The sequence below is a fragment of the Mastacembelus armatus genome, chromosome 15 (assembly GCF_900324485.2).
Source record: "Mastacembelus armatus chromosome 15, fMasArm1.2, whole genome shotgun sequence".
NCBI lineage: Eukaryota > Metazoa > Chordata > Actinopteri > Synbranchiformes > Mastacembelidae > Mastacembelus > Mastacembelus armatus.
The window spans coordinates 2932278-3072688 of NC_046647.1; the positions used below are offsets into that span (position 1 = coordinate 2932278).

Sequence of the window (140411 nt, forward strand, 5' to 3'; positions counted from 1 at the left end):
CCTACTTCCTTTTGGGCTTAACAGCACAATATTCAAAAGAGGGAATCATACAGGAAAATGCCAAAATTGTGGATGGAACCTGTCAGAAGTATGAAACTCAAAAAAGAGACCTAAATTCATAGTCTTAGAAGGATAAAAATGTTTTATAATATAACATATTTTTAGTTAAAACTCAGGAAATGTGTTACCATTTTTTCAGTACCTTGGAACATCTAAATTTTTAATAGAATTTATTAGAATTGTTATTATTTTGCCCTGTGATGGACTGGTGACCTGTCCAGGGTGTACCCCTGTCTTTCACCCAAACAGAGCTGGAATAGGCTCCAGCAGATCCCTGGGACCCTGGTTAAGGAATAAGTGAGTATAGATAATGGATGGATGGATGTTTTTATTTATTTATTTATGATTAGTTCTAGCCTTTACTGGCTAGAACCGGCTACTGGCAAGTGGTGGCAGTAATGAACCAGTCATTGTTTGGCAACTGGCAATAAACTCAAGAAGAAGTGGAGGAGGAGGAGGAAGAGGAAGAGGAGGAAGAGGAAAAGGAAAAGGAAGAGCAGGAGATGACTTTTTTTTTTGTTTAGCCCAGGTCAGGTTTTTGTTAACAATGCGACGGTTAATTAATAGGATTGTGAATAAGAGATACTGATTCTATTTACAGCAGAATTACAGCAGTTCCACAATGGACAAGAAAATTCATTAACCACAGTGACAGAGGTAACTTTAACAGCTGGCCCACGTTATCGTTGCTTAGCTACTACATTAACATGTTAGCACAACCATTTTCTGCAGATTTCTTGGCCTTATAAAATGTTATCATATTTTGGTAGCTGGATACAAGACTTTAAAGATATCTTCTTGTAGAATTGTTTATTTGTTACATTTAAACCTTTTGTGATATTGACGTTAATCCTCAATAACTTTTGAATGAGAATCTGCCCTGTAGCAGGTGATGCTTTAAGCCCATAATCTCGCATTAAAGCGTAGCGCTTTGAAAACAAACTTTGTTTGAAGTCATTTTATGGAAAATTAAATTCAGTGGTTAGGGAAGTTGTCCAGTTGTATCACACCTGCATCCTGTACTATATCTTGATGAACTTGGGAATTCATTATTCTCCCGATGATACTGTTTGCTGCTCTGATATACATCACAGAATCTGATGGTCACAGAACATGGTGTAGCACTGGCAGTATGTAGAGTTCGAGCATTTGTTATTTTCAATGTATCAAAAATAACAGAAGTTGTTACCCTGGAATTATCCTATAAGGTTATCAGCTACTAAAACACTCACTAATTCAGTTAAAGTACTAGTCCATTAATAAATGAGTTGATCCACAGAAGGCTAATCCACTGTTATGTTGATAATCAGTAGTAGACACAATGGGTAAGCAACACAAAAGCATGTTATGTTTTATATTATTAGAACAATGGTATTAATACCAAAACTGTATAAGAATTAAAAGTTATAACTTTGTGAGTGTATGGTAGTATTTATAATAAGTATCAAGTGTGTTTTTCTTAAAGAGTATTATTAATTAAATAATTAGCGGTTTTAACCTCATCTTCAGAAGTTAACAAAAACAACTGTGATGTTTATATCTGAACCGAAAGTATAATGTAAAAAAAATATATGTAAAATATAAATGTCCAGCTTTTGTTATCTATGTGTTAGAAGGCTGGATATTGTTCCAGTAGCTTCCTCAATCCACTTCAATTTACTATGTGTAACATAGGGTATATATTTGTATTTCGAGGCCATTTTGCTGTGTCAGGGAGTAAACAACAGGAGCTACACCTGTGAGTCGGGTCACTGCTGTGGACAGACACAGTGCTGCAAGTACTACTATGAACTGTGGTGTAGGTTACCCACTTATTACTTCAGAGTGGCTGAAATGTGTTATGAGTCCCCTTTTGGGACTTCCTGACGGGGACCTTTATGCTGAAAGGACTTCCTGTTTTCCCCCTGCATCGGTCCCCAGCAGCTTTACGTTTGTCAATCATTTGCACCTGAGGTCAATTATGTTTCTGCCTTACTATAAGTACCCCTTGTGTTCTTTGTTTCTTTGCAGAAGTATTAACTTGTGTTGACCTATGTTAATCTATGTTAACCTGTTTAACCTGTGTTAACGCTAAAAAGTATATTTTTGTTATATGCCTTACGTGGCAGGTTCCGCCGTGACGCCGGCAATTGTATTGTAACCACTACAGTTGAAACTTGTGTTTTCCCAAGCCCTGGGACATCCAGGGAAATAATTAAACTAGCTGTCCTGCATTTGGGTCCTGTCTCTCCTTCCTCCTTCCAACACCCCAACATGTAACAAATTGTCCTTTTCATTTCATTTATTAAACTATATGAAGCATAAATATACATACTCCCAGCTGTTCAAAGCAATTCCTGGTACTTCTTTAATTTAATTCAATTCAATTCAATTTTATTTGCATAGCGCCAAATCACAATACAAATCATCTCAAGGGACTTTACAAAAACTAAAAACCCAACAATTCCCTTATGAGCAAGCACTTGGTGACAGTGGAGAGGAAAAAACTCCCTTTAACGGAAGAAAAAACCTCCAGCAGAACCAGGCTCAGTTTGGGCGGCCATCTGCCTCGACCGGTTGGGGTGAGTGGATAGAGGAGAGAGAAAAGAACAGCAACAATAAACAACAAATAGACACTGCAGGTTGGTGGGACCAGTAACTGCACATCAGCAATATACAGCTCCAGGACCAGGGACACCTGCAGAAGGTACAGAGAGAACAGAGAGAGTGGGAGAGAGCACAAACTAGGGGAGAGAGAGAGCACAAGGTTAGTAACATTCAATGGTGGAATATAGATGTGAGGGGGGAGGAGAGAAGAGAGAGGAGGGGAAGGGAAGGGAGTGTTAGGGTAGGGAAGCTCAGTGCACCGATGGTCCTCGGGCAGTCCAGGCCTATAGCAGCATAACTAAGGGATGGTTCAGGGTTGCCTGAAGCCAGCCCTAACTATACACTTTGTCAAAAAGGAAGGTTTTAAGTCTAGCCTTAAAAGTACAAAGAGTGTCTGCCTCCTGAACCCAGACTGGGAGCTAGCGCTGCAATAGTGCAGTGTTTTAAAGTGAGCTAGGACAAAGAGGCAGTTCCTTGTTCCAGTTTTATACTTTACTAAGACAGTATTTTTAGATGTATGTGTATGTATGTATCAGCAATATGATATATATATGTATATAGCATCAGTATACGCAGATAGCAGCATGTATGTTCATGGATTATGTACACTGTTATGTATAATAGCCTGTATGTAAACAATCTACAGAGTGCAGATACTGTGAATGATGAATTGTATTATGTTTACAAGATTTAAATGTCTGATTCAGAGCAGCCACAGCTCTAAGGAAAAAACTTTGTGTGGTTGTGCAGGAATAGATGCCTGATGGCAGCAGATCAAAGAGGTGATGGCCTGGGTGTGTAAAGTCCTCACAGATTGTAGATGCCCTTCTATGACACTGTGTGTTGAGTCCAACTCCAAAAGATTCTTTATGAGCTGGAAATAAACCATTGAAGCACCCTCCTATCTTCTGCAGTGCAACTAAGATACCATGTTGAGATGCAGTATGTCAGGATGCTTTCTATTCAGCAATGGTAAAAATCAGCAATTCTTGTGGTAGAATGGCTTTTTTCAGTGTCCTCAGGAAAAACAACCACTGCTGTCCCTTTTTCACCAGTGTGCAGTGATTTTTGTGGTCCAGGTGAGGTCCTCTGTGATTTGAGTCCCAAGGAAACGGATTCTACGCACCGTCTCTCCAAGACCAGGGCATGATACTCAGCCTGGTATCTCCTTAGATCGATGATGAGCTCCTTGGACATGTTCAGGAACAGGTTGTTCACACCAGTTTGGCTACATTTTGGGTTTGAAGCTAAGGAAGGGTGTAATTATGTGGACAAAACAAATCCTGTTTGCAAGCACTGCCATGCTGCAATACGGCAACACGACCAACTTGCGTGTTAACCTACAAAGACACCACGCTGGAAAATTAGCAGTGCCACCTTCACAGAAACCTGTGGAGCTGAGGCAAACTACTCTGGAGAACACCATCTACAAGTTCCATCTACCTCAGCTTGTGTACAAAAGATACTGATTCACTGGTGCATTTTATCTCCCACGATCTACACCCTTATAGCATCGTTGAAAACCCAGGCTTCAAGCTAATGGCGAACATGACAGAACCGTGTTATCTTATTCCATCTCGCAGATACATAACGGATGTAGCAGTGCCCAGGATGTATGGAGAAGTGAAAGAAAATGTTAGAACATCTCTTAGCTCAGCACAAAGAGTTGTCCTGACCTGCGAAGGATAGACATCAAGAGTCACCGAATCATAGGACACAATTACTTCTCACCACATTTTTGAGGACTACAAGCTGATGTCGCATGTTTTGCACATAAGAGCCATCCACGTGAGCCATACTGGGAGTAACACAGTGGAATTATTGAAAATGACACTGGAGCAGTGGGAAACAGCAGCCAAGGACCCGGCCATTGTCACAGACAATGCCTCCAACATGAGCATTGCAGCAGAGCTTGCAGAAGTGCTTTGCGCACACCCTCAATTTGGCTTCACAGCACGCACTAAAAAACTCCTTTTAGTCGTACATTTGTTAGGAAGACTGAGACGCATAACCATGTGAGGATCTTAGCTAGAGGTACATGGAGAAGCAGAAGGAGAATCTATATGTATGCTCAGCTCTCGATCCATGGTTCAAGACTTTGCCTTTCCTGTCCAGTGATGAACACCAGGACATCTATATTAGTCATCACAGAGGCAGCAAGGAACCATGGGCCATTTCAGGTAAGCTATTAGACTGCTCGGTTAATACTTAAATATAAAATTAAAAATAAATATCCATCTCATGTAAAAATGTAAAGTTAAAGATACAAGGTTTGAGCAAACATTTAAAATGCAGACTATAATCTGTTTAAAGCATAAATAAATATAAACAATGGACAAAATATAAATACAAATACAAAAACCTACCAGTATAATGCAGTCCAATACAACACCACTGCAAACAATTACCTTATAAACATATTGAGTTTACGTATTCTTGACAATGTTGAGAAAAAAGTTATTTTAATCTAAAAATTAATGGCAGAGCTGTTACATTTGATTCTGATAACATAATTTACAATAGTAAAACATACAAGTACATAATATGGACCTGTTTTGTCACTTATTGCATTTATATTTGGGCCTATAATACTAAGTGATTCACTAATTCCTAGAAAATCTATGTATGCTTTTATCAGATTCACTGGTGCACATATCAGTCTGCCATGTTGCTTATATGTATATCATCATAGTCATGATTCTCAGTAACCAGTGAAGTCTGATGCCTATCAAGCAACACGTGATGAATTTATGACACATCTCCTCTTTATTTGGTGAGATATCTAAATTCATCATAGCGCCATTTTGTCTTATTACAACATATCAAAAAAAATCCTTGCAATTTGACCTCTGTAACATGTTGACATCACGTATACCAAAATTGACACATCTCTGATGTATGTTAAATTCCATCATATTCCATACTGGTTTACACAGCAGCAGCTACTCCACGTTCTAGGTCTGGTGCATCAACCTAACTGACGTGCTCCAACTCTTTTTCCAGCCACATGACTGTGGCACTCTTTTCATAATCATTGGCTGCTGGCGTTTTCTATCAAGACATGGACAGAATGAGTGCTATTGTTGTAGCAACTATATCTTACATGGTATTCAGAAAGATGTCAGACCTTCCTCATTTTTTTCAATTTTGTTATGTTGGAACCTGATACAATTGGCTCCAATTACAATTGTTTAAAAAAATATATCGTTTTTTATTATTATTATTCTACACTTAGTACCACATAATGACTAAGTGAAAATAGAATTTTAGGAATGTTTGGAAATATATGAAAAAGGAAAAACATTTGCTGAGGTCCCTCCTATTTCTCCTGATCGTTGCTAAGATGTTTCTACACCTTAAAAATCTAAAGCTACAGTGTATGGGTTTTTTTTTTCTTATTCTTTAAAGGGCAAGGCTAACATTATTCTACTTAATTCAATGAAAAGATAAAAATCAGAAATTTGATAGTCTGTCTCTTACTACTAGGTACCGATGTTTCACAGGCGATTCTGGGAGTGAGATGTGCGATGGCCAGGAACTGTGGGATCAGCATGGCTGTTTAGAAAGAGAAGAGGAAGAGAGGACAAGGCAAATGGATGACCCATGTGATCACTGTGGGTCTTGAGAAATGTGAACACAGCCATATTCGTGATGCAGTCATTTATGAAAACACAAGTGGACAAACAACTGTGGTCACAGAACTGCAGTCTCTTAGGTAGCCCAGAATAATGTCTTCAATAACTGCAGTGATGCAAGTTTGGTGTGTTAGTACATGTGTAAATTGGCCACAAAGTGGGCAAAAGTCTTAGAATGAAACTGGAAGAAGACACTGAAACCTGGACTTTTGCGTGGGGCCATTCAATGTACAATTTTGAACCATTGCTGTTTAACATGAACATCCGACATCACACCAGTGGGAAAATGATATAAAATGACAAATCACTTTTGTAGGTGTTTTTAGGGACTATCTCGTTATATACTTTAGTTTTCAAATGAAACGCATTGGAAGAGGTAATTGATATCCAGCAGATGGCAGTAATGTACAGCATAACAAAAGGAAGGATATTAAGGAGAAGCTGCAATTCATTTGTTGTTCTAGGAGGCAGATTCCTAGTAGTTGTTCTGAATGAAAGACTAATGTGGAAAGCTAATGTTAAATGGTAAGACAAATGCAAAAAAATAGCCAATGTAGTTTACCTAGATGTGTTAGATGAGATGTGTGTAGATGTGTTTCGGCAGACAGTAATAAATAAAATGTCATTGCTAAGAATATATAAGCTGATGAGGTCTAAGACTGATTATGGGTGGATTCCATGTATGTTGGCAGCAAAATTTGTTCTAATGCTAGGTTTTGAGCAAGCTCAGGTTCTAAGGGCTTGTGGAGTGTTTTGGACATCCCCAGTCTTAGCAATGCAGGTTGAGCTTGGAAAAGCTCCTCTGAGGCTATAGAGATTAGAAATTATGCAAAATTACTGGACCAATTTATGTCAGGAGAATACACATCTGGTGACATCTGTCCACTGCTGGGATAATAAAACTACTTTAAATGCTTTGCCAGAGGTGGACAGTAACAAAGTAAATCTACCGAGTACTGTACTTAAGTACAGTTTTTGAGAATTTACACTTTACTTGAGTAGTATTTTTTTTGGGAAACATTACTTTTACTCCTCTACATTTGAAAGATAAATATACCTTTTACTCCACTACATTTCTATACAGACTCTCGTTACTTTTGCAGAGAAATTGGCTTAAAACCGAAAGATAGTTGACCGTGTTCATTAAGTTTCTTTGCGTGTGGTTTGTCCCATTTACAACCCCTAAATATACAGACTCCGGTACAGTAGGTGGTGGGGCAGCTGTGAAACTGGGACATATTTAAGATTCCAAGAACAATTGGATGAGGGCAAGAGTGAAGTAGTAGTAGAAGAGAAGTTGTTATAACCCAAATAAAGTCTGAGAAGACTGTCAGTAATCTATTACTTAGAAGCTGAAGTTATCTTAGACTGAAGAAGCCACTTTGATGAGTGGTGAAAACTCTTCATTGGTTTAGAGCAAGGCTCATAATAGCATATCAATTGTATACATACATGTTGGAACACCGATTGTGCAAATTACGTATTATGTTGCAGCTGCCAAGAATCAGCTTCTAGATTGGAAGAACAGTGGAGACAGTGTTGCACGTTTTATTTCATTGCAGAGCATAAAGTAACTGTCTTCCTCGGGTGGTAGAAGAATCAAAAGAAATGAAGCTAAATAACATGTCCTTAATCAATTTTCCTTTAGACTCCAGCTCAGTTGGTGGCAGTAATCCACCTTTAGTCAGACTGCAAGCTACGAGTTAAAAAAAAAAACAAAACATTTGCGCAAGCTCCGGACATGACAGCTTAAACCAACTAGTGCTGAACGCTGAAGGCGGTGAGTTTGCGTATTTGTTGATTGTGTCTTTGTTTTAACGCACACGGCTGCTCCGAGAGAAGACCGTAGGGCTGAGCAGCCGCAGTTACCTGCTAATGATGTGGTTCTCAAACGTTGAATAAAGTTATGGGAACTTATTGAGGGTCTGGATATGTTCGCTTCCTCAGTACAACATCGGTTCGTTGAACAGTGTCTCATTATAGCGAGCTGACGTTTGAGGTCACACATCCTTAATAGGACACCGAGCTAACTTTAGCTCCATGTTTCTGAAATGTTAAAGTTAAGCCAAACTCTTCAGAAATCTGGCATAGGTGTGATATTCCGCTGTGACATGTTACGCCCAGATACCAAAGCTTTTGTTAAACCGTTACAAATTTAGAGTTAGGCTCCTAATAGCAATAGCATCAAGCTATGTTAGCGTTGTTGATATAACGTCACACATAAGTTTTACCCAGTGATTGATTGATCGATTGCACCCGTGCAAACTGTATTCCAATAAATAGACACATCTGAGTGTCCTGTCTGATGGCATTGAAAGACAGCTGTGATAATTAGATAGCCCGTTTTAAAATGTAGGTTTTTGTTCAAATAAATGTTTTTTGTATATCGATGTATGTCATAATTTTTGAACATTAACAATTTTTTTCATTTTTGTAATTTGGTACACCCCTATCGTCAGCTTGAGCTCAGAGATGACTTGCTGACTGCATCACTGTCCCTGTTAATCACGTTTTCACTTTTAGCAAATTGCTGTTAAACTTTGTTAGTAAACATATTTGCAGATTCTATAGTCAGTGTAGGAGTGTCACCTCTGTAGTTTTACATAAATAAGAATAGAGTCGTACAATCTGTGTGTCTGGTAACAGACCGGTTAACGATGACGACTTCATGGAGTGACCGTCTGCAGAACTATGCTGATTTACCAGCCAACATGGACGGTGTGGCCATGAAGAAGTATCGACGTGAAGCTCACCATAGGTATGTAGTCTTCCAACTGTAGTAGAAAATACTGTACTGCTGAAGTCCTAAACATGTATCAGCCCTTCTGTTCCTGAGACAAAGCGTATGGTTACATTACAGTTATAGTTGCTTTATCAATTTCCGTGTTTGAGTTTCTTGCAATTCTGGATACTTGGACAGCACTGGAAATGGCACACATTAAGGACTTACATTCACACTTAACCAGTTTTTAGGTCAGCACAGAAGCTTAAATACACTTAATGAGTATATGAAGAATCTGTGTTCACACATTAAAGGCTTTGCTCCTCCAAGTAATTCTTGTTGGTTGTTGATGATCTGATGTAAACACGGATTTTCTGTAATTGTGAAAATAAGTCACAGTAAAAGTATACCTACGTTAGGTGGGTAAGTTAGTCATGAACCCATTTCAAATACGGCTAATGACTGACTTTAGGAAGAAACAGAGCAGTGTGTTTTGCTATAGTTTTCACAAAATCAAGTGCAAATCAGCACCTACTTGTTTTGTGAAAAATACAAGTGGTGTTGGGCGGTGCAGTACACAACTAAATTGAGTGCAACGAAAAAACATTTTTTATGCTCTAGTTTCACTTAAACCTCTTTAAATCACACATACCTCTCTTGATACACAGAAAGAAAATTCTTCTGCTTCAAATTATTCTGCCAATAGTCTTAATACCCATATTTAAACCTATAAAATATTTATACCAGAAATAGAATGAAATGGTGTGAAAAACACATCGCAAACAAGCATTGTGCTGGTGTGGATTTCAAGGATATCCTTTTGCACCTGTAGGCACATTCAACAGTGATGTCACAACATAGTGACACATCCTGTGACCACCAATGCAGTAGGCTTAGAAGGCACACTAGCAGTCACTTAGAACAAGACTTTTTGCTTCTGTTAAAATGCTTTTTAAAGCCTGTCTTTGACATTGAGTCCACACACTATTTTATTTCAACTTACAGTTTCACTTCTGTTTACTGTATGTTTAATAATGTTGTATGTTTGCAGTTTTGTATAAATACAAAAGTACCAGCCTAAATTAAGTTTCACTACAAACTAGTGCAAGACAGGTCAATTCAACTAAAGGTTTTTCATTTCATTTGTTCTTTAAAGATAGGGTAGATAATAAATGCATGGAGATTCTTATCTTCTAAAACTTAAGTCCCAAAATCTAGAAATGAATTATAGTACTTTAATAACATCACTTTATCCTCACTGGCATGTTGGTGAAAACAGAGAGATCTCGGCCTCTACAGAGATCACTGCTGCTCAGCTGTGTTCGTTGCAGCCGGAGTGATTTACTCTATTACATCAGGAAACAGAAGTGCAAGTCTGTGATAGGCCGAAACCTTTAAAGCAGAACAGCCACAACTGTTGTTTTCACAGTTTGTCACTTCAACAGCAGTGTGTTCACACCATGTTTTGAAAAGTGAATGGTCAACTGCAAGGTGACATCACCTCTGGTCAAATTTCTCATCTTACTGACTTATTCTTTAATAAAATAGTTTCTGATTGTAATGAAAATGTATTTCCACAGTATTTAATTTTTGTTTTTGTTCAGACTTACTTTTGCGGATCATGTTTAGTATTATTTGGCCATTTAGAATTTGAGTTTGACACTTCACTAAAAACTGTATATAAACTCATCAGTGCCTTGATGAAGCAAACAACAGTAGTATTTTCCCCATGCTAACTTTGCTTTAAAATAAAAGCATACATTTATAAAAGTTATTTTTTCCTGAATTGACTAATGGTCAGTATCCATTAAGAGACAGTGCAGCTCCATCATTTGATTAAATTCATTATTATTTAATTATTATTGCAGGCCCCAAGACATCTATAGAATAAAATGGAAATGTCAGATGTTTCCAAGTTTACTTTTGTTTGGTTTTAATTTAGTATAGATAACTGGTAATTGAGTGATGTGTTGTGACTTTTTGGGTATAACAAGTAGCAATAGAATTTAGATTATTCCATAAAAAAGACAGCAGACCAGAGCTGTGTAGCATGATATATGATAAGACCAGCAGCAATAAGTTCAGTGGTAATACTACATGTATTCTCTATTACAAAGCTCTCCAAGGGATCTGGCTCAAAACCATCCTGCAATGAGGTATGCCATCCTTTTATTGTTGAAACAAACTGCAACTAATGACTAAATTACACCTTTGTTTTGATGTCCATGATGTGAACCAATTCTTCATCTAAGTTTCGTGGAACTCCATCCATACTGACACTGATTGTGAGCTGGGTTTCTCCCTGTGGAGATAGCAGCTGGTGGTTATTGTGATTTGTTGGTGTGAGCTCCTTCCCTTGCATTTGCACCTTTTCTTTAATCCCCATCCTTTACTGTCAAGCTGATATCATCTCTCACACATCTGAATTGACACTCAATATTAGAGATGCACTGATTGCAATTTTCTTGGCCGATTCCGATTTTTTATTTTTTTTTAGCAAGTGTGACCTGCCAATTCCATTTTTTTAAACTGTAATGAAAGCATATACAGAAATATTCAATGAATTTTTTTATTTTATAATAAAAGAAATTATTAAATATTACAGGATCTTCTCACAACAAAATAAAGTGCCTTGAAAAAGGTATAAAATGGGTTCCTGTAACTACCATAGTAGACTTATACTAACAAAAATCTTCTTTTCCTCAATGAAATTTTTTATTTTATAATAAAAGAAAATAAAGTATAAGAAATAAAATATAACAAACAAAAATGGTTGTTCCCTCACGTTGTATTTTGGCCTTACAAATGTTACAAACAATTTTTGTGTCATATTTACTCACAGAAAAGAACTTCCATACCAACATGTTTACACACTGCTGTGAGTGTGTGCGTGGCTGCGACGTCATTGCCTGCACCGCTGGTAGTAAAAGGATTGGCTTGGAAACTGCAAGACGTGAGACTGACCAGCCGGTCACCAATCCGGGCCGGTCATGCGAAAAATCTGCCGATTCTGATCACTGGCCGGTCAATCGGTGCATCTCTACTCAATATTATTGTGCAGTTTTGGCAGAGTCATAGATTATATGTTTACACTGTATAATCTGTATTTCTGCATATAAGCACTGTAGGTGAAGCAAGATAGTGCTATTCTGCAAACATCTGTCTACCAGTGTGCTTACATAATGAGAATTAAAATAGATTAAGACAGTGAATGTAAAATATACAGCAGTGGGAATCCTTCTCAGTAGTCTTAGCAAAGATACATGTATGACAGGATATGAAACCTCTGTCATACTGTCAAGTGTAGAGTCTTAAATGGCTTGTTGATAATTAGTTAGTCAAGAGAAAATTATCAGCCACTTTGAAAACTGGTTGTTAACGTCATTTAACATTGGTGCAAACTGTCGTGTGTTTTGGCAAAAAAACATAATGTAGAACTGAGAGTGGGCATATACTGTACATACATTTTAAGTAGTGATGAACATTAATTTCACCCTGTTAATCTTTTTTTGTGGGAGCAAACACTCTACTGATGGCTCATCTTGAGCTAGAACTACAAGTGAAATTTGTATTATGAAAATGTCAGAAATTATTTGGGTGCACCAGTATAAGTGAAACATGAATTCTGTCTGTACTGCAGGGTACTGCTCCCTGCAGTGGGCCCTGATGCCCAAAAAGCCTGGAATGAAAAGAGTTCTTTATGTTACATTTTTAAATTTCTAATTAATGGCATAAAGAAATTTACCTTGGCTGAATGAAGTGGTTGAGAGGCATCATTTTTTATCAATAATAATAATGGATGTTCTCTGAGGCCCGTACACCCCTTTTAAAAAGGTGCAAAATGGTGTGGTCCACACCTGGTCAGTCGATTCAATAGAGTTACGTGTAGCGTGATCTGACAGCCAGAGGAGCAGACGTTTGCAGGAAAAGACATGTCTTTCCCCAAGAAAGGGAAATTGGGACATCGAAAAAGAGACATGCTGACATCGAGAGAGAGAAAATTAAGTGAGGGGAAGCAGGTGCTTACTCATTTCTTTGAGAAGAGAGGTGAGCACAACAGATTAATTACTATCATAAATTCATCAGCAATCATTTGACAGAGATGTCGCGGGCCTCGCGGTAAAAACAGTTCAGCTTTGTATTGATATTTTAGCCCTTTCCCATTGATTGATTATGACATATTTCATATCAAAGTCATCATTAATATGAATCATATCCGTATCCATCAATCATATCCTTGTAATCTAAGGATTGCGAAAATGTCATTGCGCTATCTGCATAACTGAATGTAACAGAACTTAAAAACTGTAATGTTAATTCCAAATGATCTACCATCATTTTACAGGGGGTTAAAATTGGTCAAGTGAAACAGAGGAGGCAATATTTAAGGACTTAATGAATGATGAATAAGACAGTCTAATTATTATATACCCTATTGTAGGTGCATTCGAGTCAGATTTAATACCTTCTGAAAACTATTTGATCTTGAGAAAGGGCTGTCTTATAATTATTACTTAATTACTTAATTCAATGCTTTAATTAGAAAAAAGATTTTCAGAAAAAATCTTGGACTGTACCCCTTTGAGCTCAAGGCCGATTTTAGATCTCTGCTCGAAAAGCCCTTCAGAAACGCCCGGAGTGATTTGAATGTCGCATAACACAGGTCTAACACTGTTAGTGTGGATTTAGCAGTAAAATACAGGTTAAATAGCAAAACTGCATAGAAAAGAAAAATGTTATAGCTATCATTAGCAAAGTGATTTTTGCTGTTTTGTTTTGGCTTTTATCTCTCTGATGCTTTGTTGTACTGTGTTTTTACACACATCTTCAGAGTCTGCACAGTCTCAGCCTTCATTTGGTGTGGGCATTGTGTGATTTGCATATAGTGTTGTAGCATTATAGCGGTGCTGTGTGAAAGTTGATATTTAAGTCATTCAATTAAATTGTGTTTTGGGCATGTAAAAAAGGTTTATATATTCTTGTAGCCCAGATTTTGCTGTTTAATTTGATGTATAACATAGCTATATTCTTTTGGGATTAGTGCATTGTTTCATGCTGTGCTTGGTAGTGGTATCCCCAAATTTGGGGACACTCGGGTTCATTTAAACACCTCATCAATGATTTTGCAAACATAAAGACCCACCAGTGGGCATTTACTGGAGAATAAATTCAAACATAATTTTTTCCATTTTTTTCACAGCACATTTGTTCAAACACATGTCCAACAATAGCTAATGATCTTTTTCTGCAAATAAAAATAAAGATGAGTGAAGTGTGGCCATTAGACTTTTATTATGCTGGCAAATTGTAGTTAACCCTCTGGGGTCTGAGGGGTTTTGGGGGCCTGGACAAATTTTGACATGTCCTGACATTTGTGCTTTTTTCAGTGTCTTTTAAACATATTAATGTCTAAAGTCTAATAACACTGTAATCAGCACAAAATTGGCTACAATAATATGTGAGCAGCAAGTTTATACATGATTGTGTTTTGAGGAAAAGTGTTTATGCATGGTTAGTGAAAAACTAAAATTTTTTACTCACTGAAATAAGACCATAAAACACAAACAGAACATTGGTTCACAAGACTTTGGAGACCTGCCTGTTGTAGGCTAAAGTGTTTACTTCAGAGTGCTGTGAATGTCATCTTGTTCACACATTCACAGTAAACAATACACTGATTTAAATCTTCTAAGACACTTTTTGTCCAGAAAGGCCATATGCAAGAGGGTGTGTCTGAGGATGAATAGACATGTGATTTACCTGAGAAGACAAAAGACGCACTGAACAGCCAGACAAAGACGTGCATAATGAGCCTTTCAGTCAATGTAGATGGGACGGATTAGTGCAGCACAATACAAAACAATGAGGAGCCAAACGATCCTCATTTGAGTTAAAATCAGTGTTTTTACTCTGAGGACAAGCTAAACTATTTGTCTCTGTGTGGAATACAAGAAGTGCTTCTTCACGTCCGTGACGCACCATCATCCAAATGAGTAAATTCTATGATGAAGTTTGACGTTTTATGTCATTTCTCGGGGGTGTGCACATATTTACCTGGTTCACCTGAGATTATTTACATGTGAACAGTGGACAGTGTACAAGGCGGGACCGCATTACCTGTAATGGGTTTATACACAGGGCCCAGAATTTCATGCTACGCCCCTGGTTGTTAGTACAATATCAAACTAAAAACAGGCCAAAATGAAACTTGATACTCTCCAAAATCCAGCAAGGGAAACAGGCTTTGACAAAATACCATTGTCTGCACTCAGCCAAAGATTCTTTATGAGGTAGAAGAAACTGTAACACATCTGAACCCGGGCCCGAACCTGAAAAAGAAAGCGAGAAAGAACCAATGCAGCTTGGTCAAGCGTGTTTAACTTCCAAGGAACGAGCGTGCAGAATGAGGGCCCGAGAGTGTTTGTACCATGTAACAAGGGACATCTTAGAGTCTTTTGCCCAGTTTGCCCAAAAGAGGCAGCTCCCCATTAAGAATGGGGGTACTGAGGAGCCAAGTCCCATCTAATATCCCATGGCGTCTAACCTTTGATGCTAATCTAATAGTCAACCATCAAACCATATCTCTCTCTGCTCTTATTGATTCTGGAACGGAGGGTAATTCTCTAGACATGTTTAATTCAATTCAATTTATTTGTATAGCACCAAATCACAGTACAAATCATTTCAAGGCACTTTACAAAAACAAAAAAACCCAACAAATCCCTTATGAGCAGCACTTGGTGGCAGTGAAGAGGAAAAACTCCCTTTAATGGAAGAAAAAACCTTCAGCAGAACCAGGCTCAGTTTGGGCGGCCATCTGCCTCGACTGGTTGGGGTGAGTGGATAGAGGAGAGAGAAAAGAACAGCAACAAGAAACAACAAATAGACACTGCAGGTTGGTGGGACCAGTAACTGCACATCTGCAATATACAGCTCCAGGACCAGGGACACCTGCAGAAGGTACAGAGAGAAAGGGAGATAGCACAATGTTAGTGACATTCAAACCGTCCAGCGCCTGCTCAACATACGTAGACAGGGTTGGGGCTTTTAATACTCGGTAGACCGGGAAGGCTCTGGCCTGGACGAGTGTTCTTGGATCCTTAAGTCCTTCATCTTGGACCTGACCTCATCAAGGAATTTCACCAACGTCATCCTGACTAGTATTCTTTCTCTCCACCCCTTTGTCCACCCTCTCCTGTTGTGTGTGTGTGTGTGTGTGTGTGTGTGCACGCAAGTGCCAACTGCGAAAGCAGAGAATGAGACTCACCTGCTACTAATTTACTATCAAAGGATGCTCCTTATAAGACGGCACCTGACAATATCTCAGAGACATGACTTCCACCTTGGACCATAGCACATTACTAGCCACTACCTTAGCCAAGTGTCTTATCTTTTCAAGTGAAAGTTTATATTTCGAGTAATTTAGCATCTGCAATTTACTGGCCGGTTCCTTTTCCTGAGTCTCCTGCATTCCTCTTCACGGCCAGAAAATAATAATCTATAATGTTATAATTTATACAAAGTCGTAACCCAGCATCAAGACCATTTTCAAATCCATGTAGTCTTCAGGTACATTGGAGAGATCCGGGAATTCTTCTTGGGGTTCTCCAAGCTTATCTGTGAGTGTAGGGCGAATAAAATGCAGACAGGTCATCAAACAATTTAGACCCCAACCCAGAACCCTCCCAGTATTCCAGTCAAACATGGTGGTTGTGAGCACATTTACCATGTGGATCCCAAAACTAATGGGAGTTGTAGTGAATGTATCAGTTTGAATGATATGCTTTCCAAGTGATTGCCAGAATACAAACATAAGTTCTTCTGGAAAGGTCTGTTGCGCTCTTCAGGAGTCAGGTGCGTTTGGCCGATCTGCATTGGTTCTGGAGCTGGAGCTGGGTCGGAGACTGGGCTGGCGCACCATGGTTCTTCTGGTATTGGCATGGTTCTGCTGGATTCTTTTCACATTTCTGTCAGAAACATGAGAAAACAAAAGGGTGGTGGTGTCTGTGCCTTTTTTAGGGATAATATGCCTTCTCAGGCTGTCATTTGGGGAGTTTCATCATTTGAGTATGTATCTCTTAAAATGGAGCTAAAATTATCTCCCTCTGTACTCTACATAATCATTTACAAATGCCCCTAATGTTGTCAAAATTTTATTGATGATTTCACTGAGATGCTTTCAGTTGTCTTTACACAGTTTGACTGTTTGGTTATTACAGGTGATTTTAATTAGGGATGCACCGAAATGAAAATTCTTGGCCGAAACCGAAAACCGAAAAAGAGGAAACCAAAGCCGAAAACCAAAACACTGAAAGAAATTATGCCAATTATTAGTACCATTACATTTATGGCTATGGCTGTGTACTAACTCTGAGAAATGTCGTCTGCTCGGCATGACATAATGGGGCTCAATGTACTCGATCAGCCTACGAAATCCCACATCTTCTATGACAGAGAATGGCTGATCATCTAAGGCAATGAATTCCATAATCTTTTGTGTAATGCCCTTTGCCTTGACACCATAACTGGGAAACTTCCTTGCCTTTTCAAAAACGTCCGCCACAGACGGAGTGGGCGTGCTCGGAGGCGTTTTCCTTTTCTGTGCTGCGTTCCTCTCATATTCAGCATAGCGATCGGAATGTTTGGATTTCAGGTGATAAATTAAACCCGATGTGGAGAAAGTCTTTGCAGATGCACCCCCTCTTGAAATTTCGGCATTGCAAATCGCTGTCCGTGGGTCTTTCTCAGATACCCTGAACTACGTCCACACCGCAGACATGTTGCTTCAGACAAGCACGTGCAGGTCGCAGTTTCTGTTTGCGTCATCACAACATTTCGGCCGTAATGTTTCGGTGATAAAAGTGATAAAAATTTTCGGTGGCCGAATATTCGGTGCATCCCTAATTTTAATGTTCACATGGATAATGCCTGTGACAGAAATGCCAAAGAACTTTCTGCTGTCCTTGAAACCTACAGCCTTAGTCAACATGTAAATGAGACGACCTATACCAGACCCATACTCTGGACCTAGTTATCATAGTATCTATTATCATATTTCACTAAGGGTATTAGCATTGCAAATGTCACTGTGATTGATGTTGCATTATCTGATCATTTTTGTGTCTTTTTTGCTCTGCCCATAATTCCCAAAGACGCAGCTGGACCTACAGTTCAGAAAAGACACATTAATAACACCAGGACACTTGTTATAGAGATGATTAGGTTTGAAAATACCAAATTTTCTCACGTTGAAGAGTTGTTGAATTCAAATATGTCAAGTGTTCTAAATGTTATGAAAGTGATTGCTCCAGTCAAGGATAGAGTGATCAGGAACAGGCAAAAGGCACAGTGGAGAAATGAAGCCAGAAAAGGGAGTGCCAGAAGGCCAAAAAATCAAAAAAAATCACCTAACCGAGGAGATAAGGCTCGCAAAATTAGTAATCTCTACTATCAGTAGTCTCTACTTAAACCCATTTTTGTAGACAGGCCTTTACGTGATGTCATCTTTTTGAGGTTATTGTATTTTATTTTTTCTGATTTGTTATGGATTGTTTATGTTTTTCTCCGTTGTTTTTGTTCTTGCAAAACTGTGCTTGTTTTTCAGTTGGCTCCATGTTTTTAACTGGCTGTACAGCACTTTGGAAACTTGGTTTTTATAAGTGCTACTGTTTAGTCTAAGCTCATGGTAGTTCTCTCAAGCACAGCCAGTACCTTGCATCAAAAGCCAACCTAGAGGAAGTGTTGCCCAGCGCGATTGATAAAATTCTGCTACGTTTTTTTCTCTTGTAGCTCTAGCTTCAGTCCATTTTACCCTTGAAAACTATGAACACTTTCAGAGGACTTTTTTACCAGACTGATATCAATAACTATGAATAAGTGTGGAATGTCTAAATAGTGAATAATTTGACCATACACTGTTCTCCCCTTTCAGAGTGTTTGTCAACCGAAGTTTGGCCATGGAGAAGATAAAGTGTTTTGGTTTTGATATGGATTACACACTAGCAGGTAAGTGAAGTTTATGCCTTTTGGTACCAGACCTGATAGTACATAACAGTCGAACTGCCATGGCCATAGCTTACATGATCTTAAATGTTGACTGCACATTCATGTTCTTCTTTTTCAAGTGGAACAAATAAATAAAAGTGGCTAATGAAAATTAAAATAAGAACAATACAGATGAAAAATATATAGTACATGAAACATATGCTGTGAAAAGTATAATCTTTAGATTAACCTCATAGTATGTTCCGTTTATAGAGGAGTCCTTTTATTCAAAATTAGCTTTTTGGTCATTTTGGCCATGTAGTTTTGGATTTTGTTTTCTCTTAATAATGAAGAGCTTCATTTTAAAACTGCATGATGTGTTTACTTGTGTTATCTCTGACTAATATTTAAATTTGTTTGATGATCTGAAACATTAAAGTGTGACAAACATGCAAAAAAATAAGAAATCAGGATGGTGGCCAACACTTTTTCACACAACTGTATACGGCTGTCCAGTGTATGTAGACACACACCAAGTATGGTACTGCCCTTACCAGTGTGCGCCCTTAGGCCAGGTCCTTAACAAAACTGGCCAATCTCATTACAAATGAGAGATAGAAACACAGGAGTCATACCATATTGGACATCACCTGGGTCAACAAGGTCCACATCAGGTGCTGGGGAACCAGGGCAACCTGATGAGAAGTGGGCTACTGGAACACAACACTTATGGACGAGGGCTGAGAATAGAGAACTGCTGGAATGTTACTACATGATTAACAACAGGGAGAGGGGTTTTATACAGAGGATGTGGGACCTATGGAAACTTCAAAACCCACCATCTAGACTAGAGCAGACACAACTAGTAGCATGGCATGTACCACCGAGAGATGGCTGATATTGAAAAGTCTTGCCAGTGGCTGGAAAAGGCTGGACTGAAAGACAACATGGAGGCACTAATCATAGCACCACAGGAACAGGCCCTGTGCACAAGATGGATAGTGGCTGGGGTCTACCACACCAGGCAGGACCCCACGTGCAGGCTGTGCTGTAGGGGTGAAAAGGAAATTTCTATAGACACACACACTAGGGAACCTGGGCAACCTGATGAGAAATGAGCTACTGGAACATGACATTCATGGATGAGTGATGAGAATAGAGAACTGTTGGAATGCTACTACATGAGTAACCCCAGCGATAGGGGTTACATGAAGAGGATGTAGGACCTATGGAAAATTCGAAACCCACCATCTAGACTAGTGCGGAAACAACTGGTAGCTCAGTGTTCCAACATCCGCAAACAGCAAACTAGAAATTGAAGAGATACAACACAAATGCTACAGCAAGGGTGCAAGGTCAGGGGGGAAACAAATACCATCCCCACCTGAGATTCGGTATCAAGCCCCAATAACAAGCCCCCACACGCTCAACACAAGAGCAACTGACCAGAGATTGAAGATCATGAGTAAGATGGACACCTCAGAGTGCAGGTCTACTTGTGGCTCCCAGAGTTTTCCAAAAGTAGAATGGGAGGCAGAGCCTTTAGCTATCAAACTCCTCTACTGTGGGCCCAGCTCCTAGTCTGGGTTTAGGAGACAGACACTCTCTGTACTTTTAAAGCTAGACTTAAAACCTTCCTTTTTGACAAAGCGTATAGTTAGGGCTGGGTTCAGGTAACCCTGAACCATCCCTTAGTTATGCTGCTATAAGCCTAGACTGCCCAAGGACCATCGGTGCACAGAGCTCCCCTACCCTAACTCTCCCCTTCCTTTCCTTCCCCTCTCCTCTACTCCCTCCTCACATGTATATTCCACCATTGAATGTCACTTTGTCACAACTTTGTCCTCTCTCTCCCCTAGTTTGTGCTCTCTCTCTGTTCTCTCTCTCTCTGTGCCTTCTGCAGGTGTCCCTGGTACTGGTTACTGACCCCACCAACCTGCAGTGTCTATTTGTTGTTTATTGTTGCTGTTCTTTTCTCTCTCCTCTATCCACTCACTCCAACTGTTTGAGGCAGATGGCCGCCCAAACTGAGCCTGGTTCTGCTGGAGGTTTTTTTTTTTCTGTTAAAGGGAGTTTTTGCTCTCCACTGTCGCCAAGTGCTTGCTCATAAGGGATTTGTTGGGTTTTTAGTTTTAGTTTTTGTAAAGTGCCTTGAGATGATTGAATTGTGATTTGGAGCTCAGTGCACTGATGGTCCTCGGGCAGTCTAGGCCTATAGTAGCATAACTAAGGGATGGTTCAGGGTTGCCTGAGGCCAGCCCTAACTATATGCTTTGTCAAAGAGGAAGGTTTTAAGTCTAGCCTTAAAAGTACAGGGAGTGTCTGCCTCCTGAACCCAGGCTGGGGGTTCCACAGGAGAGGAGCTTGATAACTAAAGGCTCTGCCTCCCAGTCTGCTTTTGGAAACTTTGGGAACCACAAGTAGACCTGCACTCTGAGAGCGAAGTGGTCTATTGGGATAATATGGTACTATGAGGTCTTTAAGGTATGAAGGAGCTTGATTATGAAAGGATTTGTATGTGAGAAGAAGGATTTTAAATTCTATTCTATATTTTACAGGGAGCCAATGAAGAGAAGCCAATATAGGAGAAATATGATCTCTCTTGCTAGTTCCTGTCAGGACTCTGGCTGCGGCATTCTGGATTAATTGGAGGCTTTTTATGGAGATATTGGGACATCCAGATAGTAACGAGTTACAGTAATCTAACCTTGAGGTAACAAATGCATGGACTAGTTTTTCTGCATCATTTTGAGCCAGGATGTTCCTAATTTTGGAAATGTTGCGCAGGTGAAAGAATGCAGTTCTAGAGATTTGTTTTATGTGTGAATTAAAGGACATGTCCTAGTCAAAAATAATGTTTTTTACAGTAGTGCTGGAGGCCAGGGCTATGCCATCTAAAGTAGCTATATTGTTAGAAAAGCTATTTCTGAGGTTTTTAGGCCCAAATACAATAACTTCTGTTTTCTCTGAGTTTAAATGTAGAAAGTTACTGGTCAACCAGGCCTTTATGTCAGTTAGACAGGCTTGAAGTCTGGTTAACTGGTTTGTGTTAACAGGTTTAATAGATAGATATAACTGAGTGTCATCTGCATAGCAGTGGTAATTAATAGAGTGCTTCCTAATGACATATCCTAAAGGAAGCATGTACAGGGTGAACAGAATCGGTCCTAGCACAGAGTCTTGTGGAACTCCATAACTAACTTTTGTTCGTGTGGAAGGTTCATCATGGACATGAACAAACTGGAATCTGTCTGATAAATAGGACTGGAACCATTTTAACGCTGTTCCTCTGATACCAGTCACATGCTGCAGTCTCTGTAATAAGATGTTGTGGTGAATGGTGTTGAATGCAGCACTAAGGTCTAGGAGGACAAGTATAGAAACAAGTCCATTATCTGAGGCTAAGAGAAGATCGTTGGTAACTTTTAACAGTGCTGTTTCTGTACTATGATGTGCTCTAAATCCTGATTGAAAATCTTCAAATAGTTCATTCCTGTGTAAGTGGTCTGATAGCTGCTTAGCAACAGCTTTTTCTAGGATTTTGGAAATAAATGGCAGGTTGGATATTGGTCTATAATTAGCCAAGACTCCTGGATCAAGACTAGGCTTTTTGAGTAAAGGTTTGATTACTGCAGTCTTAAAGGCCTGTGGTACGTAGCCTGATACTAGAGATAAATTTAGTCTAATAAAGATGAGTTCATTAATGGCAGGGTGTCTTTAAGCAGTCTAGTCGGGATGGGGTCTAAGAGACACGTTGATGATTTCGATGAAGCAACTACTGATCTAAATTCAGAGAGATCTATGGGAGAGAAGCAGTCTAAACATAACTGAGGTCCTACAGATGATTCAAGAGCTACTGTAGTAGAAGATTCATTTATTGCAGGTATAGGAAGCATCTGCTGAATTTTATCTCTAATAGTTGTGATTTTATTTGTAAAGAAACTAATAAATTCATCACTGCTGAGAGCTAAGGGAACACTGGGCTCAACAGAGCTGTGACTTTTTGTTAGCCTGGCTACAGTGCTGAAAAGAAACCTGGGATTGTTCTTATTTTCCTCTATTAGTGATGAATAGTATGCAGTTCTGGCTTTACGGAGAGCTTTTTTATATGTTAGTAGACTGTTTTTCCAGGCTAGAAAAATTTCCTTTAAATTTGTGGAACGCCACTTCCTTTCCAGCCTTCGTGATGCCTGCTTTAAGGTACGAATATGTAAATTATGCCATGGGGCTAGTCTTCTCTGATTCACTAACTTCTTTTTCAGAGGGGCTACAGAATCAAGCGTTTCACGCAGTGAGGTTACAGCGCTGTCAACAACATGATCAATTTGGTAGGGAGTGGGATTGAAGCAGCTGCCCTCCACTATGTTTATTTTTGAGATAGATGTAAATAAAGATGGAATCATTTTCTTAAATTTATTAACAGCGTTGTCGGATAAACATCTGCTGTAGTGGAATTTTCTTCCAAATGCTGCATGATCCATCATTTTAAATTCAAAAGTTATTAAGGAATGATCTGACAAAACAGGATTATGGGGAAAAACTATTAGATGTTCAATTCAATGCCCATAGGTCAGAACAAGATCAAGGGTGTGATTGAAACAGTGGGTGGGTTTATTAACATTTTGAATAAAACCAATTGAATCTAATATAGAATTAAATGCAATGCTGAGGCTGTTATTTTCAACATCTACATGAATGTTAAAATCTCCCACTATAATGACTTTATCTGATCTAAGCACTAAATCAGACAGGAAGTCAAGGAATTCAGTTAAAAACTCTGAGTAAGGGACAGGTGGACGGTACACAATGACAAGTAGAACTGGTTTTTGTGTTTTCCAGTTTGGATGCGAGAGACTAAGAGTGAGGCTCTCAAATGAGTTATAACTGTTCTGAGGATGAAAGTTTAATAATAAGTTTGAGTGGAAGATTGCAGCTGCTCCTCCACCTCGACCTGTGCTTCGAGGAACATGATAATTTTTATGACTGAGGGGGGTTGATTCATTCAGACTGACATATTCATCCTGCTGTAACCAGGTTTCAGTAAGATAAAGTAGGTCAATTTGGTGATCAGTTATCAAATCATTTACTAACAGAGATTTAGATAAAAGAGACCTAATATTTATTAATCCACATTTGACAGTTCTGTTTTTCTGTTCAATAAGAGGAGTGGTCTTAATTTTTATTAGGTTTTGATGAATAACTCCTCTTCTGTTAACTTCTGATTTATTTGATTTATATGTTCGAGGGGCAGACACAGTCTCTATGTGGTTTGAGGGGGGCGGCGGCTCTAAGGAAACTGCAGAGAGGCGTTTTAGACTGAGTCTCTGCATCCCGGTCCCCACCCTGGATTGTCAGGCTTTAGGTCGGCTAATAAACTCGGCCAAATTTCTAGAGATGAGAGCTGCACCATTCAAAGTGGGATGGATGCCATCTCTCGCTACCAGACCGGGTTTTCCCCAAAAAGTGGCCCAATTGTCTATGAAGCCCACATCGTTTGCTGGACACCACCTAGACAGCCAGCGACGGAACGACGACATGCGGCTAAACATGTCATCGCTGGTCAGATTGGGGAGGGGTCCAGAGAAAACTACGGAGTCCGACATTAATTTAGCAAAGTTACACACCGACTCAAGATTAATTTTAGTGACCTCCGATTGGCGTAATCGGGTGTCATTGCTGCCGACGTGAATAACAATTTTTCTATATTTACGATTAGCCTTAGCCAGCAGCTTCAGATTTGACTCGATGTCGCCCCCTCTGGCCCCAGGAATACATTTGGCAACATGGAGAGAAGTTAGCCAACTATCAGTGGGATGAAGTTGGGTAAGATGTACAGCAAGCTGTCCATACCCAAGGCCCTGGAGACTGCCAAGCAACAACTCACAGCCCTGGCCACATGCCTGAAGAGGTACACCAGAGAAATAGAAGCAAGGAGAATAAACAAGGTGTTCTCCACCGAACCATCCAAAGTGTACTATCAGTGGCAGGGTAGTAACATGAGAGCAGACCCACCAAGGCTGGCGACTGAACAATACTGGAAAAAACATATGGGAGAAGGGGGCATCACATAACACCAATGTCCAGTGGCTGGCAGACCTGAGAGCAGACCACAGCCACCTCCCAGAACAGGAACCGGTAACCATCACAATGGCAGATATCCAAGAAAGGGTCTCAAGAACTGGACAGCACCGGGGCTTGGCATGATCCACACTTACTAGCTAAAAAAGCTAACTGCCCTCCATGAGCGCCTGGCAGCTCAAATGAGCCAGCTGCTAATGGATGGGACTCACCCAGAGTCGTTGGAGAGTCCTGATCATGAAAGACCCCCAAAAGGGAGCAGTCCCATCCAACTACCGCCCGATAACCTGCCTCTGCACAACATGGAAGCTCCGTCATAGTGGCTAAGATGAGTAAGCACATGGCTCAATACATGAGCGGGGCCCAGAAAGGGATGGGTAAGAACACCAGAGGAGCAAAACATCAACTACTGGTAGATAAAGCAGTCACTCGAGACTACCCGGAGTAAACCCACGCAAGCATGGGGAGAACATGCAAACTCCACACAGAAAGGCTGGGTTGCGAGCTCACGACCTTCTTGCTGTGAAGGCAACAGTGGTAACCACTCAGCCACCATGCTGCCCTCATTAGTTCATTTTCAGTAAATTTTTATTTTTTATTACTTTTTTCAGTTTCAAGTTATTTCAGTGACTGTTGTGGGTTTTCTTTCTTTAATGGAAGGGTACCAATAATTTTGTCCATGGGTGTAAGTATAATCGAAACTAGTACTGTTTTTTGCTTTTTTTTTTTTTTACTTCTTTCATCAGGCTGACATGTCTGTTTTGAACCTGAACCTGTCTTCTTGTCTGTCTGTACAGTGTATAAATCTCCTGAGTATGAGTCACTGGGCTTTGACTTGACAGTTGAACGTCTGGTGTCCATTGGATATCCACAAGAGCTGCTCAACTTTGTCTATGATCCTTCCTTCCCCACCAGGCTGGTTCACAGAGCCTTGTTATTTTTAATCAGTTTGAATACCTACTTGACATATGAATAACACTGTAACAAATTCTCTCATGTGTGGTGTTTGCTTTTAGTCTCTGATTTACTATCCTAATTCACCTCTCAATTTTCCTCAGAGGTCTGGTGTTTGACACAATGTATGGAACCCTGCTCAAAGTGGATGCCTATGGGAACATCCTGGTGTGTGTGCATGGGTTCAACTTCTTGAGAGGGTGAGGTCCACTACTTCTAATGAGCTGTCAACATAGTCACATCTCTAAAGAACCAAGATAAACCAAGAACCAGCCACATTGTTAGACTTTTCATTTTTTACACATGCAACATTAAACATAAATATATCATAGGACCAATTTGGAATTTACAGTAAAACAGAGAATTCAATTCAATTCAATTTTATTTGTATAGCACCAAATCACAATGCAAATCATCCCAAATTTACTGGACCTATTAAACCACTTAAAATAGTTAAAAGTACCTGAATGAATCAAAATTCTCCAGACCTACAACTTGTAATACAATATGTAATACTAAAAAATAAAAAATGAACTCTTTGTACACCTAAGTTTTCATCACTTGTTTCTCTTCTGTGCATAGACCTGACATTAGGGAGATGTACCCAAACAAATTTATTCAACGTGGAGACACAGACCGCTTTTACATCCTCAACACACTGTTTAACCTGCCTGGTAAGATAACACATCAACACAACTACGCTAAAACTAATCATGGAATAAAAACCAAATGTTAAAACGTGATATAAACATGCAAACATGATAAACATATGAATGGCATGACTGGTCTGAACCTGTGAACAGAGTGCTATTGTAGCACTGTTGCTAAACCTTATGTGATCGGAGTTATAATTAACAAGTTTCTGAATCATAAATAGCATTAATGTACAGTGACATTTTCTCCCAGAAGCTAAGGGAAGCTAGACTTCCCCATTTTTTCAGATTGTAGTGTAAATGTCATTTTAATGAAAACTCTCTATTTATCAGTTTTAGTAATTCTTGTTGTTTCTGGATGTCATGAGTTTCCCATTTCTAAATGAGTGTTTTTACAGTAAGTGAAACAGCCCATATTATGTTGTGAATGTGTCTGTCTGTGAATGTCTATTAAGTGGCTGATTATGGGTGAGACGTTTCGTAAATTGTAAGATGATGTTTTCGACTGTGTATTTGTTTATGTGTGTGCGAGAGAGAGAGATAGTAGATGCAATAGTATGAGACAATTTTGTGTAAAATGGTAACAGTCACTTAATAGATCATCTCAATACATTGGTGTAACACACCACCGCTACTATTCAGGTTCTTCCCCTTGAAATCACACACACTCACACAGCATTGCCGTTTAACTTGCTTTATTTAAGATTTGCGGACGTCTCCTGCTCTGCAGCAGGGTGTCTCATGTCTTCTGTCGTGTTGTCGTTCCCCTCTCACTGTCACTCCTCCTCCTATATATATGCAGAGGTAGGTCATTATATTTGATGACTAGCAGCTGGAGCCAATTTCCCCCTATTTGGCTGCCTTCCCTGGCCGCTGCTCCACTGCTCCTCCTGCAGCCTCGCCGTGATCACACCCCGCCACCATGCACCCTCACCGCCCCCCCACACCCTGCCACCACAATTGGATGTAGAAGCTGCAACATAGTTTTGAGGACTTCTCTCACTTGGCCTCCTCAAAAATCATTTCTCCACAACATGGCACACCATGCCAATGTTAATTGTCAGCTTACATACAGTACATAATTGCCACTGAGAAATTGATTTTTGCTGATATATTGTATTTGACTGATGTTGGTAAAAACACAGACTTTGCCTGAAAACTAAATGGAAAACAAATGTGAATGTCTTAAATTAGTGTTATTTATCCTGTTTGTTGCTCACTATCTGTAAAACAGTGTTTGTCTTACTATCCTTTCCCTCAGAAACCTACCTGTTTGCTTGCCTGGTTGATTTCTTCAGTAATTGCTCCAGATACTCAAGGTGAGTATTGTAGTTGTATTTGCGCGTTCTGCACACATTCACGGATGTAGTGATAGCGAATGTCTATGTGCTTTGTTCTTGCATGATCAACAGGATTCTTTGCTGTTGCAATAGCTGCTTGGTTATTCTCTAGAATCACTGTTGGTGTATCATCCATACCAAGATCACTCAGTAGTCATTTCAACCAAGTGTGTTCTTGAGCCGCGTGACTGAGTGCTACATACTCAGCTTCTGCTGTTGAAAGTGCAACTGATGACTGCTTATTACTCAGCCAACTCACTGCTCCTCCACCCAGAAAAAATATATTACCCGTGGCTGAACGACGGTCATCTTGATCTCCAGCCCAGTCAGCATCTGAGTATCCCACTAAAGCTTCTGCCTCTGACGACTCATACTTGAGAGCAAGGTTTTTGATACCTTTCAAGTATCTGAAGATTCTTTTCACACTGTGAGATGTGCAGTATTTGGATTTGCATTAAACCTTGACACAACACTCACTGCTTGTGCTATGTCTGGTCATGTGGCCATAGCTGCATACAGCAAACATCCTACCATAGACTGATAGGTACTTGGATTCTCAGGTTTACTGACGTTGTCATTTTTTCTCAACTTGACATTTGAGTCAGCTGGTGTTGCAACTGGATTGGCATTGTCCATTCAATAGTTCTGCAAAATAGCTTCAGTGTAGTGCTTCTGATGAAGCAAGACACAGTTCTGTGTCTTGTCTTGCACAACAGAAATGCTCAAGATGTAAGAAAGCTCACCCATATCTTTCATCTTGTAGCGCTTCTTGAGAGCCATTTTCAACTCATTCACGCTTTCCATTGACTCTGTAATCAAGATCAGATCATCAACATACACAGCTAGTATCTCTAGTTGCTCTCGAGATCTCACAAACATGAACTCTGTGAAGGCTTTGCTCCAATCAAGGAGACTGTTTTAATCCATATATTGACTTGTTCAGTTTGCACACTAAGTGTTCCTGTCCTGGTTTAATGTAACCTTCAGGTTGCTCCATGTAGATTTCCTCTTCCAGATGTCCATTTAGGAATGCAGTTACAACATCCATCTGGTGCACATGTAGTTTATTCTGAACTGCAAAAGCCAACAGTGTACGAATTGAGCTGAATTTCACCACTGGTGAAAATGTTTCATCATAGTCAACACAATATTTGTGACTATCCTTTAGCAACAGGTCGGCACTTTAATCTTTCCACTTGTCCATCACTGTGATGCTTGACTTTATACACCCACTTTGATCCGATAGCCTTTCGATCCTTGGGTAACTCCACTAAGTCCCATGTGTCATTTTCTAGCAGTGATTCATTCTCAGCTGCTTTTGGGCTCATCATTGCTTCTTTCAGTGTACTTAGCTCTGTGGTACAACACACATTGGCATATTGATCAACATTTGCTATGTCTGCAAACTCATCATATCCGTATCTTTTTGGAGGCTTTCTGATCCTTCTACCTTCTGTAGGCAGTTCACTGGCTGTGGTCTCATTGACACAAAGTGACATTTCTCTTTCATTTATGTTTAAGTTTACTTCATTCTCTGATGAGGACACTTTTATTTCCTGTTTCCATTCAAAGTCTGATTCGTTGACGATCACATCTCGACTAATGACTATTCTCCTTTTTTCTTCATCCAGGAGACGGCTGCATATCGCATGAAACGAAGTTTTTTCTGCCTTTTTGTCCAGTTCTCTTCTTTCTGTGTCTGGGACATGTGCATAAGCAGTGCAACCAAAAACGCTTATGTGACTCATGTCTGACTTTTTTCCGTACCATCTTTGATAAGGTTTTGTTTTGATAAGGTGTCTCCCTCTTCAGGACGGATGTTGGTAACCTGTTCTGTATGTAAGCTGCAGTTGCTACAGCTTCAGCCCAGTACATTTTTGGTAGCTTGGCATGTGAGAACGTACTCATTGCTGCTTCAATCAATGTTTTTCCTTTCTGCTACACCATTTTACTGAGGTGCATGAGGTACAGTCATCTTATGGTGAATACCCTGAGATTTCAAACTCTTTGGAGATGTGTATTCCCCACCATTATCAGTTCTCAGTTTCTTCACTTTTTGTCCACATTCATTTGAGAATGTCTTCCCAAATTCTTTGAATTTACTCAGAACTTCACTTTTTTCACGAATGACATGTACCTTACAGCATCTGGAGTAGTCATCAATGAAAGTGACAAAATACTTCACTCCACCTATGGATTCAGTCATGTCCTGCATGGGGCCAGACATCAGAATGAACCAGCTGCAACTTGCTTTTGGAGCGTATTTCTTCCACTGGTTTGTGTGGACAACTTGCCCTCCACACATGCTTCACAGAAGGTAGTTTCAAAAGGTAGACCTTTTCTGTAGTAAAGTTCACTCCTTTTACCAGATTTTTGAGTTCAGTCCGTCTATTTGTGTGACCTAGTTGCCGATGCCACAGACTAGCTGCAACTGTTGCGCTGTGACAAACAGTGTGACTACCCTGTCCAGGAGGATGGACTAGGGTGATGGAACAGTATCTGGCATATTTGTGTTTAATGAAGTGGTAAGTTTAGCAGACATGTCCAAAACATCAGATAAGAGTCTTTGTTTCTCAGCTCTTTGGAAAGACGTGATGTCATCTTTGAGGTCAGTTATCTTTTTGTTAACCTTTACAGACATGCCAGAGTCCAGGCAAGAAGGATTGTGTGAGGGGTTGCTAGCCGTTATCTTGAAACCTTGTTGTTGGTGGGCCTTAGTAAATGCTAATTGATTAGCCTCCTGGTGAGACATGCTAGTTTCCTTCTAGGACATTGCAGACATATCCTCTTTGTCCAGTTCATGTCTAAAAGTCATGAGAGCAATCTATTATACAGTGTGGCAGGACAGCACTGTTCTACGTTAGTTCTTTAATTTTCTTAAAATGGTTGCATTCACTCTTGCATAATCCCACTGCACTCTCAAACCTACACACACTTTCCCTACATGCTGTACTTTACCAGACTTAGTGCTGTCTCTTTAATCTAATACAGTGCATAAAAGAAGTTGGCATTTAACATATACTATAAGTGATGGGTAATAATTTAGTGTACCAGTTGCAAAGAGACATCCATCACAGGCATGGTCAAAGAGGTACTGTAGTGTCCCACACAGCTGTATAGCACAGGCCTTGAGGACAGGTGCTGACTTGATCAGGACCTGCAGCCTTGTACTGACTCTCTCTCCAGTTGCTTCCTTACTTGGGTGATGGAAACATAAAGGGGGTCACAGAGGTAGAGCAAGTCTCCATAACCACTTTCATACATGCATTCTTTTTCATTAACCTGGCAGCTGAACTAATAAGTACTGCATTTTCTGGACTTTAAGTCACATTTTTTCACTCCTCTGGCTTGTAGTTTGACTTATATAGCGAAGTGACTTATATGTGTATATTTACTGTATTTTTGTCAAGTAGTCACTAGCATTAGAATGCACTCCTGGCTCTCTTGACTCACTTGAAGACATTATAGTACAGCAGAAAAAGTGAAGACGCTTATGTTCATGCTAAGCTACAACACCTAGTGTAACACAACTGAAAATGCCGCCTAAAAGAAAGATATATACCCAATACCATAATGAATGAATATTACCATAAAAGTGACCAGTGTCTGAAAGACAGAAACCCATTTCATTAATGGGGATGAGGTGGAAAAAAGAGTCTTCCTCGGGTGGTTGGGGGCTGTGTTGAAGTTCATGATGGCAGTTGGCGAGTGACAGTGAAAAGAGTAGGACCAGGACTGTGTAAGTTGCTGTTTGTGAATGCTGGGGAGGTGTGAGAGGGAAGCAACTGTGGACATAGTAGAGGGAGAAAGGGTGTGGAGTTTGTGTGACTCAAGTAGAGGGAGGAGGAGGCAGGAACTGAAAATGTTCAACCTATTTATTGGCTCAGGCTTCCCTTAGTGTAATATATCTGTCTTAAAACCTATGATCTTTTCCATACCAGGCCGTACATCATTCACATTGTCTTGCTGGCAGCATTTTCTAGCCTAGTAAATCACTTTTTTGTGTAATGTGCAAACAGCTACCTGTTCTTGGATGTGGCCATGACCAAGGTGATAGTTGTGGACAGTTGGATGACTATGACTATCCTTCCATCCATCCATCCATTATCTGTACCCGCTTATTCCTATTTAGGGTCATGTGGATCTATTGGAGCCTATCCCAGCTGTTTTCGGGTGAAAGGCAAGAGTACACCATGGACAGGTCACCGGTCCAACGCAGGACCACATACAGACAAACATCCACACACACTCACACTTAGTACTATGCGTAATTTAGAGTCACCAGTCAACCTGACATACATGTTTTTGCACTGTGGGAGGAAACCGGAGTACCTGGAGAAATCCAACGCAGGCACAGGAAGAAGATGCAAAGTCTGCACAGAAACCCTGCTGGGTTTTGAACCAGAACCTTCCTGCTGTGAGGCAAAAGTGCTAACCACTAAGACACAGAGCTGCCTGACTACAACTAGTCAAGCGCAATGACTGTAAAAGGGGTGGACATAGCAAACCCGCTTCCGGGTTTGAAGCCATATAGGAAGTAGCCACTGGCTCCAACAAGCCCTGGCTCCCATTGACTTCCATTGAAAAGCCAGCACCAATTACTAAGTCACTATTGTTGCAACAGTAAACATTGTGGCTTTGTCGTTTTTGTTTGAACACACTCTTAATATACCTTATTTTTTTATGTCGGTATTTGCTCCGGATATTCAGGTAAATAACTGACCAATCAAGTGCCTCTTTTAATCCATGTCACCTCGTTCCACCCTTACTTGGGGATGATTGACACGTTTGCTTTACCCATACACATTATGGCTTTAGACTCCCTATCCCTCCATGGTAGGAATGGATTTGCCACTCTATCCAACAGGTGTATGCATTCATCAAGCTCACTGCTGATTGACTCAGTGGTCGCTCGGGAACGTTCTCTACACACTGCCTTATTGTCCAAATATGGTACTTCTGGCTCCAGAAAAGCAACATGGAAACGTCCATAACAGCAGAAAATGGTGAATGAATTGGCTCCGTTCTCGCAGTGCATAACACTACGGGTTACGTTACACTGTATAGGTCCACCCCCTATATACAGTCAATGGTCAAGCATCATTTCTAAGAAGGGACAGACCAGACTCTACTCCTTAAGGAAATTTCATGTCTTTTAATGTGTGCAGCAAAAAGTTTTACACGTTATCTGTTGTGGTCAGTTTATTATTATTCACTCCTTTATGCTGCTGCAGCCGCAGCATCAGAGTCAGTGACATCAGCAAACTGAACAAATTTATTAGGAAGACTAGCTCTGTGCTGGGAATTTCTTTGGAGCCTATGAGGTTGGGTATGGAATGGAGGATGCTGCACACACTGTTGAACACCTCACATCCCCTTCATGACCTGCTGGTCAATAAGTGAAGTGCTTTCAGTCAAATGTCTTTAGCCCAAATAGATGAGAATTTACCCCTCTTACTGCCGGTATGTAATAATGTATGTAATATAAATGTGCACCATACAGTTAATGTCATTGATTAACACACACACACACACACATATATATACATATATAGTATATCCTTTTTCACTAAATCCATCTGAACTTTATGCAGTGTTTATTTGCTTATTCTATTATCTGGCTACTTACCATTATATACATTATATAAAAATAATATAATTTTGCCCAACGTTACATTCTTTTTACATTCTTAAGTTCTTTTCCTGCGTCACTGTTATTGAACCTGTTGTAACAAATTTGTTTCAATAAAGTAATCTAACTGCCTATCTAAGAATTCATATCCTGGACAAAAGTCTCTTATGCTACTTATATTTAGACTCTAAAATGATTTTAATCATCTCTGTAGTTGTGAGACTGGCTTCAAAGATGGCGACCTTTTTATGTCCTACAAGAGCATGTTTCAGGATGTCAGAGATGCCGTAGACTGGGTTCATTTCAAGGTAGAATAATTTTCTTTTCCACATAAACCCATCTACATGCAACCGCATGCCATTGATTGCAGTCAGTGCTCAATTCGTCCACACCACTCAGTTCACTGTGTTCTCTGTTTTTACAGGGGTCCTTAAAAGAAAAAACTGTAGAAAACCTGGAAAAGTATGTGGTAAAGGATGTAAGTATATACACCAGCTAAATGCTACCTTGAACTTTAATATTATAGTTAGGCTGATAAATACTTTAGTAGTAGTGAATTCAGTTTCAATTCTTTACTGTTCATTGTGTCTGTGTTGTTGATGTTTGTTGTGTCTTCTTCCTCCAAGCCAAAGCTTCCCCTCCTCCTCAGTCGCATGAATGAAGTAGCCAAAGTATTTCTGGCCACCAACAGTGATTACAAGTACACAGAGGTGAAATGACATTTCACAGTGTGACACATTAATAAATGTTTAAAGCAACCCAGAAACTGAAATCATTTTTAATAATTTAAATAATTTCTGTAGAAAAGATTATTTACTGATTAATTTTGACACTTGTATAAATACTTAAGTTGCGTAATAGAGTAATAATGTCATTTTCTTTTTTGGGGGGGGGACCCTCAAGCACAATGTAAAAAAAAAAAAACAAACTCTCCTGTCTTGTTACAGAAAATTATGACATACCTGTTTGACTTTCCTCATGGACCAAAGGTAACACTGATGTTTAAGTAAAGTGCACTGTCAGGAATTTGAATGGATTTGAATTGAACCATCAAGCTCTGAAATTTCTGGAACAGATTAGTGAATGGTTTGATGATAGTGTGTTCAAGAGAAGAGAAATGACAAACAATAGGTTTTATTTAATGTAAATCACATAAGGTGTCAGTACACATGGCTCTGTATAAACTGGATTTACTTACAAAAACTGAAATTCTACATGTTGTGGGTAGGTGTGTGTGAGTAGGACAGTGGGAGGTGTCATGGCAAAAAATAACTAGGAGGCAAAACTCAGGTTATGGGATGGCAAGTTTAATAGGCAAAGCAGCCGAGAAAGCAGAGCATTCATTCTGCAGCACGGGCCTAATACCAATTGACCCAGGACAAAGGAAATGACAACTTTTGTATCTGTGCAGCAGTTTCCGTTTACACATTAGAGTTAGTCACATGTAAATCATGCTTTAGCAGGTCTGTGTGACTACCTGTCCTTTCGTCTGGTTCTTGTATTTCCCTACTGAAATACACAGCGTCAAAAGTCTTTGTTGAATTCACACAGGTCACACAGGGAGGTAGCACACACATAGGGAGGCAGCAGTAATGTCTGTCAATGTATTCTATTGAAAATTTCCCTCACAGGGGGCAAGGACAAGACTCAAATAAATGAGTTTAAGTCAGTGTAATGAGACAAAAAAAAATTGTGTGTGTGTGTGTGTGTGTATCCAATCCAGGTCTCTACCAATAATGTGATCTTGATACTAATACGATATCGCAAGAAAAAAGGAAAGCATCAAAAATGTAATGGAATTATAGATGACAGAATATGGAACCTAATAAAAAAGTATTTTGACAATGTCGTTGCCTTAGAGAATGTGAAAAGAGGTCATAAAGCAACAGAAATGAAGTCTCATAGGTAACAGATACTGTACAACAGATAAATTAGACAGTTGCCCTTAATTTCCTTGTAAATCTCTAAAGGTCTGTAAAAAGCGTGTCACAAAATAAGTCACACTCCATTGACTTGGCATGTCATGGTGTAGTTATGTTATCTACCACATTTGCCTAATCACTAACCTGTTGCTCTTTAAATTACAGTATTTACACAAGTTGGCATATCTGTTGGGTCCCTTGGCTTGTGTGTGCTTGGAACCTCTTACCAGCTTTTCAGTATCCATTGGCTTGTCCTGAATGCTGGCTACATAAGCAAAATAATGCCAAATTTCACTTTGGATTTAGGATTTGTGTGTCTGCTTTCTCTAAGAGCCATAGATGGTCAAGAGCACCTGTAGTTGCAGTCATGCCTCTCACTTATTACCTAGAAAGTACCCCAGAGTGAAATACCCCAATACAGAGTGAAAAATTAGAATAAAAAACAAACCACCCACTCTGCCTGAAATGAAAGCAGAGTACTGCACACACACATAGCACTCAGGATATATGGCTCTCATTAGAACTGTCATTCATGAGCAGACACCTATAAAACAGGGTATGGTATGTATGTTTTAATGGCAGGGAATTTTGATGCCTTTCTAGTATCGGTGTACTGTGCAACACTACCTACCATGTAAATCATTGAATTTTAGAGAGATGACTTGGTTTATTGTTAGGGTGAGGTAGGTTTACATTAAAGGTTAGGGCTAGAACAGTAGTATTTAGGTTTAGGGCAACTCTCCAATAAATGAATGTAAGTCCATGTAATTGAGATGGAAACAAGTTTTTGTGTGAATAGGCCTTAAAGGGCTAGGGAATTAATTATATCAGTGATTGTTCTCAGAAAGGTAGCTGAACAAATTTTTCTGTGTTTATTGCAGCCAGGCATGCCCCACCGGCCCTGGCAGTCCTACTTTGACCTGATCCTGGTGGATGCCAGGAAGCCTGTATTCTTTGGAGAAGGGACTGTGCTGCGGCAGGTCGACACTGTGAGTGTATACTATGGAAGTCTGTACGAACAAAATACCATACTCTGCTTATATTGTGGTGAAAGTGTTTAAATAATAGTTTTTTGTTTAGACCGTTGTTGCTCTGTAAAGATGCACAAATATTGTATACGTGTATGTGGCTGAGTCTGGGTTTCTTTCAGACCACAGGTCGGCTGAAGATTGGTACATACACTGGACCTCTCCAACATGGAATTGTTTACTCTGGAGGTAACTAAGAATCGTTGTTAACACAGCTTGGTGATTGTTTCTTCAGTTTTAATTAATGAAACAGAAACAGCCCAATTCTGTCTCCCATATGATTTAAAATGGCACTATAAAGCAAACAAAACACAGTGTCTGTTTTGCAGGCTTTAGACACAAAGAAATTCCCTTTGTTTATAACAGTATTTTTAAGATGGAGATTCCAGTATGCTTTACAGTTATGGTTGATGTATCACATATATCATTATAACTACATTTCTTCAGTTTGATCTCCAATCATTTTTTATATTAACATACTGCAGTTAATTATACCATATGTCAATGCTTACCTGTGTTTTCTGGCATGCTTCAAGTTCATTAGTATGACATATATTGAAATATTAGAAGCAATAACATTTTCTGGGGATATTTTTTACCTCCCTTAAGAATTGAAATATTCACCACATAAGCATCCCTGATAACTTCTCATATCAAAATTCCACAGATTCTGATGTATTCCTTGTTTAACTGACATTACAGTACATACATGTAATTTTGAATCCTGCAAGATAAGAGCTAAAGCTAAAGAAAGAAATGTAACACCACATTACATTGCAAAATTAACACGTTAATAACGCATTAAAGCAAACTCATTTTATCAGCACTACTTTTATTAATGCAGTGTGCATTTCCTGTTTGACCTAGCCTGTAGTAGGAAAAATGGAAAATGCAGCCATAGGCAGTAAAGAGAGCAGCGGCAAACAGAAATAGAGGTTCTTCTGAACGGTAAATTAATTTACAAAACGATGTCTGCAGACACTTAGCAACACCTGCCACATCCATACTTTGTGAAAGATTGTTTTCACTGTCAGGGCATGTTGTTGAGACAAAACGAGCTGCCCTGTCATCTGAAAATGTAAACAGGCTTGTCTGTTTGAGCAACTGGCTCAGTGCAAAGAAAGAGAAATAATGGGAACTTGAATTTTTTCTGTTCTTTTTTTCCATGTGTGTAATAGACATGAACAAGTTCTTTCAAAAACATATCTACCATCTTTGAAACATGTCTATATTCTTTATGCTGTATGTTTAGGGTGGTTTCACTAATAATAAACATACATTTGCATAAAGCATCCATGTTTGTTCATGCCCATGTTGATTAGAGTATTAAAAACTTGAAAGTATTAATTTAAGAGTCATTCAGAAGAATATATATATATATATATATATATATATATATATATATATAGAGAGAGAGAGAGAAACTTTATAAAGCAACCATGGATTATTGCTTTTAGGAGGTTTGGATAATGTAAATAAAAGTACTAAAATTGCATATTTGTACTCCTAGGTTCTTCAGACATTGTGTGTGACTTGCTGGGTGCTAAAGGCAAGGATATTGTCTATATTGGAGACCACATTTTTGGTGATATTCTCAAATCCAAGAAGCGTCAAGGTTGGAGGACTTTCCTGGTGATACCAGAGCTGGCCCAGGAGCTGCATGTATGGACAGACAAGAGCTGTAAGACTGGACACATACATACTCCTATTTACACATACATACTCCTATTTACATACATACTCCTATTTACATACTCCTATTTCCTGCAAAAAGGAAAGGATCTCTTTCCTTTTTGCAGACTTTAATTTGATCTTGATTGAGTTTTAAATGAATAAAATTGCCATTTGCCTGTTAATCTAAACTCATAACCTGCAATGACAAATTGAAAACATGTTTGTGCATGTTTTACAAATGTATTAAAACATAAGTATTCACACTCTTGGTTTGTAGCACTCCAACCTGTGGTCGTGTGTACCTTGTTGGCTTTTTCTTGAAATATGTGTAGAACATGATTGTCCACTTGTGGCAAGCTGAAAGTTTAGAAAGGCACACACCTGTGTATGTTAGGACAAAAACAAGACATGGAGTGTAGGGAATTCTCTATGGACATCCACCATAAAATGTAAAGGTGAGCCATAGATCAGAGAAAGAATATAAAACAATTTACAAGGCTTTGCGTATTCCAAGTAGTGCAATTACTGCAATAATTGTAAAAAGGAAGAACTTTGGAACTATACTGGTCTACAAGGAGAAACCCTCTGAAATGAAAGTAGATATATTTTACCAGAATTAGGTCCTGAGAGTTAACTCGTTCCAGTTTCCAAGGTACACCATTATATCAAAATTGCATCAGAATAATTCAAAATTAGGTGTGAGATTTTGCTCCATAACTTTGCTGCAAAATGTGATATAGCAATGACAATAGTGTCACACCACTATATATTTATCTTTTTATTTATACCAATAATGTAAGTTTCCATTAATTTATTGGTTTTTCATGTAACATTTTCACGCTTTTTTTCATGAAAAGCTGACCGAATTGTGGGTTGTTTCCATTGCTGTGTAGCTTCTCAGACTAATAAGATACAACCTCCAAATTATACAGTTGTAACGCTTACAAAATATATTGTGAATAATTGTTATGTGTTGTGGGGGGGAAAGAGGAAAACCCACAAGCAGATCCGGGAAGTACAGTACTTATTAAACGTAAAGCATCTCAAACCTCAGCCCAAACAGACAAATGTCCGATAAAGCGCCCTGAACTGCGGAGGAAACCACCAGGAAGGAGAGACAGGATGCCGGCAGCAGGTAGTCGTGAGCCGGGAAAAGCCGCTTCGCACCGCTGAGGTAAGTGGTAAGGTGAGGTGAGAGGCACAGCATCAACTCCACTGTGACGAACCAAGGAACTGGCACTTCCAAGGGGTAGAGTGGGAAGGAGTTGGCACTTGTCAGCATTATTATTCCCGGAGGCACACCTGCTGGTGAGAAACAGACAAACAACCAAGGAGAGGGAGAAAGGAGAAACAAAGGGGGCTGGGAGAAACAGGTACTGCCGCCTCATGACACCCCCCCCCCCAAGGACCGGCTCCCAGACAGCCAAGACGTGGCCCACCGCAGACCCCGGGTGGGTCTCAGGAGATAGGCCCCCAAAGCTGACCAAAATCTGGGGGTTTTCCCTCCTGGGGTTGCTCTGGAGGTGGGCCCCTCGATTGAACCAAGATCTGGGGCCGCCTGTAATGAGGACGACGCCTAGCAAAAGCTGAGGTCTCGGGCTGCTCTGGAGGGAGGCCCTTAAGATGGGCTGAGGTTTGAGGAGGAGAGCTGGCTGGCGACTAAGGTGAAGGACTAGCCAGAGACACAGGTGAGAGGCTAGCTGGAGGCAAGTCTCTTGCCAGAGACTGACACAAAGGGCTTGCTAAAGACTCAGGTGAAAGGCTGGCCGGAGACTGAGATGAAGGGCTAGCCAGAGGCTCATGTGAGGGGCTAGCCGGAGACTGAGGTGAAGGGCTGGCCAGAAGCTGAGGCGAAGGGATTGCTGGAGAGTCAGGTGAGGGGCTGGCTGGAGACTGAGGAAAAGGGCTGGCTGGAGACTGAGAAAAAGGGCTTGCTGGAGACTCAGGTCAGAGGCTGGCCAACGATTTAGGCAGCTGGAAGGGGACCTCAGTGGCGACACTGTCATTGGTGCACTGAGGCTCTGGACGAAGGACTGAGGCCTCTGCGTGGATGCTGTTGTTGGCACACTCAGGGTCTGGAAACAGGACTGAAGCCTCAGCGGGGATAGTGACGGCGTACTGAGGCTCTGGACAAGGGACTGAGGCCTCAGTGAGGACGCTGTTGTCAGCACGGTGAGGTTCTAGAAGCAGGGCTGGAGCCTCAGTGGGGACGCTGTCGTTGGCACGATGAGGTTCTGGGAGCCTGGGCGGAATCTCAGCGGGGACGCTGTTGTCGGTACACTGAGGTTTATGCGGCTGAATAAAAGGAACCTCAGTGGGAATGGCTTCGTCAGCACACTGAGGTTCATGCAGCTGGAGCCGAGCCTCAACAGGGACCAACATACTGAGACTTGAGGAGCTGGGATGGGACCTCGGTGGGGACGGTATTGTCGGCACACTGAGGTTCTGGAGTCTACCTCTTTGGGCGGCGGAAATGCCGTCGTCAAGGCTGCAGAACAGGACACTTGGGCTACGGCACTGGAGACTCTGGCTGTGGCGCAGGAGACTCGGGCTTCGACGTTGGAGACTCTGGCTGCAAGAAGGCAGCTCTGGGCTCTGGCGAAAATGCAACTCTGGGCTCGGGCTAGAGATGTGGAGAATTTGCTAGCCCTCTCTGGCAGTGGCGTTTCCACCAGTGTCGAAGCTGTGGAACTGGGAGCTCAGGCTGGGGAAGTGAGATCTCAGGCTGAAGGAGTGACTCTGGTGGGCAGGTTGAGGACTCTGGCACACTGGCTGGAGAATGAGTTGACCCCCTCCTACGTCGCGGTCACTGCCACACTGCGGGCGTACAATCAGCGGGAACAGGGGCAAGGTCCCATGGAGCCAGGGCCGCCAAGGACTGAGCCTTGAGCTCCTGCCAAATGGGGCATGCCTCCATCGGCGTCAGTGACTGGTAAGCCAGTGGTGAAGCCTGGAGGACCGGCGAGGAATCCTGGAAGAAACCAGGAGATCTGGAGGTGAAGCCTTGAGAAGCAGCGGTGAAGTGTGTAATGCCTGTGGGAGGAGTAGAGAACCAGCGTAAACACCTTTCTTGCATGCACTCGCACTGGTACTCTCGTGGTCGCTCTGTATTTTGCTATTTCACAAAACACTTAGACACGCACGGCCCACACACACTAGACATGCACGTTTTTTGCAAATTATGCCTTTCTATATATATAGTTAGTCCTGTGCTGTACTTTGATGTTCATGTCTTTTTGCACATTGTACAACGTTGTACAACGTTTGTTTTTATTATAGTTTATAAAAATGAGTGTATTTCAAAAAGTTATGGACACACTCAAAATTTCTGTGGTGTGAAATGACTGAAATGACTGTACAACTTTTTTATATTTACAGTTTTGAGGGATACAACTATGACATTTCTGTATTTAGAAAAATATGTGTAAAAAATTATTTTCATTTTTTTGGGGTTCATTGCACTTTTTAATTTATTTAGTTAGTATGGACTTATTATTGACATATTAAAAATTGTGATATAAGGGTTGCATTGATGTATGGCAAATTAATATGCTCCAAAAAATGTGGCAGACTTGTTCTGTGATAGGTTTTAAAGGGTTAAATCTCAGATCGTCATGAATCCAGCTCGTAAGGTTTGGCATTTACCCTCCAGTTCTGATAAATTTTCCCAGTTCCAGCCCATCTCACACCCTGAGCTGCTGGATATAGTATCTAGCCTAAGATTCTAAGACTTCTTGTTCACTTGATGTTGTAGCAACTACATTATTAAAAGAAGTCTTGGATGTGGCTGCACCATTTATCATTTCTATTAAAAAACAATTCCCTCCAGCCAAGCACAGTTCCATCCTGTTTTAAACATGCAGTGGTTCACCCACTGCTAAAGAAACCAATTCTGGACCCAGCCAATGTTAATAATTACAGACCAATCTCAAAATTGCCATTTTTATCAAAAGTATTGGAGAAAGCTGTTTTAATTCAGCTATCACCATACTTAGTTGAGAACAATATACTTGATCCCTATCAGTCCGGTTTTAGAGCTATACATCGCACTGAATCAGCCTTGCTCAGAGTGCTAAACGATTTGCTCTTATTCGTGTATTCAAGTAATTGTGCACTTTTGGTTTTGTTGGATTTGAGTGCGGCTTTCGATACAGTAGATTATTGCACCCTTTTAAATATACTTATATCTGAAGTTGGTAGTTGTGGCTCAATCTTAAAATGGTTTGAATCCTATTTTACTGAAAGGACTTTCTCTGTGGAATTAGGCCAGTCCTACTCATTACTGGCAACTGTGACCAGTAGAGTGCCTCAGGGCTCCATTCTGGGCCCAATTTTATTTGCTTTGTATATACTACGCCTTCATTCTGTCATAGGGTCCCATATCACATCTATGCCGATGACACCCAGTTGTCCATTAAACCAGGGTCAAAGTCCTTATTTGATTTGACTTCTTGCATAAGCGACATCAAAAGTTGGATGGGTGACAACTTTCTTCAGTTAAATGAGAGCAAGACTGAAGTCATTTTCTTTGGCTCCCCCTAACTGGTTGACGCCTTGGCACTTGATCTGAGACCATTACAAGAAAACATTCGTATTTAAGTGTTGTCTTTGATTCAAAGCTAAAATTAGTTGTCAGAGCCAGTTTTTTCCAGCTTAGGGGCTTAAACAAACTGTAATCCTTTTTGTCTTTTAGCGACTTAGAGACAGTCATTCAGGTCTTTATTTCAACAAGGTTTTGACTTTTGTATTTAAAGTCTTGCACGGTCTGACTCTAGTTTATATCGCTGACCTTATTTGTTTAGTCACCTCGGAGAGCCCTCAGATCCTCATCTGATAATCTGCTGATTGTCCCACCATCTCGCCTGAAATCTAAAGGCCACAGAGCCTTCTCTGTATTAGCCCCCAAGCTGTGGAATTCATTACCTCAAAATGTTAGGTTTTCACCATCTTTACCTGCATTTAAGATGTCATTGAAAACGTATCTTTTTTCTCAGATTTAATTATAACTCTTGGATATGCTGGTTTCTGTGGGCAAAAGTTTTAATTTTATAGTTTTAAATTCTTTTAATTAATAGTATTTTTCTTGATTTTTGATGATTTTATGGTTTTACCCATTGATTTAATTTCTAATTCTGTATTCTTTATTGTATTATGCTATTGTGCAGCACTTTGGTCTGCATTCATTGCTTAAAGGTGCTATATAAATAAATTTCACCTTGACCTTGACATATAGAAGACTTGACATGTCTTCTTTTAAATAAAACAATTCAAGTCGAAGACAAATAATCTCTTTTTATGTAATCCGTATGAAAGTAAAAAGCGGCACGGTCACATTAGAGAAGCTAATGTGATCCCGCCTCACACTGAGCGTACTATTCATATGGAAATGATTTGAGGTGAGCCAGGTAATTATGTCCACGCCCCTGAGAAATGACATAAAACGTCAAGCTTCATCATAGAATTTATGGTTTCTGCGCGTTTGGTTGATGGCATGCTACATGGGTGAATGGTTCGGATGGTTCTGGACAGTGACGAAAAGATTACTTTCTCCTCAGCGGAAGAATGCTATTCAAATGACGAATGTTTGCATTTTGAAGAGCGACTGGACCCAGCAGAGGATATAATTCCTGATGAGTAAGCCTGACTGAAAGGCTCATTATGCAGCTCATTATGTGGGTCTTTGTCTTCTCAGGTGTGAATCTCAGGATTATTCATGATCATTCACACCTTCTTACATATGCACTTTTGAAATTAAAAATTTAAATCGGTGTATTGTTTTCTGTGAATGAACAAGATGACTTTCACATCATTTTGAAGCAAACATTTTTGGCTACAAGATCCAGTTCTCAAAAGTCTTGTGAACCAATGTTCTGTATGTGTTTTATGGCCTTATTTCAGTGACAGTTTTAGTTTTTCACTAACCATGCATAAACGCTGTTTTCTCAAAAACACAATCATGTATAAACTTGCTGCCAGTTTGTGCTGATTACAGTGTTATCAGACTTTAGCCATTAATATGTTTAAAAGCAACTGAAAAAAGCACAAATGTCAGGGCATGTCAAAACATTTCCAGGGTCCCAAAACATTTCACTTGGGTAATAAGGAGTAATTGGCATGACTGTAACTTCTGAAGTAGCCTACTTCTACTTTTGGTACATTCAGAACTACACAGTATTACTAGTACTAACAAGCGCGAGCATGGACAGTCAATAATAAGAAACAATGTGCACAGGATGGAACTCAAGCTGTGGTGTCAGGAGAACAAGTGGAGAACAGGGCAGGTGTCCTGGTGAATTAGGCTATTGCTAATATTGTTCATCCAAAAAACACCAGATAACTCCAAATAGTAAAACACAACCACTCAATAACCACTACCAGCACTTCCTCCTCTGCCTATGTTATATCACGTGGTACAGTTTTTCGAAAGATGGTTCAAACTGCCACTCTATCATTTCTGCCAAATTGTCATGTCAAACTAACATTTCTGCTTTACAGGGGTATTTTCAAGGCAGATTAATTATGAATTTTGTAAAAATGAAAACCTGTCATATGCTAGCACAACCAGGAACACATTCTCATACATTACCTTATATGAGAATTTCACCTTACTGTTGTTTTCCATTACTCTATATTTTACACAGTGTAACTAAATATAATAGTCACCATAAAAAAATCACTAAAGCTCAGGTCAGTGAAAGATACAAGTCATCAGTTAAATGTAGTGTAAGTCTTGTCTTATAGTGGGACTGTAGTCATTAAAGAACATTGGGATTTGATGTACTAATGGCAGTTTTTGTTTTTCAGCCATATTTGAGGAACTTCAGTCACTGGACTGCTTCCTAGCAGAGCTTTACAAGTGAGTTCCTCTTTGTTAAAGTACAGTGCCTTGCAAAAGTATTGCATTACAACCTGGAGTTTAAATGTATTTTTATTTGGCTTTAATGTAGTGGATCTACATAAAATAGTCCAAGTTGATAAAGTAAAATGAAATAAAAAATTGATTTTAAAAAAATTCTAAAAAATTAAAAGTGGTGTGTGCATTTGTATTCACTCCCTTTGCTACGAAGCTCCTAAATAAGTTCTGGTGCTACCAATTAGAAGTTGCATAATTAGTTAAATTAAATTCACCTGACTGCACTCTAAGAAGCCCCAGAGTGCAACACCACTGAACAAAAGGCAGTATCAAGCAAGCAGCATGACAAAGGAGCTCTCTAAACAGGTTAGGGATAAAATTTTAGAGAAGTATAAATCAGGGTTGGGTGACAAAAAAATATCCAAAACTTTGAATATTCCATGAAGCACCATTAAATCCATCATAGCAAAGTGGAAAGAATATGGCACAACAGTAAACTTGATAAGAGTGGGCTGTCCACCAAAAGTCACAGACTAGACAAGGAGAGCAGTAATTGGAGAAACATTGAAAAGACCAACAATAAACCTGAAGGAGGTACTGTGGTCAGATGAGACTAAAATTGAACTTTTTCATCACGCCCAGAACACCATCCCCACAGTGAAGCATGGTGGTGGTAGTATGTTGTGGGAATGTTTTTCCATCTGCCTTTACTGAGGAAACTGATCACAAATAAAGGAGTGATGGATGGTGCAAATTACAGGGCAATTCTTGAAGAAAAACTGTCTGCCTTAGAGTTGAGACTGGGAAGGAGGTTCACCTTCCAGCACGACAATGACCCTAAACATACTGCTAAAGCAACAAAAAGTCCAGACCTCAATTAAATCCAGAACTTGTGGTCTGATTAAAGACAGCTGTACACCAGCGGAACCCATCCAACTTGCAGGAGCTGGAGCAGTTTTGCCTGGAAGAATGGGCGAAAATTACCGGTGGTTAGATGTCTCAAGCTCATAGAGATGTACCCGAAGAAATTTGTAGCAGTAATTGCTGCAAAATGTGGCTCTACAAAGTATTAACTTTAAGGGGGTAAATAGCTATGCACATCCAAATTCTTTGCTTGTCTTATTTTTTGTTTGCTTCACAATATATGCATCTCAGAAGGTGTAAGCATGCTGTGATTTATATGTTAAATCACATATAAATAGCAAAAATAATGTAAATCAATCCTTTTCAGTTTCAGGTCGTAAAATAACAAGAAAAAGGAAAAAGAAGGTGAATACTTTTGCAAGACACTGTAGTTGTTGTGTGAAATGCATTGTTTCTAAGAAAGTTCATAATGCATTTAGACATTGCATTATGCGCTATCCTTAGAATACGGGTCTAAACAGCTGTAGACTTAAATAAGGTGTTTGGAACCTCCAGCTGTAGTCTACTCGATCCTAGACGTAAGAGTCCGGGACTCAGGATCGTCTCCGCAGATAGTCTATGTTGAGGTACTTTTAGTCCATCAGGGATGGGACAAACTGAATGTAGGGGACCCACAAATATGGGTCAGCGTGGTCCGATAGTCGATATCATAAGGGGCAAATATGGTGACAAAGCGGTGGCATGCCTTTTTATTTTTATTCTTGCTTATGTACCTTTTATTTCTGTAAAGCACTTTGAATTACTCTGTGTATGAATTGTGCCATATAAATAAACTTGCCTTGCCATTGCAGTAGGGTAAGACTGGATTAGGGATACAACATATGTAGTTATTTCATTTACAGTCTGATATACAGGTTGCAATTTCAGTATGTGATATTGTATCGCCTTGAAGAATTGCTAAAGTATTCAGCTGATGTGGAAACTTTATTTTGAAAAGAGTTATGCTTACAGTAAACTTTTGTCTTTAGGCATCTAGATAGTAGCAGCAATGAGAGGCCTGACATCAGCTCCCTGCAAAGACGGATTAAGGTACAACTTGCTGTCAAACACAAACATTTTGTGCTCCTGTCTTTCACTTTAAAAGAGCTGCACTATATTCAGAAGACAACCAGTATGAGATTTTGAAGGATAATTGTGAAAAACTGTATACGTATTTTTTAAATTCTCTTCTCTTCCTATAAGGACCAATATCAGTAAATGTTTTCATGCATGAGTGTGTGTCCTCTCCAGAAAGTAACCCATGATATGGACATGTGCTACGGCATGATGGGAAGTCTGTTTCGCAGTGGTTCCCGTCAGACATTGTTTGCATCCCAAGTGATGCGCTATGCTGACTTGTATGCTGCCTCCTTCATCAACCTGCTCTACTACCCCTTCAGCTATCTGTTCAGAGCAGCACATGTACTGGTGAGATTCCCTCATAGCAAAAATTGGATACAGCCACTATCATCTGCATTTAATGTATTTTTGATTTTCAGCATTACATTAAAAATTCTCCCTCCCAGATGCCTCATGAGTCAACAGTAGAGCACACTCACGTCAACATCATCGACACAGAGTCCCCACTGGCCACACGAAACCGTCATGACATTGATTTCAAAGAGATGGAGTGCAAACGTCACCAGCTGACTCGATCCATCAGCGAGATCCAGCCCCCCCACTTCTTCCCTCAGGCTCCACAGGAGATCACCCACTGCCATGATGAAGATGATGATGAGGAGGAGGAGGAGGAGGAGTAGAAGTCTGGAGATGAATTTTGCTCCCAGTTCATTCTAGTTAGTAAGCTAGTTAATTTTCTCTAGTCTGACGTATGTTTTTATTTTTACATTTAAAAGAACATGTACACTGTCTACTAGTCTTGGACATGATCTTGAACATGATAGGGACTACTGTAGAGATATTATTTAGATCATCCATGTTCTGCTAGATTTAAATTTTCTGCTTTAGTTTTGGCTTCATTTAACTTATCAGAGTCCAGTATGCATTTATTCACTTGTACTGTAAACAGTTCACTGCCGTGCTGCTTACTCCTGTTGCATCATTCCTTCAACTTTCAAATGTATATTATGAGTTGAAGACATGAACCTTAAAGGGACAATGCATGTTAAAATCATATTGGGACCATATTGTTTTTCAAGGTTTTATTTTTTCCACTTATCAGCTAATATCCTTTCTTTGACTTTTTTGAAAGGAATTGTATAAGTGAAAAATAACAGCAATATCTGAGGGTGTGTTTTTACATAAAGACCTTGTGCATTAACACACAGCTGCTTAAACTAGACTCGGTCATAAAACAGTTCAACTGTTAAATAGTGAGTTTTAAAGTTTCGCTCTTACTTAAATACTTAATCACTCAGTATTTTCCCTCACTTGTAAAATAAGACCACCTGTCTCATACGCCTGTGTCATCACAGATTTTTTTATTTTAACATGATGAATATGCACACATGCAATAGTGTATTTTGGTATACTTTAGTATTGATAAAGGTTGCTTTTTAAATTATGTTTATTATATAATTATAATAAACATATGATTATATATAATTATGTTATTTTATTGCCCTGGTTTAAAGGACTTGTGATTTAACAGGAGGACCTGTTTGCCAAAAAAGTCTGATCTATTGGGATGGTCACAAAGTATTCAAGGCTAATGGCTAATTCACCCTTCTTTTATAGATTGTATGCTGCTGTTCCTGTCTTGTAGTGTTACACAGAAAATGACTGATTTCATTTGCTGGAGCTTCCTTGTTATGCTTGGACTGAAAAGGTGTTTTTTTTTTTTTTTTGCTTTCACAAAAATCAATTGTTTAACCCTTTTTAGCCCCATTGATCATTGATAATTTTAGACCTGTTGAGCATGGCTGATGAAAGTGAAGTGGCATGGCTACTATCTGCCACTTTGAAAACTTGCTTAGGCTTTAAACAGCAAACATACTTATGTTAACCAAATGAATACTTTTTATTTTAGCAGCAACAGTTAATACATGTATTGAAGAGCATTTTTTTCTTTTGTTGACTACTGAATGTTGAAAGGCAGCAAAGCTGTAGTTGAGACAGTATGAGTCAGACTGATGTTTGTAATAAAATTTCTCAGCTAATATTCTAGCTGAGCTTTGTTACTCATAAAATTCCAAATGACTCTCATACATTTTATCTATGGGTAAATACTATTAACGTATTGATATTGACTGGATTTTCCTTCCTTTCCTGTTACAGCAGGCTTGCTGTCAGCTTAAGTGGTGTCATCCCCCTTAATGCCACTTACACACTGTGTTCTGTTATTGCACTTGGTCACATCACACTGAATCGCATTTAACATCAGGTTTATCCACAATTACACCAAACACTGCTCAGGTTTTCCCAGGACTTCAGTCTCTTCTCCAAACACATGACACATGACAAAGCTACTAAATGTAGCACAGTGTTTTTTTCTGCTGTGCCCAAAGTCAGGAAAAACTTTGAAGGTTGTATTCCCAAAAGACTTATTTTTCATTATAAGATTCTGAAAGGTTTGATAGGGACAGTATTTATCAGACTACAACACATATGTAAGAAATATTTGCTACATATTTGTTTTTGTGTCTTCCAGGCCACAAATGTATAAGTACAACAGTAAATAAAATATATGGTGTGTTATCTGTGGTAACTTGGAACAAATATAGTTTACAAAACTGTCATGGTCTTTTAAGCTTATAATAACTGGTACTTAACTGCTAAAATATTTCACATACTGTTTTTTACTCTTTTAACTTTTTTGAAACTGGTCAGTCACAGTGGTTTTCCACATTATGTTGCCCTTAGAAACACAGGGTGTTTAAAATAAATTCTAGAGCAGTGTACTGCTACACTTCCAGTTACAGTGGGTACGGAAAGTATTCAGACCCCTTTAAATTTTTCACTCTTTGTGTCATTGCAGCCATTTGCCAAAATCAACAAAGTTCATTTTATTTCTCAATGTACACTCAGCACCCCATCTTGACAGAAAAAAACAGAAATGTAGTTTTTTGCAAATTTATTAAAAAAGTAAAACTGAAATATCACATAAGTATTCAGACCCTTTGCAGTGACACTCATATTTAACTCACATGCTGTCCATTTCTTCTGATCCTCCTTGAGATGGTTCTGCTCCTTCATTGGAGTCCAGCTGTGCACACACCTGTCTATATAAGACCTTACAGCTCACAGTGCATGTCAGAGCAAATGAGAATCATGAGGTCGAAGGACCCGCCCAAGGAGCTCAGAGACAGAATTGTGGCAAGGCTCAGATCTGGCCAAGGTTACAAAAGAATTTCTGCAGTACTCAAGGTTCCTAAGAGCACAGTGGCCTCCATAATCCTCAAATGGAAAAAGTTTTTGGGACGACCAGAACTCTTCTTTGACCTGGCCGTCCAGCCAAACTGAGCAATCGTGGGAGAAGAGCCTTGGTGAGAGAGGTAAAGAAGAACCCAAAGATCACTGTGGCTGAGCTCCAGAGATGCAGTAGGGAGATGGGAGAAAGTTCCACAAAGTCAACTATCACTGCAGCCCTCCACCAGTCGGGGTTTTATGGCAGAGTGGCCCGACGGAAGCCTCTCCTCAGTGCAAGACACATGAAAGCCCGCATAGAGTTTGCCAAAAAACACATGAAGGACTCCCAGACTATGAGAAATAAGATTCTCTGGTCTGATGAGACCAAGATTGAACTTTTTGGCATTAATTGTAAGCGGTATGTGTGGAGAAAACCAGGCACTGCTCATCACCTGCCCAATACATTCCCTACAGTGAAACATGGTGGTGGGAGCATCATGTTGTGGGGGTGTTTTGCAGCTGCAGGGACAGGACAACTGGTTGCAATTGAAGGAAAGATGAATGCGGCCAAGTACAGAGATATCCTGGAAGAAAACCTCTTCCAGAGTGCTCAGGACCTCAGACTGGGCCGAAGCTTCACCTTTCAACAGGACAATGACCCTAAGCACACAGCTAAAATAATAAAGGAGTGGCTTCGGAACAACTCTGTGACCGTTCTTGACTGGCCCAGCCAGAGCCCTGACCTAAACCCAATTGAGCATCTCTGGAGAGACCTGAAAATGGCTGTCCACCAACGTTCACCATCCAACCTGACAGAACTGGAGAGGATCTGCAAGGAAGAATGGCAGAGGATCTTCAAATCCAGGTGTGAAAAACTTGTTGCATCATTCCCAAGAAGACTCATGGCTGTACTAGCTCAAAAGGGTGCTCCTACTCAATACTGAGCACAGGGTCTGAATACTTATGACCATGTGATATTTCAGTTTTTCTTTTTTAATAAATTCTCAAAAATGTCTACATTTCTGTTTTTTTCTGTCAAGATGGGGTGCTGAGTGTACATTAATGAGAAATAAAATGAACTTTTTTGATTTTGGCAAATGGCTGCAATGACACAAAGAGTGAAAAATTTAAAGGGGTCTGAATACTTTCCGTATTATTTTGTCCTCTGTATGTGGGTCATTACCACTGTGGGTATATTGCTGTGGAACATGTGCTACATTAGACAACAAGACTTATATTTTCCACTTTCAGCACATCCAAGGGTGTGTTCTTACATAAAGACCTTGTGCATTAAACACACAGCTGCTTAAACTAGACTTGGTCATAAAACATTAGACAACAAGACTCAGGGACACTCTCAGGGTTAAGCAGATGTTTGGCCTTCAGGCTGATAAGTCCGTTCCTTTACTCATTTACCAAGAGTCTGAGCTGATAGTATAGCCCAGAAAGGTTTCTGTTTACAATTTCTTAGCTTTAGGGTGAAATGGACCGTAAAGTTGTTCAGGTCTTTACACCTGTCCATGTCTCCCACATCCAACATGCTGACTACAATAAATGACTGTTCATTTAATAATATGTCCCAGACATTTAATATTTTTTACAAGAGATGATGATATAGATATTCCACAACTGAGGGCCCAAATACTCTGGTGGTCTTATGCAACCAGTGTGCAGGGCACCAAAGTTTTCTGTAACATAATCAGTGAAGTCGTGCTTTTAGGGTTACAGCTCTCACACATCAGTTTTATATTAGCTGCCTATACCATCAAATCTTTTGTTGTAGACAGGAAATAAAATGTTAACTTCTATCACTCATTGGAAAAGTCTAGAACTACCATACAAAAGTGTGTAAAAGAAGTTTTAAGGCTTGTGACTCATTTCATTCTTTTGAGCTACAGGTGTCTGATTCTACACCATTTTAACACTCACATGATGCTTGTTTCAGTCACATGATGGCATTATCAGGTACTAATATGAAACAGGTAATGTAATAAATCAGTTTAATACAACAAATAACATTTTGCATAACTAGGTGGTGAAAAATGGTGTTTGTTACCAAGCTCCATTTCACTTCTAAAATGTTAACTAACAGCACTTGCAAGTGTACCAGCCACAACTGTTATAGAGGATAAATATGACATTAAACATGCTTCAAATCCTGCTGAGACTGAGGATGGGGGTGTGTTATCTTCACTTCAGAAGGTGTCTCAGTTGATCCTGCAGGTTTTTAGAGTGCTCCACACTGGAGGATGGAAACAAATGCACATGATCAGTCTCTGTTATGGCTTACTGATAAAACTGTAAAGCATAAACAGAGTGGAGTGTTTAGACTTACTTCTTCTGGATGGCCTCCTGCCTTAGTAACAGACAATGAGACAGACTCTTTCAGTGTTCACTTAAACCAAATGTTAACAGGTTTCATAATTTTGTACTCACAAATAGGTGACTGATACTCACTGGTACTGTAAATGTGTGGTGATAATGGACATTTTCCTCAGACTCTGGAACACATATGATAATGATGTTAAAAGTTTTGTGGATCATACAAACAAGAGCAAGTAACTTCACATTATATTACTCCTCTGAGTTGTCACAAACACTGCCAATGTATAATGGGTTGAATTACCTGACTGTATATTTTGATACTTACATCCTCAGAGTGCAGGATGGCATCCTCCTGAATGACCATATTTCTTGCTGCCTGACCAAGAAGCTGAATGATATGACATGACATTTAGGGCTGTAAGTACTGATTTTTGATTTACTATTAATCTGACAAGAGTTTCTGTGTTTTTGTTTTGTCAGATAACTAACTCCAAATTCCAAACTAAGATCTTCACATGAAAAAAAAGGAAAGTAGAAAATTCAAATTAATTCTGCTCAAAGGCTGAACCTGGGAATTGCACTTTAGCTTGTAGAGTGACTCAAATGATCCAGCAAATTAACTGCACAGTTTGCAGTCATATGAAGATGTATGTGAACCCTTCGGAATGAATTGGTGTTCTGGATTAATTGCACCATTGGATTTAATTTCTTGTTGAACCCCCAGCAACAACATTAAACATGTGCTTCCTGTAGTTGGATCAGACCTACACAGACATTCAGGAAAAATGCTGAACCATTGTTTAGTCATAATCTTTAATCCATCTTTACTTGATTAAGGTCTGGCTTCTCACAGGGCTACTCCAAAAATTGTTACTCTGGGCTCCTGTTTTAGTTCACTAACATTTTGTGTTTTGTCAGGAGTAATCCCAGCTGGGTATTCACTTCTGAATAGCCACATTTCTAAATTGTCTCTATTTCTAGATAGTTTCTGTGGACTGGTGAATATCTAAGCTCTTTGCCCAGCTCTAACGTCAGGTCTGTTTTAAACGATTAGACTCCAGTTTTGCTCGAGTTATGTTTGCTTTTGTTGATACCATGCCAGAAGTTTCACATGCTTTTTAATTCTGGATAGAGAATGATGCATTCAGTATACAAATGGTAACAAAGCCTAAAGCTCAACTGTCAAAATAAAACTCATTCTACTAGAGTGACTGTTGAGTGTTCTAGCAATGCTATTATTTTGAATAGAAAATCACTGTTCTGGTGGTGACTCCGGACATTGGAAATTTTTTTAAACAAACTTTATTGGGCTTCATTATTGTCAAACGTCAACTTTTCCTCTACAAATAATAAAATAGATACTTATGGCATCATAGAAACAAAGGGCACGAGGAGAAGCTGTTAACCTTATAGGATTAAAATAAAATAGTAAATAGACAAAGAAAACACGGATTTTGTACTCCTTGGTTTCGCGATGAAGATGTCTCAACAGCTGTATAATGTTCTAATCAAAGCACTCGTATCGTTTTACCTCCTGACTCCGGGATCCTCTCAGCACTTGGCGGGTCAGTGCCATGGCATCCCCACTACAGGAGCCCACTTTATCAGATAATAACCCTTTGACAGACTGACCAAACCGCGTCTGGCACTCACTTGACGCCATTTTTGTTTACTTAACGACGGTACACGGGAAGGGCCAAACTACAGAGCAACGCGTACGGGAGACGCGTTTAATTTAACAGCCAGGCAAATTAAACAACTTTCTTTTGGATATTCATTTAGATTTTCTTTGTAATTTGCGTCATTGATGCTTGATTGATGATCGTGTTATCTTCTGTTTCATTATTATTGTTTATTGGGTGTAATACAACTTTTAAAGAATTAATTAGGTCTATGTAAACTATGTATTATATAAGTTAAAATAATATTTTACGTATCGTGTTGTGCTGATAGCCTATATGAGTATATAGGGCAAGTCAAACGTTAAATGTTAAATAAAGGTACTGTAAGAACTTGAGTCTCTGGTGCCAGAGGCATTCACCTCCCTAAGTAAAATAAGAAATACTACATTGTAACTAATACAGAAGAACAGAAGTATTGTCAGTAATACTGTAATTTCTGTTAATTAATGTATACTGTCATTTAACTTGTTTCTCTGTGTGGTTTCAGTAAATCTTAAGGATCAATATTTTGTATGTTAAATGTTCCTTTACAAAGTGAGCACAATGGCTGCAAAGATAAATATCGTTGGCTTGGAAATATGAATATTCTGAAATGTTAATATAAATCAATATCCAAGTAAAGTATGTAGCTTATCATAAAACTGCATTGTGGTACAGTAATGTAGTTCATTACTTTCCACCACTGCTGACTACACATTCGTAGTGTTATGTGAAAGGGTTAAGTGATTCAGGTCATCTTATCAGCCTTAAATATTCAGCGTCAAGGATTTGGCATTGAAGAAGCTCCATAAAAGTGTGGCTCTGCACCAGCTCAGGGCTTTCATGCACAGCTCTCTGTGATGCTTGGCCTCCAGTGAACCGAACCCTTCTGTAAGGGTTCTGTGCTACAGAAATGGCTTGGTTTTTGTGTTTGTATGTGTTTTTGGCTGTGGGACTAGCTTTCTTAGTGGTGGAGCTGAAGCTCAGGATGTCTGCACGTGGCTCCAGTGATCCCCCATGCCTACCAGCACTACCCCTGATTGGCAGTTTGCTGAGTCTGCGAACCTCACACTCTCCTCATATATTTTTTAAAAAATTACAAGAGAAATATGGACAGACATATTCTCTGATGATGGGATCTCACTGTGTCATCATTATCAACCAGCACACACATGCCAAAGAAGTCCTGCTGAAGAAGGGAAAAATATTTGCAGGAAGACCCAGAACTGTGAGTATAGGTCAGTTTTACTGTCTTCTTCTTCTCAGCAGGAGCAAAAATCAACTGTTTTCACCTTTTCCATCCCTATCCTATGTGATGAAGGTGACCACAGATGTTTTGACCAGAGATGGGAAAGACATTGCATTTGGAGACTACAGTGCTACCTGGAGGCTCCACAGAAAAATAGTCCATGGAGCTCTGGGCATGTTTGGAGAAGGCTCTGCCTCCATTGAGAAGATCAGTAAGTACAATTCCTTTAAAAAAAATTTCTGATACATAATTGTTATAGACACAATAACTGCTTTGCTCAACTGCTTTGACAACATTTGAAAAATGCTTTGTCATGCATACAGTATTTATGATGAATATTGATCAATCAATTAAAAAGTCAGTTTACCCAAATAACAAAAATAGTTTAGTATTATTTGTACAGGTTTTGAGATACCTGAATGTTTCTGTCCCCAGACCAACAGAATGCAAGTGAGTGGAACATGAACATATGAAATGGAAGCATCCAACATGAAAATATACCTGAAACAGAAACAACAGCATTGTTCCATAAAGATCAAACTGAACTGCATGAACACATATGGAGAGCATAACTGAGATTACAATACTACGATCAAAGAGATTAATGCTGCACTTGAACAGTCAGGTTAGGGATGTTGACAATGTTGACAAGGATGACAATTACTGTTTCACTCAATCGGAAAATTACAGAAAAAATGTACAATCCATCACAAAGCCCAGGTTTTGGGGCAGCAGATGGTGAACAACAATAGAGTTACTTTGGAGCAAGGCCTCAATCCACCCATTATAAGAATGCCATGTATGAATAAATGAACATTTCATTAGGATTTTTAAAAGTTTTAATTGAGTTCATGAAGGTGGTTTGTCCACTGTGTGTTGCTCAGTTTGTACAGAGGCCCAGGGTCTGTGCACCATCCTGTTTGAAGCAGCAGCTGGTGGACTGGCCCTGGATTTTTCTCCTGAGCTGACTCGGGCTGTCACCAACATTGTCTGTTCACTCTGCTTCAACTCAACCTATCACAGAGGAGACCCAGAGTTTGAAGCCATGCTACAGTACAGCCAAGGCATTGTGGACACTGTGGCTAAGGACAGCCTGGTGGACATCTTCCCCTGGTTACAGGTAGTACAATTTGAATGTAGGAAACAACAGAATGGAAAAAAGGAGGACAAAGGAGTACAAAGGTGCATCATGAGTATTTTTAAATATTAATGTATTTTAGGTATTACAATGATATAAGACCACATTTCCCTTTTGTCCAATGAGATTCCTATGTGAAAGAATTTAATGTATTCTGGAAAAATAGTTCTCTACTGAAATGTGTCTCCCTTAAAACCTCGACTAGTGGCCAGTGTAAAACATAAATGAATGTGTATATGTATATATATATATATATATATATATATATATGTGTGTGTGTGTGTGTCTGTGTCTGTGTGTGTGTGTATAAATCAGTGTCTCTCTGTCACAGATTTTTCCCAATGCAGACCTGAATCTTCTAAAGCATTGTGTTTCAATCAGAGACAAACTTCTCCAGAAGAAATATGATGAACACAAGGTACAATTTTCTTTTGTTAGTAGAGACCAACCACCAACTGCAAAACACCACATCTATAGATTTATATAGGCATCTGACATTTGTGATTCATACTGATTCCTTCCTTCCTACATGTTTGCTTGGAATATTATTGTAATAAATAGAAACTGATTAGTGGCAGTCATTTTAACCCTTAGCAATCTTAGCTTGCTATCCTTTGTTTGCTATCCTTTTTGATCACAGCAGCATGATCAATGACCACCAAGGTGTACTTTGCTTTACCTGCTAAATGCATTCCACATGAAAGAAGAGTATACAAAATATTATGAGTGTGTTTGTACTGTGCACTCACATGACACCCACTCTTAGGCAGATTACACGGACCATGTGCAGAGAGATCTGCTAGATGCTCTGCTGAAAGCCAAACGTAGCGCTGAGAACAACACTGCAGACATCAGTGCAGAGTCTGTGGGCCTCAGTGAAGACCACCTTCTCATGACTGTGGGAGACATCTTTGGTGCTGGCGTGGAAACCACCACCACTGTACTTAAATGGGCCATTACATATCTCATCCATCACCCACAGGTAAGATTGGAGCAACAGCAGGGAGCCTGAGTTTGAAGTTTTGGGCATACAGATTATTATGTTCAAATAACTAATCACAAGGTTTTCCTCCTTCATACATTATTGCTTTACATGATAGAATGCCTTAATTTTGACATAAAGCAATATATTGTATGACTAGATAAAAGCATCTGTCACACCCTGTCACTCTCTCAAGCTATAATTTTCTGTCTATTTCTCCTCAAACTCAAAACTCTATCTGATTTCAATTAAGGTTGGGCATTGTGTGTGGGGTTTTCTGCTTTTTGCTTTTAGCATTTTTTGAGTTTACAAACATGCAGCAGTTGGAGAAGCTGTAGTTCCTCTGGAGTCCACTGGATACTACTCTGACTATAAACACTCAAGTGTGAACTTCATACAAAATAGCCACATTGTTAAAGCACATACCACTTGACCACACTATCAACATGAATCTTTGTTATTTGTCACCCCCCTCTCTCCTCTTATCCTGTGTTCAAGAAAAGTTGAAAATGCCAAAAAAAAAAATTTTTTTTAAACTGTAGAATTCATAAGAGCTAAGAGACTTCTATCAACCATGGCTTTGTGAAATCTAATGGATAAGACAAAACACCAATTTATTATAATAAAGTGTATTTTGGTGGATAATATGGGTTTTTGTGTGTCATGTGTGTTTAGGTGCAGAAGCATATCCAGGAGGAGTTAGACAATAAGTTGGGCTGCCACCGGTCTCCCCAGCTAAGTGACAGAGGCAGTCTGCCCTACCTGGAGGCAACCATCAGGGAGGTGTTACGGATCCGCCCTGTGGCCCCTCTACTCATCCCCCATGTGGCCCTCAGTGACACCAGGTGTGCAAAACAACACCTTGGCATTCATTCACTGACATTCACCTCAGAATGTTTGGAAACAATATAAAAGATCTATACAGCAATAGTTATGTCAAAGATACTTATTTCATCTACAAAGAATGTCAAACCTAAGAACAACCAATGTGTGAAAAAGCACTTTTCATGCTACCTCCTTCACTTTGTTCGCTTTTTGCTCCTCTGCAGCATCAGCGATTTCACAGTCAAGAAAGGAACTCGAGTCATCATCAACCTGTGGTCTCTGCACCATGATGAGAAGGAATGGGAAAACCCTGAGCTCTTTAACCCTAGTAGGAGGAAACCTCTGTTCACAGCGCCATGTTTTGTCCTGGAATGCAACGATGTGTAGTTATCAAGTGTCATTAATTTTTTTATTGGTTACTGAACTAAATAAATTGCTTGATTAATGGTGACACAAATAAAAAAAACATTTCTGGCCACTGATATTGTTAACACGACTGTCACCATTTTCATTAAACCGTGGTGCGTAACAATTCATTAACAGAAAATATGTTGATAAATTGCTAAACTTCAAAGTAAATGTATAGAAATTGATAATCATTCCACTACACTTAATAAAATGGAATTTCATTTGTGCTGCTCACAACACTGAAAATAAACATTTCGCAAGAAGAGCAATGTGTCTTTCCAGACAAAAACCTCACCTAATTGGGAAATTGTTCCTGAAAATACAAATTATCTTTCCAATTCCATCTACCACCTATCTTACATTCTGGAAAAATAAAACAAAAGCTTGAATAACTAGATTTTGCTGAGTAGAAAAGAGTGGATTGTTGAAATTATAGAACTGACCATTTAAGAATGCACTGTTGCATGAAAGCTCTTACAGTCTTTGTGGTGTAAAAACGTTAAATTTATGTGAACCAAATTATGTGCAGCACATGAAACATCAGCACCAAGGTGAACCCTGTATGTGAGGTTAGTACTTTTGCTTCTGTGTGTTAATTAAAATTCCTGTCTTCTTCCTCTGTAGGCCGGTTTTTGAACAGTGAGGGCACGGTTCTGACCACCCCATCACCTAGCTATCTGCCATTCGGTGCAGGGGTCAGGGTTTGTCTGGGTGAGGCCTTGGCCAAGATGGAGCTCTTCCTCTTCCTGTCTTGGATTCTACAGCGCTTCACCCTCTCTGTTCCACTAGGCCACTCTCTGCCAAGTCTGGAAGGCAAGTTTGGTGTAGTCCTCCAGCCAGCCAGGTACAAGGTGAATGCCATACCCAGACCAGGCTGGGAAAAAAGCAAGTGCCAGGCATGTTGAGTTTTCAAACTGCACCAACATCAGGGTGGGGGGAGATGAAGCAGCGTCTCCTCCTCCTCTCTCAGGTTGTCTGAATGCTGACACTCACTCCAAACCTGCACTTTGAAGTCTACAGCATAGCTCTTTCTTTTGGACAGCATTTTCTCTTGTGTTACACCAGGAGGTAGAGTTTAGCGGAAACAAAAATGTTTTTAATTTTTCAGCGGTACAAAATTGATCTTCAATTGAATCAAGAATGCAATCTAGTGAGCACTCAACAAAATGACTGTAAATATTCACATATAAGTCGCTTCAATATATAAGTCACAGGACAAACCAGAGGAGTAAAAAGAAGTGCGACTTATAGACGGAAAATACGATAAATTGATTCTACAGATATGGGTCGTTTTAGAGGTATTCATTAAGTGGGAAACAGGAATTCTAAACAGAAAAATAAGCTGACATTACTAACACCATTATCCACAATAACGCAGGATATCTGTACTTAATTTAAAAAGATATGCATTACATTTGCCTAAGATTATATGATGAATGAGTTCTGCACCATCAAGGTATTTGGAAAACCCTGTTATTTCACCACATAGATCAGAGATTTATGTCATCACTACATTAGATCAACTGATAGATGTGAAAACAGTTGGCATAGGTAAAATACTTTCTTTTTGTGGCTACAAAGTAATTTCCTTCATTATTTACAGTTACAAATCTCATAATGTACTTTGAAGTCAAACCATGTTTATGTATTTCATAAAATAAAAAATGCTTGTAAAGCTTGAAGAATCTTTGAATAAATCCAATAAAATCAATATCAAACATATTTGATATTTACGATCGAGGCTCCGACCTGATCAGAAGCATAATAAAATAATCGTGTTGACCACCATAATCATAGTTGAAACCATGAGCTTCCTTTAATCTACCTTTCCACTCTCTTGTGCAACGTTTATTCATTTTTTGCTTGCCATATTCAATATCATTATTCAGCAAATACAACTCTCTACAGCCTTCAGTGTGTACTAGAAGAACTGCACTCTTATTCCTTTGCAAGAAAACTTCTAACAAAAAAAAGAGCATCTTATAGAGTCGGGTTCTCTCAGAAGTAAAGATGGGCCAAGGTTCATTATTCTGTGAATAAGCTGTGTCTACAAATTGTCAAACAATTTCAGAATAATGTTCGTCAAAATAAAATTGCAAAGATGTTAAATACATCATTGTATATAATATCAGTGGCCTACATAATATCATCAAAAGATTCAGAGAATCTGGGGAGATCTCTGTGTGCAAGGAACAAGGCCGAAATACAATACTGGATGCCTGTGATCTTCAGGCCCTCAAGATGGCACTACATTAAAACAGGCATGATTCTGCAATGACATCACTGCATGGACTCAAGAAAAAATCTGAGCACAGTTTGCAGTGCCATCCAAAAATGCAAGTTTAAAGCCCTATCATGCAAAAAAGAAGCCATATATGAACACGATCCACAAACACTGCTGTCTTCTCTAGGCCAAAGCTCAGGTAAAATGGTCTGAAATGCAGATTGCACATCTGGAAAGCAGGGGTGGGAAGTAACAAAATACATTTGAGTAGGTTTTTTTGTGTACTTGTCATTTTTAAAGTTTTTTTTTAAATCTGTAATTTTAGTTTTACTTAAGTATATATATTTTGAAGTGTTATACTTTGATACATTTCAAATCACATCCATTACTGAGTAAAAAATAAATAATAAAAAATGCCTAACTGGAAACTACTGTAGTAGTACATTTTTGTTCATTTTATTGCCAAGGCCTGGATGACCAGTAACTTTTTACTTTTAAACTCAGAGAAAACAGAAGTTATTATGTAAAATATAGAATAGAATTTAAAATCCTTCTTCTCACATACAAATCCCTTCATAATCAAGCTCCTTCATACCTTAAAGACCTCATAGTACCATATTATCCCAATAGACCACTTCGCTCTCAGAGTGCAGGTCTACTTGTGGTTCCCAGAGTTTCCAAAAGCAGACTGGGAGGCAGAGCCTTTAGTTATCAAGCTCCTCTCCTGTGGAACCAGCTCCCAGCCTGGGTTCAGGAGGCAGACACTCTCTATACTTTTAAGGCTAGACTTAAAACCTTCCTCTTTGACAAAGCATATAGTTAGGGCTGGCTTCAGGCAACCCTGAACCATCCCTTAGTTATGCTGCTATAGGCCTAGACTGCCCGAGGACCATCAGTGCACTGAGCTCCAAATCACAATTCAATCATCTCAAGGCACTTTACAAAAACTAAAACTAAAAACCCAACAAATCCCTTATGAGCAAGCACTTGGCGACAGTGGAGAGCAAAAACTGGTCCCACCAACCTGCAGTGTCTATTTGTTGTTTATTGTTGCTGTTCTTTTCTCTCTCCTCTATCCACTCACCCCAACCGGTCGAGGCAGATGGCCGCCCAAACTGAGCCCGGTTCTGCTGGAGGTTTTTTCTTCCGTTAAAGGGAGTTTTTCCTCTCCACTGTTGCCAAGTGCTTGCTCATAAGGGAATTGTTGGGTTTTTAGTTTTAGTTTTTGTAAAGTGCCTTGAGATGATTTGTATTGTGATTTGGCGCTATCCAAATAAAATTGAATTGAATTGAATTGAATTGAATTGAATAAACCTAACCAAGACATTTAATTTCTTAACCCAATCCAAGATATTTTATTTCCTAACCCTAACCAAAATGTGTTATTGCCCAAACCTAACTGAGATATTTTATTTTCTTAAACCTAACCAACATGTTTTATTTTCTAAACCTAAACAAGACGTTTTAATGCCTAAACCTAACCAAAATGTAGTTGTCTTAAGAATGTAACTTATATAATGTATGTAATGACAACAATGAAGATCTGTAGGATAATAATGACCTTCTGAACCTATCACTAGGTTCCAGTAGGTGAGTAGGGACCTACTGACCAATATAAATAGGACTGCTGTACGCTGATAACATCTATTCAATAGTAAGACAACTGTTAGACCGGGTGTGTCGATCAACACTGACCCTCCTCCTGATGCACCGTTTGAAGAGGAGATTGAGCCTAATGCAGATAAAAAGATTGACAAGCACCCCTGGCTGTATTTAACCTTTTTTGATTATTTAACATGTAGAGCATGCACTTTGAGTTATTTGCACTATTGGAATATTAGTGTAGATGTTTGTTGCACAAAAATACATGACATGCATTCCCAATATATTTAAAATGTTATATCATGTTATTTTTATGGCACTTTAATTTTGAATGTTTAACAGAGCAGTAAAATGAAATGTGGTCGCATTGTCGATGCAGCGGCTCGGAGCTGTGGTTGTAAGGTCTCTGGTGCCTGTTATGGCGGCAATCCCCAAACCCAGTGATGGACACTGGAGGTAAGGGATGCCATCAACTTGAAGAAGGAGTCCTACCGTGTCTGGCTGGATTGTGGGACTCCTGAGGCAGTTGATGGGTACTGGCAGGCCAAGCGTGCTGCGACCCGGGTGGTGGCGGAGGCCAAAACTCGGGTTTGGGAAGAGCTCGGTGACCAGGATTTTCCTCTGTGGATCTTGAGGCTCAACTGTGTCTCTTGTTTTTCTGCCTGATGCAGATGTTGTCTTGTTGAAGGTCCACTTGGGGTAGCCACAGGTTTTGAGGGTTGTCTTCAAGTGAGTGTCCTCCTTTCTCTTGGCCTCCATAGAAGTAGGGATGTTGTTTGCTCTGTGGTGAAAAGTCCTGATGACTCCTAGTTTGTGTTGCAGTGGGTGATGGGAGTCAAAAAGAAGGTATTGGTTCAGTCTGTCTGAAATTATGTATACCTTTTAATTCTCCAGGTATTTGTTTGAGCATGCATAGTAAGAAAACTCAGTATATCACAAGCCTGAGCCATCTTCATTGCTTTACACAGTGGAACTCAAAATATGAAATTAAGTGCATACTCAGAAGTGCCATCATAAGTGCATGATGTCATGTTTGTATAGGTGATGTGACAAGAGAATGGAGAGACAGCTATGAGAGATGGAGTTGCATATAGCTGTGTGGCTCACTGAGTTTGCAACAGGTGCTGCATACTAACATTTCCAACCATACTAAATCAATCAATTACACACCCACCTCTTTTTCCACCATGACCAGGGTGTATGCATGTTCATCTCTGTGCAAATATAGTGAACCCCCTGACTGTTTAATTAATCTGTTAGAAGTGTCAGTTCACACATCCAGTGTGCATGCACTAAAGATGGGTTCCACAAACTTGCCTTGTTTCTTCTTACTTTCCTTTTTAAGTCAGTCCTATAATATGAACACTGTTAGGTCTCATATTGTCATGATCCGTTATGCACTTCCTGTTCTGGACTCTATTTTGACATTATTTCCAATTTTGGATTAGTTTATGTCTCGTGTTTTATATTTCACATTTGCCGAGTGTGTTCACTTGTGATTAAATTGTTTTATTCTTGTCTTTAAACATTTGTTCTTTTGCTGTTGTCAGTTTCTTGTCATCATCATTTGTTTGTCAGCTTTGCTTGTTTACCACCTCTGTTAACCTTTCTTTAGTTTGATTGGATTTTTTTCCTAGGCCCTCCAGATCTACACATCCAGATCAGTGCCTTTTGTCACTCAGTTTAAAGTTTGGAGATTCTTTGTGTTTTCAAGGACACTTTGGACTTTTTGATTTCATTGAAAGCTTCTGCTTTTGTTGGATGCCTTAGTTTATCTTCACTTACAGTAATAAAGCCTTATGCATTCTCAGCTCGCCAGGTCTGTCTGCACACGTCCAACCCCGAAAATCCTGACATCTAATTCACCTAAAACATACACACAGATAATCAGAGTGCGGACCAGCCAACAGAGGCAGAGTGACAATGGAGCTTTCTTCTTGGTATTTGTTAAAAACATAAGGGCAAAGACTAATTAAATCACACTGTCAATATTTAGAAAAACAATTACAGTTTTTACAGTTGATGGATGAGAGCAGGTAGATGAGAAGGCAGTGTCAGCACAATTGTGTAGGGAGCTCAATTATTCAATGATAGTTGTATGATTTGCAGGTATCAATACTTACTGCTTTAAAATCAAGCAAAATTAAATCAATGAGAAGGACCAGTATAAAGTCTGGTTTCAGTCTGTCCTTCACCATTTGTGTCAGCTATTTTCTTCATGTCCAAAACATTTATACACATTGGGTCAGGAACACAGGAAGGTGACAGAAGGAATAAGGAGTCTCTAGGAGAACAGAAGATATGTACAAATACATGAGAACTAGAAAGCTCTGGAAAGTTGAATGTCTGTGTTACTGATACCAGGAAAGAGGAAGTACAATGTGGTAGCCACTGATGATCCGAATTGAGAGCAGGTGTGCAGACTCTAATCAGTATCTGGGAACAAACAGGCTGTGTCCGAATGCCCGCCCTAATCATAGGGCCCTATATAGTAACTACGCCATTTTGTAGTGATGTCCGAACTGCTAAAACTTAAAAGTGGTTCCCTCAAAATTTCACACAATGTATTGGAAACAGTAGTGAGAAGTGATCGTCACTAGACAGGCAGAACCCATTGCATGGATGAAAAAATGGCAGGGTCGCCCGAAAGTCACTTTGACATGACTTATAAATGTAAGTATTAATATTAAGTTACACCTTTTAAGAAAACATTCAGGATGAGATAAATTAATTTTCACCACTAAATTATTAATAAATAAAAATAATATGAGTTTAAACACCAAATGATCACCATTTGAACACCAAATGACATCTACATGCTCCGGTGGCCCTTGCTACTTCATAATCAGCAGCAGAAAAAAAGTAGTGGGTGAGTGTCCAAAACCGTTAGCTAATTGAGTGTACTATATAGTCCACTATATAGTGCTGCACTAATGACTGAGGGGTTAGGGACTAGTGTAGACATTCGGACACAGACAAAATTGGATGAGAAACAAGAGGAAACGGGGAAAGTGAGGCCAGAGTGGCAGGTTCCTGTCAAGACTCCTTTTGTGCATATGCAGCAGTTTTAAATGAGGTCACATTAAGAGTGCATTATTTGATTTTTTTAAGCCACTTGGGGGAAGTGGAACAAGCTGAAGGAGAAGTCATGTACAGCTGACTAGTATTGAACTGTAAGCAGTTATTAATAACAGCTCATTTGTTATGAACTAAATCCATTTAATACATTAATCGTTATAAAATTACAGCTCAGTGTTCACATATACAACTTTCAGCTATGGTATGTTAGAGCATTCATGCACTGACTTTAAGAATTTCTACAAAAATACAAAATTCATTTTTAAATAAAACCCATCACAATGATCTACACCAATAGTGTCTCTGTAAGACAACCAGATAACTGGTATTATTACTATGTTTAGAAATAATACATAAATAAAATACATATTAAACCACACTAAAGGCATACTTTGAATTTACGTCTGCTCCTTATCCATTGGTCCTCAAATTCAAATTCACTTCAGAGTGAGAAGGTGAATCAATTCATTTTGATTCAACCTATTTTGAATTTTAAAAAGTAAAACTTGGTTAAAAAGTAAAACTTGGTTTCAAGCAAGCTTCAGTTCAATTATCGAAGCAGGACATACATCTTCAGCTATTGGGCAACAACAATTTGATAATTAATTAATTTGTAGACTATAGATCTACTGTCCTAGCACAGAGTATCAGTAGCATGTTGATACTAAATGAGCCTGCTGGCTAGTTAGCAATATTTTACAGATAGGTTTGGACTTTTCCCATCTATTATAAAACAATATTCAGATGCCATATGTATTACCATAACAATTCCCCCTATTCATGCTCTCTGGAGTGTAACTATGCTGTCAGAAATGGCAATATTATCCAAAGACCTTGATCTGTGCAAAATCGTTAATATGAGATGTGGGTAGTTTTAGGCCAGTAGGGATTATAAAAGGTATTTTTACTAGTAAATTGCATCTTCATATTTCTTCATCAGTGTTTTCTTGCAGAGCTCTGAGGGGTTATACGTCTTCACAGCTGCCATGATGAAATACAGAAAATCAACAATTAAAGGATGACCACATGATTTTGTTACCTTGGACAAATGGAGCTCTATTAGTTCCAGCTTAACTTACTGTAAAATGCATTTGCCTTTTAGGTTGGTATGTGAGGAGGAATGATTACAGCAATAACATGTGACATTTGAGTATTGTTTTGACCCAAAAATCTGAACAACTCATTTGACCTTTACAAGTCAGTGTTTAATGTACATTTTCAGAAAACCTTGATTCCATGTCCAAAGCCTGCACAGTATTCTACAGTTTAACACACTTTGCCACTGACCTTCACTTTTTAAGTGACTGTGTGAGTGTAAACTGCCCTTAAACAGTCTCAACAAAAAGCAGTAAGAGTTTCACAAGATATTAATCCAAAAGTACAAAGCAAAAACCGATTATGTACACTTCCTGGAGAAATGTATTCAACTCAAGAGCTCACAAAGTAGAAAATAGATATGGAGCACACAAAATGTAACAAAATAATAGTCCAAGTTCATCTACAGGGGTAGGTAAGATAAGGCCAACAAATATTAGGGACCAAACATTTATAAAAGATTGATATTATAGTGTGAATCTAAAAAACAACAAAGAAACAATTGATTTTGTGAGGTAAGAATTTAAATTAGCTTTCATTTTTTTTCTTAAAACTTTTCCATTCTTACATTTTGAGCAAGATATGCAATACAGAGAAGGACTACTGACATTTGAAATGTCGTTTGTATATGCTAAAAATATTAGTTATGGGCTTTTCTTTGAACTGAAGATGAAATGTCACATTCAAAGGAAAAAACCTGAATCAAACAGAATTGTGACAATTTTCATGAAAATGTATTAACATGAGCAAGACATTTAGGCTTATCCAAAAGTTTTATGACTGTAATATGGGCATGTACAGAGACAAAAGAAATGGAGAGTCATGTTTTAGAAAATAACACAAAAAATTAAATCCTGATGAACATCAGGACATCAGACAGAGGCTAAGATTTTGCTACAATTAACATCTGCACAATTAACATGTATACTGCAAGGTAAAAATCACTCAAGTACTCAATGTATTCATATTGGCACAATATCGCCAGTTTCCACGTTTCCTTTTTCTGATATATCTGACAAAACACTTACAATATGTTTGTGCCAGAAAGCAGATAGACCCCATGTCAGCTAGAGGCTGGTATTCAAAGAAATAGAACCTAATTTTAAATAATGGAAATCTATATTGTCAATGCATTTATATTTTTAACCCTCACTACTAATTCAGAAACCATATAGCCATCTTGAATCATCAGCTGAAGAATGTTCACAAGTCATAAATATGGGAATCTTTCACATCTTCACACTTTTCCCTTTTACAGGGCCTTAATCTTCCAGTGAAGTATCATTCTGTCCCTGGCGGCTGTTGCTTAAAGAACATTCTCAGTGAATTCTAATTATTTTGTCCACAAAAACATTATTGGAAGAAAGGAATGGCACATGCTTCCCATTTAAATGAAGTAGTAGTCAGGTAAAACATAACAGTTATACAAGCATTGATTATCTATCAAATAACATCTAACCCCTTGTACCTTTTACAGTTTACAAGATCTTTGTCAATGTAATTTTAAAAAAAACTCATTCTGCAAGAGAATTTCATTGCAAATTTATTAAACAAGAATTTATACAAAAACACTACAACTAGTACAACTATTACTAAAAAAATGTATGCATTAAAGTGCAACTGAATGCATTCTACTGTGGAAACATTACCCAAAGTCACCGTATCTATTTTATCCAAAATCTGCTTCCATGGAAAGCATGATTTCTATGTGTATGTGCAGATTGGCATCTATATGGCTCTGTGTCATGACAAGAACTGCCACCTATTGGTTTAAACTATAGAAAATGTGTGTTAAACAAGTGCTATTGTTTTTAATCATGTAAAGGTTTATTGTTGTCTGTGTGAGATTGTTGTGTGTGTGTGTGTGTGTGTGTGTGAAAAGCAATTCAAGTCTGTAAATCAACATCAATGTTCTTGAAGGGTTGTGGTTTGAAACAGAAACACTGTTCAAAAATATATTTTTTATACTCATCTGTCTTGACAGATGCATCATAAAAATATTCCTTATAGCAAGAAGTGGACACACTAAGATTTTGACATGATGACATAAAGGACATATATCTTTTTTGATTGCTTTCCAATTAATCTCTACTGAGCAGTCTGGTAATAAAAAAATGCTAACAAGAGCAAAAAATCACATGAATAAGAAAAAAAAATATATGCCTTTACAGGCTGAATGGGTGTTGATACTGTAAATGTTAACATACTGCAGAGTTCATGATGGTATTACTGAGTTCTGAGCTGTTATGGACATGATCCTTCCTTCTTCAGTGCAGTGTTCCAATTCTTTAGTCAGTTGCCTTTTCTCTTTCCTGTTGCCCTCAGTGAAGGTGAGATGGACAATAATGAATGACCTGCAGCTCAGCTTTCAGGATTTATATCATATATCAGCTTATGAAGCTTCCTTTTGGTGTTGCTATATGAAAGTTGAGATCAAAATACCAATTCATCATGTAAATGTTTAAACTACTTCAACCTAACAGTAAACAGGACTGAGTGTTAATGTGCCTAACAGGTCTGGATGTCAGTTGGATGTCTGTCTCTGACACCTCCACATATTGCTCTTGAGGTCACACTACCAATTAAACCAGGTGACCTGGAATCCAGTTAAAGGAACCTTTCATATTTTCAGCTACTGTGGCCAACACGGATGATGGTTGCAATTCTGTTTATACTATACTGAGGTTCTGCAGACCCAGATGTGTTACTTTTCATCATGTGACCCTAAATGGTTATGGAGCTTTTATGCTAGTACTTTTTGTTATTTTGTTGGTCTCCAAATCATCACTTTTCATGCAGTAGCAATATACTCTATAGGTTATTTGGAAGATGGAAAGAGTTGAATGAGCAGAAACAATCTGTGTGTGAGCGCAAAGTTTTGAGCGCAAGCAGAGGAAAATTATGCTCTCAAACTACCAGTTGATGCTCGCAAATTTTGAAAGGATAATAATGCCATAATTTAGCTTTGTGTATGTGCAAAGCTGGTAGTATTGTGACTGAAAAGATGGAGCCTATTAAAAATATTAAGCAAGGTGGGTTTCCCCCTTGCCAGCATCTCAGCTATTAATATCACAAACCTCATTACACTAATCAGTTCTCCTGAATCCATCAGTCCAGACAAATATTTACCTCCAGCCCTTAATTGAAATCTGACAACCGGCATCTTACAAATTTGTATTTTGTCTGAGTGGTTTATTTGTCTAATTCATTTTTTTGTGTGTGTGCATACAAAATAACAATAACATACAATAAGATAAAATCAATGAAAATATAACATATCTAGCTCATGGGAATTTAAAGCCCAGTATAACATATTTGTATTTATACTTATATATTAGTAAGGGTTTGGTAATTTACCAGTGAGTTTGCTTTAGATTATCATTACCATTTTACCATTTTACAATTCTGTTATCTTTCAGTCAGCATTATTTTTATAGTTGACATTATCCACATTTATCATGTACCATGTAGTATCATTTGTTACGTTATAGCTACTTTATGACATTTTCTCAATATCTAATTATAGAGACATCCGTCATTCTATGTGTTTTGTCCAGAGTCTCACTAGATAATGTCAGCCAAAGTGCACAATCAATTCTGAAAAGTGGAGGTAGAACATTCAAAATACACCCACATCAGGACTGTTGTATTGGTGGTCCATATTGCCATACTGTGTGTATGTCCACCAACGGACAAGAAAATTCCCATCTCTTGTCCATTTCTACCAGGTTACTGCAGTAAAAGGTTAGTGAATGGAAGGAGTATTATTATTTTATTACATGAAAATCCAGGGAATTTTGGCTTCTCCATGCATGATGGTTTGACTTCTCATCTGAAAGCCTTTCATTTCTATACATTTCATTTCTATCTGAGCAGCAGGATAAATTCTTCTGTTCTGATCAATTAGCCTCCCAATGCTGTCTTGATAACTATTAGTGTTTTTTTCTGGTAAGCACAAAATACATCACACCAGTTCTGGTAGAGATGAATAGAGGAGCTACTGGCTCATTGTGTTTTATACTATAATTTGTTTGTTGTTCACTGCTGCAAAGTGTGTACTAATTAGTCTTTGCTGCCTAGCTACTATCTATGAGTTCTTTTTAAAAAAAAAAAGCAAATCTGCTGAACTTGATCACTCCAGACTATCCTGTAATATACTATGCTGTATGCTGGAGGCTGTTTCCTCACTCAACCAAGTTACTCACAGTCAGAAGCAGTCAGGACTTCATAGCAAACAACTGGTAACCAGAGGCTTGAACTGTTGATGAGGGTTTTAGAGTTGGCAGACTTCAGAATGCTTCAAATTTACATCCAAGCAGGTAGCCCTATTTCCAAGCTGTAGGTTGGTATTTTTAAAGTTATTATAAGATGAGGTTTGTTTGCATCCAAACAACTTAACATCTTGTTATATTCACTGGATCCATTCCAAACCAACAGGATAATTTGAGTTCCAATCATCACATTCCAATAAAGCTGTGAAGATGCATGCAAACTGCTTTTGTTTTGTAACAAAAGCTATACATCTGAACAACTACACCAGGAAAAACATCCATGGCATGCAAAAGAAGTGAGGTTGTCACCAAAGTCCAAAGTTGGCTGGACCTCTCTGTGATATGAATCTCTGTAGAGACTGTGTGAACCTGGCTCAGTCAAGTGTGTTTGTTTACTGGATGATACCTTGTGAGTGAGGGAAGAACAACAGCGGTGCAGATGGACGTGTGTAACAGCAGTTAGGGTGGAGTTGGTACCAACGGGGAAACGATGGTGATGGTGTAACTGTGGTCAGTTTTCAGCCAGTGACAGTGCGAGAGCTGTCTGCAGTGCTGCCTCTTCATCAATGCTGTAGTCCTGACAAAATGCAACAAACAATAGCTGCTAGTCACTGGATGCTAAAGGAGATTGTTCCATCAGAAATTTGTATTTATTTGCACAAAAACAATGTCATTTTGTGTGACTACATATACTGTATGTGCAAAATCCAAACAATTTTTTCACTGCAGTTATTATAGTCACATATTTTCTGATATAGAAACAATCATTTGTGAATCATTTTGCTGTCTAGCTTTTACAAAGACATAGTAAACATTGTATCGTAAAACATAATCCATCCTTCCATCCATTATCCGCTTATTCATATTTCGGGTGACAGAGACCTGATGGAGACTATGTAATTTCTTAGTTAAAATTGATTTTGGGACAAGATCTATATGAAAATAAAATTATAAACATGATATATATTTAGATTCTTTACTCTAAAAACCAGATTGAAACTTTATTTTCATAGTGAAAGCATCTGTTGGGTGCAGGTGCTCAGAGAAATAAGATATTGGGAGAATAGTAATAAGTAACTAAGAAACTATCACTGATTCATGCTAAAAGAATAAGTGGTGCAAAAAATTGCTGTAAGAGTTGTAAGACTGTAAGACTGTAAGAGTTGTGAAATGAAATGTGGGTAAAATTACATAGTTCTGGGATTAAAAAACTGTGAAACAATGTGACTTGCTTGGTTTCATTTTAACAATAAATCCTAAATTCTAAATCTTACTGCAAGAACGTATCTGCAACTCCAATTTAAAAAAAAGTTGGGATGCTGTGTAAAATCTACATAAAAACAGAATGCAATGATTTGCAAATCTCATGAGCCCTTATTTTATTCTCAATAGAACTCAAAAACATATAAAACATTTAAACTGAGAAAATGTACTTTTTAAAGAAAAAAATATGATAATTTTGAAATTGATGGCAGGAACATGTCTCAAAAAAGTTGTGACAGGCCCATAGTGTAGAGTCACTTCTTGTTTCAACAACAGTCTGGGAACTGAGGAAACCATTTGAAAGAGTTTTTGGAAAGGAATGTCCCATTGTTGCCTGATATATCTAAGTGACATATTTTTCATTTCAAAATGCACCAAATATTTTCAATTGGTGAAAGGTCTGGACTGCAGGTAGGCCAGTTCAGCACCTGGACTCTTCTACTACTAAGCCATGCTGTTGTCATAAATGCAGTATGAGGTTTAGCATTGTTCTGCTAAAATATGCTCATTACTATCTGGATGTCCTAATATCTTAATAAAAAGCCTCCAATTAATCCAGAATGCCGCAGCCAGAGTCCTGACAGGAACTAGCAAGAGAGATCATATTTCTCCTATATTGGCTTCTCTTCATTGGCTCCCTGTAAAATATAGAATAGAATTTAAAATCCTTCTTCTCACATACAAATCCCTTCATAATCAAGCTCCTTCATACCTTAAAGACCTCATAGTACCATATTATCCCAATAGACCACTTCGCTCTCAGAGTGCAGGTCTACTTGTGGTTCCCAGAGTTCTCAAAAGCAGAATGGAAGGCAGAGCCTTTAGCTATCAAGCTCCTCTCCTGTGGAACCAGCTCTCAGCCTGGGTTCAGGAGGCAGACACTCTCTGTACTTTTAAGGCTAGACTTAAAACCTTCCTCTTTGACAAAGCATATAGTTAGGGCTGGCTTCAGGCAACCCTGAACCATCCCTTAGTTAGTTATGCTGCTATAGGCCTAGACTGCCTGAGGACCATCGGTGCACTGAGCTCCCCTACCCTAACCCCCCCCCCCCTTCTCTCCCACCTCATGTATATTCCACCATTGAATGTTACTAACCTTGTGCTCTCTCTCTCCCCTAGTTTGTGCTCTCTCCCTCCCTCTCTCTCTCTCTCTCTCTGTACCTTCTGCAGGTGTCCCTGGTCCTGGAGCTGTTTATCGCTGATGTGCAGTTACTGGCCCCACCAACTTGCAGTGTCTATTTGTTGTTTATTGTTGCTGTTCTTTTCTCTCTGCTCTATCCACTCACCCCAACCCGTCGAGGCAGATGGCCGCCCAAACTGAGCCCGGTTCTGCTGGAGGTTTTTTTTTCTTCCGTTAAAGGGAGTTTTTTCCTCTCCACTGTCGCCAAGTGCTTGCTCATAAGGGAATTGTTGGGTTTTTAGTTTTAGTTTTTGTAAAGTGCCTTGAGATGATTTGTATTGTGATTTGGCGCTATACAAATAAAATTGAATTGAATTGAATTGAATTGAATATGCAAGGCCTTCCATTAGAAAGACATTGTCTGAATGGGAGCATATGCTGCTCTAAAACCTGGATATATTTTTCAGTGCCTTTCCAGACGTGCAAGCTGCCCATTCCATAGGCACTAATCCATGTAGTGATGTCCATCACATAATCATGCCTGTTTGTTATGATGTGGTGGTGATGGTGAAGGATCAAGGTGCAGGATCCAAATGCAGGACACCAAAATTTATTTCCTGGAAACCAGGTACAGACGCAGCTGAGAACTCTTTCAAAAGCAGGGGCAGAATAACACCATCTCTGAATACTCTGCCGCTCAGCGTATGATTCACATTGCCACTCAGCGTAAAAGTCCAGAAACTCCACCACTTATTGTGGTGGAAGGTGACCGTGGTGACCTTTTGTGGGTCCACCACCTGCAGAAGGGACCATATGGGGCCAGTGCAATGTGGTTTGGGCAGCGGTCGAAGGAAGATGCCTTGGCAGCTCAACCCTCAGATGGCTAAACTGGCTCTTGGGACATGGAATGTGACCTCACTGGTGGGGAAGGAGCCTGAGCTTTTCTAACCAGGGTCACAGGGACCTGCTGGAGCCTGTCCCAGCTCTCTTTGGGTGAAAAGCAGGGGTACACCCTGGACAGGTCACCAGTGTATCACTCACTCCTATGGGCCATTTAGAATCACAAATCAACCTGACATACATGTTACTGGACTGTGGGAGGAAACCAGAGTAAGTTTGAGAGATACCAACTAGAAATAGTCGGGCTCACCTCCACGCATAGCCTAGGTTCTAGAACCAAATTCCTTGATAAAGCTGGACTTTCTTCCACCTTGGAGTTGGCCAGGGTGAGAGACAGTGGGCTGGCGTGGGCTTGTTAATACACCCCAACTTAGTTGTCACATGTCAGAGTTTACCCCAGTCAATGATAGGGTTATATCCTTGGGCCTTCGAGTTGGGGAATGGGCTGTCATTGTCATTTGGGGTCTCTAAGAGGGGTACTGGAAAATACTACAACTGGGGACTCCATCATTCTACTGGGGGATTTCAACACTCATGTGGGCAATGACAGTGAGACCTGGAGAGGTGAGTGGGAGGAACGGCCTCCCGAGTGGTATTCTGTTATTGGACCTCTGTGGTAGTCATGGTTTGTCCATAATGAACACCATGTTTGAACATAAGGGTGTCCATAAGTGCACATGGCATCAGGACTCCCTAGGTCAGAGGTCAATGATTGACTTTGTAGTCGTTTCATCTGGTGAAGAGAGGGGCTGAGCTGTCAACTGATCACCACCTGGTGGTGAGTTGGATCTGATGGTGGGGGAGGAAGTTGGGCAGACCGGGCAACGCATAGTGATGGTGTGGGTGTGTTGGGAACGTCTGGCAGAGATCCCTGTACAAGAGGTCTTCAATTCCCACCTCAGACAGAGCTTTTCACACATCCCAAAAGAGGCTGGGGACATTGTTTCAAGCCTCCTTTGCCAAAATACCGGCATTGCTGGAATTATATCAGACTTGTCTCTGGTGCATATTGGACTCTGCCAGGGCTCAACAATCCTGCTCATTATCTTTATAGACAAAATTTCTAAGCATAGTCAGGTGTCAGAGGGCATCCATTTCAGTGGCCACAGGATCTCATCTCTGTTGTTTGAGGATGATGTGGTACTATTGGTTTCATCGTGCCAGGACCTGCAGTGTGCACTGGGGCGGTTCACAACCGAGTGTGAAGCAGTCAGAGCATGAGATTGATGGATCAGCACGGTGTCTGCAGTTATGTATTTGTTGTGCCAGTCCATCATGATGAAGAGGGAGCTGAGCCGTAAGGCAAAGGTCTTGGCTGGGCACTCCCTTACAGATAGGGACAGGAGCTCAGTCATTCAAGAGGGGCTCAGCATAGAGCCACTACTCCATCATATCGAGAGGAGCCATTTGAGGTGGTTTGGGCATCAGGGAAGACTGAGAACATGCAGGAGGGAGTATATCTCCCGGCTGGCATGGGAATTCCTCTGAGTCCCCCCAGAAGAGCTAGTGGAGCTGTCTAAGGAGAGGGAGGTCTAAGCATCTTTACTCAGGTTGCTGTCTCAGCGAATTGGCCCCGGCTAAGCGGAAGAGAACGTAAACTCAGCTTTTCACAGATTAATGAACCTCCGCCCATCTTTATTTCTGAGTCCCTAATTCTATAAGATGCTCTTTTTATATAAAATCATGATCTTTTGCCAATGAACATAATTATTTGCAAAATGTTCCTCCAGATCTTCCTTGATAGTACTGCTTACTTTTCCAGGTTTTTGTTGTTGTTGTCCCAACTTTTTTGAATGTGTTACTGTCATCAATTTCAAAATTACTTTTTTTCTTAAAATGCTACATTTTCTCAGTTTAAATATTTTATGTTTTCTGTGTTCTATTGAGAATAAAATATGTATTTGCAAATCATTGTATTCAGTTTTTATGTAGATTTTGCAGTGTCTGAACTTTTTTGTAATTGGGGTTGTATATATTTTGGCAATATGTTGGTACAGTGGCTATGTATTCCTCAAATGAGAAGAAGTGACCAAACTCCTCATGTACATTCCCATATGTTATTCCATATGAAAGGTCATCATACAGTGGGTACGGAAAGTATTCAGACCCCTTTAAATGTTTCACTCTTTGTGTCATTGCAGCCATTTGCCAAAATCAAAAAAGTTCATTTTATTTCTCATTAATGTACACTCAGCACCCCATCTTGACAGAAAAAAAAAACAGAAATGTAGAAATTTTTGAAAATTTGTTTTGTTTTTTGTATATAGATATATAGATATGTTATGTTTGACTCGCAAATTGCACACCCCATATTAGTAGGGAAGGTGGTGATAGCAGATGTTTAGGGGAAGGCACTGTGTAGGGGTGGGAAGTGGCAATATATTTATTTATTTAATTTCTTCTCCTCTATCTTTTTTTTTGTTTTGTTTTGTTTTGATGTTGGTGCTCTGTTTTATATATCACTTTATTACAAGTTATGTTTAATATGTACTGATGGACAGCATGGTAAAATTTGTTAGCTTTAAGGTTCTGTGCTAGGACCGATTCTGTTCACCCTGTACATGCTTCCCTTAGGCACCGTTATTAGGAAGCACTTTATTAATTACCACTGCTATGCAGATGACACTCAGTTTTATCTATCTATAAAACCTGATAACACAAACCAGTTAGCCAGACTTCAAGTGTGTCTAACTGACATAAAAGCCTGGAAGACCAGTAACTTTCTACTTTTAACTCAGAGAAAACAGAAGTTATTGTATTTGGGCCTAAAAACCTCAGAAATAACTTTTCTAAAATTATAGCTACTTTATTAGGCCTAGCCCTGGCCTCCAGCACTACTGTGAAAAACCACTACTGTATTTTTGACCAGGATAAATCTCTAGAACTGCCTTCTTTCACTTGCACAATATTGCCAAAATTAGGAACATACTGCTCAGCGACGCTTCAGTTTCAAAAAATCGATATTGTGTCAAGAAGACGGGCTCGAGCATAACATCACTAATAGACACCACAAACATATCGAGATTCATTAGTTACCTGAGTAACATGAGCCTTCCCTCCAACACAACTTAACACGTTTTTTTCTATTTATAGCACAGGCACTCCAGTCTCCACAGAAACTCAATCATTAATAAAAATATTTTTAAATGTCCAGTGTCTGTGCAGTCATTTAACTTCATGAGGAAGTTTATTCAGCCACATACAAATTCTTCCTAAAGCCAAGACTGAGAGATTCAGGAAGTCTTTTGTGTCCACTGTCATAAGACTCTATAATTCCAGAATATAAATAATATACGTATATATGATATATATGATATGATGTATATATGATATGTATTAACTGTCAAATTTATTCAGAACCATGGACACTTTTAAATTTGACAAGACAACAGCAGCCAAAACCACCTTGGCTTTAATGAAGGATCTAAACCTAAAAGATATTTCCCCTAATAGCTTTATACTTTGGGATACTCTAAAAACTTATTTGAGGGGTCAAATAGGCCTTAAAAAACAATATATAGCAGAAATAGAGGAATTGGGAAAATAAATGTTACAATTTAAAAAATAATTCAGGGTTGGTCAGGGTCCAAGGAAATATGCCATTCATCCATCCGTTATTTATACCTGCTTATTCCTATTTAGGGTCATGGGGATATGCTGGAGCCTATCCCAGCTCTCTTTGGGTGAAAGGCAGGGGTACACCCTGGACTGGTCACCAGTCCATCACACGAAAATATATAAATAAATAAAAAACTGAGATATAATACATTACATACTTACAAAATTGAAAAAACAATTTTGAGATATTATAAACTTCTGTCCCGGCAATTATGGACAGAGGAAAGTTCAAGGACAGTTAACCCTTGTGTACTGTTTGAAAACACTATCCTTTTGTTATGTTTGGGATGAAAACATCCACTAAAATAAACTGCTGTAAAAATATATCACATAAATATTTTTTCAACTTTTTTGCATAAATCTGTTAATCAACTTCAGCTCTGATCAAAAGTATTAAATGTTAAAAAGAATTCCAAGATTTTAATAAATGTCAATTTCATAAGTGATGTCACAGATTTTGGGGAAATAACACAAAATGACTTATTTTCAATATAAAAAGTGATTGTGGACTGGATATATTTTTACCTTTTATCACAGTCTTGGATATGTCAAAGATTAGTAAAAACACTGATTTTGATGCATTGTTAGTTTTTGTGCAGAATCAGATTTTAATTTTTTCTGACTAACTTACTGTTCGTGGATGTTTTTGCCCCATTGACTGCCACTGTAACGACATTTTTTGACTGCACAGCCATGACACTGTATAATCCTGCATTCTTGATGGTTGGTGGTTTCCCCTGTTGGGAAGAGGTAAAATTTGTGATTTTTTCTGTTGACAACCAAGTGGCCCCATTAACCCTTTACACAGCCCTGTGCATAGAAAACTTAGTTTCTGGCTTTTATATTGAGTTTTATATGAGAGCAGTATCAGCATATTATAGTGTTTATGTGTCTGTATGTGTAGGTGTGTGTGTGTGTGTGTGTTAAGTCTTTCGAGCAGGACTTGCGGGATATCACCTCCTGCTCTTTGCACGTGTGTCTACCACAACAGATGAAAGTGCTGGCTGTTCTTTTTTTTTTTTTGTCCTTTCCACAATGTGCATGATCCCCTCTTTATTCCCGAGCTGCTGGTGTCTGTGGTCCTGTGTCTGGAGGCACAGCTGCAGAAGACTGCATCCATCTTACCAGTGCAGCTGCAACTAGTGTGTGAGGGAGGTGCTCTACAATATTGATGCAGAGACCAGAGAATTTCCCAGTTCTTCTAGGAACAGCTAATTATTGACCTATGGAAAATTTTAATATTTCCAAAATGTCAAATTAAGGTTTGTCACCAAAAATCATTCCATTTGGTGAAATACAGTGAAAATTATGGACAGATTAAGAGTGAAAAATGACCCTTGGTGGATGAAAACATCCCGAACAGTACATGAGGGTTAATGCAATCCAAATCAAAACAGATTCAGTGTCATATAATCCAACAAATATCAATGATACATTTAAGCAGTTTTCCCCAAACTCATATAGCTAGATCAGAATTAGTAGAAGATCCAACAAAGACTAACAATTTTCTGTCCACTATTCAACTAAAATTTACCTACAAGACCACAAAAGTCTTGCTCTTCCCTCTACTAAGGAAGAAATAGAGAAGACCTTGGGCTTATTACAGGCTAACAAATCACCAGGGCAAGATGGTTTCCTTACTGAATTACTTTAGCATCTACATCTCAAACTTTTTGTGAGTGATTTTCTACTGTAAAAAAAAAGAAGAAAAAAAATCCAGAGATCCATTAAAATGCAAATCTTATTATTAAATACAGTGTATGAACTGATCTCTAAGGTCTTTAATCAGTATTTGCCATAATGAATAAGTCCAAACCAGAATGGTTTTATTCCAAAATGTTCATCAGTTAATAATTTACGTAGATTTTTCAACTTTCCATTTAGTAAAAACCAAGGATGAACCCAGTATAGCTGTGGATGCCGCCAACCTTTTGATAGGTCGGAATGGCCATATCTTAATAAAATATTAGTTAGGGCCGGAGACCTAACTAACTCAAAGCCCTATTGTTCTGTAAAGATTATCATCATCATCATCATCATCATTATTTTTTTATTTGTCACCTGCTGCCAAAAGGGGACATTTTTAAACTCACGAAATTTACCACACACATCTGTTACCACAGTGAGGAGTCTAAACCATGGGTGTGGCCCAGGGACTCCATGGTACCCCCTTATGTCAGTGAGTCTTGTGGTTGGCATGTAGTTTCAGCTACACACACCAAACTAGACACACTCACCAAATAAACAGGAAATGTGTCATAAATTCACCATGCATTGTTTGAAAAACATCAAACTTCACTGGTTATTGAGAATAATGACTATGATGCTATATGATGATATACACATCTGCAACATAACAGACTGATGTAGCACCACTGTCTGGTAACAGAAAGAATGGCTTTTTAACCTGTCTTGACTTGTCTCGCCAAATAAAGATTGTTAATAATAATAATAATAAAGTTGTGGAATTTGGCACACTCTCATTAGTTCTGTACATTTGATGGACATCCCATCTTGAGAGTGCAATACAAGATGGCAACATGGCAGGGCTTGCAGCACCGGAGGTGCTCAGGCCATCATTGCCGCTCGCGGCTATATTCAAGTTTAGGTTTGGTCACTCATTTATTAATACTATTCTAAAAAATTCTATTCTATTATAGACACTGGGCCAATATTACGACTAATGGACAGATTTCAACAGCATTTCCCTTGAGTAGATCGAGTCGACAAGGTTGTCCCTTATTTCCAGGACTGTTCACTTTGGCTACTGGATCATTGGCCAAAGTAATTAGACAGGATGCAGATATAAAGGGCTTTAAAGTAGGCCAAATAACTCATAAAATTAATCTTATAGTAGCTGATATAATTCTGTATTTAACAGACCCAGGTAGATCTCTCATTAAATTACGGACTTAAATTCCTATGGTACTAACTTGTAAAATTTGCATAAGCTTAATTATTGCACACTGTGTATTAAAACTGTATTTACGTAGGTGGACAGGTTTGCATATCATTTTAATTGGAAGAATTACCTGTGTTAAAGTTAATATATTACCAATATATTATTATGTTCCAGTCACTACCCATTCTAATACTGCCAACTTTTTTTAAAACTATTAATAAAAAGGTTAGACAATTTATATAGAATTGCAAAATACCAAGGGTGCCCATGGAAAAATTTACTTGGGATTATAGATCAGGAGGTCTTCAATTACCTAATTTTAAAAAGTAGTACTTGGCAGCTCTTCTTTTTTTTCCTCAGATTTGTGTCAAAGTGTCAGGATTCATGCCCTGCTTCCTGTTTTGGGGACTCTTATTTTGTAGTATTTCCTGTGTTTTCCAAAGTTAGTTTGTTTTAGCTATATGTTCTCTTTGTCCGTGATTTCTTTCACCTGTGTTCCCTGGTTTCTCCTCCTCTTTGTCTCGCTCCCTCTGCGTTTGTTTATGTGTTCTCTAAGGCAACTAGGTGGATCAGGGATTTTCTTCTGAACATTTTTCGATCTCCTGGTTCCTGAGTCTCACGCCCCCTGGCTCCTCTTTCCCTTTGAGTGGCCACACTCTCCTTGGCCTCTCCCTTTTCCTGTGTTCCACATTACTGAACTCCAGTTTCCTTGGTTCCATGTTTCCTGGTTCCTGTGAGTTAGTACTCTCCTGAGTCTCCTCAAGTTTCCTCCTGGTTCCTGTTCTCCTTCCTCCCCTGTTTCCTGTGTTCCGAGTGCCCTGGTTTCTGTTATCAGCTCCACTGGGGTCTCCAAGTGGTTCCGGCATTCCATGCCTCCCCTGGTTCATGTGTCCAGAGTCTCCTGCTGTTCTCCCCTGTGTATCTGCAGTCTTTGCCTGTTTCTCTGTGTTTCCTAGTCCTGCTACAGTGTTCCTGGATTCCTCTCACTGTGTAAATACCATCCATCCATTATCTATACCCAAGGGTCACGGGATCTGCTGGAGCCTATCCCAGCTCTCTTGGGGTGAAAGACAGGTTACCAGTCCATCGCACGGCCACATATATACACACAACCTCACACACTCACATTCACTCCCATGGGCAGTTTTAGAGTCACCAATTAACCTTAACCTAACATGCATGTCTTTTGGACTGTGGGAGAAAACCGGAGTACCTGGAGTAAACCCAGAAAGGTTCCTGATGGGTTGCGAACCCAGGACCTTCTTGCTGTGAGGCAGCAGTGCTAACTACTCATCCACCGTAGTGCCCCCGTGTAAATACCTTGGTTGAGTTTTTCGTTTCCTGTGTGGTGTTCAGTAAAAGTTCTTTGCTTGCAAACTTCGGTCCAGTCCAAAATTCCATTATTCAATCGTGACACAAAGTAGCTTATCAACCACTATTAATGCACGGTATAGACTAGTTCATTATAACTTTCTTCAACTTTATTTTACTCCATAAAAATTACGTAAATTCAAACCTGAATTGTCAGAAATGTGTTTCAGATGCGGTATAGAGGTTGGCTCTTTGCTACATTCTACCTGGCCTTATACAAAGGTGAAGACCTTTTGATATGACCTTTGTGACACTTTGACCAAAATTACAGCAGTCACCTTTCCATTAGATCCAGAGCTATGTTTATTAGGAAATTTTACAAAGCTTAGCAGATCTCTGATTAATTCCCAAACTAAATTCATAGAAATGGCTTTTATGTGTGGCAAAAAAATGCATAGCAACCACATGGAAATCTGATTCCTCTCTATTTATTACTAAATGGTTTCTGGAAATGACTTGCTGTATTCCACGTGAAAAGATTACATATTATCTGAGAAAAAAATATAACACCTTTTTGAAAATTTGGCAGCCTTATTTAGATTAGACCATCAAAGGGACTTGATCATTTTTGGTTGGCTATAAAACCTTTTTATATGATAGAATACCTTATTAATACAATTTATTTTCATGTTTGTCTTTAAGCACCAACACTTTTTTTAAATTTATTAACTAATTTGTTTATTTTCCTGGCTATTTATTTTGTTCCCCCTTTTTGTGTTGTTGGATATAAGTGCTGGGGATGGGATTTATATGATGTATGTTCAAGATGTTTAAATTATATTTTTAGTTGAAAATAAAATATTAAAAAAAAAAAAAAAGAGCAGGATCGATTTTGCTCACTTGCTAATCCAGCCTTGGCTTTCATTAAAACTACAGTGGAAATATCCACAGTTATGGCCACTCTAATTCTGGAAAATTATTCTGATTTACCTAAATCAGTAAAGCTAAAAAGTTAAACAATCCTCTTAAGATACTAAGATACTCAAAAGAAAGCAAAAACTAAATTGAATAAAAGCATGTTGTCTTTCTGAGTTACTGAAATTATTATTTGATTTCCTTGCAACAGCAACAGCAGTAGTAAACTTACAACAAAGGTGTCATAAGAGAACTTGTGTCTATGGAGGAGATGCTGAAGGAAATTGGAGCTCTTATAGCTGGGGTCTCCCCAGGGCATGGCTGAACATACTGGACACACCTGGAAATATAAACATACGGCTTAGTTAACAATAAATTACTGTCAGATCTCATAAGGCATTCATATTTGTATTATACACTGGACTGAGGGCTTTAACTACTGCCTATCTCTAAATAAAAAAACCATCACAGCTGTCTTAACCCTTGTCTTGCTCCTCATGGATCGATATAAAACTGTTCTGCTGATTTAGTTCAAATGCACTTTACACAGTTACAGAGTAGATGTTTGGTTTACTGGAACTGAAGTACAGCACCTGGAAGAATGAGAGTTCAAGTGTACAATTAAAAGAGTGAAAAGACTAAGGTATTAAAACAGTAAACTACACTGAAATCGCCCTTTTCAAGCAAAGAGTCACAAGAGCGTAAATCCGAGGACAGGTATGTGGACTAAACCTTATTTGTTATAAAGTACTTAACGTCTGCTTTGTTAGAAATCAAATAACAAAAGTGGTTGGGAAAAGAAGGAAGAGAGAAGGAATGACATACAATGGTCCATGGTCAGTCTCAAACCACAGATATTGTGATTATGTGATCAGTGCTTTCAACTCAAAAGCCACCAAGGTCCCCATTCTAAATCATCTGAGAAGTTGGCTACATAACTCTTATTTAAACATTAATAACACTGGATTGCAAGCTATTATTGTCTGGGTGGCTATGTCTGACTCTCACCTGTGTTCAGTAATGATACTTTTTGACAAAGCATATAGCTAGGGCTGGCTTCAGGTCACCCTAAACCATCCCTTAGTTATGTTGCTCGAGGACCATCGGTGCACTGAGCTCCCCTACCCTAACCCTCTCTTCCTCACATGTATATTCCACCATTGAATGTCACTAACTTTGTGCCTTCTCTCTCTCTCCTAGTTTATGCTCTCTCCCTCTCTCTCTGTACCTTCTGCAGGTGTCCCTGGTCCTGGAGCTGTATATCGCTGATGTGCAGTTACTGGTCCCACCAACCTGCAGTGTCTATCTGTTGTTTATTGTTGCTGTTCTTTTCTCTCTGCTCTATCCACTCACCCCAACCGGTCGAGGCAGATGGCCGCCCAAACTGAGCCTGGTTCTGCTGGAGGTTTTTTCTTCCGTTAAAGGGAGTTTTTCCTCTCCACTGTCGCCAAGTGCTTGCTCATAAGGGAATTGTTGGGTTTTTAGTTTTAGTTTTTGTAAAGTGCCTTAAGATGATTTGTATTGTGATTTGGTGCTATACAAATAAAACTGAATTGAATTGAATACTCAACTCCGATGCTCTTGTAAAGTGTCACTTGAAGAGAAAAGACATTTTGCAATGGTTGACCAAAGATCACTTCTCAACACTGGAGCTATGCAGATGATTCCTGGATTTCTTAAAATGATCATGCACTAAAAAAGGCTGTTTCTGGGGCAGATTGAGGACACTTCTGTTGAGCTAACAAAACCAGAATTGGTCTATCTTATTAGGACAGTCTCTTACCACTTTATTAGGGTCATTACGGTGGTTATCTATACAATGCTTCACCAGTTGCTGCTGGTCCAGGTTTCTGGCACCACAGAATGGACACACAAATGTAGACCGGTTTGGAATATTGCTACATATGGGAGGAGACACATACATAAATATAAGACTTGTTACATTCTTGAAACAGGTCATTTAATCCTTCAAACTAGTCTTGGCATTTATCAGGTGCTGATGTCTAATGATTTATATTGTCCACTGTATTCATGTATAATTTGTTCATTTAATTGTAATTTAATTGGTGCCTCTGCATTGCAAATTCAGGCTACATATGGAATTTAGCATTAAAACTCAATTCTAGTTATAGACACCTCAGTTGACAGAGTCAGACCCGTTTCAAATAAGCTTCTGTGTTTCTCTGGCTTTTGGCCCTGTAAGGTGCACTACTACTACTACACTCGAATTTGAGCAATTTATTATTTTTAACTAAAAACAAACTGTTTAAATACAACAACTTACAGGTCCACTGAGGCTTTCATAGCACTCCTATGGCTGGTACCCATGGGAGCTGTAGTTGCTGAATGCTAAAAAAGAGATTTTGGCTGTTCTTGACTGATTAGACATTTCAGTGTAGCTAGAAATCTTTCTGAAAATCATCTGAAACTGGTAATGTGAACTTGTGTGCTTCTGCAGTTAAGCACTTTGCATGGTCAGTTTTTGCATACCTTGGTATCGGTTGGGAAGTGGGTACCACAGGGACAAACTTGGGACAGTTGGCTATCTGCTCCTGTACTTTAGAACAGGAAGCAATGTGGGACCTCATCTTTACCAGAGCCACCTGGGAATGAACAAACACACAGACTGACCATCTGTTTATACATGCTCACTTCCAGCACAGTTCACATTATTACCAAGATTTTACATTTTTGGTTAATCTGTTTTGTATAACTCTGGGCTCACCTACTTTGCAAATGATAATGTTAGTGCATGTTGCCAACCAGGCTGTCCAAGTCAGCATCAATGTTTAGTGCTACTCACTAGTACTAGTTCTAGTAGTACCTACAAGCTTAGTTTTTCTGACTTTTAGTTTGTCCTATTTCTTGGCACATTTCCACTGTGTATTTTGCTACCAGATATATTTTTGGATATGTTTGCATATGGAGGTTATTGTCAAGGGTCAATGATTTGATTATTGGGAGTGTACACTGTGTATGTGTGTGAACTGTAACTGTGGTAACTGTAAATAATACATGCATTTCTTACTACAGATATAAAATTTGAATCTGTTATACTGGAAGAGACAATCAAATAATAATCAGACACCCAAAATGAAGAGCTGCACCTGATTTTCTAACATGACTAATGAATGGTCAGTGTCTACTTTACCTTCTTGCTACAGCCCCTGCAGGGTGCTTTGTATGAAGCGAGCTGCTTCTCCACACTGGAGGACCGCTCTACTTTCTTGGGATCAAAGGGCACACGACAGAGAGGGCAGAGAGGTGAGGTCACCTGAAGGCATGGGTGCAAACACTCCCCACAGAACCTGGAAGAGCAACAGATTGGCAAGTAAAGGTTAAATTCCTGAAGGAAGGTACAGTGATTGTTAGGGCAGAGGGGCAAATGTTCCCTTTCATTCCCCACCCCAATTTACTTTGGTGAACTAGAGATCACCTCTCTAAAATTTAATGGGGCAGTATAGTCCGTCAAAGATGTGCGTTGGATGGTGAGAGAGCTAGCCTCCCTACCCCTACACTGATAAAAGCAGTCTGTGCCTGATGTTGGGCCACCTCTTCCCCCCAGTTCTCCTGATGAAGTGCTTACCAGAGTATGAGCCAACAGAACCTCATGTGGGGAGTAACAGTACAACACACACATGTTGCAAAAATTTGTGTCAGTATTGACTAATATTTTATCCAAAAGACAGCCACTTTTTACCTTTAAATAGAAAAAGAAATGAGGCTAATGAGAAATCACCTCAGAAATGAGGTCTGGTCTGATCTTTGTTGTTCTTTTCACCACAAGATTAGTTTAGAAATGCACCTCTTGGGAGCCCAGAGGGTGAGAGATGATAATGTCATTATGGCATCTCTTGCATACTTTACAAGTCACAGTTTACTACAAATGACGATCAGCTTTATCATGCATTGTCTGTTTCCCAAACAGTAAGCCCTCATTTAGGCATTTCAACAAGTTACAAAAAAAAAATAAACAAGTGAAGAATACAAGTTCCTACTTTCTTTTAAAGATATTTTCTGTATTTTAGGCTGATATCTGTCTGAAAGTCTTACTTTTCTTACATGTGGATTTGCCAACACATGGAGCAAAAATCATTTTTAACCTGTGTAATCATTGACAACTTGTTTTATTTTCTTCTATTATCTTTTTGTAGAGGTTTGTCCTTTTTTTCTGTGCACTGTAGGGGACAAGGGAGTCTACCTGGTACCAGGTACTATCCCATAATGGAAAACCCCAAAAAACTGAGTGGAGTTGAGTCGAGTGGAGCCAAATAGTGCTAATGGAAAAGCCCCAGTAGAAGGCTCTAAGTCAGATGATGGTTTGGTTTTATTAGGATCCTTTTTAGCTGATGTCACCATCACTGAGGAGCTGTCCATTTATGAACATTGCTACCAGGTCTGAGGGAATCTAGTCCCCTAGAAACCTTGATCACCCATGATTGGTTTATGATTTTTAACACTTGGAATGTTTTTTGTCTCACACCCTCTTCTTTATAGTGGAAGTGTTACTGGGGTTGTAAACATTGAATGCTTAAGTAAACATGCCTTCATACATGTAACATTACATGTAAAGTTACAGTGCCTACAGTGCCCCTAGATAATGGTAAATCTTTGTATCATCATCATACCTAAAAATAACAGGGTTGGAAAAGTGATCAGCCCTCTCATCTGTTCCTTGCCACCCCATCAAATAGGCTGGCTTTGTGACCGTTCCCAAACCCTTTGGATTTGCTACTGGGTACTTTGTAGCTTCCCTGATCAGTATCCTCCTGACTTGTTCATCCTGTTTAGGGTGGCAGCCCCATCTAAAGCAGGTATTGGTGACACCATAAGCTTTCTATGACTTAATAAAGCTCTGCACAGGAATCAGAGAGATAGTTAAATCACTACATCCTTTTTCCAACCATTAGAGGACTGCCATGCACTCATAATAATGGAACTCAGAGTTTTACTCTATTCAGAACTACCACAGTGGGTGTAAAGTAGGGGACAATTAGCCAGATGTATTTTCAAGAATAGGACTGGTTATACCATATTTATAGTCATTATTCTAATACACTGATCACCTTTTCCAAACCTGGTAATATAGGTATTATACAAAGACAAAGTAGAAAAATATCAATGAATAATAAAGAGAATCAATGAATAATAAAAAAGCCTAACAAAAAGTAACAAAAACATCCCCCAACAGTACATGATAAGATATATGAAAGCATTTAGATAGATAGATAGATAGATAGATAGATAGATAGATAGATAGATAGATGCAATTTCAATATATATGCAATTAATTTAATTCCCAGGGTGAAAATGTGACGAATGGTTAGGATTATATGGTATGACGACTTTCTCTAGGAACTGTAAATACAGCCTAAACAATAAAGGATTTTTGAGTTCAGTACTGATATTTGAGTTTCAAGATTGTGAACAAATTATCACCAAAAATTACCCAAATCCATTTACTTTACCAAGAATTGCGAGCACAATGCGAACTAGAAGGGGCACATTACAAGAGAATCTGAGCTAATTATAAGCTGAATATTGTATCTGTAATGATGGAGCAAACATCAGTCTGCTGGGTAAGACAGCATTTCCCAGTACAGTTGTTACCAGATGTTTTAAATGCAGACTATTTCGAAAAACAGTATGTGCAAAATAAACTCACCAGATCAGCTTTTGTATCATCGAATACAGTTATATAAAACATAATACATTAAAAACAAACTGTGTGCTTCAATAAAGAAGCTGCTGGGCATTTAAAAGCAATATGGCACCGTATGTCCACACACAATAACAACTATCCAATCAAGAACTACATTTTCTACTTTACGTGTGAGCACAGCTGCCGATGCTGACAGGTTTGTAGTAGACCTCCAAACAGATGGGACAAGAGAACTGGCTCTCGATGCTCTCGGCTGGGGCTGCCAACGAGCCTGCGCCGTTGCTGGGCTGCTGCTGGCGGAGCTGTGTGCTGGCCGAGACAAAGCTCCGAAACATCGCCATGATGGAGCCGAAGAGGATCTGCAATTGACGACAACAGCTGCCCGACAGAGAAGCCCGTCCAACTGTTCAAACCGATGCTAGCTCGTGCATTATCCGTACAACAAATTCGCTATAACGCTATGTCGTGCAAACATTGTAGCTTTTCAGTCTACTTATTATAAAATTAGCTTCAGTAAAGCAAAGCATTATTTTTCCCTGGCTGTAGAAGACACGCCTGAGAAGTAAACATTGGGAGCAGGGCTCATTGACGAGTGTCAGCACGGTACTACGAGGATGACCTGAATAAAACATAAATCTATAAACTCATGGAGTATAACTAGCGCCTCTTCCACTTGTTGTCAAATTAGCGGTTTTAGGAAAACGCCTGTGAAAGCTGGGAAAAACATAAGTGGCTACAACAAAAGCCCTCCACACGCTGTGCTTGATGGAGATTGTAGTCCTAGAGTTCATTTGCTGACAGTGCTCTGCAATTTTTAAGAACTGCAATCCCAGAATTGCGTTTAAAACGACCGGACGAAGAGCCTCGCGTTATCGCCATCTATTTAAAACGTCCACAAATCTGGTAAATCAGGTGGCAATCCACACAAATCCCAAGAATGTTCAATGGCGAGTCTAAATCTCTCCAGTACTAGTATTCCAATAGAATGCTAAAGAATTTGTTTAGTTACACTATTATTAACACAGTGTCAATTTTTATTTATTAGCTTATGCCTGCATTTGCCTTTCAGTTTCTGTTTTTATGTGTAACAGTCATATGGCTATAACGCTAGGATACATCCATCCATCCATTATCTATACCTACTTATTCCTTTACCACGGGGATCTGCTGGAGCCTATCCCAGCTCTCTCTGGGTGAAAGGCAGGGGTCCACCCTGGACAGGTCACCAGTCCATCACAGGGCCACATAGAGACAAACAACCTCACACACTCACACTCACTCCTATGGGCAATTTAGAGTCACCAATCAACCTGACATACATGTTTTTGGACTGTGGGAGGAAACCAGAGTACCTGGAGAAAACCCACACAAGCACAGGGAGAACATGCAAACTCCACACAGAAAGGACCACAAGGACCTGTGGTCCACAACAACAGTGCTAACTTTTATTTTAATATTGTACTTTCATAAATTGGATCCTACATTACTTATAATAGTGTCACAATAGTGTCTTTCAAGCATACATACCATACACTAATAAATTATAGCATATTACTGTAATTGTACAGTGCAGCATATTGTATAGTCTTTAGCCTGTATTCATTATTTTTATATTTTTTGTTGTATTTTTTCACATACTTCATTGTTTTTTGTGTTTGATGTGACTCCTAACTGAAACTTCCTGTTGAGATTAATACATTTTTCTACTTTATCTACAAACCAAACCAAAGATGTCAAGAAGTCATTTACCCATTTATTTACAAAAGCTGTCTCGTGGTTTTGGGATAAAGGAATGTGTAGCTTCTGGAGATCCAAAGTGAACCATTCCTGTAATGATTAATAAAAGTAATGACTTCAAGAAAACTGTGGCAGATTGGCACAGCTATGTTATGACTGGATCAGAGTTGGGAGTTTCAGGCTTAGGGGATAGTTGGGATATGGAGGTTAATTAGAGTAGTGGGAAAGGGAGGGAAATAAGAGATAGTGAGGATGAATGGATGACATCAAAGAAATTAGGGAGTAATGGGGAAATGGAGAGGTGACCTCAGAGGAGCAAGGAGGATAAACTAGTGTTCAAAAATTATTTTAAGATTCAGTGGGGAGAATGGTGTTTTGGCAATGAACCCAGTAAAGCTGACAACAGACAGTTGGGCAACTTTCTGGAGAAAACCTGGTCTGATAGAGAGGCATCCATCCCACTTTGGATACTGCAGCTCTCATCTGTAGACAGTTGGCCAAGTTTATTAGCCAAACTAAAGTCTGACAATCAGAGTGGGGATCAGGATGCAAAGACTCAGTCTTAAATGACTCTGCAGTCCCCTCCCCCAAACCTCAAATAGACTGTGTCTGCTCCTACCATCTAAATTATGTATGTATTACATTTAACTACTGTGCTTAAAAACACATTATATAGCTGTTTTTCATTCACTAAATTTTACAGTTTACTGATGTGTTTTAAAGGACTTATTGGTTTGTATTTTTTACATACATTTAAAAAATATATATACATACTGTATATATATTATTATATTCACTTAGCAGGCTGTATTTTGTTGCATTTTAACATTTTACTGTAATATAACAATGGAAACAATTGCAAGTTACAGAAGTACTTACAAAAATCAGAGACAGCATTTTTTGCTAATTGGCTTTTTGCTGAAAATAGTGGAATGAATAGCAACAGCGTTTATAAAAATAACTCTGCCACTTGACATGGGAACAAAACTCTATCCTTAACAGACATGGTCAAACGTTAATCCTCCAGTGAGGAACAAAGGAGGTTGGGAAGTTTTTATACAGGGGAAACAAAAGGCTATTGAAACGCAAGGGAAATCTGTAAATAACAAGACATAAAGTTACCTATCACTAAGATTCGTAACACAGGAAATCAGAAACCAAAATAAAAGTAGAAAACATAATTCCCCCATCATAACAGCTCCACAGTATCTTTGTAACACCTCCATGGTTATTTCGGGATGTTTCTGTGTATATTCATTTTTTGGGTATAGGTAAGACATTGACATCAACATTAGTGATATACAGAAAACATACAATTTAAAATACCTATATAGTAGTCTATATAGAGAAGTCTAAAGAGCCAGGTTCAGGAAAAACAGGTTATTCAGTTACAATTCCAGAATTAAAAAATAGCTAAAAAATTGATTAATCAGGAAGGACATTATGGAAATTTATTCAGTAAAGTAGATCAAAAGAAATTATATGGAAACACTTTATTAAAGAATGGCAACTCAAGTGGGATAAAGGGAAGATGGGAAGACATCTATATGCAATTCAGAGGGAAGTAGAAAAGATAAGATCAACAAAAGGGAATACTAGAGACTGAGGTGACTTACTGGACTAATGACACTAATGGTCTAAATAAAACTTTGAAGTTCCTAGGTAAACATCCAAATGGACTATGTCAGCATCGTCAGATTGAAGAGTTGGTAGATTACGTTTTATGGCAGTATCAAAAGTATGCAGTAGTTTAGCAAGAGAAACATTAAATGAAAATGTAAAAAAAATGTAGAAAGCAAGGGATAGAGGAAATCCCTTGCATATATTATAGTTGTTTTTTTGTAGGACAGTACTCAAGAATCTCGTAGGTGGCAGTAATGCCACCTTTAACGTTGAATGCAGAAGAAGAAGCAGCTCCTCTACGTCATCAGTAAGAGACACGGGATTGGAGCACGTTAGTTGGTAAGGAATAGTAAAATAGTCAACAGGATTATAGTCGTCAGTAATATTTAGAGAAACAGGAGGTTGTATCTATGTATCAAGATGATCTTGACGTTTCTTTGAATTAGAGAGACCTGGTGTTGGTGGAAAGTACAGTGATATTTTTTTTAAGTTCAAAGTTAGAAATACTGTTCGTTTTGCTGACAGACCTGTTTCCAGGGTTACTAAAAGCAGCGATTGGATTTAGTAGCAGACCACCGTATTGGTTTGTCAGCCAGCTTTCCAATGTGCCAGGTGGATGAAAACTACCACGATGACCTGGATCCCGCAGAAATGCTCAAGTAGGTCTTTAGTGATTCTGTCGTGTAACGTTAAGTTAATGGTTCAGTTTGAAGAAATCATGAAAAATGACAATATGATCATTTGAAAACAAGACACTTACCATTACTGTGGTTGTGTTGTAACCTCAACAGTATATTTAGACATTTTTCTAGTATAAATGTTAACAGATAAATGTGTCATAAAAATATGAATACATGCTTGTGGAATTTTAAGACAACTGTTGTTTCTCCACTTAATAGTGTTTCCAAGAAATGTATCAAATGCAAGGAGGCAAGTGCAGCTGTGGTCATCAGAGTGGGAGATACTTACTGCAGGTAAGATGTGCAGCATTCAGCACTGGTTTAACTACTGCTATATACTGTACGACTGTTGGGCATGGTTACATTACAGTTTGAGAATTGGTGATGACTGAACACAGTGAGTTTTGAAGTCTGACTTTAATAGCTGCAAGTAGCCCAAAGTGCTAGGTATTAAGTGCATTGCTGTTGTGTTTTTAGTACATTTTAAATTATTCTGCTTTTGTTTGCAGAAAATTGATTCTGTTCAACTAAAGTGTATTGTACTCAGTAATGTACATACTAATGTATGATGTATTGTGAAAAATTGAGTACTAGTGAGTACTAGAATTATCCAAAAGGCTATTTTTTCATCTGTAGTCCCCTTGCCTTGATGTTAAAAAACAGGAATACAAACAAGGCATACAGCCACAAACACCAAACATAACAGTTACTACCAACATGGCAAACAAAACACTAACTCCACAACTACATAAGGACAACAGTTAGGAACAATAAAAACATCAGTAAAATATACAGATAACCTCGCATAAAAAGACACATAGTATACAATAACATACACATGCACATATTTAGTGTTGCAACATACATGTGTTGATAATCCATTTTTTTTGTTGTTTGGTAAAAGCCTTGTAATTTGTTAATTGTTTGATATCATCTGGAATTGAGTTCCACTCTCTGGAGCCTCTCCAAGACCAGGTAGACTGACTGAAAGTGGATTTGCACAGAGGTATCACACAGTCTCCTCTCTCAGATCCTCTGGTGACACACTCAAAGGTGCTTCTTCAGCTAATATAGTCTACAAGAGCTAATCTTTGAATGTCTGTCCAACTTAAGAATTTGTACTTTTTTTAAGACTGAGCAGTGATGGTAGCTAGTATATATTGTATAGTACTGTCCACATTAACTAACTGTTGCCTGTACTTGTACGTTTTTATCAATTTGCTGTTGTGCTACTGCTCTATTCTGCATTCATAAGCCAAATATACTTGGGTATAATTTTGTATAGTATATCTCTGACAAGTACATACAAAGTAAACTAAAACTATACTATCCTATGTTATGTTTAAAAGAAGTACACTAATAGCACAGATGAATAAACTTCTTTCTGTGAGGGAGCACCTTAGAGGCATTTCTGACAGCAGTTCAAGTCAGCTGTTGTCCTGAGGCTGATTTTGATCCACTTCCAGGGTGTGTGATATTTTAGTACTTTAAAGTATTGACAGAACATGAAATCTGGCAAAAAGCTGAGAGAGACTACAAGCAGACTAAAAAAGTATAATAAAAAATTATATAATATATAATGAGGTCTTTAAACTTGACTTGAGTTTAAACGTAAATGGGCCTGTACAATCCTCAGAGGTGAACTGCTACAATCAAGGTTCTCCCTGATGCAACATAATTACAGTTCTGGTCAATAAGTTAGTCCAACAATCAATAAAGGGCCAATAAAATAAACACACACACACACAAATAAAAAGAGTAACGTTGCCGTGAACTGTTTACTAACAAAAAATTTTTGCATTCAAAAAACAAGGATGAGTAGCTAAACATAAAAGCCAGGGGTACACCCTGGACAGGTCACCAGTCCATCGCAGGGCCATCATTGCACAATCAACTTATATATACAGTCCATTCATAAAGTATTCAGACCCCCTTCGCTCTTTTTCATATCAGAGCAAAAACCAAGCCATGAGGTCAAAGTAACTGCCAACGGAGCTCAGAGACAGGATTGTTGATAGGCACAGAGTAGGGGAAGGCTACAAAAAAATTCTGCTGCACTGAAGGTTCCAGGAGCATGGTTGCCTCCATAATACTCAAATGGAAGAAGTTTGGCACAACCAGGGCTCTTCCAAGATATGGTCACCTGGCCTAACTGAGCCATCGGGGGAGAAGGGCCTTAGTAAGAGAAGTGACCAAGAATCTGATGGTCACTCTGACTGAGCTCTAGAGATTCTGTGTGGAGATGGGACAAAGTTCCAGAAGGACAGCCATCACTGCAGCCCTCCCCTGATGTGGGCTTTATGGCAGAGAAGCCTCTCCTCAGGGCAAAACACTTCGAAAGCCTGCTAGGAGTTTGCAAAAAAAGCTTCTGAGGGACACTCAGACTATGAAGAACAAGATCCTCTGGTCTGATAAAACCAAGATTGAACTGTTTGAAGCAAAGCACAGAGATACCTGTTCTCACCAGAAACCTGTTCCCCAACACTCAAGACCTCAGATTGGTCCGAATGTTCATCTTCCAAGCACTTTCAATTGTGTAGTGCATGAAAGGTGCTATACAAATAAATTTGTCTTTGCCTTTGCCTTCCAACATGACAGGGACCCTAAGCACACAACAAAGACAACACAGGAGTGACTTAGGGGCAACTCTGTGAATGTCCTAGAGTGGCTCAGCCAAAGCTCTGACTTGAACCATGGGGAACATCTCTTTAGAGACCTGAAAATAGCTGTCCACCAATGGGCTGAACTATAACAAAATTGAACAAAGTGAAGGGTGTCTGAATCCTTTCTGAATGCACTGTGTGTAGTATATAAACATGTGTGGCTTTAAGTTGGGTGTGATTGTACTGGTGGGAGTATAATCAGTTATTTTTTCACACAGATATGCTGGGAAGTGGAGGTGGCATTTATGATAAAGCCAAAAGTTCTTATGTCAGTGTTGATGGAAAGAATTTATTGGATTGTTGGAGGGGTCCTGGCTTCACATCAGCAACAACAGAAAAGGAAAGAGAACCAATTACATCAGTGGTAGGACCCTAGAGGATGTCAGTAGTAGTTGGACTGATAAGAATTCGTAATTGTCTGGGAAAAGTTGCTGCAACCACATGAGGAAATAGGATCATAGATGTTAATGTCACTAACACATCTTTTAAGTGTTCTGACCATTTGTACAGAGTTGGTTTTTGATAGTTCTGACTGTTTGGTACTGTACTGATGTTGACAGAAAACCTCAGTCACCATAGATCCATTAGCAAGGAGTTAGCTCAGTGACATTGTCCGCTTTGTTGCACTCTTTGATGCTTAATAAAAGCTTAATAAAAAGAAAATTCCTTTTAATAACCTGTAACCAAAATTGTGAACTCACATGGGGTTGACTTACCTTAGATGTGGAGTCCAGAGGTTGAATCATGGCAACTCGACTTTTAGTTTTTAGGTCGAAACATGTCACTACTCTAAACATCATATGTACTTCATATGTACGACTGAGAATCTTCAGACTTCGATGTGGAGGGCTGGTGCAATTCATGGGGACCAGAGTCTAGGGGCACTAGTTGTTTGCGTGGGCAGTTGCTCTGAACTGGCCAATTCTTCTAGGTCAGCAGTGGACATTTGTTGCCCCAGCTTCTCCAAAACATTGTACCACCTTCTGTGCTGGATAGACCCAGATGAAAGAGAATCTTCTCACTGCAAACAACTATCCAGGGCTCAGAAGCAGGAGGTGTAGAACACTTCCGTGTTACACGTTTAGCACTGGGCCAGGGATCCTCCAGATCTGATGACTGGTGACCCTGGGTCAAGACAGGGAAGCTTTGTGGTGTGGTTGGGATCACAGGAAACTTCAATGTTTTTTGAGTTTAGGACCAGCTCATGGTCTTCAATCTGATAATGTTTGGAGAGTTTACTGACTTTGTTACTTACATGTCTTTCAGGGGCTGTTTCAAGGAATACTTCATTCACAAGTTCAGAGCCATGCTGGGCAAAAACAGGATAATTTTTCCCGGTGAAAAGGTAAGCAGTTTATTTGTAACTCATGATTCTCTCCTCACGCAGTTTAACAACATTCACTGACTGCAGTTCATATTTTTTATGTATTTTAGAGACTGATTTACATAATGTATGTATGTTGCAGCCTGATTGTTTAAAATTATTTTTTTTTCTCTCAATCTACAATTTCTGTAAATTTCTTAAAAAGGAAAAGCTGAAATATCACATTAACATAAGTATTCAGACCCTTAAATCATTTGAAAATTAGCTCAGGAACCACCCATTTTGCTTGATTGTTGCTGAGATGTTTCTACACCTTGATTGGAGTCCACCTGTGGTAAATTAAATTGATTGGACATGATTTGGACAGGCACACACCTCTCTATAGAATGCGTCACCGCTGGCAATGCATATCAGAGCAAAAGCCAAGCCATGAGGTCAAAGGAACTGCCTATGGAGCTCAGAGACAGGACTGTTTTGGGGTGGGGTGGGGTGGGGTAGGGGTAGGGGTAGGGTACTATGAGGTCTTTAAGGTATGAAGGAGCTTGATCATGAAGGGATTTTATGGAGATACTGGGACATCCAGGTAGTAATGAGAGAAGGAGAACCTACAGTGCCACCCTATACCCATCTGGGTTTTACGGCAGATTGACTAGACGGAAGCCTCTCTCCAGTGCAAAACACATGAAAGTTTGCAAAAAAAAAAGCAGACTGTGAGGAACAATATTTTCTGGCCTGATGAAACAAAGATTGAATTGTGTGGCCTAAATTCTAAAGGTTATGTCTGTTGGAAACCTGGTACCTTTCATCAGCTGCCCAATACCATCCCAACAGTGAAGCATGGTGGTGGCAGCATTGTGCTGTGGGGGTGTTTTTCAGCAGCAGGTACTGGGAGACTGGTCAGGGTTAAGGGAAAGCTGCATGGAGCAAAGTACAGAGACATCCATATTGAATTAAAAATCCTTCTGTTAACACTCTACCCCATTCATAACCTTGTCCCTCCATATCTATCTGACCTCCTTCATGTTGCCACTCCCTGTTGTACTCTCAGATCATGCTCCTTCATCCACTTGACTGTCCCCTCGGTTTATTTCACCACCATGGGGAACAGAGCTTTCAGCCACTGTACTCCCTGGCTCTGGAACTCACTACCACCTGAGCTCAGAAATATCAACTCATCTTGTATAATTTTAATGGTTTTATTGTTTATTTTGCACTTGTTGTATGGTGTCTTTCTTTCAGAAAGGCGCCTATATATAAATGTTTTTATTATTGTTATCCTCAATGAAAACCTGTTCCCCAGCGCTCAGGACCTCAGATTGGCCTGAATGTTCACTTTCCAATAACTAAGCACACCGCCAAGACAACACAGCTTAGGGATAACTTGGTCAATGTCCTATAGTGGCCCAGTCAGATCCCTGACTTGAGCCCTGTTGAACAGCTCTTGACAGACCTGAAAAAGGCTGTCCACCTATGGTCTCCATCAACCTGACCGAGCTAAAGAGGAATTGCAAAGAAGATTGGCACCCAGGTGTGCAAAGCTTGTTGCGTCATACCCAAAAAGACTCGAGGCTGTAATTGCTACCAAAGGAACTTTTACTAGATACTGAGTAAAAGCTCTGAATACTTATGTAAATGTGGTATTTCATTTTTTTCTTTTATACAAACAAAATTGAAAACAGTGAACACTGTCTGAATACTTAATACTGAATGCATGATATATATAGATACACATATAATATTGAGCTTAACTTATATATTTGCAATAACTCCCTAACTGCAAGTCTCTTCTTTGGTTGTAGGTGCTATTGGCTGTATCTGGAGGACCTTCTTCGTGCTCAATGCTCAGTCAAGTCCAGGAGGTTTATCCGTTTGTCTCTTTATCTATCTGACCTTCTGTAGTCACCATGAAAACTTGTTTGATACAGTGTTACTATAAAATAAATAATCCCAGTGTTTTGATAACTTGTGGTGTCACATGAGAAGAAAATAGAAACCAGAGTAATCCATGTATTTCTGGCTTACTTGGCTCTGGTAGTGTATACTTTCACTTCTGTGTAATTGAAAATTGTGTCCATGCTAACACAACTATGCCAAGTTGAAAGCAGTTCACTAAAACCAAATGTAAAGCTGTAATTTTTATCTGTTTGCTTTAAGGACGGTGAGGTCAGTTTGTCAGATATTTGTGGGTTGCGAAATGTAAAAAAAAATTTAATAAATTTAACAAGTAAAATAAGTTAAAATTTAAAAAGGCTGTAAAAATTCTAATTTCCAAATATATCCATGATGCAGGACAATATCATTCAACACTGAAATGTCAACAGGGAGTTAGTGGAGCCAGTGACCTGTTGTATGTAGAAACATTAATAATTTTCATTTAAAGACAAATCTTTCTAAATTCTTTCAAAATTGTTTGCATTGCATGAAATTATCTAATAAATGATAAAATGATCTTGCTCATAGTCAGCGTATGAGTCAGAACTTGTGAAGTCAGTGAGCATGTTATAACTACATGAATTTAATGTCTTTCCTGAACCGTCCAACTCTTTATAATTTTCATATGATACTTTTTACCTGTTACCAAGAAATTGTTGAATGTTGGTAGCTATATAGGTACCTGGACATCAGTATTTATGATGTCATTGAACCCAGAAGCCATTGACTTTCTTTATGTAGAAACATGCATAATTTTTTTACTAACAAACAATCCTGGCCTTTGTATCATAACATGACAAGATTATAATAGATTATAAAAATAGATGATAAAATGCAACTTAAAATTCAAGTGAATATTCACAATCTGAATTGAAATTCTAATAACTCTTTAGGTACAACAAGAATTAGAAAAGAGAATTATTAATGTATTTGAAAAATTTTGGTTTTTCCCAGGGTTTAAGTCAGACTGCTCACAGGAAGTTGAGATTCTTACCTGGCATTGTCCACATTGATGGTATGTTCCGGAGTATTACTGAGTGCAATCATTTTCATGGCTTTTGTCATTTCTTAAATGATTCTGACCAGATGATCTTAAAGTGATTCTGTGTGTGGTTGTTCCCAGAGGGTGGTGCAGTAGGCCACTCTATGGAGGAGCGTCAAAAGGCTTTGGCAGAGCTACAGACTGTGTTTAAAGCTACTGGATTCCCTTTCTACTTTGTGCCTCTGGAAAAGGTCGGTGAGGATGTAGGAGTGGTGTCCTGAACCTCAGCAGTCTGTTACAGTATTTGCTCAAAATTTTGTAATTTCAATGTTTGTGCCTCTTGACTTTCCAGGTTCTGGATCTTCCCAGTTCTGTTGTGGCCACAGCCACAGCACCCTCAGAGCACCCAGCTAGTGCCTACAAATCAGCTGTAAATGACTTCATTCACATTGACAGCAGCAGCTGTTCAACACCACTGGACCAGGAGGAAACATCAATACCTGAGGTTCAGGAGTCACATACTCAATTCCTGCAGCAGCTTATTGTCTCAGTTAAGACACTGACAGCCAGACAAGACCTGCTGAACACATTAAGGTTAGACAGAGAAGAGCATCGTCTCAGTATCACTGCTTCAACAGTACCTGACTCTCATCTGTCTTGATGTTGAATCTCTATTTTATTAGTCATGTTTAAGGAGATGTTGATCAGGAATAATACACCACACTTTCCTTGAGTGTTTACTCATATATGATAAAACATTTGAACATTTGCTCCTATTTTGTATTTAATGGAAGTTCATGCATGTTTAATGGCCTTTACCCCAGTGTTGTGTTTTTTTTTTTCTCATGCAAGAATTATTTGCTCCTTCCTGAAATAAAAAGACATGGTCAATATACAGTACTCACATACAAAAGAAGGTCAAGATATAAGGAGAAAGAAACAGGGATATAGAGAGGGAAAACATAGTATGCTGTATGTTTGGCATTCTGCTTAACAGTGAGGATTAGGATGTGGTAAAGCACAATAAGTATATCTGTTCCCTCTGAAAACACCAGGTATGTTCTCTTTACAGGCAACATCTGCTGGTGGACACAGCTCGTACTAAAGGCTATAGTAAGCTGATGCTGGGAGACAACTGCACCAGGCTGGCTGTGAAACTGCTGACCAGTGTATCACTGGGCAGAGGAGCACAACTGGCTCAGGACACGGTATGTATGTGGGGGTATATGTATAAACATATAACATTTTACTTACTGTAAAACAGACATATTTACACATTCATATTCATTCCTTCGTTCATTGTCCTGCATTTATGGTTTTCACTTTCTTTATCGTTGTTCAAATAATATTTGATGTATGAAGTGTAAAACTTTGTTTTAACAGGGTTTCTCAGATTCCAGGTATGGTGACATAATATCAGTGAGGCCAATGAGGGACTTCTCCACCAAAGAAATAGCTTACTATAACCATATTTTCAGCGTGCCTTCTGTATTCATACCAGGCCTGGACACTAAGGTAAGCTCAAACTACCGCAGTAGATGTGACAGTAGCAGTACACATGTCAAGTTGCAGCTAATTTAGACTTATGTACATAGCGAAGTGGTTTATAGATAAGTATATGTTCTGTATGGTTGTAGACAGTCCTGTGCAGACAGTCTCAAATGTTAACTACATATTGTGCAGAGCTGCACATCCTGCACACCGATTGGGTGATCTTGGTGAAGTTGGAAAGATTCTGAGTCCTTGGATCAATAAGTCATAAGCACAACATTATTAAAACACATATAATGCTTTTTACAACTGTCAGTAGTAGTCAATAGTAACATTTTGACATTTAACATGTTTCAATAAAGCAAACACATACCAAACATATCTTTCATTGGAAGATGCACTTCTTAAACACTTCATGAATCAAGTTTAAATTAGTGTACTCACACTAGGCAATCCATACTGTACCTAGGCACATTTGACCCCCAAAATTCAGCTCTTTTGACTTGTATGAGTGCTGTATGCATGCCCAGCAGCTGGACTTTATATACACAGTCCGATCACTAACCTAGCCTGGAGACAGAACAACAGCAGTGTGTCCTGAGTCAGAGCATTCTTCAGGTTTCCATCATGGTGATATGAGTGTGCTCTGGCCTGGATTGTACAGTGTGAATTCATGACAGCAGAGGAGTGGGGAGGGGGAGCATTCGTTCTTGGGCACGGTACAAAGCTACTGTTCCTAGTGTGACTACACCCTTAGTAACCTTTTTTGAGGCAGCAATAAACATTTACTAAACTCTTTTGTTGCACTTTGAGATTTTTCTTAAAATGTAAAGTGCTTTATAAATAAAATGTTCTATTATTATTAAACATTGATCCAGAGACCTGTATCATGAAGCAAGATTAGTGGCTTATGCAACTATTCTGTCTTTGGGTTCTACCCATGTCTGCCTGTTTTGTCTTCAGGTACTCTTGCCTCCTTTCCAACGTCCAAAGACATGCAGGTTAGGTTATTGCTGACTTTAAATTGCCCGAATTGCTTGAATAGGAGTTAACGTTATTGTGACTAGTGATCTGTCTAGGGTGTACGCCACCTCTTTGAAATGTCAGCTGGGATCAGCTCCAGCTATCCTGGAGCCTGCAATCCTGGATACCAGGAACAAGTGGTAGGGATTGTGTCTTTAGACCTGTTTTCCTTCACTGATCCAGATCACTGGAAAAACTGAGTGATCATTTCTACAGGGTCCTAACAGGGACGAAAGAGTTAATATCCATCCATTCCCTTATCTAGACCCGCTTATTCCTAACCAGGGTCATGGGTTCTGCTTGAGCCTATCCCAGCTCTCTTCGGGTGAAAGGCAGGGGCACATCTTGAACAGGTCACCAGTAATGAGTTACAGTAATCTAGCCTTGAGGTAACAAATGCATGGACTAGATTTTCTGCATCATTTTGAGACAGGATGTTCCTAATTTTGGAAATGTTGCGCAGGTGAAAGAAGCCAGTTCTAGAGATTTGTTTTATGTGTGAGTTAAAGGACATGTCCTGGTCAAAAATAACTCCAAGGTTTCTCACAGTAGTGCTGGAGGCCAGGGCTATGCTATCTAAAGCAGCTATAATTTTAGAAAAGTTATTATAAGTCCAAATACAATAACTTCTGTTTTCTCTGAATTTAAAAGTAGAAAGTTACTGGTCATCCAGGCCTTTATGTCAGTTAGGTACCCTTAAAGTCTGGTTAACTGGTTTGTGTTAACAGGTTCCATAGATACATACAGCTGAGTGTCATCTGCATCGCAGTGGTAGTTAATAGAGTGCTTCCTAATAACATAGCCTAAAGGAAGCATGTACAGGGTGAACAGAATCAGTCCTAGCACAGAGCCTCGTGGAACTCCATAACTAACTTGTGGCGTGTGGAAGGTTCAACATGGACATCTGTTGCATGTGAAACATTAGCAACACAATAAATTTTGAATAGAAAGCTAAACAAAATATTATTTAGCTCCAGCCTACGTAATATTAAGCTTACATAAAATATTATTTAAAGTAGAAGAAAATATTAACCTAGTAGGCTACTTAATATGAAAGACTTGAAGCAGCACTTATAATCCCATACTCACCTTCACAACACTGCGTTCTTATTTTCCTCTATTAGTGATGAATATGATGGCTTTACAGGAGAGCTTTTTTATATGTTAATAGACTGTTTTTCCAGGCTAGATAAAATTCTTTGAAGTTTGTGGAACACCATATTCTTTCCAGCCTTTGTGATAAGTGCTCTAAGGTACAGATATGTGAACTTTACCATACAACATGATCAATTTGGTAGAGAGTAGGATTGAGGCAGCTGCCCTTCACTTTGTCAGGCAGGTCCTATTTAAGTGATTTCTTGATTGCAAACAGGTGTGGCAGTAATCAAGGGTGTGGCTAGAGGAATTGAACTCAGGTGTGATAAACCACAGTTATGTTTTAACACTTTTTCACACAGGGCTATGTAGTTTTAGATGTTGTTTTTCCTTAATAATAAAAACCTTCATTTTAAAAACTGCATGATGTGTTTACTTGTTATCTTTGACTAATATTTAAATTTGTTTGATGATCTGAAACATTAAAGTGCGACAAACATGCAAAAAAAATAAGAAATCAGGAAGGGGGCCAGTACTTTTTCACACCACTGTATGTGTCATCCACATTGCTTGTAGTTTTGCAGATAGAGCATGTTGTGTAAATATCGAGGGCAGACGGACACCAATGATCTTCTGTGCTGTCCTCACTATACACTGTAGGGTCTTGTGATCCGTGATGGTGCAGTTCCCAAACCAGGCAGTGATGCAGCTGCTCAGGATACTCTCTATAGTCCCTATGTTGAAAGTGGTGAGGACAGGTGGAAGGAAGTGGGCTTTGCTCTGCCTTTTCAGAAAGTAGAGATGCTGCTGGAGTTTATTGACTATGGTTTTGGTGTTGCCAGATGAACACCAATCCTTGTTCTTTGTGTAGAAATTGTTTCGTCTTTGACAGTCAGAATGCTGTTATGTCTTATAGTGTCTTGGATCATTAATAGGTCATTAATCTAACATGTAAAATTGACATTGATGCAAAGGATTGTAAGTTCAAAAGGGGCTGTGAATCTATAAGCCATGTCTATCTATGAATCATCTAGACAACTTTATGATCATCTTTGAGACAGGCCCAGTTGTGTTAGAGTTGTGCTAAATTTTCACTTTTCCTCCCAGCCTGATATTTTGAAAGTCATCTCTGAACAACTGAAATTTTAGAGTTTAGTGGCACCACTGGGTTTTCTGATGGTATTGCTGATTTATTAAAACCTGTTTAGCCTGTGTTATGATGTAGACATAAACCTGTCCCTCTTAATGCATGTACAATACTGTGCAAAATATTTAGGGCACCATTAGATTTGTTGTTTTAGCAATACCATGGTGACCATGTATGTTTATTTCTGTCTCTTTATTAGAATTTAATTGGGAAATGTAGGAAATATGTACACAGTTAAAAAAATAAAAAAAAAAAAAAGGCAGAAAAAAAGAAAGTATATTTATCACATATTGAACTTCTTTGGGCAGCCAAGATCAAATTTACTGCACCTGTGTTTTCCCAGGTAAAATTCAAGGCATGTGAACACTTAGTAATTTAGTGCTTATTTGAGCTGTTTTTGGTTATGATTAATTCAGTGTTAGGTCTTAATCATAGTTTTTTGTAGAGCACCATATATACATCAAGTTTAAATCTTTGAATCCTGCCTAATATGTAAGACCAAGACTCCATCATGCCATTCAATTCTCAGCAAAATGCCAATGATTACAGAATTTTACAGGCATAAAATCATAATTTTGCATTACCAAGACCAAACTGACAGGGAAATCAGTTAAAGAGCCTGGAATAAAGCTAGCATGGACCTGGCTTAGGGTCTGGCAGCTTCATCTGGATGCAAAGTTGAGCCTTCCAGAGTATAAAGAAGCTTAGTCAGGAATGGCCTTTGTAGTTAACTACTAACATATATGATGAAATGTGATGAAAAATGTGTGAAGTCAAACCTGTTTTCCCACTTTTTCAAAGAACATACATAAGTATTTTGCTGGCATGTATTATTCCTGTGATAAATGTAAAAAAAAAAAAAAAAAGTTCCTCACCAGATAGTGGATGTTTTCGTTTCAAAACAGATTTAAAATTTTGTTCTTTTGCTCTCAACTTCTGTGTAATCAGTTTTCTGAACCAGAAGTAAAACCACTGTTTTTGGAACTTATTTTTTTGTATTTCCTACATGGTGCTCAACACTGATACCCAAAAATAAAGTATCTTTAATGTACTTTAGACTGATGCCAAAGTATTTTATCACTAGCTTTGAAATTTCAAATAAAATACACCATGAAAATCCAGCATCTGCCATTTTCTTCCTGCACTACAGTCCTCTGAGCGGGAGATTATCTCTGCTGCACAGGACTGACAGCATGTTGGCTGCGTGTGCAAGGCTTTCTTTTTCTTTTGGTTAAAGTACTTCTTGTGTAATAATCCTATATTGTGCTGTATATATATTTTAATATTCATTAAAATCTCTAAAAAAAATTATAAACCAATTTTATATTATTGTTATAACCATAAGCATAAAACACCATACCAAATTAGGTCAATGTAAAATCATTTTAAAATTACAAGCCGGATTACATTACATGGACACATGTTGCATTCTAAGACATCATCTAAGAACTCAACAAAATTTTATTTTAATAAAAATTGTTAAGCCAAAGATGTTTTCAGTTTTTATGGTGATTGCACATGCTGCCAAAAATTTGTTTGCGCTGAATTAGATAATACGTTATTTTCTTGAATTGAATTGCGTGTCTTTTCGTGTACAAATGAATAGAATTATCATTAGATCACTGAGATATTGGAGTTTAATGTGCGCTGAGCTTATAAGTATTCTACTGATATTTAGGGTGATTTGTTCTCTACCCAAACTACATTTCATTGGTGATAAAACAATGTTACAGCACAGTGAAATGCCCACCGAATTTATGTTAAATGTTGACCCTTGATGTACCATCATTAATTTGCTGTGCCCCCATGACACACATACCACACACTTTAAATTGACCTCCACTAGAAAATGCCACCACTCTGACCTTAACACAAAGAATACCACGCTAATTTACATCACCATCACATTATGTCCTCTTAAACAAAAAACACTGCTATTTAGATAATGTCGCTGTAACAGGAGCACTGAGCTGTATAATTCACTAACACATTATTCTGTTTCAAGATCACTACATCTACTAACACCAAGAGGGACAATAAGGAGCTCACTACTGGCTTGAAAAAACCTTCTCAATAGTTTCACCAACACATTACGCTAAAATGAAGTTTATAACGAATATGATAATCTAATAATCATTAAGACGGCCTTCTTCCTACATGTACACAATTAGGAATAAATCCCTTGTGCCACCAGCAACTACTATACCTGAACGTACTTGTTCATCTATGATCTATGATGTGTTTTTCATTCTTTCCTATCATGCCTGCAGCACTGACAGACTCCAGCTACAAAGTTTCCAGCTAGAAATGTCCCCATACATCATGCTGTCTCACGTCCTCCTGTACATTTGATTGATTTTCCATCTTCTCTCAGCTTCACAATTGCATTTTTTTCACCCATAGACAGCTCTGTGGTTTTCATGTTGGTTACACCTCTAGCTATAAATGCAGTCCTCACAGGCAAAACCCATATCTGAAACTGAGCATAGACATTCAGCACTATATATTGTTTGAATAGTCAGTGTAAATAGGACACACCTGGCCAACAAAACACACCTGTCAGTCACATGTTTTTATTTTTGCTCATATGGGTTGGATGGGTTTAAACAAAAGGTGTAGTTTTCTAAGTTGTGTGTCAGATACAGCTGTAAATACCTGAAAATAAAAGCTGAAATGTTGATCTCGTCTAATATTCATATCTTGATATCAAACTCAAATGTTTTCAGTCTACAGCAAAAATAAAGGAATTGGCCTCACTGTTCCAATACTTTTGGAGGTTAGCATATTTGCCTATTATTGTTCTCTATAATGTCTAATAGTGTAGTCCTGTACCACACAAACTGTTTTGGTGTCATGACATGAATCCCTACTTGTTGTTCCTGTTATTTTTCTGAAAGATGCAAAATCTCTTCCTCAGCTAGAGTAACAGTTTCAGAGGGAGTAAAACAATAGACTCTTCTGTGCTTTTTTCCACTGGTTCCAGGTTGCTAAGAAAAACACAACACTGACCAGAGTACATAATGGTAACTTCCTCTTGTGCCTGCTAAGGCTGGGAATTCCATTCACATTTTTCTTTCTAAGGCCAACATGTCAGAATCCAGCAGCTTTGTCTTCTCATTTAAACCCTGCAACTGTTTATCTACCTCTTCAACTGTTGTCTTAAGGCCAACATATTTAAACATCACTGACCTCCCTCTCAGCCTGTCTGTCCTTTGCTTCTTCAAGTTGATTCTGATTTATGATTCTGACTTATAGCTTCAGCACTGCTAAAATTTGAAGTCAGCTGATTGTGCTTTGTGGCAAAAAACATTTTGTTCTGAGCACACTTTTTAACCTCTGTCTGCATCTTTCTTTTGTTTACTGAGCCCTGGTCCAATATGTCCAAACACCTTGAAGATGCACACATTCCTCATGGATATCAAAGTTAAGACACATGTTCTTAGTCATACCCTGTTCACGGTTATGTTATGCACATCCATAAACTTAAAACTGACAAGGGACTTTACACAGGGACTTTACACAGTTATATCCAGGGTAGTTTTTTCAAACTGAGAAATCAACTGATTAAATGCAAAAATGTTTCATTGAGATTGTAATTGATTGTTGTGATTGAAAAATTGTGTTGATAGTTAAAATGTGAAGTTTTAAAATTCAGCCTCATGCCCTGTTGCCCCCATTATGATTACTTTGCAGGTAGAATATGTGACCTCCCTAATAGAAGCTCCATATATAGATTATATAGATCAGGCCATGTTGTCATAAATTTTTAGTTTGTTCTTATATGTTATGTTTCTCATGTCTCTCCTTGAATGATTTGAATACCTGAAGGCATATGTAACCTCATTTGCTTTCTGTCTTCTCGCTATCCTATTAATACTTGCATTGCCGTCAGGAGAACTACTAACAGCAATCTCAACAAAATTAATTTCCATCCCATATGGAGCTTCTGTTTGGATGAAAACAGCTGCTGTTTCCAACTGCTGGGAAAACAATAAAGCCTAACACGTCAAAAAAAAAAACCTGCCTCAGACATCAAACATTTGCTGGAAATACAGAAAATGAAAATTGCTGCTGGCTTGGTTAGCCTGCCCAGCAGTAGACAAAAATAAGCTAAAAGCACTAAACTAAACCCGTAGGTCTCAAACCTGCCTCATGCACCAAATGAAAAAAATTGTCAATTTTTTAGCAAACCCCCTTCACACTCATCAAACAAACTAATGCCATAGGCCTCCAGCTGACCTCATGCACCAAATATTTTCTCTCTGCTCTATCCACTCACCCCAACCGGTCGAGGCAGATGGCCGCCCAAACTGAGCCCGGTTCTGCTGGAGGTTTCTTCTTCCATTAAAGGGAGTTTTTTCCTCTCCACTGTCGCCAAGTGCTTGTTCATAAGAGAATTGTTGGGTTTTTTGTAAAGTGCCTTGAGATGATTGAGTTGTGATTTGGCGCTATACAAATAAAACTGAATTGAATTGAACAGAATTGAAATATTGACTTAGCAAACTATTCTTGATGATCTTATCAGCAGTAGCATAAAAAAGATATTGCATACATTTTTCCTTGCTATTTTTTTGATAAACAGAACAAAATATCAATTGTGACAGATTGGTGCAGCGTCTGCAATCGTCTGGTCACCGTACCGGTCTGTGAAGAGAGAGCTGAGCCAAATGAATGAATGGATGGATGGATGGATGGATGGATTACAACATTGCTATATTACAATATAATAGTGGCCTAAGAGTTTTGCACACTACTATACTTCCCCAGACTGTGTGTTTGTCTTTCCCACAGACCACAAACAAGGCCAGTATCCAACATCTGACAGAGAGCTTTGTCACTAAACTGCAGACTGACTTCCCCTCTACTGTCAGCACTATATATAGGTCAGTGGGAAACTTACATAAAAGGGTTGACAGCATTATAATCACTGGAATCATCAGTGGTAATGACATATGTACTAATTCCTGTTGTTTCTAAATATTAGTAAGAGTCAAAAGGTCTTAACATTTTTAACCCACACAAACTACCTGCAAACCACAGGTCATTAAAATTGCTGTCTTCTGTAGGACCAGTGAGAAGCTGCAGACAGCATGTAGAAGCTCCTCCACTGCTGACTGCTGTGACAGATGTCTGCTCTGTATGTGTAGCCTTGATACAGCTCCGGGTGAGTGTGTTATGGAATCGACTGCTTCAAGGATAAGGAATAAGGAAACGCACATGTACAGATATGCCTTTTTAACAAGGAGTTAACCTTGTTTTACAGTAAACATTAGTAGGAACTGCTTTGGGTAAGCTCATAGTTTGAATTTGTTTATTAGCTGTGCTATAATGAGCCACACTGTTTAAAAAAATGCATTGCTACTACAATCCCTGCACAAAGGGACATCTGTACTGAGCTTTGCTGCTTTGGTCCTGCTTAGTGGCCTAACAGATGATGATCTCCTTTTCTCAGCAGCTGCTAAATTCAGCTAAACTGTTTTTTCTCTATTCTTGTGTGTCTGTCCTGGAAAAACAAAGAGACTCTAGCCCAGGCACACAAACACAGATATACAGAGGGAAACCTCTGTTTCTGTATTTGGCTCATATATTTCTGCCTCTTTAACCTAATCTCTGCCTCTGTTTTGGTTTTACACCTGCCCCTCTCTTAAAGTGTATATTTTTTTTTCTACTGTGAAGCTGGAGGTTATGATCACAACACTACAAATATACATGTATATAATAATTTTTCAAGTGTTATGTCAGTGAGCTGCCTACTGTTTTTATGTATATAGCCTCCAAGGAAGATACAATAAATGGAGGAATTCCTAGTGTTCACAATGATAAATAGTAAACATAACATTAATTTCTTCATCAATGCATAGTATCACACCAAATAAGAAACTTCAGACTGATACAAAGTCCTCACACTATCTCACAACACAATTCTAACCTTGCAAATCCTCTCAAAAGCCCTTCACTTATTCACTCAACAGGATGCAGTATAGACATGAATAAGCCATGTGTTTTCTTACATTAAGAGCCTGCAACTAATGCCAAAGATTGAACGAGATAGGGTGTGTACAGCTACCTGGATCACAAACACTGTAAAGATCTTATATATACACAGAAATAAAACTAATAGGTAGAAACAGATTGAAAATGTTTTTCACCATTAAACCACTACATGTCTTCCTTGAAATAGTGCCGACATAAGCTGTTCATCAAACAGTTTGTGAATGCCTTCTGCAGTGAACACCTTTTGTTTAGCTAGAACAGACAGATGCATTCTTTACCCGACATGAATGAAAACCTTCACTAGTTTGTCCTTCTCCATTCTTCACCTCTGCATTTGTCTGCCTCTTTTAGAGAATGCTTCAGCCTTCCAGGCCACACTGATCTCAGAGCAGCTCTCCCAGAATACATTTCTAGGAGCTTCGAGGAGTACTAAGATCATCCCAAGACAAAACCAAGGTACATTGTACATGTTATCTACACTCATGTCTATATGGAGCAAAATCATTTTAATTTTTGACTTTTTTAAAGCAAAATATGGCGAAAGCTCAGAAATAAGATTCTTGATATTTGTGACTTTTTGTGAAGATCAGATTTGGTTATTTCATGACCAATTTATGCACTAAACCAGAAAATCGTAAACAGTGCCAATTACTTTTTCTTGCAACGATATGGTGATACTGTACATCAGAAATATACAACAGAAGATGCACAATAGCTAATAATGTTATTTTCCTGAATGAAATGTACATTAGAGAATAAAGACATACCATGACGTCCAGTGGAAATCAGTCTCATGGTTATGTCCTCATTTCATCCTTCACTATCTTCTTCTTCTTTCATTTCCCACCCCCCCAGTCTGCCTGTCTTCTTTTGTTTTTTCTTTCCTTCTCTTCTTTTTCCTGTCCAGCTACAGAACAGTTCAACTACTGAGAGTTACAGAAGTCAAGATATGAAAGGCTCTAATTGTACATGACACTGTTTGAGCCTGTGTTTAATATGTGACAACTATAAACACAATAGATATTTAACAGTAACTCCATACTCTGCAATTCTATGATGATAGTAAAAACTACACACTGTTTCAGTGTATTACATACATCAAGCTAAAACTAAATCCAAGTCTTGAACTGAATCTAGGTAGCATCTTCATCTATCTACTGTATATATAACACCTATATCTATAACACTGTATATAGCAGCAAAAACTCATCTTCAAACTGTACTAGAGTTTAGAGTTTCTAGATTTCAGTATAACACACTGATAATACACTACAACAGCAGCACAAACTGCACCCAATAAAATGATCAACAGTCTGAAAACAAACTGAACATTTATTAAATGACTGTTGAATTAGATTGACTCTGTTTGATCAAGGGGTACCTAATAAACTTGCAAATATTTGCTAATGAAACAAAAACAAGCGATCTCCTAGCACTGTCTGAAAGTGCACTTGTAAAGCTACTGCCCTCAAAACCCATTTCTTAAATGCTATGGACTCAAACCTAAATTAAAAACAGTATAGACAGTTTTTAAAAATGCAACTGCAGCTATAGCTCTCTTGATATTTACTTAAATCAAAGCTCAGTAAACGCTAAAATGCGCTCATTACCAAGTACACTGCATTCATTACTAAAGTAACCTAGTTTGAGTAAAATTGCTGTGGTAGTTACTTTACTCATAGAAGCTCTGACCTTTAGACATTGCAGCAGGTCTCACTTGCTCCTCTTCTCTGCACAAGGTCTCAGGCTGACTCATAGGGTGTAATGCTGCTTGGCAAATTTGGTGCAGTGCCATAGTTAAGTTTTTGGGGGACCTGAGATTGTATTTACTCATATCTCCTGTTATTTTCTTGTGTGTTTCAGCAGTTGATAAAATCTGTTTACTGTTTATATTGAAGATCCACTGGAGTCAGAAATAGCTGCTCCCACTGGACAGTGCTGTTCCTCTGGAGGAGAAGAGGGCTGTGGGAGTGCAGAAAATTATGAAGTTTGCTATTCATCTGCTCAGTCAGTATTCTCTTGTTTGTTCTCTTAGTCTGATTGAATCATATCTTGTCATCTAGTTATCATGGACTCATAACATGCAAGTGTGTTTAAGTAACCTAATTCTAAACATGATTCAGGTTCTTGACCACCTTTTGGAATCTTTGGTGGAGAATGGTACAGTTCTCAATTGTAAATGTTGTATAATGAGATGTTCTTCAGTGATTATTAGAACTACTGGAATTTTGTTATCTATTAAGATCCTTACACACAACTAATTTAGATAAAGCATACCAGTATATGTCCATGCTACTACATTTGCTAATTAGTACTAAATGCAGTTGGGACTGACAATAATGTCATTAGTTTTGTAGTTTTATATTCCCATTGTTTATGTAAACTATCTTTACATCATTTTTGTGTTTTTGAAGTGTTAACTCTAAAGAGGGTGTTGTAGCAATAGTCAAAAGGTCAAATTGCCTGATTCACTGATAAACAAAATCCTCTGCTTTATACCAGATCAGTAAATTATGATCTTCAGAATCTACCTTTGACCTATTTTGACTATTTTCTGTGCTATTGTTCTATTGCAGCAGACCACAGACAGCTGATGTAAAGAGCTTTTTGTGTTACAGCTGTCAGTTGACCATCAAAGATATGGTGAGTGACAACATATTTACGTGGGTCATGAATTCCAACTGCAAGCTTATATTTATTTACATTTAACTACTCAATTTAAATCAGGAGTATAAATATGCATGCTTCTAGCTAAGATAGTATACATAGATTAGCCTTTATCAGCTCCAGTCTGCTTGTTTTGCCTAGTCATCACTGGAACATCTCCCTCAGTACGTTCTGTCAGAGGCTTGGAGGAGGCACAGCAGGTAGGGTCTACTTTACATCACAGTTTACAAACCAAATCATCTTATGTTTTAATACCTTTATACCTATATACCTTCTAATACCGTACTTTTTATTTATGTCAGCCCAGTATGAATATCTAGACTCTGTGTACCACAATCGGACCAGATCAACATCAGTTGTTTTCTGATGCCAAAGTTAACTGTCATCTTCTGTCAACTTGTTTGCTTTGTCAAAATATAATTGAGTTAAACATATAGACCCTTCCTTACTGCCATTTAAATAAACATAACCATAAAAACATTAAAGGCTCAAAGCAGTTAGGACAGGTATCACAGTTCTATCTTATTTGGAATCAAGTTGTGTTGTGTTACGCAGGTCTCAGATGAGAGAGGAGATCAGTGAGTTTCTGCTGGATGATGGTGATGAAGGTGATTAGGACGAGGAAGCTGTGAAGCAAAGTGATCACCTCCTGCAATCCACTCTGAAAAAATGTACATCACAGTTATACCAATTTCAGCCAGCAGGCACTGAAAGACTTTAAAATACAAATACATATCGACATGTATAGAATTTTTACAAAACCACTCATCCATCATCTCCTCCCCAGCAACACACACCTACACGTTTGTTTTTTCTACTAACATTCATCTTCTGCAACCTACACAATATTGCTATGATCCTTGACTTAATCTATATGTAACCTCACCCTAACCTTAAATCAAGGTGTTACTCTAAATTCAAAGATTTACATGATGGTCCTCACACATCCCCACAGTTCCCCATGAAGTCACAGGTTCTGTTCCCCATAATGTGAGTAATACCAAGTATGCACATATACACAGGGGATTCAGACCAAGCAAATACTCAAAATATATCCTCATACTTGTGTACATTTTCAGTTGGACATTTAGAAACAGAACATATTAAAGTACCTATTAATATTTTCCATGTGTAACTTTTCTTCACTTCATCTTGGGATTGCTGTGCAACAAGTAATCCCAAGATATGTTCTTCTTTTTTTCTCAGTAATGAAGGCGTGGATTACTGTCTCAAGTTGTGGTTTTGACAGGAAAGGCTTAGACTTAGCCAAAAGTGAAAAAAGCTGCACCACTGCACTGATCAGCCAGTCCAGTTTAAAATCTATTTTCACACTCAAGTTTGTGACAATAGGTTTAGGCAGTTGTGTCAGAGGGTCCAGGTCTACAGGGGACCTGTGGGACCCCACATGTAAGACAGACAGGGATGACTGGAAATGTTCAAGACTGACACAAAAAGTTCTCTCTGTCTGCTACGACCTAAACCACTCCAGAGCAGTGCCACGGATGCCCACCCAATGCTCTAAACAAGATAATAAAATGTTGTGATCCACCATATCAAAGGAGGCAGTTAAGTCTAGTAAAACTAAGGTCACATAGTCCCCGGCATCATTAGCCAGGAGGATATCATTAAAAACCTTCAGCAATGCAGACTCTGTGTTTTGTAAGGAGCAGACTGGAAAACTTCAAATATACCATTCCATATACCAATCAACATACCAACTTCAATATATCAACATATCCTAGAATTCTTTCATATGTTACGCATTGCCCCCTAGTCCATCCAGGCTATAACATAAATGGGGGGCTCATCTGGGATAATTTAATTTTAATAATTTTGGTGATCCCATTGAACAGTGGTTGCTGTAGTGGTTTTCAGGCTTTTGGAAGGCAGACGTAATTATGGTGACAGATTTGGTCCAGAGTTTTGTGGCTTCTCCTTCACTGTAATTATTGGAGAAATGTAGGAAATCTAATTTGATGGCCATTGCAGCTCATTTTGATGTTATGTTACTAAAGCAAATTAAAGAGGTAAAGAAAATCTAAGTGGAGTCTGACAAAACGTGACATTTTGTCCGGGGTCAGCTCCTCTGGTATTACCAGTAATGTTGACCTTACTGACTATAAACAGCCACAACTGACACAAAGTGCCATACACCATAAGCAAAGACAATAAATAAGTGAATAAAAGAAACAAAATAGATAAATAATAAAGAAATAAAAACTATAAAAGACTAGTAGAAAGTAAGTCACACCGGTCCAAAAGCGAGAGAATAAAAGTGGGTTTTAAGATGGGATATAAATATGGAGAGAATAGGGGCCTGTCTAATGTGCAAAGGCAGTTGGTTCCACAATCTTGGGGCAGTGGCAGAGAAGGCTCTATGTCCTCTGAGCTTCCTCCTTGATTTCTGTACGTCAAGCAGCAGCGGATCTGCGGACAGGACCGTAAGGGTGGAGCAGTTCAGCAAAGTAAGTTGGGGCGAGACCATTTAAAGATTTAAAAAGAAATAAAAGAATTTTAAAAACAGTAAATTACACAGGCAGCCAGTGGAGTGAGGCTAGGGTCGCTGTAATATGCTCCTTTTTCCACGCTCCTGTTAGGGGGCGTGCGGCAGCATGTTGAACTAGTTGGAGACGTGAGAGATGACTGGCTAACACCAACATAAAGCACGTTACAGTAGTCTAGCTGAGATTTTAATAAAGGCATGGATTACCATCACAAAGTGTTGCCTGGACACTAGGGGTCTAACTTTTGCCAAGTGCCTTAATTGAAAGAAACTGGACTTCACCACAGCGCAAATTTGGCTATCCAGTTTGAAGTCAGCATCCATTTTAAAGCCAAGATTAGTAATCAGTAGCCTGAGATGCAATGTCAGGGGCCCAGGTTAACAGGGGGAAACTTGCAGGAGTTACTGGGACCAAACAACATCACCTCTGTCTTGCTATCGTTAAAATGTAAGAGGTTCAATGCCATCCAAGGTTTGATGATCAAGACATACAAGGAGGGGTGTAATAGCAAAGCCCGTCAAGCTCAGTAGTGCCACTTTTGTATTATTCAGTTTTAGTACTCAGCTCTACTTGACAAGACTTGGTTTTGGTCATTTTCCTTTACAATTGAGTACGACCCCAACGTGGGCGGGGTCGTCATAACACGGCGTCACCAGAGGAACTCACAAACTTGTCTTTAGCTAAGACTCAAAAATCTGACAAGACTCTTCTCTCTAAAAAGACTCTGACCGACTCTTCTCCCTCATCATGGTTAGGTCGTCTGCGTCACCCAAGTCACATATGACTTTGCTGCAGGTTTTGAATCTGCACATGTGCATGATGGATACCCAGATCTTGATGATTGTTTCTGGCGGTCAGCAAGAATGAAACAGAACTGTTTTGAGCAGTTTTGTCTGTTCTATGATTGTGTTCTTTGTCTCTAATTTATTGCTTTGCTTAGCCTTTCTCCTATCTCTGCATTCTGTAACACATTTCCATAAAGCCAGTGCTTTCCAGTGGCTTTCCATCCATCCATCCATCCATCCATCCATCCATCCGTTATCTATGCCTGCTTATTCCTAACCAGGGTCACAGGGATCTGCTGGAGCCTATCACAGCTCTCTTTGGGTGAAAGGCAGGGGTACACCCTGGACAGGTCACCAGTCCATCACAGGGCCACATAGAGACAAACAACCACACTCACACTAACTCCTATGAGCAATTTAGAATCATCAATCAACCTAACGTACAGTGGGTACGGAAAGTATTCAGACCCCTTTAAATTTTTCACTCTTTGTGTCATTGCAGCCATTTGCCAAAATCAACAAAGTTCATTTTATTTCTCATTAATCTACACTCAGCACCCCATCTTGACAGAAAAAAACAGAAATGTAGACATTTTTGCAAATTTATTAAAAAAGAAAAACTGAAATAATATTCAGACCCTTTGCAGTGACACTCATATTTAACTCACATGCTGTCCATTTCTTCTGATCCTTCTTGAGATGGTTCTGCTCCTTCATTGGAGTCCAGCTGTGTTTAATTAAACTGATTGGACTTGATTAGGAAAGGCACACACCTGTCTATATAAGACCTTACAGCTCACAGTGCATGTCAGAGCAAATGAGAATCATGAGGTCGAAGGAACTGCCCAAGGAGCTCAGAGACAGAATTGTGGCAAGGCACAGATCTGGCCAAGGTTACAAAAGAATTTCTGCAGCACTCAAGGTTCCTAAGAGCACAGTGGCCTCCATAATCCTCAAATGGAAAAAGTTTGGGACGACCAGAACTCTTCCTAGACCTGGCCGTCCAGCCAAACTGAGCAATCGTGGGAAAAGAGCTTTGGTGAGAGAGGTAAAGAAGAACCCAAAGATCACTGTGGCTGAGCTCCAGAGATGCAGTAGGGAGATGGGAGAAAGTTCCACAAAGTCAACTATCACTGCAGCCCTCCACCAGTCGGGGCATTATGGCAGAGTGGCCCGACGGAAGCCTCTCCTCAGTGTAAGACACATGAAAGCCCGCATAGAGTTTGCCAAAAAACACATGAAGTACTCCCAGACTATGAGAAATAAGATTCTCTGGTCTGATGAGACCAAGATTGAACTTTTTGGCGTTAATTCTAAGCGGTGTGTGTGGAGAAAACCAGGCACTGCTCATCACCTGCCCAATACAATCCCTACAGTGAAACATGGTGGTGGGAGCATCATGTTGTGGGGGTGTTTTTCAGCTGCAGGGACAGGACAGCTGGTTGCATTGAAGGAAAGATGAATGCGGCCAAGTACAGAGATATCCTGGAAGAAAACCTCTTCCAGAGTGCTCAGTGCCTCAGACTGGGCCGAAGGTTCACCTTTGAACAGGACAATGACCCTAAGCATACAGTTAAAATAACAAAGCAGTGTCTTCGGAACAAGTCTGTGACCGTTCTTGACTGGCCCAGCTAGAGCCCTGACCTAAACCCAATTGAGCATCTCTGGAGAGACCTGAAAATGGCTGTCCACCAACGTTCACCATCCAACCTGACAGAACTGGAGAGGATCTGCAAGGAAGAATGGCAGAGGATCCCCAAATCCAGGTGTGAAAAACTTGTTGCATCATTCCCAAGAAGACTCATGGCTGTACTAGCTCAAAAGGGTGCTTCTACTCAATGCAGAGCACAGGGTCTGAATACTTATGACCATGTGATATTTCAGTTTTTCTTTTTTAACAAATTTGCAAAAATTTCTACATTTCTGTTTTTTTTCTGTCAAGATGGGGTGCTGAGTGTACATTAATAAGAAATAAAATGAACTTTTTTGATTTTGGCAAATGGCTGCAATGACACAAAGAGTGAAACATTTAAAGGGGTCTGAATACTTTCCGTACCCACTGTATGTTTTTGGACAATGGAAGAAAACCGGAGTACCCAAAAAAAACCCACGCAAGCACGGGAGAACACAGGGGAGGCAACTTCTTGCTGTGAGGCAACAGTGCTAACCACCAAGTCCCAGCTTTCCATTTACGCAAATTTATTTTTTGACAGTTTCTTTTTTTCCACTAATTTCCTTTACTTTGTCATTAATCTTCAGGGGTCAACGAACGTGCCGGCGCATTTTGTAGCATCTTCTCCTGATAACGCTAAAAAGAACCTAAATTAAATTAAAAGAACAAATAAGAGCAATACATCATTCAAATCTGTAAAGGGCTTACTTTTATTTGTTTACACTCATAATAACAAAACGCTGTGCTTTTGTAAAATAAAGAAAGCAGACATGGTGCACTCTGTCTTCTCTCTCTGTCACCTCTCATTACAGACACATAAATAAAGGAAACCTGAATCTCAGCAAATACTTACCTCAAAAACATGTGAAATATATGTATAGAAGCTTGAAATGTCTACTTTTAAATGAAACAATTCAAGTTGAAAACAATCTCTTTTTTTGTAATCTGTATGAAAGTAAGGAATGGTATGGTTTCTCCTGTCTCACCTCAATATAGTTAATGTGATCCCACCTCGCACTGAGCGTGCTGTTCATATGGAAATAATCTGAGGTGAGCCAGGTAATGTATGGTATGTACACGCCCTTGAGAAATGGCATAAAACATCAAGCTTCATCATAGAATTTACTTACTTTTTCTGTGCGTTTGGACGATGGCACACTACACGAGTGAAGAAACACTGCGGAAGGTTCTGGATAGCGACAAAGGGTTTACATTCTTGTCAGGAAAAACACGACTCAGATGATGAATGATTGCATTGTGAAGAGGGACTGGACCCAGCAGAGGATATAATTCCTGATGAGTAATTCTCTCTCAGCCACATTGCTGACTGAAAGGCTCATTTTGCAGCTTTATTATGTGGGTCTTTGTCTTCTCAGGTAAATTACATGATTATTCATGATCATGCACACCTTCTTGCATATGCCCTTTCTCCAAAAATGTGGTCTTACAAAAGTCTAATTAGTGTATAGTTTTCTGCTGTCCTGACCTGGAAGTGCTTTTCATTAACTGTAAACCCTTCTACTCGCCGTGGGAGTTTTCCTCGTGCGTTCCTGGTCAGTGTTTACATTCCCCCGCAAGCTCACGTGCTTTGAATGCACTGACTGGAGTGTTTTTGAAGCTGCTGCCACAAACCTGGACGAACTCACAGATTCTGTTACATCTTACATCAGTTTCTGTGAGGATATTTGCATTCCCACCCGGACTTTTTTAACATACAACAAACCGTGGTTCTCTGGAAAACTCAGACAGCTTTGTCAAGCCAAAGGAGATGCCTACAGAAGTGGTGATCGTGTCTTGTATAATCAGGCCAGGAACACACTGAACAAGGAGATCAGAGCAGCTAAGAGAAGCTACTCCAAAAAGCTGGAAAACCAGTTTACAGCTAACGACTCTGCTTCAGTGTGGAGAGGCCTGAGGACAATAACCAACTACAGTACTTCATCCCCCTCCTCAATAGGCAATCAAACCCTGGTGAATGATCTGAATGAGTTCTATTGCAGATTTGAATCACCCCCCACCCGCTCTGATTGTCCTCCAGAGCAACCTTTAACACCTTTAATGCCTTCAACCATTAACCCACTCTCCCCCGCTCCTATACTTCAGACCAGTGTGGATGATGTGTGTCGGCTCTTCAGGAAGCAGAAGAGAAGGAAAGCACCAGGACTAGATGGGGTTTCACCAACATGCCTCAGAACCTGTGCTGACCAGCTGGCTCCCATCTTCTCTCTGATTTTCAACAGATCACTGGAGCTGTGTTGAAGTCCCTGCATGCTTCAAACGCTCCAGCATCATTCCCATCCCCAAGAAGCCAAAAATCACAGGACTCAACGACTACAGACCGGTGGCTCTGACATCTGTGGTTTTGAAGTCCTTTGAGAGACTGGTGATGGCCCAGCTGAAGAACATCACTGGACCCTTCCTGGACCCCCTGCAGTTTGCGTACCGATCCAATCGGTCCGTGGATGATGCAGTCAATATGGGGCTGCACTACATCCTGCAACAAACCAGGGACTTATGTGAGGATTCTGTTTGTGGACTTCAGCTTGGCGTTCAACACCATCATCCCATCACTCCTCCAGAATAAACTGTCCCTGCTCTCCGTTACTGACTCTACCTGTCAGTGGATTACAAATTTCCTGACAGATACGCAACAGCTAGTGAGGATGGGGAAATTTACTTCTGGCTCCCGCGTCACCAGCACCGGCGCCCCCCAGGTGTGTGTTCTCTCCCCACTGCTCTTCTCCCTCTACACAAACGACTGCACCTCCTGTGACTCCTCTGTGAAACTCCTGTAGTTTGCAGATGATACCACTGTCATTGGTCTCATCCAGGACGGTGAAGAATCTGCATACAGACAGGAGGAGGAGCAGCTGGCTTCCTGGTGCAGTCACAACAACCTGGAGCTAAACACGCCCAAAACAGTGGAGATGGTTGTGGACTGCAGGAGAAATGCCCCCACCCACCCCCGTCTCACCATCATGAACAGCACTGTAGCATCAGTGGAGTCATTCAGGTTCCTGGGCACCACGATCTCTCAGGACCTGAAGTGGAGCTTGCACATCGACTCCAACGTGAAAAAGGCCCAGCAGAGGTTGTACTTCCTACATCAGCTGAAGAAGTTCAACCTTCCACAGATGCTGCTGACCCAGTTCTACTCAGCGGTCATCGAGTCTGTCCTGTGCTCCTCCATCACTGTCTGGTTTAGCTCCGCCTCTAAATCAGACATCCGAAGACTGTAGAGGACAGTTCAGACCGCTGAGAAGGTCATCGGTGTTCCCCTACCCACCCTCCAAGACCTGTTCACCTCCAGAGTGAGAAAAAGAGCTCAGAAAATCACTCTGGATGCCACCCACCCGAGCCACCACCTCTTCCAGCTCTTACTCTCTGACCAGCGCTTCAGAGCTCCAAACATCAAGACAGCCCAGCACAAAGGAAACTTCTTCCCTCAGGCCATCCAACTCTTAAACTCATAGCTTTCCACCATTCCCTCCTACCACCTGCACTATGTCACTGGCACCTTTTTGCTCTTTGCACACCAATTAGTTCCCCTTACATTCTGTCTTCAGGTTATCTGTGCATTTTTCTTTACTTTTTTGTAGCATTTGTTTCTGTAGCATTTATGTTTACTGTTTGACCCTTTGTAGCATTTGTATTTGTGTGTTTGCACTGGAGTACCCCCCCCCCCGTACCTAAACAAATTCCTTGTGTGTGCACACACACTTGCCAATAATGCTCATTCTGATTCTGATTCTGATTCTGATGAATGAGTGAACAAGATGATTTTCACATCATTTTGAAGCAAACACTAAAGGCTACAAGATCCAGTTGTCAAAAGTCTTGTGAACCAATGTTCTGTATGTGTTTTATGACCTTGTTTCAGTGACTTAAAAATTTTAGTTTTTCACTAACCATGCATAAACGCTGTTTTCTCAAAAACACAATGATGTATAATCTTGCTGCTCATATATTATTGTAGCCCAGTTTGTGCTGATTATAGTGTTATCAGACTTTATCATACTGAAAAATCTTTTCTTTTTACAATAAGCTATACTCGTCATCATACGTCAAACATCAGGCTGACTCCTATTAATCTACTGAAAACCTGATTCCTAAAATTTATGAAAACTTTAATCAAATCTGTGAGGGAGGGATTACTATAGAAGAATTAAAAAAGCATTTGAATGCTTTGTTGAAAGATAAAGCTCCAGGCTGTCATGGTCTGATGAACAGTTTTTACTACTACTAGTCCCCTACTATTAGTCCTCAACTGCTTCTGGGATCATATCAAAGAACTTGTTTTTAGAATGCTTAAAGAAATAATAGAAAATGGGTCTCTCACACATGAAACACTATGAAACAAGGGGTAATTACACTTGCAAATAGATTAAAATTAGGCATAACCCAAATAAGTTCTGATGTCCCTAATTGAAAATGAAGGTTTTGTATTAGTTAGTCTTTTATAAAGCCTTTGATATGATAGAACACAAGCTTATGTTTCAAGCTCTACAATCTTTTGGCTTTGGAAACAATTTTATAATGTTATCAAATTATTGTACACGCATACAAATAGCTCTTAGAGGTTTACGATTAACAAAGGAAATAAGCAAGGCTGCCCAATCTTGCCCCTACTTTTTATTGCCACAACTGAGATGCTCTTCATATTAAAGAAAAATGCTGATATTTGATATCAGTATCTGTTATGCAGGATTAATTCTACCTATAAAATGGCGTGCATCTGTGATTTTTGTATGAGTAAAGCAACGTGTCAATCAAACATATCAACCATTCCCCACGTAGGAGTGGAACGAGGCACCTGATTGGTCAACTATTTATCATAAAATCTTGTGTTATGGAGCAAATATCAATATAAAAAATTTAGGAATATTAAGAGAGCATGTTCAAACAATGACGACAAAGCCACACTGATTACTGTGGCAGTAATTGGCACTAATTTTTGAAGTCAATGGGAGCCAGGGCTTGTTGGAGCCAGTGGCTACTTCCTATATGGCTTAAAACCCGGAAGCGAGTTTGCTATGTCCACCGCTTCTACATATGCCCTGTCCCAATTCAAGGACCGCATCCTTTAAAGGACGCAGTTTACAAAGACAAAGCCTTCATAGCCTACGTAGACTGCATAGGCCAAATGTTCGGTCAAGCCAAAATGAGACAGTCTAGTTTATGGAGGACTTCCTGATTGCATCACTAACTCTTCCTGTCCCTACTGTTGATTCGCAATGCTCCGCTTCTGTCACTTATCAACCTTCACAGCTGTGTTAAAATAAACACTAATGATGGAGCCAGAATTTTTATTTTCCTTGATCAATATTATTTTGGTGGAAAATGAGATGTTTCACCTCTAGCGTCAGCGAGCGATGTACCTCATTGTGTGTCGTTACTTTTGGCCAACAGTGTAAACTTTAGCTAATGTTAGTTTACTAGCGTTTTTAATGGGTGGTAATTGTATTTTCATGGTCACCTCCTCGCCCCTCGTATTTGCTATGTTCATTTTCTGTCACCTTTTGCAAAGAATCTTGGGATATGTTGGGTTGTGAAGGATGGCTGTGTCTAAATGTCCTCCCTAATCAGAGAGTGCGTTTACATGACCTTGAGTATCTCATTTATGATCTCATTTTTGTCTTTGTGCATGTGAACATCATATCTTGAATTCAGAAACGGATAAGAAAGTATCCTGATTTTGAGAAACCAGGTTATGCTACCTGAAGAACTCCAAAAGAAACCGGGATACTGTGGCGTGTAAACAACCGGTTACTGGCAACTTTTGGTTAGGTGTACATGCACAATCCAGCAAAACCAACATTGCAGCACAAAATTCTATTCCTGATCTTATTTCTGGAGTGACGAGGAGACGGAATTTGTCTTTCAGTAATGAAAGACCTCAATATTGTAGGAAATTGCCTTGTAAGAAAATGCTGCGCTCTGATTTTCACAGAGACCTGGCTCTCAGAGAAAGTTTTTGCTGTTCAGCTAGAGAACCACTCCACACACCAGGGAGACCAGACTGCAACCTCTAGTCAGGCTAAAGGTGAAGTGTGTGTTTGTTTATCAACAACTCGTGGTAAAGAGACTTACAGACTGGTTTCAAGCATTGTTCGCCAGATGTGGAGTTTGTACTGCTGAAATGCCGTACCTATTACCTACCATCTCATCAGCTGAGGTACACAGAGGCCTGAGAATGATCAACCCCCACAAGACAGCAGGTCCAGACAACATCCCTTGGTGGGCCCTCAGTGCTTGTGCTACAGAGTTGGCTGATGTACTCACTTCCATCTTCAACCTCTCCCTCAATCAGAGCACCGTCCCTATCTGCTTCAAGACCAAAACCATTGTCCCCCTCCAAAGAAGAGCCCCCCGACCTGCCTGAATGACTACAGGCCGGTAGCACTCACTCCAATCATCATGAAGTGTTTTGAGAGAGTGTTGCTGGCCCATATTCAGAGCAGCATGCCAGACGCATACCCCTGCAGTACGCATACCAGCCCAACAGGTCCATCTCAGACGCCATCGCTGCAGCCCTCCCTGTTTCCCTCTCCCACCTGGAAAGTAAGGACACCTACATCAGGATGCTCTTCATTGACTACAGCTCCGCCTTCAACACAGTCATTCCCCACAAACTCACCTACAAACTGTTTACATTGGGACTACATGCCACACTCTTGTGACTGGCTCCTAGACTTCCTGACTGGCAAGCCGCAGTCTGTCAGGATTGAAAAGAGGATCTCAGCCATCCCTACAACAAAACAAACATTGGCCCCCACAGGGTTGTGTTCTCAGTCCCAACCTCTACACACTGTTCACACATGACTGTGTCTCCACCCCCAAGGACAACACCATCTAGAAGTTTGCTGATGACACTGCAGAGATAGAACGGATCATTGGTGGGGATGAAGCAGCCTACAGGAGGGAGGTGGCCAGTCTGGTGACATAGTGTAAGGACAACAACCTCACCCTCAACACGAACGAAGGAGATGATAGTGGACATGAGGAAAGAGGACAACTCATCAGCCACAGTTTATCCAGTTGTTTGAAGTGGAGGGAGAGTTTGAGCAGCTTTAAATATCTGGGGGTACACATCAGGGAGGACCTTACTTGGACACACACACCACCCAGCAGGTTAAGAAAGCACACCAGCGGCTGTACTTTCTGAGGTGGCTGAAGACGTTTGGCATGTCATCTAAGATCCTCAGCAACTTCTACAGCTGTGCTGTGCTGTGCTTGACCAGCTGCATCACCATGTGGTATGGCAGCACTACAGCGATGGACCGCAAACATCTGCAGAGAGTGGTGAAGATTGCTGAAAAGATCACCAGGACTCCACTGCCCTCTCTGCAGGCCACCTACCACTGCAGAGTCCACAGCAGAGCTGCCTCCATCCTTAAGGGCACCACCCACCCCTAACACGGATTGTTCACAGTCCTACCCTCAGGCCTGTGTGAAATGCAGGACTTCCAGGTTAAGGAACTCTTTCTTCCCCTCAGCCATCCGACTTTTAAACTGGTAGCCAGCGGACACAGACTGGCTGACTTGTTTCAACAATTTGCACATTTAATAATGTTACTGCTGCTATTATTATCATTGTGGTTCAATTTGCACATCTGTTACTGCTGTTAATTTATCATTACCATATGGTTCTCCTCATATTATTACTGTTACTGTTACTATTTTTATCACTTGTGGTTTTTATTGAACTTGCACATTGGTTACCTTGCACTGCACTACACACCACACACACACACACACACACACACACACACACACACACATATATATATATTACACATACTATTAGAGATAAAATTCAGCAGATGCTTCCTATACCTGCAATAAGTGAATCTTCTACTACAGTAGCTCTTGAATCATCTGTAGGACCTCAGTTATGTTTAGACTGCTTCTCTCCCATAGATCTCTCTGAATTTACATCAGTAGTTGCTTCATCGAAATCATCAACGTGTCTCTTAGACCCGATCCCGACTAGACTGCTTAAAGACACCCTGCCATTAATCAACTCATCTTTATTGGACTTGGTAAATTTATCTCTAGTATCAGGCTACGTACCACAGGCCTTTAAGACTGTAGTAATCAAACCTTTACTCAAAAAGCCTAGTCTTGATCCAGGAGTCTTGGCTAATTATAGACCAATATCCAACCTGCCATTTATTTCTAAAATCCTAGAAAAAGCTGTTGCTAAGCAGCTATCAGACCACTTACACAGGAATGAACTATTTGAAGATTTTCAATCAGGATTTAGAGCACATCATAGTACAGAAACAGCACTGTTGAAAGTTACCAACGATCTTCTCTTAGCCTCAGATAATGGACTTGTTTCAATACTTGTCCTCCTAGACCTTAGTGCAGCATTCGACACCATTGACCACAACATCTTATTACAGAGACTGGAGCATGTGATTGGTATCAGAGGAACAGCGTTAAAGTGGTTCCAATCCTATTTATCGGACAGATTCCAGTTTGTTCATGTCCATGATGAACCTTCCACACGAACAAAAGTTAGTTATGGAGTTCCACAAGGCTCTGTGCTAGGACCGATTCTGTTCACCCTGTACATGCTTCCTTTAGGATATGTCATTAGGAAGCACTCTATTAATTACCACTGCTATGCAGATGACACTCAGTTATATCTATCTATTAAACCTGTTAACACAAACCAGTTAACCAGACTTCAAGCCTGTCTAACTGACATAAAGGCCTGGATGACCAGTAACTTTTTACTTTTAAACTCGGAGAAAACAGAAGTCAATATATTTGGGCCAAAAAATCTCAGAAATAACTTTTCTCAAATAATAGCTACTCTAGATGGCATAACCCTGGCCTCCAGCACTACTGTAAAAAACCTTGGAGTTATTTTTGACCAGGACATGTCCTTTAACTCACACATTAAACAAATCTCTAGAACTGCATTCTTTCACCTGTGCAACATTTCCAAAATTAGGAACATCCTGTCTCAAAATGATGCAGAAAAACTAGTCCATGCATTTGTTTCCTCAAGGCTAGATTACTGTAACTCATTACTGTCTGGATGTCCCAATATCTCCATAAAAAGCCTAATCTAAATTAATCCAGAATGCCGCAGCCAGAGTCCTGACAGGAACTAGCAGGAGACATCATATTTCTCCTATATTGGCTTCTCTTCATTGGCTCCCTGTAAAATATAGAATAGAATTTAAAATCCTTCTTCTCACATACAAATCCCTTCATAATCAAGCTCCTTCATACCTTAAAGACCTCATAGTACCATATTATCCCAATAGACCACTTCGCTCTCAGAGTGCAGGTCTACTTGTGGTTCCCAGAGTTTCCAAAAGCAGAATGGGAGGCAGAGCCTTTAGTTATCAAGCTCCTCTCCTATGGAACCAGCTCCCAGCCTGGGTTCAGGAGGCAGACACTCTCTATACTTTTAAGGCTAGACTTAAAACCTTCCTCTTTGACAAAGTGTATAGTTAGGGCTGGCTTCAGGCAACCCTGAACCATCCCTTAGTTATGCTGCTATAGGCCTAGACTGCCCGAGGACCATCGGTGCACTGAGCTCCCCTACCCTAACCCCCCCCTTTCCCTTCCCCTCCCCTCTCTTCTCTTCTCCCACCTCATGTATATTCCACCATTGAATCTTACTAACCTTGTGTTCTCTCTCTCCCCTAGTTTGTGCTCTCTCCCGCTCTCTCTGTTCTCTCTGTACCTTCTGCAGGTGTCCCTGGTCCTGGAGCTGTATATCGCTGATGTGCAGTTACTGGTCCCACCAACCTGCAGTGTCTATTTGTTGTTTATTGTTGCTGTTCTTTTTTCTCTGCTCTATCCACTCACCCCAACCGGTCGAGGCAGATGGCCGCCCAAACTGAGCACAGTTCTGCTGGAGGTTTTTTCTTCCGTTAAAGGGAGTTTTTCCTCTTCACTGTCACCAAGTGCTTGCTCATAAGGGAATTGTTGGGTTTTTAGTTTTAGTTTTTGTAAAGTGCCTTGAGATGATTTGTATTGTGATTTGGCGCTATACAAATAAAATTGAATTGAATTGAATTGAATTGAATACTGTACATACATACATAGGGCTGTCAAAATTAACGCATTAATGCAAACGGCACAGCATTTTAACGGCACGAATTTTACTAACACCGTGCGCATTTCCTGTTTGACCCGTGGCCTAAATTTACTAAGTCTAATAAAGTTGAGTTCATTAATGGCAGGGTGTCTTTAAGCAGTCTAGTTGGGATGGGGCCTAAGAGACACGTTGATGATTTCGATGAAGCAACTACTGATGTGAATTCAGAGAGATCTATGGGAGAGAAGCAGTCTAAACATAACTGAGGTCCTACAGATGATTCAAGAGCTACTGTAGTAAAAGATTCATTTATTGCAGGTATAGGAAGCATCTGCTGAATTTTATCTCTAATAGTTGTGATTTTATTTGTAAAGAAACTCATAAAGTCATCACTGCTGAGAGCTAAGGGAACACTGGGCTCAACGGAGCTGTGACTTTTTGTCAGCCTGGCTACAGTGCTGAAAAGAAACCTGGGATTGTTCTTATTTTCCTCTATTAGTGATGAATAGTATGCAGTTCTGGCTTTACGGAGAGCTTTTTTATATGTTAGTAGACTGTTTTTCCAGGCTAGAAAAATTTCCTCTAAGTTTGTGGAACGCCACTTCCTTTCCAGCCTTCGTGATGCCTGCTTTAAGGTACGAACATGTAAAATATGCCATGGGGCTAGTCTTCTCTGAATCACTAACTTCTTTTTCAGAGGGGCTACAGAATCAAGCGTTTCACGCAGTGAGGTTACAGCGCTGTCAACAACATGATCAATTTGGTAGGGAGTAGGATTAAGGCAGCTGCCCTCCACTATGTTTATACTTGGCATAGATGCAAATAAAGATGGCTGAGACGGCCGGGGAAGCTGCTGCAGAGACGGCTGAGGCGGCCGGGGAAGCTGCTGCAGAGATGGCTGAGGTGGCCGGGGCAGCGGCTGCTGAACTCTGCTGGCTGCCTCTGCGGCTCGGGGAACTCTGCTGGCTGCCGCTGCGGCTCGGGAAGCTCTGGCTGCTGCTGCTGCGGCGGCTCGGGAAGCTCTGGCTGCTGCTGCGGGAAACCCGGACTGGGACCCTAGCGAGGACGGCGTCATCGGTGCACTGGGGCTCGGGAAACAAGACGAGGACCTCAGCGGGGATGTCGTAGTCGGCACACTGAGGCTCGGGGGTCAGGACTGGGACCTCAGCGGGGACGCTGTCGTCGGCACGCTAAAGACCGGGAAACTGTGGTGGAACCTCAGCGGGGACGGAAGCGTCGGCACACTGAGGCTCAGGGACCAGGGCCGAGACCTCAGCAGGGACGTCCTCGTCGGCACACTGAGGCTCGGGATCCTGGACGGAAACCTCAGCGGGGACATCTTTCGTCGGCGCACTGAGGGTCCGGAGCTTGGGATAAGCCCTCAGTGGGGACGCCATCGTCGGCACGCTGAGGGCTCGGAGGGGGAGATTTGGGAGACTTGGGAGACTTGACTGGGGCCTCAGTGGGGACGTCACTGCCAACGCACCGAGACCCGGGAATCTGAACGGGTACCTCAGCGGGGACGGCCACGTCGGCGCACTAAGGTGAAGGGATCCGGGATGGAACCTCAGCGGGGACGTGGGCGTCGGCACACTAAGGTTTGTACGGCTGGGAAGGTGCCTCAGTGGGGACGTGAACGTCGGCGCACGGAGGTTCAGGTTGTGGCAGCGGCGGCGAGGTGGTGACTGGGAGCTCCAGCGGCGAGAGGCGCTGGGAAGGTCCTCTGGCAGGAAGTCCCCAGGGGGACTCATGACAAATACAATTGCATCAGTCAATTTTGACCTGGCTGATCTGGCTATCCTGGCTAATGTTTGAGATATACCAGTCAGTGGTTACAGTGGTTATCCAAACTAACTAATAATTTCTGCTTATTTTATTCAAATATGTGGTATAATTGTAATAGAGGTTTATTGTTCATAAATTAAGCATAATAAAAAGAATAAGAGATGTAAAAGACGTTTAAAATACTGGTAGTGGTAATTGGAATGATGTTGGCTAAAAATATGTAACAGAATGGTGTGATCACGTTACACTTTATGCTTAATAAACCTTACGGGTCAGTATGACCCAGGAGGACAACAGGTGTGACTATTTGCTGCCATTAAAATAATTTAAATGGTTTCAAAACAATATCTTCACTAAACTTTGATATATACCAGTCTGTGATATAACATCTACTTGTGTGTTTGATCATAACCATAGTGAATCAGAATTTCTGATTTTTTTACTCAAAAATGAGGCATAATTTTATTTAATTTTATTTAAATGAGTTCTATCATACTATACATTAAAAAATAAGTGTAAAATATATGTTATTATGTTGGAAACAAGTTCACTAAAAAGATGAAACTAAAAAATTGGTGATCATTTTATACCTCATGTTTTATAAGCTGTCAAAACAGACCAGGTCAATTTGACCCAGGCGGACAAAAGGTGCGTAATAAATTTGAAGACAATAGGAGGATTAAACTCGACATCAAACTGTAAGTAGTCTTCACATCCAAGCAACTCAAGAAAAGTTGAAAACTTCTGTCAAACTACATATAAACTTATGCAACATTAACACAGTTGTGCAGACAAACAGGTGAAGACGTGGAGCTGCCATCTTGGTTTCATAATGTTTCACTCGTAACGTTCTTCCAAGAGCTTGGAATCTTTCCAACTTCACGAAAATCTCTGCAGCAGGCTGTTTTCTTCGCCCTTGCATGCTGTAATTCACATCCTGAGTAGTAACATTAGGCTATATGGAAAAAAGTGTACACATGGGCATGCAGTCAAAAATCTGCAGGTAGAGAAGAACAGGGTTGGTTGTCACATTTTTTATTTTTATAAGAATCACTCAAAAACCGTGTCCTTAATACATCCCCTTTCAATGTATTATGGAAGCAAACTGTCAATGGATTTACTCTCCTTAAGTTTATACTGTGGGCTTTCAAATACATCTTGTGTATTGTGGGGGCATTATGGGGTAGGTTATCCCAATGTAATTTCAATTGGAAAAAAAAAAAAAAAAGGCCATCTTTAAACTGCTTGTAAGTTGAATTTCATTTAGATGCAACAGCTTCACATCAGAAGCTGTGCAAGAACATACACAGAAAAAACTCTTAAGTGGTTTTACCCTTATATTACACTAGAAATAACAACAGAACAATAACATTTATATTGTTGGTCAATACCACACAGACAGTCACAGCTGTGCCTGTGACAGATAAAGACTGACAATCCAGGTGTTCAGTCCTTGTGTGCTCACTACTTGTACACAGTGCACTGCAATCATGTCTTCCTGGAGTGGTCCACACACACTAAGCAGAAACATATTCATCTTCATTTGACTATGACTTTATCTTCTGCCCAATCCTGCTCTTGGTTGTGTTTGTTAATGCCTTAGTCTTTTGCTTTTCACCATGAAGAGAAAAAAGTGTTTTTTCATCCTTTGCATGTGACAACCAAACCTTGGAGAGAATGTGACAAGCATCCCAAGCTGGGATTTTTTGCTAACAGCTACATGTTTAAGTTTAACAAAGAAAAAAAAACTATCTAGATTACAACTCTCCCATTATACTTTTTAATGGTAATAACTTGTTTTATTGTAAAGCCATTGTTTCAGAAAGTAGAAGAGAAATTCCAATGTGCTGAATATCTACATTTTGACATGACAAACACTAAAAGCCCCCTCACCTCAGTCTAAAGTGTGCTGCTTCTGAAATGTCATATTAGGTAATCTCTGTCCCCAATTTAAAAAGTTTCAGTGCCCAGGTGCAACAGGGCCTCATAGGCAGCAAGCCCCACCCTTGTTTTATATCCACTGAGCCATTAAGGTGAGGTTTCAGCTCCTTTCTTCTGGCCGCAGGTTTTTAGTGGCAAGTTATAGAACACAATGATAGAGAAAGTTTTATTCCAGCAGCCATTAGACAGTTGAATAAATCATAGAATAGAACAGAGGTGTTTTGTTTTTGTTTTATTTTCTCAGAGATACTTTTTTATCTGTATTTATTATAATTGCTTTACTACTTTTATAGTTTATTTTACAGCAGAGGTGGTTTATTTCATTCTATATCGTTTTTATTACCACCAATTGTTTCATGTAATGGTAATTGTTGGTAAACTGCTAGACTGCCTGAGGACCATCTGTGCACTGACCTCCCCTACCCCTCCCCTCCTCTCCTCCCCCCTCACATGTACAGTGGGTACAGAAAGTATTCAGACCCCTTTAAATTCTTCACTCTTTGTGTCATTGCAGCCATTTGCCAAAATCAAAAAAGTTCATTTTATTTCTCATTAATGTACACTCAGCACCCCATCTTGACAGAAAAAAACAGAAATGTAGAAATTTTTCCTAATTTATTTAGTTAGTTTAGTTTAGTTTAGGTCAGGGCTCTGGCTGGGCCAGTCAAGAACGGTCACAGAGTTGTTCTGAAGCCACTCCTTTGTTATTTTAACTGTGTGCTTAGGGTCATTGTCCTGTTGAAAGGTGAAGCTTCGGCCCAGTCTGAGGTCCTGAGCACTCTGGAAGAGGTTTTCTTCCAGGATATCTCTGTACTTGGCCACATTCATCTTTCCTTCAATTGCAACCAGTCGTCCTGTCCCTGCAGCTGAAAAACACCCCCACAACATGATGCTCCCACCACCATGTTTCACTGTAGGGATTGTATTGGGCAGGTGATGAGCAGTGCCTGGTTTTCTCCACACATACCGCTTAGAATTAACGCCAAAAAGTTCCATCTTGGTCTCATCAGACCAGAGAATCTTATTTCTCATAGTCTGGGAGTCCTTCATGTGTCTTTTGGAAAACTCTATGCGGGCTTTCATGTGTGTTGCACTGAGGAGAGGCTTCCGTCGGGCCACTCTGCCATAAAGCCCCGACTGGTGGAGGGCTGCAGTGATAGTTGACTTTGTGGAACTTTCTCCCATCTCCCTACTGCATCTCTGGAGCTCAGCCACAGTGATCTTTGGGTTCTTCTTTACCTCTCTCACCAAGGCTCTTCTCCCACGATTGCTCAGTTTGGCTGGACGGCCAGGTCTAGGAAGAGTTCTGGTCGTCCCAAACTTTTTCCATTTGAGGATTATGGAGGCCACTGTGCTCTTAGGAACCTTGAGTGCTGCAGAAATTCTTTTGTAACCTTGGCCAGATCTGTGCCTTGCCACAATTCTGTCTCTGAGCTCCTTGGGCAGTTCCTTCGACCTCATGATTCTCATTTGCTCTGACATGCACTGTGAGCTGTAAGGTCTTATATAGACAGGTGTGTGCCTTTCCTAATCAAGTCCAATCAGTTTAATTAAACACAGCTGGACTCCAATGAAGGAGCAGAACCATCTCAAGGAGGATCAGAAGAAATGGACAGCATGTGAGTTAAATATGAGTGTCACTGCAAAGGGTCTGAATACTTATGACCATGTGATATTTCAGTTTTTCTTTTTTAATAAATTTGCAAAAATTTCTACATTTCAGTTTTTTTCTGTCAAGATGGGGTGCTGAGTGTACATTAATGAGAAATAAAATGAACTTTTTTGATTTTGGCAAATGGCTGCAATGACACAAAGAGTGAAAAATTTAAAGGGGTCTGAATACTTTCCGTACCCACTGTATATTCCACCATTAAATGTCACTAACTTTGTGCTCTCTCTCTCCCCTAGTTTGTGCTCTCTCCCTCTCTCTCTGTTCTCTCTTTACCTTCTGCAGGTGTCCCTGGTCCTGGAGCTGTATATTGCTGATGTGCAGTTACTGGCCCCACCAACCTGCAGTGTCTATTTGTTGTTTATTGTTGCTGTTCTTTTCTCTCTCCTCTATCCACTCACCCCAACCGGTCGAAGCAGATGGCCGCTGGAAATTGAGCCTGGTTCTGCTGGAGGTTTTTTCCTCTCCACTGTCGCCAAGTGCTTGCTCATAAGGGATTTGTTGGGTTTTTAGTTTTAGTTTTTGTAAAGTGCCTTGAGATGATTTGTATTGGATTAAGCAGGTATAGATAATGGATGGATGGGGAAAAATACCACGACTCAATGCAGGTTTCATACAAGAAATTACTTTGACCACATACAATATATTCCAGTATATTGGTTAATAAACAATATAAAAATGCAATTTGTTCTTCCTCTGTGATTTTTTCTCTAGTTTTGAGAGAACACTGCATTATTATGAAGCTACTTGTAGCAGTAACATCTTACAAGGGGACAACTGTTCCTATGGGATGTTACTACTAGGCACTTTCAGATCAAAACAGTTCTAGGAACTACCCCACTGAGGAACAGACCCAAGAACTACAGACCTTAAGGGCCTTTTACACCAGTGCCATTGATGAACAAAGGGAATATTATTCAATAGTTGCACCTACTTCAGTACACAGATAACTCAAGACACTGGACATAAGATAGGTGTGGTTTTAGACAACATACAATGGTTTGTCTTTTATAGACCATTAAAAAAACTCCCAAGTTGCTGAGCTTAGAAAAGAAATGTGCAGAACCACATTTGTTAAAGGGTTTGGAGAGAGATGATGTTGCAAAAAGGGTTGGAGAGCTTGTGTCAGATGCTATTTATTGATTTTGAGGCTGGCTTACGCAGATAGGTACTGCTACCTCTTTAGCAGCTCCTATACTTTGACCATCTGTCTTTCTTCCTCACTGTTACGGCCCCAGGCCTTCTTGGTTCTCGCCCCCCCCCCCGTACTGTTTTCTTGTGCTCTGTCTGAGTGCGCCACGAAGAGGATGATTGGGATTCCTGAAATACACCTCCGACTGATAGGTGCAGCTGTTCGGGATTGTCATTGGCCGACGGGGTTGCGAAACAGCAGCTGCAAGAAGATCAACCATGGATCGCGCCTCTTCGCCTGATTGGCCCACCGCTTCAGCCTTCCACCAATCAGCGATCCACCCCTCAGCCCATCGCGCATTTAGAGCTCGGAGAGTTCACTAGCTCGGGGTGAAACTGTGCCTTTGTCCGTGGTCAGTTTCACCCTTGATGTTGTGACTCTTTCTCAGACTTCTGTGCTAGATTAAATAGGTTTGTACACCGCGTGGCGGTTCTAGTTTGTTACCCCTGTTGTGGGATTGTGTTATCTGTGTTTTGGCAATATTTCTTAGCGCTGTTAATGTTATATAGCAGGCTGGTCTAGTCAACCTCCTAGCTCTCCCTTTGTTACTTTATAAGTTGACTGTATTGGTTTAGACCTGGAGTTTGGGGTTGTTTCTGTTTTCTTCTTTGGTTCTTTGTTATTTATTGCTGTTAAAATAGTGTTTACTCCAGTGTCACACCATTTTCCTATTTGTATTTTTCTGTAAGAATCGCTGGTTCGTACCCTGTAAATAAATACCTGATTACATTCCCGTGCCTGGAAACGTATGTTACTCCCCAAAACTTCCCCTAGACTATATTGGGTTGTAACATAAGTGGGGGCTCGTCCGGGATCTTAATACTCCTACTTGACCTCCCAAAACCAAAACCCACAGTAGTGTTTCAGGCCATTGGACAGCAGAGGCTGTGTCGGTCTAGTATGGCAACGGATTATGCCGAGTTGTTTTTGGCTTCTCCTACCCTGGAACTACTAGATAAATGTAGAAAGGGGGATCTAGCGCTTATTGCCACAAGACTGGATGTCCCTTTCCCCAAACAAATCGCTAAATGCGACCTGAAATTGTTATTGGCGGAAGCTCTGACCGAGCGGGGTATTCTACTTCCTGCTGTGGTTCCAAAAGTCACTAAGGTAGACCCAAGTGCCAGCACTGTTGTGCCAGGTAAAGAGGCGGGGGTGGAACCCCTAGCCGCTACGGCCAGTGATGGGGACGAAGGTGAGACAGGTAAGACACCATTTACCCTGCCCCGGTTCGATCCCTCATCATTGACTGGTTCCGGGTCTAGGGTAGAGGCGCGGCTGAAGGTCCGCCTCGCCCGCATGCAGGTTGAGGCCCAGGAGAGGGCCCGACAACTACAATTTGACCTGGAAGTAAAGAAGCTGCAGATTGAGGCCGACACGGCTGTGCGAATTAGACAGTTGGAACTTGCGGGCCAGTCCTACGCACGTCCGCATGTAGCCCAGCAGATGGCAGCTCCACAGCATGAAACCCCTGATGCCCCTCGGGTCAGCAGCGCGACACCTACCTTTGATGTAAGTAAGCACATTACTTTGGTTCCAGTGTTTAGAGAAGCTGAAGTAGATGTGTACTTTCAGGTATTTGAGAGACTAGCTATTGCTCTGCACTGGCCTGAAGAGATTTGGGCTGTGCTTATTCAGTGCAAGATGCAGGGAAAAGCCCAAGAGGTTATTTCGGCTCTACCTTTGACAGACAGCCTGGACTATGGGAAGATAAAAACTGCCATATTACGAGCGTATGAATTGGTACCTGAAGCTTACCGCCAGAAGTTTAGGAAACTGAGGAAGAGTCCACAGCAAACGTATGTAGAATTTTCACGACTGAAAATGAATCTGTTTGAAAAATGGTGTCATTCGTGTAATGCGAACAGTTTTGATTTATTGAAGGAACTGGTGTTGTTGGAGGAGTTTAAACAGTGTCTTCCTGATCGTGTGGTGACTTATCTGAATGAACAGAAAGTGGAAACATTGACTGATGCGGCAGTGCTCTCTGATGAATTTGCCCTAATTCATAAACATACGTTTGAACCTGTTACAAAGGTTCGTTTGCCAAAAATCTCCAAATTGGGCGATATTGGGTTAACGAGCAATGTGCCGGCGGAAAGACAATGCTTTTACTGTCACCAGGTCGGGCATATCATAGCTGACTGCCCTTCCCTTAAAAAGAAACAGGCCACTGCGAGTGGTGATGCGAATAAAAGAGCCCACGCAAAAGGCGTTGGTTTTACTCAGAACACGGTTGTACATGACGGTAAGGACAAGGTTGATCCATGTTTTAAACCGTTTATCTTGGAAGGTTGTATCTCTCTCTCTGAAAACTCAGAGTGCAAACCCATAACCATGTTACGAGACACAGGGGGATCCCAATCTGTTATACTGTCAAGTGTTCTGCCTTTCTCCGCAGACTCCGCCTGTGGTTATAGTGCCATCTTGAGGGGGATTGAACTAGGCTACACCCCCAAACCCATCCACACGATTTATATAAAATCTAAGCTAGTGACGGGTTACTTTCCTATAGCGGTGAGTGATGAACTACCTATAGAGGGAGTAGCTTTGTTATTGGGAAATGACATAGCGGGTGGAAAAGTACTACCATCGTTAGAGGTAGTGGATGTGCCTATAACGCCTGAAATGTATAATGAGTCTGCCCCATTTCCTGTATGTGCCGTTACCAGATCCCAAGCTCGTGCCAATACTGATATTTGCATTGAGGATAGCTTTCTCATGCCTCTATTTGCAGAGACAGGGAAAACCGAGACCGAGTTTCCGGTAGCTCCAAAGCACCCTTGCAAGCTGAAAGTAGCGGCAGAGTCCCCTTCAGGTATGGAGGAGGTGACAACCGCTGTACCTGCCAAACGGCTTAGCGAGTTACAACGGCTGGATCCCACATTATACAAGTGCTTTGAGGGATTGGAAAGGAAGGACAATATGCCTAGGTCAAATTCAGCCCAAGCTAACAAACGTGCTCAGTTATACCTGGAAAATGAGGTACTAATGCGAAAATGGTATGCGCCCGGTAGTAAAGATAATGAATGGGGACACGTGACGCAAGTCGTGTTGCCGCAGAGCTTTAGGCAGCAGGTACTGTCATTAGCCCATGAAAGTTGCTGGTCTGGACATTTAGGAATTACAAAGACGTATCATCACATTTTGCAACATTTTTTCTGGCCAGGATTAAAACAAGATGTAGGTAAATTCTGTCGTAGCTGTCATGTTTGCCAGTTGGCCGGGAAACCCAATCAGGGTATTCCCCGTGCCCCACTCTGTCCAATCCCAGTAGTGACACAACCATTTGGTAAAATTATTATTGATTGTGTAGGTCCTTTACCTAGGACTCGAAATGGAAATCAGTATTTGCTGACTATAATGTGTACCGCTACTAGATATCCGGAGGCCCTACCGTTAAAGCGAATTACGGCCCCCATTGTCGTTAAAGCATTAATGACATACTTTGCAACGTTTGGACTACCGCAGGTAATCCAAACGGACCAAGGAACGAACTTTATGTCAAAAACCTTTCAACAGGTAATGAAAACTCTGGAGGCCCAGCACGTGACCTCTAGTGCTTACCATCCAGAAAGTCAAGGTGCCCTGGAGAGGTGGCACCAGACAGTAAAAAGTATGCTCCGTAAGTATTGTTTGGAGACGGAAAAGGAATGGGATGAGGGTTTACCTTTTGTGCTATTTGCTGCACGTAATGCCAAACAGGAATCATTAGGATTTAGTCCCTATGAGCTAGTGTTTGCACATACTCCGCGCAGTCCGCTGAAGGCTGTCAAAGAGACTATACTGAATGCGAATGTACCAGCATGTAACGTGTTAAGTTACGTGAGCAAATTTAGGGAGCGGTTGCATACTGCAAACCAGCTTGCCAAAGAGACTTTAGAACATACCCAAACTGTCATGAAACGCCACCATGACCAAACCGCAATACACCGACAGTTTACTGTTGGGGATCAGGTTTTGGTATTACTACCGCAAACGGGCTCCTCCCTAAATGCCCGCTTCACTGGTCCATATACGATTGATAATAAACTTAGCGACACGGATTATTTGATTCACACGCCCGATCGCCGTCGGAAAAAGAGAGTTTGCCATGTAAACATGTTAAAGCGATATTTCTCCCGAGGGTCCGCCAATGCTGACATTCCTCAATCAGTTACAGCACATACTAGTGCCGTAGTCATCGTGCACCATGTTGACCCAGATGATCCTGAGGACAGGGAACATGAAACATACCCTACGGTACGTCAAACTGGTAGACTAACAAACTCCGAGGAGTTAAAGAGTTATTCTAAACGATTGACTCATCTGAATCCAGAGCAACAAGCTGACATAAAACAGCTTGTGAAAGATTTCCCTTGTTTGTTTAATGATGTACCCACTCGCACCAACGTCTTAACACATGACATAGATGTTGGAGATGCTAGGCCAATAAAACAGCATCCATACCGAGTAAACCTCGTTAAACGTGCGGTAATGAAATCTGAAACGGATTACTTGTTACGACATGGTTTTGCTATCTCTAGTCACAGCGCGTGGAGTTCACCTTGTTTGGTGGAGGCCAAATCTGACGGTACCCCGCGATTCATCACCGACTTCCGCAAGGTAAATCACATTACTGTCCCTGATTCATATCCACTCCCTCGCATGGAGGATTGCGTGGATAATGTTGGTTCTGCCAGGTTCGTATCTAGGCTAGATTTGTTAAAGGGATACTGGCAAGTCCCGTTAACTGAACGTGCCTCTGAAATAGCTGCCTTTGTTACGCCTGACTGTTTGTTGCAATATACAGTCATGGCGTTCGGCTTGTGTAACGCCCCTGCCACTTTTCAGCGGCTAATGAACATCGTCTTACACGATGTTGAAGAATGTAGTGTTTACTTGGATGACGTTGTTGTGTACACACAAAACTGGCCAGAACATGTGAATGTGTTATGCAAGGTTTTCGAGCGACTCGCACAGGCGTCGTTGACGCTAAACCTTGCCAAGTGTGAATTTGGCCAAGCCACGGTACGTTACCTAGGTAGGGAAGTTGGCCAAGGACAGGTGCGCCCTGTCATAGAGAAGATTCACGCTATAGTAAATTTTCCTGTGCCCACCACACGGCGAATGCTACGTAGATTTTTAGGAATGGCAGGCTATTACCGTGCTTTCTGTCGAAACTTTGCGACAGTTGCTCAACCCCTAACTAGTCTGCTTAGCCCAAAAGAAAGGTTTGAATGGACCCCTGACTGTCAAAGTGCGTTTGAATGTCTAAAGGCTCTGTTATGTCATTCACCTGTGTTACAATCCCCTGACCACTCTAAACCCTTTAGGCTCGACATTGATGCCAGTGATGTTGGGGCTGGAGCCGTTCTACTCCAGGACGATTTGGAGGGCATTGAACACCCGGTTAGTTACTTTTCTCGAAAGTTTAACAAATACCAAACTCGGTATTCAACTGTTGAGAAAGAAACTTTAGCATTAATATTGGCTCTACAGCATTTTGATGTATATGTTGGATCCAGTCACCTTCCTATCCTGGTTTACACCGACCATAACCCACTCGTATTCCTCGC

The 140411-nt window shown here is 39.8% G+C and overlaps 5 protein-coding genes across 13 annotated transcripts; 3 read left to right on the forward strand and 2 right to left on the reverse strand.

Moving 5' to 3' along the window:
* Positions 1-8005: 8005 nt before the first annotated feature.
* Positions 8006-49026, forward strand: nt5c2a (5'-nucleotidase, cytosolic IIa). 4 transcript variants are annotated; one of them, XM_026309623.1, is made up of 19 exons: positions 8006-8061; positions 8928-9039; positions 11121-11159; positions 18935-19008; positions 25863-25980; positions 26124-26219; positions 26602-26693; positions 27934-27991; positions 33859-33952; positions 34069-34122; positions 34271-34354; positions 34592-34633; positions 36448-36555; positions 36717-36783; positions 38105-38275; positions 45073-45124; positions 47014-47074; positions 47276-47452; positions 47551-49026. In XM_026309623.1, exons 2-19 carry the CDS (start codon positions 8939-8941, stop codon positions 47782-47784), a joined length of 1722 nt encoding a protein of 573 aa, XP_026165408.1. In that variant the 5' UTR covers positions 8006-8061; positions 8928-8938; the 3' UTR covers positions 47785-49026. The 4 variants fall into 4 exon arrangements, with proteins under 4 accessions (XP_026165408.1, XP_026165410.1, XP_026165409.1 ...); XM_026309624.1 differs by lacking the exon at positions 8006-8061 and adding an exon at positions 8084-8238; XM_026309625.1 differs by lacking the exon at positions 11121-11159.
* Positions 49027-51878: 2852 nt separating this feature from the next.
* borcs7 (BLOC-1 related complex subunit 7) lies at positions 51879-54337 on the reverse strand. Of its 3 annotated transcripts, none has more exons than XM_026309632.1 (5): positions 54189-54337; positions 52983-53045; positions 52790-52833; positions 52668-52684; positions 51879-52574 (listed from the first exon to the last, which is right to left on the reverse strand). In XM_026309632.1, exons 1-5 carry the CDS (start codon positions 54318-54320, stop codon positions 52540-52542), a joined length of 291 nt encoding a protein of 96 aa, XP_026165417.1. In that variant the 5' UTR covers positions 54321-54337; the 3' UTR covers positions 51879-52539. The 3 variants fall into 3 exon arrangements, with proteins under 3 accessions (XP_026165417.1, XP_026165415.1, XP_026165416.1); XM_026309630.1 differs by having other exon boundaries at positions 52668-52688; XM_026309631.1 differs by lacking the exon at positions 52668-52684.
* Positions 53025-60159, forward strand: cyp17a1 (cytochrome P450, family 17, subfamily A, polypeptide 1). Of its 2 annotated transcripts, XM_026309629.1 has the most exons (9): positions 53025-53074; positions 55287-55546; positions 55640-55778; positions 56452-56687; positions 57037-57123; positions 57472-57687; positions 58363-58532; positions 58737-58840; positions 59545-60159. In XM_026309629.1, the coding sequence occupies exons 2-9, from the start codon at positions 55307-55309 to the stop codon at positions 59823-59825; spliced, it is 1473 nt and encodes a 490-aa protein (XP_026165414.1). In that variant the 5' UTR covers positions 53025-53074; positions 55287-55306; the 3' UTR covers positions 59826-60159. The 2 variants fall into 2 exon arrangements, with proteins under 2 accessions (XP_026165414.1, XP_026165413.1); XM_026309628.1 differs by lacking the exon at positions 53025-53074 and having other exon boundaries at positions 54827-55546.
* Positions 60160-67011: 6852 nt separating this feature from the next.
* On the reverse strand, positions 67012-89736 carry rnf166 (ring finger protein 166). The gene is made up of 6 exons (XM_026309430.1): positions 89050-89736; positions 86371-86527; positions 85710-85822; positions 85003-85117; positions 83452-83559; positions 67012-71767 (listed from the first exon to the last, which is right to left on the reverse strand). Exons 1-6 carry the CDS (start codon positions 89220-89222, stop codon positions 71702-71704), a joined length of 732 nt encoding a protein of 243 aa, XP_026165215.1. The 5' UTR covers positions 89223-89736; the 3' UTR covers positions 67012-71701.
* A 2805-nt stretch (positions 89737-92541) lies between these two features.
* Positions 92542-114364, forward strand: ctu2 (cytosolic thiouridylase subunit 2 homolog (S. pombe)). 3 transcript variants are annotated; one of them, XM_026309264.1, is made up of 17 exons: positions 92542-92580; positions 92767-92900; positions 93141-93215; positions 96851-96929; positions 98708-98767; positions 99795-99855; positions 99964-100073; positions 100175-100416; positions 100895-101030; positions 101206-101337; positions 109370-109461; positions 109645-109742; positions 110924-111028; positions 112471-112579; positions 113149-113215; positions 113381-113439; positions 113795-114364. In XM_026309264.1, the coding sequence occupies exons 2-17, from the start codon at positions 92845-92847 to the stop codon at positions 113853-113855; spliced, it is 1542 nt and encodes a 513-aa protein (XP_026165049.1). In that variant the 5' UTR covers positions 92542-92580; positions 92767-92844; the 3' UTR covers positions 113856-114364. The 3 variants fall into 3 exon arrangements, with proteins under 3 accessions (XP_026165049.1, XP_026165050.1, XP_026165051.1); XM_026309265.1 differs by having other exon boundaries at positions 92547-92580; positions 92779-92900; XM_026309266.1 differs by having other exon boundaries at positions 92553-92900; positions 113152-113215.
* The last annotated feature ends 26047 nt before the right edge of the window (positions 114365-140411 follow it).

Excerpts from the sequence above, each read along its gene's own strand:
- nt5c2a (XM_026309623.1), top strand. The coding sequence starts at position 8,939 with ATGACGACTTCATGGAGTGACCGTCTGCAGAACTATGCTGATTTACCA. Across the intron at positions 34,355-34,591 it reads GTGATTACAAGTACACAGAG|AAAATTATGACATACCTGTT; the intron begins GTGAAATGACAT and ends GTCTTGTTACAG. Across the intron at positions 47,075-47,275 it reads CCCTGCAAAGACGGATTAAG|AAAGTAACCCATGATATGGA; the intron begins GTACAACTTGCT and ends TGTCCTCTCCAG.
- borcs7 (XM_026309630.1), bottom strand. The coding sequence starts at position 54,320 with ATGGCGTCAAGTGAGTGCCAGACGCGGTTTGGTCAGTCTGTCAAAGGG. Across the intron at positions 52,834-52,982 it reads CCATCCTGCACTCTGAGGAT|AGTCTGAGGAAAATGTCCAT; the intron begins GTAAGTATCAAA and ends TATGTGTTCCAG. Across the intron at positions 52,575-52,667 it reads CAGGAGGCCATCCAGAAGAA|TGTGGAGCACTCTAAAAACC; the intron begins GTAAGTCTAAAC and ends TCCATCCTCCAG.
- cyp17a1 (XM_026309628.1), top strand. The coding sequence starts at position 55,232 with ATGGCTTGGTTTTTGTGTTTGTATGTGTTTTTGGCTGTGGGACTAGCT. Across the intron at positions 56,688-57,036 it reads ACATCTTCCCCTGGTTACAG|ATTTTTCCCAATGCAGACCT; the intron begins GTAGTACAATTT and ends TCTCTGTCACAG. Across the intron at positions 57,688-58,362 it reads ATCTCATCCATCACCCACAG|GTGCAGAAGCATATCCAGGA; the intron begins GTAAGATTGGAG and ends ATGTGTGTTTAG.
- rnf166 (XM_026309430.1), bottom strand. The coding sequence starts at position 89,222 with ATGGCGATGTTTCGGAGCTTTGTCTCGGCCAGCACACAGCTCCGCCAG. Across the intron at positions 86,528-89,049 it reads ATCGGCAGCTGTGCTCACAC|GTTCTGTGGGGAGTGTTTGC; the intron begins GTAAAGTAGAAA and ends TTGCTCTTCCAG. Across the intron at positions 85,823-86,370 it reads GCAGGGGCTGTAGCAAGAAG|GTGGCTCTGGTAAAGATGAG; the intron begins GTAAAGTAGACA and ends GTTCATTCCCAG.
- ctu2 (XM_026309264.1), top strand. The coding sequence starts at position 92,845 with ATGTGCCAGGTGGATGAAAACTACCACGATGACCTGGATCCCGCAGAA. Across the intron at positions 101,338-109,369 it reads TACCAGGCCTGGACACTAAG|ACCACAAACAAGGCCAGTAT; the intron begins GTAAGCTCAAAC and ends TCTTTCCCACAG. Across the intron at positions 109,462-109,644 it reads ACTGTCAGCACTATATATAG|GACCAGTGAGAAGCTGCAGA; the intron begins GTCAGTGGGAAA and ends TGTCTTCTGTAG.